General features: G+C 41.5%; 6 protein-coding genes and 2 non-coding genes across 10 annotated transcripts; 1 reads left to right on the plus strand and 7 right to left on the minus strand.

Moving 5' to 3' along the window:
- Positions 1-7,947: 7,947 nt before the first annotated feature.
- Positions 7,948-20,055, minus strand: LOC146648115 (solute carrier family 12 member 9-like). Its single transcript, XM_085388705.1, has 14 exons — positions 19,822-20,055; positions 17,682-17,816; positions 16,191-16,328; positions 16,005-16,111; positions 15,549-15,750; positions 15,245-15,352; positions 14,347-14,458; positions 13,857-14,014; positions 13,300-13,382; positions 10,367-10,491; positions 10,049-10,241; positions 9,772-9,946; positions 9,372-9,518; positions 7,948-9,225 (listed from the first exon to the last, which is right to left on the minus strand). The coding sequence occupies exons 1-14, from the start codon at positions 20,021-20,023 to the stop codon at positions 8,339-8,341; spliced, it is 2,772 nt and encodes a 923-aa protein (XP_085244831.1). The 5' UTR covers positions 20,024-20,055; the 3' UTR covers positions 7,948-8,338.
- A 265-nt stretch (positions 20,056-20,320) lies between these two features.
- thpo (thrombopoietin) lies at positions 20,321-24,518 on the minus strand. The gene is made up of 5 exons (XM_085390045.1): positions 24,406-24,518; positions 24,193-24,317; positions 23,920-24,006; positions 23,064-23,228; positions 20,321-21,231 (listed from the first exon to the last, which is right to left on the minus strand). Exons 1-5 carry the CDS (start codon positions 24,416-24,418, stop codon positions 21,085-21,087), a joined length of 537 nt encoding a protein of 178 aa, XP_085246171.1. The 5' UTR covers positions 24,419-24,518; the 3' UTR covers positions 20,321-21,084.
- A 20,778-nt stretch (positions 24,519-45,296) lies between these two features.
- Positions 45,297-47,764, minus strand: LOC146648117 (zona pellucida sperm-binding protein 4-like). The gene is made up of 8 exons (XM_085388346.1): positions 47,479-47,764; positions 47,203-47,390; positions 47,006-47,103; positions 46,361-46,518; positions 46,095-46,287; positions 45,872-46,019; positions 45,701-45,776; positions 45,297-45,415 (listed from the first exon to the last, which is right to left on the minus strand). Exons 1-8 carry the CDS (start codon positions 47,756-47,758, stop codon positions 45,297-45,299), a joined length of 1,260 nt encoding a protein of 419 aa, XP_085244472.1. The 5' UTR covers positions 47,759-47,764.
- A 496-nt stretch (positions 47,765-48,260) lies between these two features.
- On the plus strand, positions 48,261-86,720 carry clcn2a (chloride channel, voltage-sensitive 2a). Its single transcript, XM_085389218.1, has 23 exons — positions 48,261-48,426; positions 56,725-56,856; positions 57,673-57,801; positions 58,138-58,271; positions 58,632-58,712; positions 61,602-61,680; positions 64,466-64,591; positions 65,986-66,070; positions 66,515-66,616; positions 68,737-68,821; positions 71,030-71,185; positions 71,514-71,583; positions 71,670-71,780; positions 73,415-73,628; positions 73,801-73,934; positions 74,231-74,460; positions 74,817-74,928; positions 75,015-75,061; positions 77,420-77,488; positions 78,009-78,047; positions 78,138-78,242; positions 79,770-79,856; positions 79,986-86,720. Exons 1-23 carry the CDS (start codon positions 48,261-48,263, stop codon positions 80,499-80,501), a joined length of 3,009 nt encoding a protein of 1,002 aa, XP_085245344.1. The 3' UTR covers positions 80,502-86,720.
- Positions 86,721-86,858: 138 nt separating this feature from the next.
- On the minus strand, positions 86,859-92,503 carry fam131aa (family with sequence similarity 131 member Aa). Of its 2 annotated transcripts, none has more exons than XM_085390350.1 (5): positions 92,174-92,503; positions 89,462-89,573; positions 89,190-89,372; positions 87,892-88,029; positions 86,859-87,786 (listed from the first exon to the last, which is right to left on the minus strand). In XM_085390350.1, the coding sequence occupies exons 2-5, from the start codon at positions 89,550-89,552 to the stop codon at positions 87,248-87,250; spliced, it is 951 nt and encodes a 316-aa protein (XP_085246476.1). In that variant the 5' UTR covers positions 89,553-89,573; positions 92,174-92,503; the 3' UTR covers positions 86,859-87,247. The 2 variants fall into 2 exon arrangements, with proteins under 2 accessions (XP_085246476.1, XP_085246477.1); XM_085390351.1 differs by lacking the exon at positions 92,174-92,503 and adding an exon at positions 89,752-90,537.
- A 1,605-nt stretch (positions 92,504-94,108) lies between these two features.
- eif4g1a (eukaryotic translation initiation factor 4 gamma, 1a) lies at positions 94,109-117,216 on the minus strand. Of its 2 annotated transcripts, XM_085390348.1 has the most exons (33): positions 116,767-117,216; positions 114,973-115,099; positions 114,788-114,874; positions 114,563-114,595; positions 113,639-113,659; positions 113,159-113,329; positions 111,499-111,598; positions 110,506-110,616; positions 109,484-109,635; positions 109,180-109,269; positions 108,282-108,351; positions 107,290-108,192; positions 107,105-107,193; positions 106,803-106,992; positions 106,279-106,412; positions 103,264-103,383; positions 102,521-102,889; positions 102,164-102,310; positions 101,840-102,076; positions 101,525-101,629; positions 100,374-100,652; positions 100,173-100,290; positions 99,984-100,083; positions 99,354-99,652; positions 99,126-99,247; positions 98,860-99,032; positions 98,636-98,761; positions 98,273-98,354; positions 98,045-98,143; positions 97,569-97,712; positions 97,373-97,454; positions 96,998-97,138; positions 94,109-95,319 (listed from the first exon to the last, which is right to left on the minus strand). In XM_085390348.1, exons 2-33 carry the CDS (start codon positions 115,045-115,047, stop codon positions 95,138-95,140), a joined length of 5,151 nt encoding a protein of 1,716 aa, XP_085246474.1. In that variant the 5' UTR covers positions 115,048-115,099; positions 116,767-117,216; the 3' UTR covers positions 94,109-95,137. The 2 variants fall into 2 exon arrangements, with proteins under 2 accessions (XP_085246474.1, XP_085246475.1); XM_085390349.1 differs by lacking the exon at positions 110,506-110,616 and having other exon boundaries at positions 109,487-109,635.
- On the minus strand, positions 101,718-101,792 carry LOC146648121 (small nucleolar RNA SNORD66). Its single transcript, XR_014908660.1, has one exon. It is a non-coding gene; the product is annotated as a small nucleolar RNA SNORD66 (small nucleolar RNA).
- LOC146648122 (small nucleolar RNA SNORD66) lies at positions 102,402-102,479 on the minus strand. The gene has a single exon (XR_014908659.1). It is a non-coding gene; the product is annotated as a small nucleolar RNA SNORD66 (small nucleolar RNA).
- Positions 117,217-117,981: the final 765 nt, after the last annotated feature.

Genomic DNA, 117,981 nt, shown 5'->3' on the forward strand with positions numbered 1-117,981 from the left:
TACACAGAAAAACTGTTTCCATATAAGGAAGAGAGCAACAGATGGCAGAAAGAACTAGTCAGATTTGGCTTGTGCCGCGTGGTTTGTGCTGTGCAGGAGGCTGAGCCGGGCAATGCGAAAAGGCGAGAAAGTGGGCGTGCCAGACATGTGCAACCTCCCAAAAACAAAGATGACACCCAGACTCCAGTCACATCCTCTTTCATTCACACATTCGTGCATGACGAATGTAAAAAGACAGAAGGTCGATTTATATTTACGAAGAAAGAAGCTTTTCAAAGAGAAAGTCTTTCCATTTAATCCATACAGTATAAACTAAAGATTGAAAGTAACAAAAAGTAAAGTAAAAGTAAAGTGACCCTGTGAAAACTCAGATAGACTCCCCACAATCCTGCATTAGGAAGATGGAAGAAAATAGATGGATGGATGATTAAAGTGCTTCCAGTGCCACTGCTGCAGAGCTCCTAAACGTAAACCTACTAATCCACTGCTACGCAATCAGTGACGCAGGCATCCTAATATTTCACTGAACTGGGATTAGTAATACCCATGTAAACCGCTGATGGCTGACAAACATTATGAGACATCATGATGCAACATAAGCAGCTCCCTTGTTTGATCCCTGGATGTAAAAGAGTGAGACTGACGCAAATCAGCCCATCGGTCCACGGTGCTGTCAAGGCCTCCATAAAAACAAGGGCATCCCCGCTATGTGGGGGTGGTGTGAGACAGCCACTGCATGACCATCACAATCACTCAAGGCAAACAGTGAGTAATTTAGGATCATACAAGTTACTGTTGTAGGCATGTGATAATATTCTATTACATAAAGTGATCTAAAGGAATCCTGATAAGGTCAAGAAATGAAGTCTGACAGTGGCAACTTCCTGAGCTCCTATGGTCAAAAGTGGCTAATAAACTTCTAGCTGAGCCTGTGGAAGATGCTGAGACCCGAGGTCATGTTTTGTTTTTTAAATTTCAAAGACTTTTATTGGTAAATAAATCAAGTATATGCAGAGAGTCAGGATTTACAGTGCTGACTCTTCTTTGTAACCCCTGTAGTTCTCTGTGGAGATCCATTCCTGCCATATCAACGCTCCAAGCTGATCACAGTTCAATGATTAACCCCTGATCCTTGGTCCCATTAAGATCTGGGTAGTTTTCCGGTCTGAGATATTATTTTGCAGATCTCCGAGCCTCTGTGGTGTCATTCGTGCCTCCATGATGACATGGTGTTCCACGATGCTAGAAAACACACAGACTGTAAATTTAAGCAGGTTATTTTGTTACATAAACACAACATAAAATGCTAAATTTGATGAAATCCGGTCAACTGAAACTTCCTTGATTCATATACATTCAGTTTAAACCGAGCACATTTACCTTAATAATGAATTGTTTGAATTAATTAACCTTTGATTTTAAATATTTGACTTGCATGTTAAATAAAATTGTTATTTTGAGTTTATTGAGGGTGAAGTTTTATGTATGTATGTATGTATGTATGTATGTATGTATGTATGTATGTATGTATGTATGTATGTATGTATGTATGTATGTATTAATGTTGAGCATATGCTAAACATTTATGTGGCAATTGAAATTGGGTTGTCAATTTATTAGGGACACCTCACTGACACAATTGCCTTTCAAGAAGGTTGTTGTTTTCTTTTTTTATTAGTTCTAAAATCATCTGATAGTGCTTCCTAAACTTTGTGTTCACTTTGGTGAGCTCTGCCGCATCGCATTAAAAAGGTTCCTGGTTCAAACTTTAGCTAAGGCATCTCTTTATGACATTTCCATGTTTCCACTGCGCCTGTGTGGAGTTTCTCCATTTGCTTCTTACTACAGTCCAAAGACAGCTCAGCAGAATAAAGTGCTGTATGACGGAATAGTTTAACGCTTACCATCAGACTTGAAATGCCACTCCATGTCAGTCTTTGAAGGCGACAGGTTGTGTTGCTTTTTAACTGCACTGTATTATACAGAGAGGTGTTTCTGTTATCAAAAGGACCATCCATGTAATGAGCTACACTTCAGCAGCACCTTAAATTTAAGTCTGAAATTAGACCAGTTCTCCAAGAGGGTTAAAAATGGACATTATAACCTTCATGAAGGAAAGTTTATTCAGGCAAAGCTGCATCAGGTTCGACCAAGTGCCCCAGTTTAGCCACCTGTGTGCAAAGAATAAAGCAATGTGATACAGTAAACGACTATCAAATAAAAGCAGTGAATAAGTTGAAAGCAAACATACACCAAAGCTATCAGTATTTTTATTGACAGTGCCCAAGGTCCTGCTGTGGTCTCAATTGATAACAGTTATATTTGCTTAATGTAGGGCAGTAAATGGAGACACAAATGCATCTAAAACGAGTCACTTACTCCTTTAAGTCATGACCACATCTGACAAAAATCTGTCTATTTAACTGACAGGACAAACTCATAAAGCCTTCTTTTGTTTATCCCCCAGTTACAAACTAAATAATATGCTAGGAATTGATTATTTATTAACATGTATTTAACCAGGAAGTGAAACTTTTAAGATCAAGTGTTTATTTTGCATGAAAGATTCTAGTAAAATCTCAACCTGAACTAGGCCTATGGATGCTGTGGCAGCAGGAGGAGAAAGAATCGTATACTTCCACAGGACTAAACTGTCGACATATCCTCCCAGTCCGCCCACTCTCACATGAAGTGGAGCTATTTCCACAGTAACAGCAGTTTGAACTACGTCACTAGTGCAGATCCAGAGAGTAGAGGCAGATGATGTGGGAAAATTTTACATCAGCGTACATATATTGGCAGCACTATGCGGCCAGCTCCCACTCACACTATTTTTCACTTGAGTGGTCCTGATACTTTGAGAAAATGCAGCTGATGGTTAATCAGAACTTATAGATGTGTCTTTTCAGAGGTTTAATAATGACAAGACTACAGAGGAGATGTCAGAGAAGGAAATTCGGAAAAGACTTGATAATACCGCAATGCTTGAAGACACGTGAGGACACTTGTGACAAAAACACACCGTCATCTATCAGCTGGTGAATTACACCCACTGCCACTTCATTAGGTACACCCATTCAACTGCTCTTTCACGTAAATATCTGATGAGTCAATCACATGGCAGCAATTTACTCCATTTAGACATGGAGACATGGTCAAGATGACCTGCTGAAATTCAAACCAAGCATCAGAATTTTGAAAGAAAGATGATAAACATGGCATCGTTGTTGGTGCCAGACGGGCTGCTCTGAGTGAATACTGCTGATCTACTGGGATTTTCCCACACAGTCATCTCTAGGGTTTACAGAGAGTGATCAGAAAAACAAAAATTATCCAGGGACTTAGCTGAGTGGAAATGCCTTCTTCATAGGGGATATTGTGTTGGCACACTTTGGGCCCCTTAGTTCCAAATGAGCATCATTTAAACACACATCAGCCTACACGAGTATTGCTGCTGTCCATGTCTATACTTTTACAACAACAGTGTATACATTTTCTAATTGCTGCTTCCTGCATGTCCCAAAGCTCCAATGACCTCAGTCTGGTTTCTTGAGCGTGACACAGAAACAGTCACCAGATCACAGAATAATACAGCACCTTTTGGGTGTTGTGGAACAGGAGATTTGGATCATGGATGTGCAGCTGATAAATCGACAGTAACTGTGTGATGCAATCACGTTAATAAGGAACAAAATCTCTGAGGACTGTTTCCAGCACCTTATTGAAACTGTGAAACAATTACTTAATGCAGCTCTGAAAGAAAAGGGTGGTCAAACCCAGTACTAGCAAGGTGTGCCTACTGAAATGGCATGTGAATTTATACATGAAATATACTTCATTTCCCAGACTGCTCTTTGTATATTAATGGCAGGTTGCAAATTTGCCGTTCTTTGTCACAGACTGTTGTTCAAAGACAAAGTGAAAGAATCAAAAATCGTTGTCATACTGCTTGTAGAGGATGATATGCAGAAGCATTTGATTTGCTTTCACTTATCATTTATACAATACATCCTTTGGAACGCTACTTATGGCTGTAGAAACAGCATACAAACTTTTGGGCTGGCATGAAGCAGGGAATCGAACCAACAGGAAGACGAGCAGTCCGACCATCTCAAATCCAAGCAAACAGATTTCTGAACAGAAATTTAGCAAATATATCGTCATCCCAGCAGCAACATATGAGCAGCTTAACTATTTTTAGTCATTACCATTTTTGCTGCCATATCTACAATCTGCTTCTCTGATGTTTCTCATACCATTTATGGTAAGTTGGAGGTTAAAAATTTGATTTGACCACCTGAATTATATGTAAGGTTTTGGACCTAATTTAAACTTTTTGCCAGGAGGGCATTAATCTATCCCCTTCTCTCAAACTGTCTATAGTATTTTGTTTTTGGTACACTAATTAAAGACTAAAGGCAGGTCCAGTTTTTTTTTTCTTTCATTACTGATCCTTCTTTATACTTTTCATACATCAGCACGTCCCCATTCTACAGCTGGTCAGTCGGAAGTGAGTCAACCTGTGGGCATGAAGGAATCCCCCTCAAACCAGTCCCCAGTGCTGCACGAGAAATACGCGCTAAAAGCAAAAAGTCTTCTCCTCGTAGGAGGCATGTAGGACTACTGCACGTTGTATCCAGTCCAAAATAGTTGAACACTCTGAGTTACTCTTATGACTGTAAACGTGGCATCCCCTTATAGTGCTCAGAGCCCAGGCTGCCTCCGCCTGTGAACGTGCTCCCTCCCACACGCAGTTTGTCAGTGAGGTGTAGGCGGGTGTCGATACACTTATACGAAAGATATGCAGCTCTGCAGCAAATGTGACGTATGCAACAGTTGGCACCGTCTTTTCGTCACAAGATGCATTATAGCTGTTGCCCACAATCACTAAATCTGCTGTTGGCAAATTGCATCAGCCAGCTCAGTGTCATGCCAAACTGGTGGGCAACTAATTTTCCCCATGGGAGCCACACTGAGGGACTGGGACTGTTGTGGAAGACCGCAGCAATAAACTTGTTTCTGCTCATTATTCACTTTATCTCTTTATAAACTCTTTATAAGCTTTGCAGCTCCCCGGTCAGCTCGAATGACTGAGATCAGGTGCTCATTAACATTTTGAAAGTGGAACAAAGTTGGTGATGCTGGGTGGATACACAGCTGTTTGGTGCTGAAGTGGGGCCCTCAGTATTTGTCTTTCATTCTGACTAATCCTCTGAGTGTGATTTCTCTCCATTTAACTGCTGTGTTTAAATCCTTGCCCAGCAATGAGACCTCCAATTGTCTTTTTGTCATCTCTTCCTCTGTCCTCTGCCTGACTGCCAATGCCCACTGGACTTGTTCCCCACTCAAATCAAGCTGCGCATATAATTACTCTGCATGTTTAAAAGAGCAGCTAAGTAGAGAGTTAGACTCTGTGTGTTTTTAACCTGGCTTTTTTATAATTACATTCAAGAAACCGTCTGTTCTTTTTGTGGCTGCTCATCTCATTCACTGCTCCTGGAGACTGGACCAGGAATCACACACACACAGACGAGGAGAGTCTGATTGTTTGGAAAGATTTATGTTCAGGGGTGGATACTAGAAGATGTTTTCATTTCTAAAAAAAACAGTCAGTAAACATAATTGTTATGTTAGGAGCATTTTTCTTGCTTTTCTTATAACCCCTGACTGGCTCTTATTTGTCATTTTGGACACTGATGTGTCAAGGAAATGTGTGCAGATTTATAATCCTAAAAATATATATAGATTTTTAAGATTTCTAGTCTTTAATTTAGTAATATTTCACGCCTAACCGTCAAACATTGTAATGTTCTACCATAAGCAAGGCTAACAGCCCTAAAATGGAAAGATTTACTGCACCAGAAGCCTGTAGACCAGGGGTGGGGAACTCCAGGCTTCAAGTGTCGGTGTCCTGCAGGTTTTAGATGTGTCCTTGACAACACAGCTGATTTAAATGGCTAAATTACCTCCTCAACATGTCTTTAAGTTCTCCAGAGGCCTGGTAATGAACTAATCATTTGATTCAGGCGTGTTGACATGGATGGATGACTAAAACCTGCAGGACACCGGCCCTCGAGGCCCGGAGTTCTCCACCCCTGCTGTAGACCAATCCCAACATCATTAAATCAATCACAGACAAGAACAAACAGCATTGTACTCCTTTGTATTTTAAGCAATTTATAATTTAAGCAATAATTTTAGTCACTAATATAGCTTGGAGTCTACCTAATCAAGCATCTTTACTTCTGCGAGTGTTTGGAGCTCAAGATTAAGCCGTTACAAGCTCTAAAAAAATGTATTCATACCCAGTATTTCACACTATGTCAGAACAACAGTACTTTCTTACTTTTTTGTTCATGGACTACAGCAATCTGTATTTAAAAGTATCACAGCCCGGAAGTGTTTTTATTACACTTTTACTGCACCAGCAGTTCTCCCAGCGGCGCTGAAGCGAGTCCGACCTTCAGCTTAGAACCTTAAATATAAAAGATGGGCCAGACTCGATGTGCGCCCACACTGTCAGATCACAGGAGTCACCGTGTGCTGGTGCACTATTGCTTCTTTGTGACTTCTAAGTAAATGCACTCATTAGAAAAGTGGAGAAAAAGGTGCCTCGGTGTCCTTGGATCTGCTGCCATCTGTGAACAAATTCCCTCCCACATACTGTTTGACAGTAATGTGTAGGTGGGTGTTGTTTTCTGCTGTAAACCCATTAGAATTTCTCTAAATGCGACATGCCGCTGGCTCCTATTCAGTATGCGCCGCCTTACCCACCACAGCATACATGTGCCAAACAATAGTGTCATTCAGAAAATCTTCACTGTATTTTAATTATCTTTTAAAGCAACAGATGAGTTTGCCTTGTTATCAAGCAATCTACATCATATTCTTATTTTAAAACTATCCTGTGGCATAAAAACACTTAAAGATACGACATCTGCACACTGGCTTTATTCCGAGGGGCAAAAAGTTGCACTACAAGTAAAAATTCCATTATAAAATAATGATAGTACAACACAGTCTGACTGGATAAAACAGTCATGTCTTTAATGATCGTGTTCAGTAATCACTCACAGCTCAGGCTGGAAAAACTAAGTCTTGAATTTAGTAGTTCAAAGAAACTTCTCTAACAACAGCATCATTTCCTGGAGATGCTGATAAGAAGTGCACAATGAGTATTTGGGGGATTTCTTGATTGTCCAGCCTTGCTCAGCTCACACCACAGCATCTCAAGGTGGTTACAGACCAAAATTGTTGTTTCTTTTTCTTTAAACCATCTGTTCATTTATTTGTGCACCCCAGGTCAATGTCATGTTGGATGACCCAGTCTGTAGCATAGCGCCCTGACATTCGCCCCTAATATTTCTTGATTTAATTTTAGCTCCCTCAGTGCTAAGCCAATGGTGCTTTGCTGTTTGTATACAGCAAACATAATCCTTCTAGAAGTCATTTCCAAAATAATAATGAAAACACTTGACTCCAAGTTTAATTTGGAACACATAGGACTCTATTATTAGTTTAGTAAGACTGCCTTGGTCCATAATTACAACTCAGAAGGAGATCCTGTCAGCCCTGAAAAGTTTTCAACCGTTTTTCTGGGAACTGCATTCTTTATCTTGGCAAGAAAGCCGATCATAAACAGACCGACCATGTGGAGAGTTCTGAATGAGCAGATCAGTCTATGTTAGCTTATTTGTACTACACATTCAGTTACATGGTATTTGCACCATTGTGGTGCACTAAGAGCCTTGTAAATTCTTACTTGTATAGCTGTGATTGTGGGCAGTTTGCTAGGCAAATATCGCCCTCTGCAGGTTCAACAGGAAACACTCAGGTGTAACTTTTTTTGTAGTAGCTAACAATTACTAACTATAAACAGGCCATTCAGGTAATACAATCGTTTATTTTTCTATAAATCTGTGCAAAATTTAAAGCACACAATAGCAAGATGGCACCCAACTGTGGCAGCAATATTTTAGCAAATAAATGAGAATCTAATACATTAACATCCAATCAGCTTTCTACTAATACAATCATCTCCTCTCACACAAAAAAGTGCAGATTAATTTTCTTAATGCCACTATGGCCTAATCTCAGTTTCAAAGGGATAGCCTCAGTTCCCTCAAGCATTCATGTTTGTTGGTGTATTAGTGGGAGGAATAGGTGTGTGTAACATTCATGTTTGATTAAAGTTTAAAACTGAGATTTGCAGTGTTTTCATCTATTGTAATACTGTGGTTGACGACTAACATGTCAATAAATCGGGAGGCAACAGGCACAGCCCCGTCCATGAACGATACTAGATTCTGCTAGTCGATGACAAAGAGTTAGTAAAATTCTAGATGTCAGTCGTAACCACAGGAGTGACTCCGTGAACGAGCAATGTCGGACCAAGGTTTCGACTCAACAGGTCCACCTGATGCAGGTAGGCACGGTAACGGCTTCTATCAGCTGGGGGGTGTGGCAAATACAAGAAACGCACAGCTGGCTGAGGGACACCATGACGGCAAATCATATCATTGACGGCACAGATGTACTCATCTGTAAGTTGAGAGGCATTATTGGGATATGTCTGGTTACAGTCTTCTCTCTCATCTTCCTCATTCTGTTCAGCCCTTTCTCTTTGCCTCTGCCAGTGTAGCGCCACCACCTCATCCCAAGCCACCATCTGCACCTGAGCTGAGATCCTTAGATCCCTAAGCATACCCTGGAGCTTTGCTTCCTCCTTTTCTTGCAGACTGTAGCCAGCCTCCATGCACAAGAAGAGTCGGAGTCTCGCCTGGTTCCAGGCACGGGAATCGTGAAGCACACAAGCCAGCTGGAGAAGAAACAATGAGCAGATGCCAACATAACTATGGCTGTCTGGCTGAAGAAGATTCATAGGCCACACATCAATGAATGGCCCGGCCACACCTCTGATCTTTCTTCCTGACCCTAAGACTCTGTCCCGGTTGAACTGGTCGAAACACCGAGCCAGAGTCACATTCTTTCCCATTTTTACAGCATCAGCAATCACAGAGACGTATTCCTCTTCCTGGAGGTCTTTGGGGTCCTCAGCACCTCGCAGACTGGGAAAGAAGGGAGAGCGTTGCTCTCCAGGGACTTTGGTTGGACAGACCGTATCAAAGCTATGGCCTGTAGACAGGAGAATATGACCTTGGAGGTGGTCATGAGGAGTGCAGTCATCATAGAAACCCAAGACAAGGGTGTTGGGCCTCATTCCACCTAGAATCAAAGACTTGTATCAACTGTGCTTTGAATAAGAAAAATATGAATGATAAAATGATGTATTATATTGGAAATGCTGCCATAACTACTGCTCAGTGACAGACAGGACCTAATCCTACAACAGTAAAGGTAAAGCCACCTACCAAAGCCTGAGATGAAAAGCAAATTCTGAACGCCGTGTCGGACGGAGTCAGCCAGGGTCAGGTTGACAAACGCTTTGATTTTCAAATGATCCACTAAACAGAGCCAGGAGTCATATCGACTCTGCAAAGGATCAGAGGGCAGCTCATCTGCACACACACAGAGGCACACACAATATAACAAGAATCAGACTTTCATAGGGAAAACAAGCAAACTTCTGTTTTAACACTTTTCCCTCTCACTGTGAAATCTCGTTAACGTTAGGATTCATTAAAACTGATTTACACTCAGAAATAACAGCTCTTTTCATCAAAGACTATCACTGAGGTACAAATATCTCCCTCTAAGACCTAAAGTACTCAATAATCCACTAGATCGGGCTCCAGCGTACACATTTCTTACCCAGCAAGCCCAGCTTTATGTGTCCAAGCACATAGAGGCCGCTCTTCTTCAGATCATTAATGAAAGTCATGAGGCCTGTACAGCTGCGAGGGTTTGCAACCATCAGAAGCACCTGGGGCCTCCAGAACTTAACATGGTCCTTTCGCACATCCAACATCAACAAGTACTTACGCACCTTGGTAATTACAGAAAATAGTAAATAATGATTAAATATAAGTGATTCATGCATATTTATGTCACATTTGTGATTCATGTGAGTGAAAAACACTTTATGCACCTGGTGGAAGATGAGGGCCTGGCTGATGTAGCCCCAGTTGCTGATGGGCCCCAGGTAGTGGATAAGCATCAAGAGCACCAGCATAAAGGCTATGCTGGCAAATGCATAAATTGCATTGATCAAAAATATCATGACCAGGCAGCCGAGGATGCCCACAGTGCAGGTGTGCCATGTAAAGAAACGGAACGAGGGTCTAAATATAAAACAAGAAATAAACAAAAATGAAAGAACATGTATGAAAATGTTCCATTTTGGTTTTACCTGTGCAAATAAAATCTAAAGCAGAAAGGTAAGCCACTGCCTTATGCTGCACTGTACCTGAAGTTTGGTGCAGAAGCCCATTCAAGAGCCAAACAGGCCAGGTTCACAGCAGCATACACCAACAAGAAGAAGATGGTTACAATACCAGCAATGGTGTTCAATTTACCTGCAAATAGCACCATCTAGTGGAGGCGATTGGAAAAAACAGGTTTTAGTGAAAATTAAGAGTGGCTTTAGTAGAAAATCTCAAACTGATATGCCATTGAGACCAAAAATTCTTCTGTTTTAGTCCAGAAAAATATCCAGTCAAATGATACCAAGTGAACAGGCTTTGACATGCACCATTAAAATGCAACAGAACAATGTTTGCAACAATAAAACTCACCATACGTCAACTATGATAGCTTTGAACCCCCGGCTGCCTCGACACCACAAATTTAAACAGCTACACTGTATCTGAATTTACAGGATAAAATTTAAAATACAAAAATCCTTTCACTCGAGCTAATGAGCTGAAGTTAAGCAGCATGGTACTGTAAGAATTCACTTATTAGTTTGACAACATTCAGCTCCGTCTCCCTGCCAGAACCTTTCAAGCTGTGAGTCCTCTTCACTCGACAAATGAGCGAAAATCTGAAGCTGAGCACAATGATGCTCAAAGTCTTTTTGCATCGCTGAGCAGCGGCTGAAGAATGAGCAAAGTTAAATGAGCTATCAGTTTGTCTGCTCTTGATTTTTCCTTCCTCTGTTCCAGCTTTCATTTACAATCAACTGCAGACAGCACTGCACCTTTAGCAAACAGTGTATGACGTCAGTGCTGATGCAGCATCACTACACACATCCTAATTTATTTTTCCCCACCTGTATTAGAAACAGAAGACAGGGTGGAAGTGGAAAGATTTTCTTTTATTTTTTAAATTACTTTTCTTAATATGCTATTACTGACTTTTTCACTAGTTTCCTCAAATTTTAATTCAGGGTCCATAATTCAGACCAAGAGAACAAGATCCCTTCAAAATGTGACTTGGACACTTTAAGTCTGGTTAACCTTTGAATCTGAGCCTTCTGCACTTTGGCAAAGCTACAAGAAGCTCGCCAAGCTTCGCCTAGTCACAGTTGCCACTGTAAACATGTTCATGCATTTGAGGGCGTCTACGGTTTGATGGCAGAGCCATACTTGGCAAATGGGCAATAAGCTGGTCCACTGATGTGCATGACATTGGTCTTAAAAGTGTTAAGGTACAGACTGAGTAGCACTTTTGGGTCTGTGCAGAAATTATTTTGCAACTTCAATCGTGTCTTCAAGAAGGCAGATGTTATCTGCAAAATCGAGGTTCTGAAGGATAACAGCTGCATGCTGGGAACCTTCTCTTAGTGGGGCCATCAGTACTGCAAAGCGTGTCGAGTGTAATGATATAACTTTAAAGGTGCAAGTGACTGTCGGGGGGAAACTGTACTCCAGCAGGGTCTTCAACAATATATTACAACTGATCTTCAAGGCAATAAAGCATGACTTTGTTAAGAGATGTATTCTAAAACACTTCTTTAGCTGAGAATCAGAGAGGAGAAACACACAGTTTTACTTGTTGCTTAGCAAGGGCAGCTCTGAGCTCTCGCACGAGAGTGAGGGCTCAGGGACTCGCACTCTGAGACTGCCCTGGTCTTTATTTCATACATCAGTGGGTGTTTATTCCTTACATTGGAATGTGGAGGTGTGTGTGTGTGTGTGTGTGTGTGTGTGTGTGTGTGTGTGTGTGTGTGTGTGTGTGTGTGTGTGTGTGTGTGACCCCATAAACGACTTCCCTAAACCTGCTGGTCTGGAAAATCCAACAGTTCATCTAAATGTAAAAAAGGCACTTAGACTAAAACTGACATAGCTACGTTTAGGCACGACCTTTCCCATGCTCCCAGGATGTGGGTGTGAATGCCAGAGCACTCTGGAATGCACACAAAGCCTTTGCAGACTATTAAGGATCGCATATCCTATCACTACTATATGTAAACTTATATTATTAAAAGATTATACTGACTACTAAGTACAATTTTCTATTGACAGACTTCCTTACAGGGGCCGTGGCCTCTTCCAGGACTCTGCGTTGTCAGAATATGGGCCAATGTTGATCATACTGATGTACTAGTTTGAGCAGAAGGTGGTTGTAAGAAAGGGTGATGGCAACTGCAGTCTTCAAGAAGGGTGAGGTTTCCTCTTGTTAGTACACGGACTATACCTGACAGACCTCAACATCAGTGGAGAGAAGTTTTAGAAAGCAGTATTTTCCAAGTGTTGGGTCTTCCTGCACCTTTATATGAAAATTTCTTCAGTTTTCTTGCCAGAGAGCTCAAAAACTAGTTTTCAAAGTGATGAACAGGCTGCAAGACAGGCTGCCGTCTGTGGTGATGTGAATGAACTCTGCAGTGTTTTCAGTTAGTAGTTAACGAGCATGTCCTACGAAGAGGTTATTAGCCACATCTGCCACCCAGCAGTCTTTTCGTGCCATCCTAAATGTTTCCAGGAGGAGCCCCATCACCTACAGGAACCTACTGAAGATCTTGAGTGTCACCCGCAATCACTGACTACCTCATGATGGCCATGTGATGCTTTAACATGTGACAACTGGGGCTGCCTCGCTGTGGGACACAGATGTTAAGAGGTATTGTGGCGGACCATCTCTGACGCAAGAAACTGATTGAAGAGGACGTTAGACTGCAGAAAGAAAACCTGTGTGTCATGCTGAACTGAGGTGTTTGGAAGGACTTCATAGTATAACCAAGAAGAATTGGAGGATGATGTGTCTGCCCTTTACCATTCATCTATTTTCATCAGGTATTTTGAATTGGTTGCTGTATCCTAGATTACTGGGTATGTGTAAACAATCAGTGTAAGATGGCTCAGCCTATAAGCTAATGAGATATCTGCTTTCAAGGCGAGACTGTCTAAACTTCAAACACAGAGGAAAATGCAAACATATGATGTGATACTGATATCCTACCTGCACAAGCAACCAAGAGACAAGCACTGAGACCCAGGGGTTTCCACTTTGAGAGGTTTTCCTTGCCGGAGCCAGAACACCGCCTGCAGAGATTTAGACAACTAACAAAAGCAAAGTCTCTCTGTTTCGCTCATCGTCCCAAATCCAATAAATAACTGAGTCACACGAGGACTTTTTTTCCTTTTGAGAAAGTCAACACCGCGTGCCATCTGTTGTCAAACGAAGCTTTCCAGATTAACATGTCTCCACTTGGAAAATGACACATGATGAAATTAATAACAAGTGACAATTTCTCACATTTGAGATGGAGACCCAGCTCAGCAGATGGCTGAATATTAAAATGTCGACTCAGCTACAGAAGACCAGATGAATTGGATATGCTTTTATATAATCCAGATCAACACTTCACAGCCTGATCATTAGTAATTAACTCCTTTTTATTACAGGAAAGGTTAGCATCCACATCTGATGGCTTCTTATAGGAAATTGTTAATGTTAGAGACAAGAAATCCAAATTACAATCATCAGGCAGCAAAACGCATGCTCAAGAATCTCACCAAACAGGTCGTCTTTGGACAGGGCGTACAGCACCCTGGAGGCTCCAATAAGGTTACTCATTGCTGCAGACAGGGCCGAGGAGTAAATGCCAACTGTGACCATGGGTGGCAATATATTAATGTCCCCCAGGAAGCTGTAGTCTCTTTGGAGAAGATAACTAGGAGAAATTGGGAAAATATGACATGTGAAACTAGTTGTAAAGTCTAAAAAGTTTATTAAATTTTAATTATATAGTTCTAATTCACAACAACAGTTACCCCAAGGTGCTTTATATTGTAAGGTAAGGATGCTATAACATTAGAAAGAAACAATCAGACGACCTCCTGTGAGCAAGCACTTAGTGACAGTGGGAAGGAAAAAATTTTTTTTTGTAAAACAGACAGTTTTGTTTTCACAGATCCGACTCTGAAAGCAGTGACTGTCAACATCTTAAACAAGAGTAGTTGTTTATACTTGTTTCAGAGTATCTGTGTGTGTTGTGTGTCTAACCGGTCACAGGACCATGCCGCCAGCAGACTCAGCACATTATATGTGATGAAAGTTGTAAAAACAGCAGCAAGACTTCCTCTCGGGATGGAATAGCCAGGGTTTTTCAGATCACCTGAAGGAGGAAAAATAAATCAGCATCCATGTTGAACACATTTAAACATAGAAACATTAAGGTTTGGCCAAACTCAGACCTTTCCCACATTATACACGGCGTGCCGAATCTGCGCCTGGATCCAAGAAAAACCTGCAGTTCTAGAGATGCGTTAGTCAACCCATTATTTTGCTCTGCAAGCAGACGATTACCTACAGCTTAATACGTACACTCTCACAGCATATTTTTCCATTTTTCCTTTCAGGCTGTCAACAGTTGCTGGTCAATACAGTGCTGTGAAAAAGTATTTTTCCCCTCACTGATTTCCTTGCATGCGAGTCACATTCGCATGTTTTATTTCAAACAGAATTTAACAATAGACAAAAATAACCAGAGTAAATACAAAATGCAGTTTAAATTATTTCCTTTATTAAGAGAAAAAAATGCTATACCACATAGACCCATGCAGATTTGATGAATAACTTAATTTGATGATCTGTGTGACAAAACGAAAAAAATAAATTTGGGAGGAAAATACTTCTACACACCACAGCAGCTAAAAAAAAAAAAAAAAAAAAAAAAAGTGGTAAATTTTAAAAACCAAATGATTAATATCAAATAAAGTACAATAACTACAGGCTTTTACTCTCTGGCCTATGGATCCTCTGACAGGACTTTCTTTTATGGCTTTTGCGAGAATTATAGCACTCAGCATGTTAAACTTGTTGTTTTCATCATTCCTGAAGGGACATACAGCTAGAGAAAGCCACCACTGCTTTCCCTCATCTTTTTTTAATGAAGTTTTACCTGACATGTTGGACCCTGCCATGATTCCAGTGCAGCCGTTGAACATGACCGCAAACACTCTGGTAAAACTCATCATGGCACCAGTGGTGTAGTCCACCGTGTAGGCGGCTAGAGGGAGTAACAGGAGGCTCGACTGTGTCATTTATACAAACAAAAAGGATGTTTGAATGTAAATGTCAGCATTTTTTACTAATTCAAAGCGTTATTGGAAAACTGGATCTGTAATTGCATTTTTCTGTCTCCTTACAAAGCAAAAACTAAATAAAAGCCAATCAACACATCTGATGACGTGTCCAATGCTTACAGAACAGGTTTCCCTCCAGCGTGTGCAGCCTGAAGCCTGTATAATTGGCAGTGCTCATGCTGGTGGTGTTCACTGCAGACGTGTGTGACAGAGTCACCACGGTGGGCCCCACAATGAAGAAACTAATGAAGATCGAAGCCAGGACCGTCATGACTACGATGAAGATAATGAAGGTGGCTTTTGCATAGATGTGGGCTCCCACCTGTAATCATAAGCTGGTAAAGTTACTCCACTTAAATATCTATACATTGTTTCTATGCATGAATCAAAAATTCAGATATAAATATTAAAAGAAAAGTATAGCTTAAAAAATAAATTTGGAACAGTAATAATTGTTGATTTAAAACATTCAAATTCCTCAGTTCTTTATTTGTTTAGCTCTCATACAATACAGTAAATATCTCAATAATCTTAGAATATATCTAAAAGAAGGGCAATGAAAAACTCCAATCTCACCAGACACACAAGGAAACACAGGAAAAGCAGGGCGGTGCCATAAAGCAGAGACCACCAGTATCCTGATGGCAGCATGTGATGGTGACCTGCAGCAGCTGCAGCCCCCTCTGAGTGACAGTAAAACAGAGTTAGTGCATAAACAAGCCAAAACATCTACATGTCCCATCTTGTCCCAATAGACTTCACCTTCTGGGACCCCGAAGGTAGATGTAATAGCCTCGACCAAACCCAAAATGTAGAGAGCACTACTGCAAATGTTGGCAAAGAAAAACATGATCCCAATGCTGCCACCAAACTCTGGACCCAGGGCTCGGCTGATCATGTCTGGTGGTCCAAGTTGAGGAATTTCTGACTTGAGGGTGGCAGTGGAATAATTAGTTTTCCCCTGGGGGGTCTTAAAGGACTGAAATGACCTAAAGTGTTCAAGTGTCATGAACATGGATGAATGCTCTAAATTAGAATGAAAGTTTCTTCAATGCTTCACTTCTAATCTCCTAAGAAAGAATACAGTGGACCATCATTACAAGAAAAGAGAAAGAGCTAATGGTCTACGACTGCTGGAACTGATCATGTTAATAAAGATGTATTTTTTATTGCATCTCAGGACTTATTTAAATAGTCTTCGATTGTCCAGTTTTAGTGAGGCTGTGCAAATTGTTGCCGCTTTCTGATCTTGCGTTCTTTTTGTCCTCCGTAAACCTTCGAGATGGTTGTGTTAAAAAAAATAAAAATAAAAGAATCCCAGCAGCAGGTTTTGAATACTCAGACCAGCCTGTCTGCCACCAACACACATGCAACATTCAAACTCACTTAAATCTATTTTGTTACCCATACTGATGCTCGCTTTAAACTTCAGCAGGTTGTCTGAACCATGTTAAGTTACTGCCAAGTAATTGGCAGGACAGTTATTTGCTGTCGTAAGCAGTTCAACAGGTGTACCTAATAAAGAGGCTACTAAGAATATAAAGTTTGAAACAATATTTAAAGGTAAGCCATTGCATCGCTTAAAACCTAATTTATCAATTATTGGCAGGCTTTAGGATTATCATGTATTATTTAATTTTGAAAGCATCTGTGACCAAAATGGGAAGGACTTACAAGGGATCATTTCTTCATTTAGAATAAAAAAAAAAAAAAAAAAAACATGAGTGGGCCAGTAGGAGAGCAGCAAAGCTCAAAGGAATAATACTGATTTACTTTTGACACTGGTGTCTTTTTTTATTTGAATTTTAACCATCTTTTATCTAGCCTGCATGAAAGTACACATGGACCAAAGCTAAGACACGCTTTAAAAGGTGCACAACTCAAGACAACTTGCTGCCATCACACAATTAAGCAGCCTAGTGTGGCTGCATTCTCTTAGCTATCTTTTCCTGAATTTGAATGACATCTCTTTCACGTCTTCCCTTACATAACCTCAAGACATTTTCAATCACAGTCAAGAGAAGACCTTTGACTGCAGCCAGATTCTAAAATATAAAATGCCAAACACTTGGTCTCAATACTTCCCCTTTAAGAGGCAGCTAAAGACCTGAAAAGAAACAAAGGAGATGCCTGTGCAGCTAGAGGATATACAGCAATAAAGCAAATCAGAGGGAAAAAATAAGTGTGTTAATGAATTCATAAACAAGGTGTGATTTGAAAGGCCACTTCCCTTTCTAAGCAATAAAAGGATACAGTAGGCACCTCCAGCATCTAGAGCTCCATTGGTGGAGATTGCACAGATGGAGAGCACAGTCATTGTGATGATGAAGTAGGCCACCAGGAACATGGCAATAGAATGGTACAGCCCTGCTTGGCCCACAACAAATCCTGTAATAAGCAAGTAACAGCACATCTTTCACTGAACATCCTTTTTTTTTTAAATCACTTTAAACCTTTGAGCATCACATTTAAAAAAAATAATAATAAAAATGATTGAAACAAGTTTAAAATCTATCAGACGAGAAATATCAAACATTTGCTGCAGTTTGAATACTCACAGCTTGCAGTAGTAACTTCTCCAAACTCAGCGCCCTGATTCATAAGTACGGGTTGGACTGTTTTACAGGCTGACGTGATAACTATCAGAGCCTGACTACACAGCTTCAGTATCAGTCTATTTTCTAACATGTAAGCAGAATTTTCCTCAAACAGTGAGCGTGCAGTGCAGAGTGGAGGCCCGAAGTCTACTCAGATTCAACAGATCTTTGAATAGCGAGCCATAATCACTTCAGCTGCATTTGTGTCACTGGGACTAGATTACCGTATTTCCCGATTTACCTTTTTTTACGCATCCAAATAATACAAAACGCTGCAGCCAGACTTCTAATATGTTTCAGTAAGCAAGCCCAGATTATTCCTGTGTTACTTTCCACCTACTTCCACTTGATTTCAGAATTTGAGTTCAAGTAGTCATACTAACCTCAACACCATACAAAGTGCTATGGTCCAGACTCTCAAATTCTTGCTTTTTGCAGGATTTGCTAACAAGCTCTGAATTTAGTAGTTAGGGGGACTGGGAATAGTCTCCCACTCCAGCTACGTTTAGGTGACTGTGTTTAACCTCTCTGTTTTTAGGATCTGCTTTTTACCTGTGTTTTTGTTTTTAAAATATGGTTGTGTTATTTATTGTCATTTTTGATTATTTACTACGATTTTTCTTTTTGTATCTTATTTTGTTGAACAGCACTTTATGACTATATGTCTGTGGAAAGCATTTAATAAATGTAATCACTGAAAGTGCTTAACCAACTTAGTAGACAACCCAGTGTAAGGTTTATGCCACAGCTGCCCCACATTAACAATATTGGTAATGACCAAAATCAGCTTTTACATTTCTGTAATGGTTAATCCACCAGTTTACACAAGCGATTTAATGGAAATATTTTAAACACTAAAATTAAATAATTATTGTTCTCCATGAAGTTTCAAATTACCTTTAGAAAGTAGAAAATAGTAAAGCACTTTAAACAAAAAATTAAGTTGCCAAATTACAGTTATTTTCTTGCATTATTGAAAGACAGAAAAAACAGAAAAAAATAGTTTGCGGTCAAATGTTATGTTCAATTGATTTCCTATTCAGTCATTTTTTGTTTCGAACAAGTTTTTTCAAACAGTTCAAAAACATTTGTGTTTTCTTGTTTTGTATAAAAGGTGTATCATATATCATAATAACACACACGGGTCTTCAGACAGCTGCTTTAAAAAAAAGGTCCAGGCATTTGTAAAAGCAGATGAATGAGCAAGGAAGGGTATGACCATTAGCACAAGGTTAAGTTTAATCAGCCCACATCTCCCCTGAATATCCATTAAAAACACCATCTAGATGATTAGTTGGATGACCTATAAAATCTTGAGGCCCAGGCTATTTTAGTGAAATGCCTCAGGTTTAAACCCCTAGAGGCGTTTGGTATTTTATAAAGTTGTTTCATAAAACAACTTTATGGGAGTTTTTTGTTTTATAAAGTTTCTAAAGGAGAACAAGCCGAGAACCAAACCAAATCAATTCCCTAGTTTGCACCTGTGGATCCTCACAGAGGGCCATAGCACAGGTGAGGCGTTGATGTCCAGAGAAAAATGAGGAAATAAGAGTTAACCGGTGATATTACTGAACTAATCGTCAGTATCAAGTTAAACTCATTTTTAATTGTCCATAACTGATGGAAAAAAAATGGGTGTGGGGAGTAAAATATCTCCATATTCTGGAGTCGGACATGAAAGATTGAAAACCACTTATTTGGCTACAAATAATCCACTGAACACGTGTCAGGACTCATTTTTGTTGAGGTAGAGACTTTATTTTTCAGTCTTTTTAAGATCTCCTGCTGATACTCACCAATCCGCAAGAACACAACAACGCTGAACATGGACAGTAAAGTTGGAATGACGACTCCAAACAGCACCCCGAGCTTCTGAGGCGCCCTATCCTTGGATCGTCCGGGGTGTACCCCTCCTCCGACCCCGGTGCGTTTAGATCCATCAGACGGCTCGCCGCTAGTGGTCAGTCGGTAGTGTAATAAAGGCGTTTTTTCTGACATCGTAGATTATCAATAATAAAGGTAAGTGCAACTTTATTTAAATAAAAGACCAGTTCTATATTGTTGTTATGGTGAAACGTGCCATCCACGTCGAGAGCCGCCATTTACCTCCACGCCTCACCTGCACGAGCCCTTCACCTTGGGCAGGTAATTTGCTAATTGGAGACAAAAATGACGTTGCTTCCTGCAAAGGCTCGTCCAATAATGTCCAGTCTCGTCTCCTTATAATTAGCTTCTTTTTTGTTTTTATTAGACAACAATCAATTAAAATAAATTAAATGATTAGTAAAAAACAAAAAACAGTCTTTCTGTGTTTCGTCTATATTATAAAAGTCCTGTATCACAATTATTTTGAATAATGTATCTTTAAATGCAAAATATATGAATTCTATCGAGAAATTTTCCAACAATACGGAGATTTCTTGTACTAGAAAAGCAAATAATAATCATATTAATAATAATAATGCTGATAATAATAGCAGCATACTTCTTTAGCAATGCTCTTATTCAAAGGGTAAACAAGATAAGATTTAAAAGTGCAAAGAGAAAAACACATTTGCTTTCTCCTAAAAAGATATTGCAGTATTAGCAGGGCTGAAGAGCAACAAATATGTTGGAATAAGTCTCATTCTGTTTACATTATTAAGCTGAAAAACATCTGGAACCAGGATTTAGATAATACAGATGTTGTCTGAAGGCATCATAAAAACGCTACATGGCAGATTTTAGCCTGTTGTAGGACCTACAGGCTTACAGTCGTATTTAAAGCATCTCCACTGTCCTGCAGAATGATACAAAGATAAAACTAAAACAAACAAACATAAAACGCCTCAATATCATACATTCATTTTTCTTATATTCATATTACCCTGGCTTTGCTTTATCTTAATGACCGACAGATAGTGAAGTATTCACTCTCTTCTGGCTATAAAAAACAGAACATCCATAACAGTCTTCTGCGAAAAGGTGACGGAAAAAAATGTAGATCAATCCAGTTTTTGCTTTGATGGACCTCCTTCGTGAGCGACCCCCAGCTGCAGTAGTGAAAAGCTGCTCCGGTGTCACCGGGAATTGGTGCACTTGTGCTCCAGGCCAACCATGAACCACTCCAGCTTGGCTGAGATCAGCAGGTTGTAACTCATCAGGACTGTTCTCAGACTCTGAGTGCTTCGAGGAACACAAGACAGCGATGGAGTCACCACTGCCCCCTGGTGGTTGAAATAGGAAACACAGCAATGATGTGTAGTTTTTAAAATGGAAATAGGGAAGAGCATGAAGCCTGTGAAAATGTTCGGAGTCACCTGGAAATGAGATTGTTGTTGAACTGGGCTATTATTGACAGTAGGTGGTTTAATGACTGTCATTAATGAGCCTCTGTGTGTTTTAATACCACATTCTATATTACCGAATATTATAGTTAAAAAGATCTTTTATTTCCTATTTGATGACTATTTTTGTATTGTAGTAGCACAGCTGATTTTTTCCCCTGCTGTTTAATTAAACTTTAATTTAGTTAGTTCATTATCTGGAGCATCCATCTTTTTTATGGATGATTATAATTGTAAAATGGACCAAAAGTGTTTACCACTCGCTTTATAGAAAAGCACAAACTGACTCTAAACAGCATAAAAATGAAAATTAGATTAGATTAGCATCCAGATAATGGTCTTGGAGGCAGAGCTGTAAATTAAAAAATAACACCCAACTAAGACTGTCCACTAAAAGGTAAAGACGGGCTCACAAATACGATGATAAAATGGGAGATTTGTACAGGATCAAAGGAATCTTTAATAAGGAAGGCTATCAGTCCTATCGGTCCTCTGGATGCTGCATAGTTGGAGCCAGGTTGCTCCTATGACAGGACCGAGCACTAGATCCAAACTATTTAAAGAAGAAGCAGGTAGCAAGTATCCTGATTGAGCGGGCAGCACACTTGTGAGAAGCACTTTATGAGGCTTGAACACGCTGAAAATTGAAAATACTAGCAGTGCTACTCCTCAGCCTGCTAGCACTTATGATATAAATTGGAAAAATCGCAGATGATTTTCAGGAAAGTTGAACGACTGACTTTGACCTTGAGGTCAATGTCACTGGGATTCAGACTACTTGGAGATTTCTAGCAGATACACCAATCTCGAAATCCTACGTTGCCTCATTCATGAGTTATCGCATTCACAACCTTGGGTTACCACACTGCCAGCCTAGCAGGGTGACGACAATACACTGTCAGCCTTTTACATCTAACAAGAAGACTGTCAAAGGTTTGACATGCTTTGTCGTTTCTTTGACATAAACAAAGCAAAATGTTATTATTATTTCAACTAAAAATAATTATTTCTATATTTGTTAGTGCTGTACTAAATTTTTTATTCACTTTACACCTGATTGGATGATTAAAAATATGAGATTCATGTCAAATATAATTTCTTTTTGGGTGAACAGCAAACCTGTGCTCACGCACATTGAGCTTAAGTTTGTGGTCTTGCCCTTATGACTTCTGAGAACAACTTTCTCACTAACAAAGTATGCGCTGTTATCTTCTTCATGTCCTGAGGAAGGAAAGCTCGGGTCACACAGCATAACATCATCGCTTCCAGTGCACGGAGATTCCAGAAAGACTCACAGACTTACGAGAAACCAGGATATTTCCACGCCAGAGGAAGCTGATAATGCCTCTGTATCACATGCACACCAGTGGTAGAGAACCCCGTTACATGTGTTCCCTCACGATGTGCGAACTTGTATCAACACAACACGTGTCGTAATGTGTCTGATGTGCTTGAGTGACAGAGACACTCAGTCAGCTTTTGGATTTGCAGGTGAGAAGACATGCAGACTTTAGTTTGACAGTGAAAGCTTCTAAGGAGCTGAAATTCTACGTTACCTAAAGAAAATATCTGAATCCAAGACATTCAGAAATTTTGTGGCCAAATTTACAGCTAGTCTACCATTTGCACTTACACTGAACGGCAAATCGGTGCTTACTGGGAGTGCTTATGAGCTTGTTTGCATGCAACTTGTCACTGTGAGTGCGTCTTACGCTCAGCTGAAGGCGGGTGAGGATGAGCAGGTAGTTGTTGATGTTGTTCTCCAGTCTCTGCAGCAGCAAAGCGCCACATCCTGCCGGTCTGAGGCTCCTTTCAGACTTCACACCCTCGACAAGAAGCCTTAAAGATGCAACTATCTCTCCTCTCTTCTCCTGCTCCTGCAGTTACATGCACATTCAGAAAAGGGAGGAGAGGTAATAAAATGTTTGGCAGCACTTCATAATAAAGCCCATGACTTATGGTGCAATTTTCGATCGTTTTACGTGTAATTTTTCTTGATTTAGGGAGTAATTTTCAGTACCTAAAAATACTTAGAACAAAAAGGTTTTAAAGGAAAGAATAAACGAATTATACTTTAAGTATTTTGCTTAATGTGAACCTTTTGTGTATATCAGCATCCTAATGTTTCCCAAATTACCCAAAGTTGACGATGAACCCTAAATGTCTATTAGTAATGTAAGAAGGGGAGGTTAAGATATTACATAATGCAGCCCACAGCCTTAATGAGGAAGCAGTGTTTGTCTTTTCCTCTAAAATAGCCCAAAGGTATCTTTCTCCATATTATATTGACAGTGTAATCTGGGCCTGCTTTATAATAACCCAAAATGTGTTCACTGCTAAATGCTCACAGTGCAATTTGTGCCTTAATTAGTTTAAATCCTCCAATTTGATACCAAGTTGTTCTGTTGTGCCTATTGTGCTGAACATTACACCCTAAATTCAGACAAAACACACTGTGAATACTGGGAAATTACACCATAAGCTGTGGGCTGTTGTACAAAGTGCTACCAAATGTTTTACTCAAATCTGCTGCGGTGGAGGATGGATTCATATGTGTGCCAGCATTACCGATTTGTGTTCCCAAGATGCTGCGTGAAGCTCAGTGCAGGGTAGCTGAACCTGTGTGGAGAGGGTTGCCGAGCCATTACAATTACTCTGCAACGGAGGAGACACGGGAGAGACAAGTGACAGAGACAAGACAGACAGGTGGACAGGCTGACTACAGGTAACAACAGACAACAGGCGGATTAGATACAGCATCCAGATGGAGGTTGTGAAACAACCCATTTCTTTAAAATAAATTGATCTTGAAGCCAGAGACGAAGGCAGTGACATTCTTACCAGTGCACTGGACATCTCGGGCACAATATTCAAAGCCTTTCTGGCTGCTCTACTGCACACAAACTCTGTGGACTTGGTCTCACTGTCCCACACTTCAGAGGCTATCATACAGAGCAGCAGAAGTCCTGGATAAGGTCAGAAATACATGCTGAAAGTGAGCCGTCCCAATAAAGTTTGTAATAAAAGACTCATAAGTCAACCTTTTGTACTCACTGCTTAAAGCCATGCCCTGCTTGGCTTCTCCGTATGAGTCCACATTTGTTCCATTAAGAGATGTGCCCAGAAATTGAAAATGTGGAAAATGCCCAGAGTCTGCTGTGGTGTCCTGTTTGTCTTCTCACCACTTGATTTCCCACCTTCTCATTCAGTAGTGGGAAGTGCGAGTGTTATCTAGCCTGAGAGCAGGATGTGCTCCAACTTCTCTGCTGCGCAGCACAACAGAATGTTATAAACTGAAAGTGGCATTTTATTGATATCAGCGAGACTATTTTGCTTCTGAGTTGGCTGTCGTAGTACTCGGGGAACAGCATCGTTGCTGGAAAACAGGTTAATGATCTATCATTGTGAAATAATCCATTGACACAGCTGTCCTGAAAGATATTTACTTTTCGTCCAGGTTAGCGCTGGCCAATAGAAGTCACAGCCAGGGTACATAAACGTCCCCAAACTGTCCTAGGGAGCTAAAGGCGCCAGCAGGTGGGTGTGTGTAAGCACCGTGGGTGTATAACCTGTGTGTGATGACATAATGCATGCGTGACTTAATGTGTTTAGAGAATTTGAGGCGCCCTAAACGCCCAGCAGATTGCAAATGTTTCATTTTTTTTTTTAACAAAAGCTTATAGAAAGACACAGCTTGTAACTTCTAAACAGGCTTGCGGTCTTTGCAGGCAGGACAAGGTGACATCACTGGCAACGTGATTACCCACTCGAGGATCGCTTAATAGCTTGTAAACATGACAGAGAAGGAGAAGTGAACAGTCTGCACCCGGATGCATGCAATCACCCACCGGGTTGCGCTACCTTTTGGGTCGCAGCTGGAGGACGAAGCGGTGAGGCTCCAGTTCAGCTGCCATGTGAGGGTTAAGGTTAAAAGGAGGCGCATTAGCTGTCAACACACATGGACAGGAGACAACGTGGGGAGTGCACCATTCATCCTCATTTTCAGTCACACGCGCTCATCATCCTACCACCTCAGTCTGGACATTGACTGAGCCCCGCTGTCTTCACCTTCCTGCACCCGAGCTATTTTTGCGTGTCATGATTAAGACGCACGACGCTTAATATGGGACCTTAAAGTGTTTGCGCGCGCGTGTGGTGGTGGTGGTGCCACATGCGAGCAGAGAGGGAGAGAGAGAAAGAGAGAGAGAGAGAGAGAGGGATGCAGAGCATGACCGAGCATCAACACTCAGTCTATGTTCTGTTTCCCCCCTCCAAGCTTCCCTCTGTTTCTGCAGTCGATCCCGGCCGCTGTTAATTAAGACGAATGCGCGACGCCGATCCGCATATGATGAGCGGAGCGCCTGGATTTCTGCACACGAGGAGAAAACTGCGGTCTGTAACATTGACGGTACCCGCATTGCATCACGGACACGACACCCGGTACCCCGCTGTCTCCCTCCCACCTCAGCAGGCGCAGATGAGGAGGCTGTAGCATCTTATCATAGAGTTTCTTTGACTTGTGCAGCCGCGCTCTCAGGCGGCCGGCTGCTGTTGCTCATGGTCTCCAGATTCAGCCAACAGCTGGCTGCTCCTCTGTGCGCCGTTCTGGAGGCGCAAAGCCGGTAATTACGCGCGGTGCTGACAACTTTGGCGCGGCGCTGTATGGAATGCGCACCAGCAACAGGCCATTCTCTGGGATCTACTGAGATTTCCCTTCCTGGGAGTAAAGTGCGATTTTCGGGAGTCATCTGCAATCAGATCGCCTCATCGACTGAGTGAGCGCTACAACCTGTGGCTGTGCGCCACTTTATTTCTGTCAAAATCCTGCTAAGGCGCAATGGAAGGACAGAGCTGACGGTTTTGAATACGTAGCCCGGAGAGCAGGGGGGAAAAAGGGAGAGAGGAAGACAGCAGCCCAGGGAAAAAACGTGAGTGCACAGTTGGATTAGTGTCTCTTTTCTGTCTTTTTTTTAAAGTATCAAATGTCACAAAATGTTCCAAAGTTTGCTCATTCCAGGGTCAAGGGCAAATTCTAAATGAAGGTCTAACTGGGCTTTGGTGTATTTGCTGGTGTTCAGGTTTCGTTTTGTCTTTATTTCTTCTCAGTTTTCTTATTCTCTATCAGCTGTATCAGCCAACAGGAATGAAAGACAACTGAGAAACTTGGCACACAAAACTGAAGGGGCACAGGTGGTTGCACATCTTCATGTTGCAGAGGAATGACTCAAGGTGCTTGTGGCAGTGTGGCTGTATCACACATCTATGCCAAATGTTCCATAACAAAACAACTTTGCCAGTGATCCGTATGTATACACCACCTAAACATTCATTTAATTCTAATGACAGGCTTTTTATATAATACGGAAGAGCGTCTTACCTCATGTAGACACCGAGGATCAGTGGGTAAGAAACACATCAATCTGTCTGTGGGTTTTTTTCCCTCCTGTATGCTGGTGCCACACTGGCCTCCGTGCACAGGTGATAGATTTCTAAAAACTCCTGTAGAAATGGAGAGATGTGGGTCAGTGTGCTGGTGCTTGGGGCTGCAGAGCACCCAGTTTCTCTGCTGTCAGGACCACAATACACACAATACCTCTGCCCGTTTATGAATGCCAGGTCCTTGATATAATGATGCCAGTGACACATATTGCTCTCAAGGTTATAATGCAAGGCCGAGTTGGAAGCCCACGGTGCATATGAACACGAAGAGCATGAACAATTGTTTTTTGTGAACGTGTGTGTTTCTGTGCGTGTGTTTTTAGGTAAAATGCCACAGTGGTCTCTGAGGGCCTGGTTCATTTTGGTGCCTGTGGCCCAGCGCTTTGAACCGGTTGCCTTGCCAATAGCCAATAAGCTGCAGCCTTTTGCAGGACTGTCAGCCAGTCAAACTAGTCCCCACAGGAAGTTGTGATGTTTTTTATTCAGGATGACCTGAGACTGGTTCAATTTTTTAATGTGAGAGCCACAATTTCAAGAATTTATTAGCAACCCGCCATTTGGTGGTAAAACGTTCTAACAATGCAAGTAGCAGTTTAGAAAAGACTCTTTGGTTTGGCTTAAAAAAAAGTTTTAAACGTCCTGAAACCAAACAGAAAAAAATATTGGCAGACATGAAGGTTTTTTTTTTTTTTTTTTTGAAGCAGTGAATCCCTGGAACAGTGGTTATCGTTTAGGTGTGAGGCCCACTTGGCAGCACATCTGTCAGGGCAGTAGATTTCACTGCCAGTATGTAGCACCTCTGAAAAGCCTTCCAGTGAAAGCCCAGAGAGATGACTGCTTGCAGTATAATTACACCGCACATGTGGGAAAAGGAAATGATCTGAATGTGTAGCAAGTCTTCTCGTGTGAGCGTTTGGAGGTGGATACTAGCTCTCTTGAGACACGCACAGATGGGTGACAAATTATAGGAAAAACATGAACACTTGTGCGGGGTTTTCTGTCTCAAATAGGCCTTTGTGTGTGACCGTTGATTAATCTGCACAGAGGAATGGCAATGAGCCTGTGTTACTTTACCTAACAGAAATCTGTGCATTTTTCTGTATTTTATAATTGAAGAAATTAAACACTACTTAAAATATAGTCAGTACAGTCCTAGTAGTTAACTTTTTTCCCCCAAGTCCACTTCTGCCTTTAGAGGAAAAGGTCACTCCAAAGCATGTTAAAACATCACATCAAGAAACATTTCTATTTATTTATTTACTTTTGGATTGGATTTCTTTTTGAATGAAAAAGCTTTGCAGAGAGAAATGCATTTTAGTTTCCAGCACAATATGAGGCATTTCCAGCTCGCACATTTTTCACATAAAAAATCTCTTATATTTTCCTCATTTCATCCTGAGAGTGTGCTGCCTTCGTGCTTCAAAGAGTCAGAGAGTTACTGTCATTTTAGCTCAGATTGCATCAACACGAGAATGTTTAAAAATTTAAGGCCACACGATACAGATTTCTCATGTGAAACTCAGCGTAATTGTTATGGGAGGCGCTAAACGGGCTGAGAAAACAGTTGCATCTTGTCTGTGGCTCCCAGAGGAGATTTCTAAAGTCAGTGAAAACAACTTTGATCATGTCATCAGGGTTATGTTCGGTTTTAGCACAAAAGAGTGCAACACCAACGTAGTTACCCCGCAAATGATGGAGGGCTCAATTACACACACTAATGAGTTGCTTTATGGGAATTCACTTTGACCTTGCTTCAGTTTTGCCCACTTCACTTTTCATGTTTGAGAGATATTATCACACATGCTGACTTATCTTTTTAAAATATCTATGAAGGATTTAATGCAGTCAGATGCTGTGACATAGACCGACAAACAAGATCCTCTACAGGCTATGCCAAAAAGTGATTGCTGGTATTTAAACTGATGTAAATGACTTGCTGACCTGTAATCTCTCAAACATATCTCTCTTGAATGATTTCAAGCCATTTTGAGACACAAGGTAGAAGCTGCAGTCAGTAATTTTTATATAGCCTTGAAAACGTCTCATTAAGATAAAAAAAAAAAATCTGCTTTTAAAGAGACAGCCGGCCAAAATACAGGATAAAAAAACATGAGTGAGAGAAATAGGTATTTGATCCCCAAGCAAAACATGATTTAGCACAAGATGGAGAAACCCTTGTTAGTGAGTACAGCTATAAGATGTTTCTTGTAGTTGCTCATCAGGTTTGTGCACATCTCAGGAGGGATTTTAGCCCACTTCTCTTTACAGAAGCTTTCAAAGTCTGTTAGGTTTCTTGGCTGGTCTGGAGACTTGCTAGGCCACTCCATGACCTTAATGTGCTTCTTCTTAACGTACTCCTTTGTTTCCTCAGTGGTATGTTTTGGGTCACTGTCGTGCTGGACGGCCCATCTATGACCCATCGTCAGTGTTGTGACTGAGGGAAGCAGGCTCTCGACCAAAGGTCTATGGTACATCGGTGCTAATTTTGACAACAAAATTTGATTAAGTTCAATCTTTTACTTTTAGTCCAGGTAGTTAGCCCCCCCAATTCTGCTTTTCAGGCACAGATAAAATGTGCGTACCTAACCTGGAGATTACCTCTGACCAGATCACTTTCACACTCATCCCGCTTTTGTACACTACTTAATTAGTTCTGATTGGATTTCATCTCTCCAGAAAAGTTTCATCTTGTTTTTATTCATTGACACAAATGTCAGTACATTTCCATCCCAGTTTTTGTGCTGGTGCATTTGTTTTTATTTAGTTATCGTCTTGTTTTTATCAGAAGAAAAGGTCATTGATAAAAACTGATCAAAATTATTGGTCAGTAAAATGAACACTGTTGTACATGGCTCTGTCCTTTGTCCCCTCAATGTAACAAAGTCGCTCTGTAACCTTAGCAGACAAACAGCCATACAGCAGAATGTTTCCACCTCTGTGCTTGATGTGGGGATGCTGCTCTTTGGGTCATAAACAACACGGAGGATCGAGCAGATGCCAAACAGCTTGATTGTGGTTTCATCTGACTTTCTCCTAAACCTTCTCTGGATCATTTATATGTTTCTTCCATTTCCAAATAATCACACCAACAGCTGTCACCTTCTCACCAACCTTCCAATCTGCTGGAGCCAGAATTCCTGCTGGGTTGGGCATCACTTATTTGACTCAAATGTGTATAACACCTTCAAAAATTCGATTGGTTACAGCCTATTAACCCCAAAATATAAAAAAAATATACAAGGACATTAACCGTTTTAAAAAACAAAACAAAAAACAACAAAACACCAAAAATGACTTTTTTGTCACAACACCTCGTCCTGACAGCCCTGCTGGGATATTGTAAGGACTTCTTTCTGACACTCATTGAGCCATAAAGCTAAGCCCACTACATTACTCATCACACTTGATCAATCCAGTGATGACTCAAATCAGGAGCAAAGGAGAGCTGGGTCGTCCATGATGTTTGTCCGAAACAATCTCGGCAGAGCCGCAGGCTACCTGACGCCCTCGCACTAAAGCACGAAAAAATAAAGCAGAATAAAATGCGAACATCCTCAAGTCCAGTAAGTCCAAAGAGAGACAGACAGCAGCGGCAGCGGCAGCACAGTGAGAGTGGAGGAGGGAGGCGGTGTATGCAGTCCAGCCTCACCAGCGCTGCTGTGACGCTACAGCCGGCCGTGGCTCTCAATCCGGTGCACCCACCTCGCTTTGCACCATGCAGGAGGTCTTACGATAAAGAAACCTGTTACTCTCTGCACACGAGATGGCAGGCGGCAGCACAGAGTCTTCCTCCTCCTCCTCCTCCACAGACTGATTAGCGGGCGACTCCTGAGAGTCTCGGATTTCTTTTTTGTGGGGGTCTTCAATGGGGATATTGCCGCAATGGTGAAGGACAAGGCCGAAAACAGGACGCTTCAGTACCAGCAAACTTTGGTGAGTTTCACAGATCTCGGTTTGAGTCGTGTGGAGGGCTTTCATGGATGCTTGTTTGACTGGAGGACGGGCGCAGCTGGTGCCTGTTCAGCCGTGTCCTGGATGAGAATAGCAGGAGAGTGTGCAGCTCCTGTGTCCAACATTTCTATACAAAACCAAATAAGATATCTATTTTTTTCTTTTAAAATATGAAGAAAGGGTTTCGGTGTGCTCTCCCTCCTGTGATATGTAACGTCACTCGCTGCTCTCCAGTCATTCACCTTGATCCACAGGTGTTGCATCACTCTCAGCCTCTGCCTGCACCGACCCTCCTAATTAATCCCAATCAATTCCGATGTCACCAAACCACGTAAGATTAATTAGTTCGGCTTGCAGAATCTCATGTTTGCCTATCTATATTAACCTCATATGTGTCCTAATTGCTTATTATTTAGATGTTAATAACCTTGAAATGCACATCAGAGCCTGCTGGGTGCTTTTGTATTCCAATCATGTCCTGTATTTTCTTATCTTCTCCATTTCTCCTGCACATCTTGGTGTCCCCAGTAATGCCCCCACCCTCCCCTCTTTTATCTTCCTCTCAGCCCTCCTGTCTGTGAGAGTGGCCCCTTGCACATATGAACTAAAAGTGGAGTGTTTCTGAATATTAATTTCCTCGTGCACTAGTTTTCCTCACTTATGTCATTTCACTTGGCTGACAGTGATACCCTGGAGCACTTGAAACAGTGATATTCAGATAAAGGGAACGAGAGAGACAGACAGATTGGCAGGGAGTCAGTCAGGCAAAGCAGTGGATTAAAGTGTCACCCTTCACTGATTTGTGAGCCTTGGTGTGCAGTTGTCTTTTAGCTTCTGGTGACATGTTTTTTTGTCTCGCGTGGATTTGCACATGTGGACTTGAGATCTGTTGGTCAGTCTGTGTTCGTGCAGCGGCATAGGTGTTAAGTGGTACAGAGGTGTTTTTGCTGTTCTTGTTTGTGTGGGGGATCGATGCCGTGCCGTGTGCCTTAGATCAATAGTAATGTAAAATGGCAGTCGGTGTCTCTGAGGATTGGAACGTGCCATCTATCCCCAGAACCTCCTCTGGCCATAGGACTGCGATCAATGGCTTTATCATTCACTCCCCGTACAGCAGTCCATTACCCCAAAAATAGATATGTGTGTTTCTCCACATGCTTGCCATGGTGCAGTGTGTCTCGTAATGCTTCCTATAGGTACAAAGTGGCAGCGCTATTCATCACATACTTTCGTGCAGGTGAAACATCTGTGCTTCTCCCGGGGAAAACTGAGAGATGGATACAAATAAAAAAATCTGATAAGTAAAGGCTCGCAGTGTTTCTTCAAAGTGTGGCTGCAGTCTAAAATTGGATTCTAATGTTGACAAAAGGATCTTTTGTGTTTTATTGTTTGCCATCAGCAAGATTCAGAGGATTTTCAGTAATGCTTGGATTTTGGCAGCAGAGGAACACGGGTGCTGTAGCAGGACTGAGCAGATGACACGGAGCAGATAGAGCGATATGGAGATCTGTTTGATAACTTCTGCCGGATGAGGAAGCGCAGAAACACCATCCCTTCATTTACACGTATTGTAGTCCAAAAAAAGGCTTTCCCCTCCTGTATTTACACTATACTGGCAAAAATCTTTTAATACACCGAGCAGCAGTTTTTACAAGACAATGAGACAAAAAAAAAACCCTTTAATTTATTACTGCTGTTGGAGCTGGAGCTTTTACAGCCTCTCAGCGCTGCTGTGACAATCCATTAAGAAAAGCTGTGCTGGGTATTACAAACTTGTCATATAAATGGTACTAACAACTGAATAATTGATACAATTACATTGCAGATGGCCATGTTTGCATTTCTTATTAGAGCCACCCCTAAAGTAAACTGACTTCTGAGATGTAAATAATACCCACTGATATATTGTGCACTGATGCTGCACAAAACCCTAGCTCTTGGAAATTGCTTTGGAAGGAATTCACAGTCTTCACCGATGTCTCTGAGCTTATTATCCAAAGAGAAGAGCAAAAACTGAGAAAAAGAAGTTATTAATAACCATTGAGACTTTCACAAGAAGGAAGCATGAATGAATTTGATCATTTTAGGCAGTAGCGGTTGTTTTCTGCAGGAGGAATCTGCGTGTGACAGTTTGAAAGCAAACAACAATTTGGTGCATGGGTCACTGGCTTCTACAACTGTCAGGTGCAGTGGCATGCTGGGACGGCGTGCGGCGGCTTTCTGCCTCCCCGCTGTCTCGTGGGACGGAGGAACGGAGCAGGTAAAGTGAAGAAGAGGCAGGTCAGAGACTGAAAAGAAAAGAGACAGACGGTGTTGTGGTGACTTGGTTGTCGAGGTGTTGCCGCTTCCATCTGAAGCTTTTTCAAAGGCCTTTCTCAGAGGTGTGGGAGGTCTGAATGTGTCATTGGGTTTGCGTGTGTTTTCTCTTTTCAGAAGCGTGGGCAAGTTTGCTCTATAGGTCCTGCATGTGCAGTTAGTTTGTGATTATACGTGAGTGTGTGTTTGTGTGGGAGGGTATGCACTGCACCTACGCATATGTCTGCCTACGTACACAGTCTTAAACGAGTGCGTGGTGAAGTCGTTGTCAGAGCAGATGTCAGCAACAGCCCGTTCGTGTCCTTCCCGCAGCAGGAGGCTTTTACATTCCACTGCTGCAAGGATCAAAGTCCTTATCCAGTTGAGAAGGAGAAGCCAGCCGCGCTCCACCGGCACTATCACCACCAACACCACCACCAGAGCACTGCAGCGCCACAGAAATATACAGCACCTACTGTACACATGTTGAAATGTATGTGTATGTAAATGTATGTAAAAATGTATGGAAGTCTACACAAGGTGTTTTTTTTTATTTGTGCCTTTTAGCGATCCAATTCTTGCTATTTTAAAATCACTTTCAGCGTGTGTGTGTGTGTGTGTGTGGACGCTGACTATATAAAGCAACATTACTGCATTTTTATGTAAAGAGAGCACACAGTGGCACACCAGGAAAGAAATCCATTTGATATTTTCCCAGCGAGACCGAATTTTAGCATGTGGATTTCAAATTCTTGTATAGATTATGGAGATTTTCTCAAAAATGTTCCTTTATTTAATACAAAAACCCAACTTACGTGCATCTTTTTCATACATGCATCCATACAAATACGGTGCTAACACACTATTTTCATAGCCTGTTAGTATGCACAGATTGCCTCTAGATCAGCAGCGAGCAGGCGCTCTGTCTACAGAAAACTGGACTCACCAGTGCGAGTCTATTGCCTCTCTTCTTTCTTTTGTATTGTTTGGTGCAAAGTGTCACAGACCAGTTGGGTTGGTAAATATGAACATGCTGCTTGCAGTTTACTTGTGTCACTCTGAAGGATTTCTGCCTTTTGGAATTAACAAAAGTGTTACCATTTCTCTCAGTGCCATTTGGTGCAGCTAGCTTCAAAAGTTGCCTTTGCGCTCTATGATGAGATCTCTTCAGGATTCAAACACTGTGTACATTTATATTCATATATTTTCAGCCTCTTTCTCTGTTGTTTTTGCACACACACACACACACATACACACACATAAAAGCGCTGTCTCTTCAGGGGGGTTTAGTTGCTCTTAGTCAGCATTCTGTTCGTTCTCCCACACAGACGCTGGCTCGAGTCCATTTCAGGTCCTGTCACTTCCAAATAGTGCTGTTACCTGCACACAATTGAACAGGCCACTGCAGAGACTGTAGACAGAAGAAAATCTCATTTTAGGCGCTTCTTAAAATAGCCCGTGCTCATTGTACTGTGTTCATGAGCTAAATGGTATCCATTAAAAGAAATGCATAGTAGCCATTAAAAATGTTAAAATGGTTACATGCTCTGTGGAACAACTTCAAAGTGGATGCAGGGGACAGTGACTTAAAACTCAAATAGTGAAATGTTGACAAACCAAAATTCATGATTAGCAACGTGTAAAACAAAGCGGTGGACGAGTAAATGTGCTCAGTAACTAAAAATGCAGTAAAGGTCAATGTCAGAGGCAATATACATTTATCCTATGATAATAACGGCATAGTTGGTTGATGTGGCTAACTAATTTAACTAATTTATACTGTATACTGTTGAGCAATACTGAAAGCACAATATCAGGCTAAATGTGTAACTGTGCTGACGGGTGGGTGATTAGGGTGTACGACAGGTCCTCAGCTCTGATTCCAGGCCACCTGGATATTTTTTGTCTTAACGTCATCCCACTGCTCTCTTTCCTTACACTTCCTGATTTTCTCCCTACTGCAACTCCCCATGTCACTGGTAATATATTCCTTTTCCTTTCGGCTTAGGAGAGATTGCCGCCTGTGTGGAACGTACAGGAGGCGGCACACATGACAAACACTTGCTTGCTGTGAAATCACTGAGCTGTTACTGCTCTGTTCTTATATTAGTGCCGTCAAATGTCATACAGATTTTATAGTAGAGAGCTGGCAGGTTAAAAAAAACCTTTGTGACAGATCTTAGCCGGGTACGATCTATGGATGTAGTAATAGCTTCAAGCAATATTTTCATGACTAAATATGAATTATCTCCATGATTTCTAATATTCAAATCAAAAACCTGCTTTTTCATCCCCTGAAAGTTCAAAACCCAAAGATATTTAGACTCATATAACACAAAGGAAATCAGCATTTTCTGACATTTAGGCATCTGTTGATAGACTAATCAGTCGAGTCACTGCAGGGTTGAACTTCAATCAAATCTAAAAGAGCAAAATGAATAAAGTTCAAATAAATAACAACATCAAGGCTTGGCTGAAGAGGTACCGAAGTTTGCAGGATTGACAGTTCAATATGAGAGAGGCCCGAGGGAACCAGATGATTCCAATTGGATGGATCGTGTACGTGTGTGCATGCGTGCGTGTGTGTGTGTGTGTGTGTGTGTGTGTGTGTGTGTGTGTGTGTGTGTGTGTGTGTGTGTGTGCGTACACCATGAACAGATGAACGAGAGGCATTGGGGAAAATAATATATGAAACACAGTGCAGTATTGAATTTTTGCAGACACCTGACTGCTAACCACATGATGCTGACTTGTCCGTCGTTTTGGAAATGTTACATTCACGGTGACAATGTAAGGTCAAGTGAATAAGGCCTCAGTCACACAGGCCAGTAACTCCCTGGCAACAATATTACGGTTTGCCTGAAGATATCGTACAACTGGTCATGAGGGAAATTGTGTTTTGTGACTGGCTGCAACTGGTTTGATCAGTACAAGATTGACACGTATCACCTGTAGTTTGCATGGAGCATGTTGTTTTGGTCTCCAGTTATTCTACAAGAGCAGAGCCATCAAGAAAGTTTCATTCAAATTAAATGGCTCCGTCCTAGCGGTAGTGAAAATGCGAAACATGTGACTCCAAACGGAAATGGTAACCATTTGAAACATGCTTGTTGCAGCAGTAAAGCACAGCTTTTATTTTGAAGGGGAACATACTCCGTTTCGCGTTTCCGCTCAGCTAGTAGTTTGCAAGGTCCTCCGTACAAACTACAGGTGACTGCAGCAATCTGTTGGCTGCTGAGGAGGTTTTAGGTGCAGCACCCGCTTTGGAACCAATTTCACCTGGTGACAGTTTTTCACCTCCAATAATCACTCACTAGGGAATCCATATTTGTCCTTAGCGACCTGAGGTTGTATCACGTTCAACTCTTAAGCAACGTGTGCATGACGTCAACTACGTATACAGAAGCTTTTAAGTATAAAACACCATTAACGACAAAAAGAATGTACACACATTGTTGATTAAAAGTATCTTTTAACAGTTTGAATTGCACAAATCAAATTTAAATGCTTAACATTTAGTTGCATATGCAAAAAACAAAAACACCTCTCTTAAATTCTTAAATAAGTATGTTGATGTTTGAGTCTCTCTCAGTCCTTCGGCTGTCTCCCATCCCATGTTCTGCTTTCCCACCGGTGTGACTGAAGTGTATTTTGTAATTTTTTTCCTCACACGTGTGCACAAGTCTGCTCGACTACAAAAAGGTTTTCTGCTGCGTGGAGCTCTGACTCACGGTTAACTATCCTAAAAGCAGCCTCCGCTACCTGCCTGAATGCAAATGTAGACAGTCGAGTGAGTTGAATGTGTCACTTCCTCCTCTAATTCAATTTTCCTGTCCCTGGAGGCTGCAGGGTCCAGATTAGCTTGAGTGCTTTAGTCCTCTTGTTGTTCTCCTGCTCTCATCAATACACACTCAGCATGTGCTTAAGTAATCACACGGCCTTGACGGTATGTAGGAGTTTAAGGGTCTAAAACATCCGTCATTCACAACAGAAGAAATTAAAATCACTCCATGAATATGTGTTAATAAAAAGCAGCAAGGATGGAAGTTTTTTGATGTTCCAGCCTTCATCATTACAGCGTCAAATATTTGTCCTTGGTGTCGCCTCATGGTGAATAAATTGTCTCGCAGCGCTCCTGATAATTGCTGAATCATATAGGACGTTTTAGTTAATCTGTTGTTCTGGACTCGCACATGGTCGGACTTAGAAAGGCGGGAGAGTGTGGTGTAACAGTAAAGTAGGGGGTCGAGCGGGAGAGTGTGGTGTAACAGTAAAGTAGGGGGTCTTACGCAGTAGAATGTCGCAGGACAAGTGGTCCTCGCTTCTTGTTAAAATGTTGGTGGCTTGATTTGAAAAGCTGTGCTCACACTGCCAAAATAGACTGACTACTAGACATTTGAAAGGACGTGGGCATTATAAAGCTACAGACTGAAGCCAACACTTGCTGCTGTGTGATGGACGCGATGAGGGACTGATCAAAGTTGAGGAGGCTTCAGTTTTTTAGCAGCATTGCTTTAATACTGTAAAGCTCAACGAAGCGCATTTATTCATGTTCGCAGACACACACGAGTCCAAATATGATGTTCATGAGTGCTAGAGCAGCATTTCAGTATAGCTAACCATGCCTGGCTGTATAATAACTTTGCTGCTTGTAGTGTTAATCAGTTTAGGGTAACTCAGAGGACAGATTTGGGCTTTTTTTTTTTTTTTACAACCATTCACAGGTGATTAAATTTCAGGTGAAGCCAAAAATTAATTAACAAATTTAATGCTGATTATAAAAATCAACTGTAAAACTAACAATAGGTTTGTCGATGCTCGCTTACGGTCAGGCCACACAAGTCAAGTGCTAATGGGTGATTTTGTTGTGTATAATTGGCTAAAAAAAGTCACCACCTGGATTATGTAGTAATTAGATAATTACTACAGTGATTACTGTTTTGGCTGATAACAGGGTTTTAAGCTTAACTGATGCAGTGTGTAGCTTCGCATTTCATTCTCATTACATATTCTGTGGTTATGAAAAAGATGTTCCTATGTGTCAGAAGCATCAAATTATTGGTTTTCTTTAAGGAAAAAAACAACTAGAGAGATTATTGAAACTAAAGCTGGATTAAGAACTGTCCAACACGTTACTAAAACCAGGAAGGATAGTGGAGAAACATTACCTTCGAAGACGTTAAGAAACAAAACCTCATGAGTCGTCGTGATTGATTACTTAAATGTTTCTAGAAAAACAGTACAACTGGTGTTCATATTTAATAGCGAAAGTAAGAACATTTCCACATGCACAGTCCAAAGAGAACTCTGGGGACTGGGACTAAATTAATTATCGGTGACGCTAATTTGGAAAGCAAAAGGTCTTCAGTTTGCTAGGGAGCGTAAAGATTGAACTCTGGATAAATGGAAAAAGGTCACGTGGTTCGATGAGTCCAGATTTATCCTCTTCCAGAATGAAGGTGCATCAGGATAGTCAGCTCCTGTCTGTAGGGCCGGTGTTTGATCAGAGGTTGTTTCAGTTGTTTAGGTATGTAGTTCAGCTACATGATGGGTGCAAAAAATTAGGTCAGCTGACTACCTGAAACATACTGAATGACCAGGTTTTCCTCCATCAGTGGACATTTCTTTCCCCCCTGATGACACTCAGATGTTTAAGATGACAGTGCCACGATTAACTGGGCTCAATAGCAAAAGGGCGGTAACACACACACGAGACCACAGAGCCAAGACTTTAAGCCATTTTGCTGCAGTGGTCTAACTCTCCCCTAATCAATTCAAATCACCAAGGGCTTGGTGAAAAATTCCTGCACTCTGAATGGGAATAAATGTAATATTGCATAAACTCATTGAAAAGAATCTATGGTGAATACATGCCAAAAAAGGAATGAGTGTTTTCCGCTTACAAACTTTCTTCACATTGATGGGAGAATGTCTTAAATCGGTGCTGCAGGCTTACTGGCACATTGTCAGCACATCGTGATATTATGGATACTAGACAGTAAAATTCTGTTTTCACTTTCTACTGAAATTTTTAAACAAAGTTTCAATCTGTTGCTGATAGAAGCAAATCTACCAAGTGTCATCACATGAACCAGCTTTGCAAAGGACTACATTGAGTCATGCCCTCAACGTTTTGTGTTCTTTACCATAAACGGGAGTGGCAGCTGAAATCAGTCAAAAACTCAAGTGCACAGACATAGTGTCAGGCTGGTGAACACAGTGGAACATAAAACAGGCATCTATGGATGCACGAATAGAAACTGTTTGCGACCAAAAGTATGCAATAGAGTAAACATTGGACTCCATTGTGATGTTTTAGTCATTGGTGTTTTGTGCTGGTGAAGATACTGGTGAAGGTCTCATCCAGAAATCAAAATACTTATTTGGGCTGCCAGGTTTGGTTAAGCCAATAGAAAATAAAACTTTCAACTTTTACCTGAAATGAAATATTTGAAGTGCGGGTTCAGGTCAGGAGATTGCCAGGCATCCCAAGTGTCTTTTAAAGGTTCCAGGTAGAACCAAGTGCAATTGGGATAGCCAAATTAACCCTTAATCATTAACCCTATTGCTGCCAGTTAATATTAGTGAAGGCTTTGTGAAACCCAGAAATGTTCAGGATTATGCGTGAATCATAGAGAGCATAGGTGTCAAACTCTGGCCCGCGGGCCAAATTTGGCCCGCAGCCTAATTACATTTGGCCCGCGAAGCCAATACCAAATTACTATTAGAGCTGGCCTACTGGTATTATACAGCTAATATGTATATTGTTTAGTATTAAGCTTTGCTTGTTCCATATTCAGTTTTTCAGCAAAACTTGTTTGAGTCAATAAGAAAAGATTCATTCTTTTATCTAGATCTTCAATAAATATTAATGTTAGCCCGCGACTTTGTTCCAGTTTTGAATTTTGGCCCACTGTGTATTTAAGTTTGACACCCCTGATATAGAGTTTTCGTTTTCGAACCCTTCTCCACAGAGACACCTGCTGGCGTCTTTTGCTATTGTTACATTTTGGCTGTGCTGTGGCAGGCAGGAAGTGGGTCCAAATACAGGACTCAACACGAAAAAGGTAAACTTAGAACGGCAGCTTTATTCGCTGGGAAAACTTCTCCATAAAAAAAACCTAAAAAAAACCAAAACAACCCAAAACCCTGAGTAAGAAACTAAGAACAAAAAACACCAGGAAAGTAGTACAGAACAAAGCTAGAAACCAGAACCATGAAGAGACTTAAAGCACATAAGGCGGTATGACACAACAAAGGGCAAAGGAAAACACAGGGCTTAAATACAAAAGGGAGTAACGAGGGAATGGGAAACAGGAGGGAAACACAGCTGGGACTAATCAGACATAATGAGACAAGAGGAAGCAAAACTAGATGCACTGCACACAGGACAGGGACTATCAAAATAAAACAGGTGACAATCACAAAGACAGACGTGACACAGAGACATGACTGACTGGGGAGACAGAGGGAACATGGAGACAAGAGTGACTAGACGTGGAACACAGGAAAGGCAAAGTAACAGAAACCTAAATCCTAGGAACTACAAATAAACATGAGCAAAAAACATTAAAAAGACCCCAAACCTTGAATAACAATAATGAAGGAATATAAATTAACCAACAAACACAAAACACTGGGTCACAGACCCAGTACCCTGACAAAATGCCACTATGTTTGTTGTGATAACCACACAGGTTTTGTGGGAATGAACGTTTTCTTTGTAGGTATGCTAAACGTAGTCCTTGTGGAAGATGTGTCCTGTGCGGTGGATTGAAGTGTGAATGAATGAGTCATTGTGCTGACTGAAAATGAAGATCAATAAGAGAAAATCAAGTAAAATATGTCTAATGTCTTAATTTGTCATATGTGCAGATTTTTATTCAAAATTTCATTTTCTGTTTTTCACTTCTCTCTTAGCAAATTAAGTCACATAACTGAGTTGTTGCAAGTCTACGCAGGAATTTTGTAGTTTTTGCTGAGATGAAAGTCATGGATATACCACAAATCCACTTGCCAATAAACTAATACCATACCATACCATACCACCTTTATTTATAAAGCACTTTAACATAAAACCAGAGTTCACAAAGTGCTGTACATGCTAAAAGCATAAGTAAAGAAAATTAAAATGAGATAAGATAAAATAAATAACTAAAAAACTAAAATAAATTGAAACATGTCAAAACAAATTGAGTCAACCCCTCTAATCAATGCCAAAGGCTTCAGCGAATAAATATGTTTTAAGAAGACTTTTAAATTCAGAGAGAGAAGAGGCCTGCCTAACATGCAAGGGTAGATCATTCCACAACTTTGGAGCAACTACAGCAAAAGCACGATCACCTTTAGATTTATACTTAGTTTTTGGTACCTTAAGGAGCTGCTGATTGGCGGACCTAAGGGAACGGGGAAGTGTATATGGTTGTAGTAGCTCCGAGAGGTAGGGGGGGGGGGGCAGGCCATTAAGAGATTTAAAAGCAAATAAGAGAATTTTAAAAACAATCCTAAAATGTACAGGTAGCCAGTGGAGTGAAATTAAAATTGGGGTAATGTGCTCAAACTTTTTTGTTCCAGTTAAGAGACGTGCTGCAGCATTTTGCACAACCTGCAGGCGCCTAATGGACGCATCACTAACCCCAAAATAAAGTGCGTTACAATAATCCAGCCTAGAAGTAACAAAGGCATGGATTACTGTCTCAAAATGCTGTTTCGATCATATGCCCTTGGAACAAATGATTAGTGAGGTATCTTTTGACCTCTACAGCAGGATCACCAGTTGCATTGTGGGTAAAATGAGCTTCTCTAACCCGGCTGTCAAAAAAATTCCCACAAACTGTCTCTTGCTGTGGTTTCTGCTAGTGATGATGATGGCTTTTAAGCTTTCTGGGAGTTTGCGGTGTCATCAAGTTTGCTCTACACTCTGTCAGTCAAGCCTAGTAGCAGCAGGTAAGCTACCTGTCAAAACCGTGGTGAAAAAAACCTCACTGAGCTCTGGTGATGTGACGTGAGTTTGGAGCAGTTTTTTTGAAACATCTGCACTTTGTGAACTCGACACAGCATTGAAATGTCAGTACTGAGTGTCTCCTCACTAGTTGACATCAGAAGCTGCTGCTGGAGTACTTGTGGGGAAAAGCGTCTAATTTTGTTTTTAATTCATTGCATCACTCTAAATTTTAATACAATAGTAATAATGTTTAATTTGAGGTATGTTGCTTTTATTGTGATAAGGACAGAGGAAGAAGAGGCAGAAAATAGAGGAGGGCAGTATCTGAAGGCAGGAATCTGCTGCATGGGATATATGCAGCCTAACTGCTGGTTAGCCGTGTTTGTTATATTTAAAATAGTAAAAATTAGTAAATGTAACACTATTCTGTTCTTTTAAAATAAATGATTTTCTGTTACAATCATAGGTGTGTGTTTTGTTTTTTTAGTTCAGAGTGTGTTCATGTTTAAAAAAACAACTTTTTAATATGACATAACAGCCATGATAGTTGCCTCTGACTACTCCGCTCCACTCAGGCTTTTGCTGCTATTTAACCAATTAACTGACACCACCTTATTCATTGGAGACGTGCCTTCTTTCTCTCTGTGAGCACTGTGATCAATGAGAAACCAGTCAATACCAATCAGCAGGAAGCAGGAGCCGAACTGGTTTTAAAGGGTTCAAGTGTGGGATGCTAACCGACTGATGTAGATACAGAGGTTAGCCATGTAGGAGTTAAGCTGGTTACAGATAACAGCTCATTTAACCCACAGTGTCCCACCTGCTGCTCTCACCAGGGGGCCGTGCTCCAGATGGCCTGTGATTGGTTTCACACAGGCCGAAGTAAGAAGCACTAACAGGCCCTGTTTATACTCCCAGTGGGAGTTTGTCTGATGCTCATGGCGGATTTGTGTGCAACCATGTGGGTGCATGAAAATTTATTTGCCACCTTATAAAAGTCAGAGAGAATTGAGTTTCTGAGTGTAGTGATTAACATGGAGACGCTACTTTTCTGGTCAAGATCTTTAGACTTTGACTGATATGAGTCATTTAATTTGGGAGGTACTAATCTATTTGAATTTTATCTTCTATCTTCTGTGTCTAAATGCTTTATGTCTAAGATTCATACTCTGATGTACACAGCAACTCGGGGTTCAGTATTTTGCCCATGGACACTTTGGTGTGCGGACTGGACTGGACACCCCTGATTCTTTTTGATTACATTAAATTGAAGCTGTCCACACCGCCCCCATTTTGTCAGTTTTTGCAGCACATTGTTTCTTTACACTCATGCTTTGTTCTTTTAGAGGTTTCTAGTGCAGGTGTTCAGCACATGCATGAACAAATATTAAGTCTCCATCGTCACTGAGCAGATCAGAAGCTTTTAGCAGTGGGGTTTCTCTCGCTGGTAACTGAGAGCATCATTGGCACCTCAGCTATGATTCACAGCACTGCTGCTTCCTTATCAAAGGACACTGAAGAATTGTAAAAGCCAAAAGAACAATTCATGTGTCACAATCAAGCACCAGCCTCCAGAGCTGAACAAAGTAGCAAATATGGAATTGGCAGAAACTGCAGTTCCTCCAGTTAAGTTGCTGAAAAGGATTTACCTTCCCAGTACATTCACCTGTGGCTGACACCAACAAAAAAACCCAAATACAGACTCGACCCATTCATGTCACAGAGTGCAGAGTTGGACACGCTAGGCTTTTCGGCTAGCCAAGTAAAAACAAAAAGTTATGTGATGCTAGTACAAGGTATATTATTCAAGTGTCTCTCCCCCACAGTTAAGGCTAGAGTAGTAGATATTTAATCTTTATTATCCGCTCCACTCACAGTTGGAAACGGAGTCATGCATGCCACTTAAACCACTAGTGAGTGGAGTCAGGTGGAGCCCCCTGTAGTTTAAAATTGGTCAGCTCTCAGAGAAGCCCTCCCCCTGTCTGTCTGTAAGGCCTCACTCTTTTGGAACATTTTCATAAAGCAGAATTATCTGAAAAAATATTACAATGATAAAACAAATAATAATACAGAACACCAAATCACCCCAATGATCTTGAAATGCAGACTGAGAAAAACGTGCATGTCATTATTGCATGATTGTAGGACATGCTGAGATTGATGTGAAGTTGTGTCACAAAACCTGAATGAGGTTTTTTTTAAATATTTTTTCTTCATTGCACTTTCCAGACTGAACAGCGTTAATCTCATTCGATAGAAACAGATGGAAATGAATTTTCAAAACAATCTTACATCCTGTATTTTATCAAAATGAAAGCTTTCATTAGCTGGAGTTTCTCATTAAGGACAGAAATTGATTTACATGAACAGTTCCATTTTCACTCCAAATAATAGTGATCATAACTGCCCCCCACCCACCCCTTGTTTTTCTAACATTTAGCATTCCACACTGCACCTATTTTTAATCTATCAACCCGACAGCATTTTTAACCAGTGGCAAAACATTTTCCACTCTGTTTATATCCACACAGCAGCTGTTACTGCTCGCCATCCAATGGGCCAGTTCCTCTGAGAATTTTGCAGCAGTACTTAAATGCAGTCCTGCCTGAATATGATACATAGCGGCATCATGTTTGATTTCCAGCAGGTTAGGTTTTTAAAAAAAAAATACAAAGTAGAGTAAGATGGACATCTGACAGCATAGTTCTCTGCACGTCAGACTGAACCTATACAGCTGCTCTGCTTTCCCTCTGCACCTCCTGTTCATGCGAGCAGAAAGACAGTCTGGAGGAGTCGTGATGCCCATCTCAATGAGAGGAGGAGTTGAGTGGGACACAAAAAGGGAGGTGGTGCATAGAGCAGTGGAGGAGAGATGTTGCAGGTTGTAGCATAGAGAAATCTACAAGCCTACCAGCAGGTCTTGAGGAATCATGAGTCTCATCTTAATGAGACATGGTAGGAGGAGGGGGAAGAAAAAAAAAAACTCTACATCTAATGTTGCTAGTCAAGCACATTTCCTGACATGCAGTTTTTCACTACTGAAAGCAAATCTGCTGTGTTATACAATGCTATTGTACATTTCAGTATAGATTTTCCAAGCATCTAGTTGTAATGCAATCTTGCTGCCTTGTCAGCAAGAATCAGGAAAACAGGGTGGCACCTTCATCATGTTACTGGCTTGACTTTGTAGAATATCTACCTCAGCGAAAGTTAGTCACCTTCAAGCAGTGATTTGAGACAAAACCCAGTTGTTCAGCATGAGCTTTTAACAAGCTTTATTAAAAATGACAGCCAGAAATGGCATGCCAGTGGAAGGTCATCCTTTCAGTTTAGCGTTCAGTGCTGCTGTGGTCTTCTCAGTCAGGATCACTTCACCACTTGAGACTAGGCCCCTCTGGCTCTGGGAAACTTTCCTTGCTGCAGATACTGCTCTTCCTGCAAGGCAGGCATTTTTTCCTTTAAGTGCTGAAAAAGAAAATCTTACAGAAGTGCATAAGTGAATATGTAAAGCTAAAAATTCTAGATGCCATTTCAGCTCTTCCAGGGGGAAGCCTTTCTACCTTTGATTTAAGCTTGCAAATGCCAATTTCAGTGCGATCTACCTTCTTGAAGTGTAAAAGCTCTGGAAAGTTTTGCTAAACTTGCATAAAGCTGCAGTTCTGTAAACTTAGGGCAGAATGCCAGGCAGTTTAAGTATTAGACTACAATCAAGATACTCACGCTGTCGATGACAGTACTGCTCACAAGAGTCCATGCTGGTTGGATAGCAAACAGCTGTGGTGCAGTGGATGAACACCTTTTTTTTAAAAAAAAAAAAAAAAAAAAAAAAGTACATTTGGTCAAGAAAACAGTTTCTGTAAGGGAATCCAATTTAAATAAGCTCTGCTGTACCCGGTCTTGCTGTGGAAAGAAGTCGTTTGGATCCACAAATGTAAACATCTTTATGACAAAACGTTTGTGGTGCGTCGGGTACTGAAGCCCAGAGGAGCCGTCCACACGAACCACTGTGGTCAGGAATTTGTCATCATGGTATGGACACCTGCAGCCAAGAAGAATCCACCTTAGCACAAAATACAAAAACTGTACAAAGTTGTATCTGATTGCTTTTATATACCCATTAAACAGAAGGTCCCACTGTGGCAGGCTGTCAGGATTTGGATTGGAAGTGGCCCAGCAGTGCTCCAAGTTCAGAATGATATTTGGGTCGGACCTTGCCAAGATGCGCACCTCAACATAGACGGGTTCCCGTAACACTTTGGTGATTGGGTAGTCTGACGGGGCATAGAAGGAGCTGTACGCTGCCACTTCTGCAAGTAGAGTAATAGTTTTAGTGCATACAAGTTCATTTCTGTACTGCTTCTTAGGGGTTGTGTCACTCACCCTCCACACATCCTTTTGTGCGGCACTGTCCACTTCCCAGTCTGAGCTCCACTCTGAGAGGTCCTGCAGCAGCAACCGGTACGGGAGGAGGAACAGGGCTCACCTCCAGGATGAGAGCCTCTGTGGCTGTGCCGGAGTACCGACACTGGAACAGTAGCCTGTTGGCAGAGCACAACTTTGTGCTATTTAAGCAGTCAAAGGCCTACTTAAGTTTAAGAGTTAAATCATAGAATGAATGGAAATCAACTACAGGCTAATTGCTTTGTAGTGTGGCACGACAACAGAGGCACTGGTTCTAGATATTAGTCCAATAGGATCGACAGGTTCTCTTTCAAGTCCAACATGTACCCACTGAACTGCTTAAGCTTTTTGGAAATTATACCTTAAACATACACTATCAGAAGTATGAACCTTTTAGGGATGGCCGTCATTTTATTTACAGCACATTTAAACAAAATTTGACTGGCAGTGCTTTAGAAACAGTACATTTACATCGCAGCTGCCAAAGGAGAAAAGTTTACAATACATGAAGCTAAAGGGGGTTTTATATAGAGTTGACTCAAAAATAAATAATCAGTGCTTTTGTGTTGTCATTGTGTTCAGAATTTGCCAATTAATGACTCAATTCCCATTTGACAGACTCACTCAAAATGGCTGTCCCTGGTGATTGAGCCTTTTAGGCCAACTCCTACTTCATATGAAGACGACATGTGGTTTTCATAAACAACAAAACCATCCTCCTCCTGTGGGAAGAGGGGAAAAAAATATGACTATGTTCAAGTGATGAATCCAATCAGATTGTATTTTCATATTAAAAACTGTCTAGATAACCCTCCACCTACCGTAACTGTGGTGCCACATGCTGTCACAGGGAACTGAAAGATGGCAAAGGCAGAGGTGCTGTCGACAGAGGTACAGAAGACATCGTCAGTCTCCAGCAGGTCGATTGAGTCCAGCTCTATAGGTGGCAGGGTGGCATCTCTAGCCACAACCACCACAAACTGGCCATCCCTGGTACACTGCACAGTCACTGGGAGACAAGACAATAGATGGGTGAAGGGCTGCTCAGTTTCACATGTCCACCAACAGGAAAAGAAACCTCACCGAAGCATAAATACCTGTTTTCCCATAGTAGCACCGTAGCCCATCAAAGCAGCAGTTCATTTTTTCACATTGTTCAGGGGTCAAATCTGGAGTCCCACACCGGAGCTTCTGAGCCTCCTCTACCAGGCATTTATTAAGAGGAGCTGCAGTTGGAGGGACATTTGACTGTTGTTGAAACCACTGAAAAGAATGAGAAGTTTGAGGTTTCTGCAGAGGAATCTTCCAGGAATGCTGCGCAGTAACACAACAAACACAAATAACCACAACACTAAACAGCAGCTTGAAAAACTTCATTATGGTGTTAATAACTAACTACACACTGGCCAAATCTACAACAACCACATCTATGGCTGGGATGCAGTCTTTATATGTGATTGATTGTGTGTAGTTCGCTATGAACACCGCCTCTCATTGTTAGTAGTCAATTGTGTGCCAGCCCTGCAGAGTTAATCAGCTGGGAGCTGACAGGTGGAGCTTATTGTCTGCTCATCTGTCTGAAAAGAAGTCATTACACGACTGCTGAGTCAAAGCTGAGTAATTTTTTTTATTTATTTCTAAAGGAGAATTAAAGAGGAAAGCTGTGAATGGAGTTTCTATTTGCAGTCAGTGAATTTTCCACAGCTGGGTCTGTTTACTCAGAGCTTGAACCTTTGCATGTTTACGCTGAATGTATTATTGTGACCCAACACAGTATTAATTTTTAAAGTGGAAAACATGCTGTATCACACTGACATTTTCTACACTGCCTTCCTCTGTTACTGCCAGTGTAAAAACTTTTTCCTTTCCATCTATTCAGATGTATGGGCGGTACACCCAGGAGCTGGGTGTGTTTGCCAAGGAGGAGGCGGCGCGCCTACGTGATGGAGGGGTGCGGGATGGCGGTGGCATGAGGAGGAACGCCAGCGTTCGTAGTCGTGCTGATCTTCTGGAATATGAGAAGGACCCTTGTGCAAAGTGCCAGTGTAAGTGACGATCACTCTTTTAACCCCTAACCCACATATTGATTCATAAACCACGTACAGACAAATTTGATTTTAGGTGGGCCAGACCAGTAAAACGGTTTCTACAAAATGTTCCAGTTTTTCTATTTTCACCTATTCAGTTTATCTAAATGATATTTATGTATCACTAGTTCACAACAGTGACTTCAAGTCACAAAGACACTGCAGTACAAGCTACTGTTGTACAGTACTGTGCAAAAGTCTTGAGGCAGTCCTCATTTCTTTGTATTTTGTTGGGAAAATGGGAAAAAGGTGCAGCAATTTATTAAAACGTGCAAACGTGCCTGGAAATACAGTATATCATGCAAAAACAGAGTTTGTATACTTCTAACAAGCTTGAAAGTCAATATTTGGTATGACCATATTTATTCTTCAACATAGCCTGAACTCTCTTAGGCAAGCTTTCTTGTAATTTCTTCAAGTAGTCTTCAGGAATAGTTCTCCAGGCTTCTTGAAGGACATTCGGAGCTCTTCTTTGGATGTTTGCTGCCTTTTGTTCCCTTCTCTGTCACAATGATCCCGCACTGCTGCCTGAAGATACAATGGTGCTTTTTAAGTTGTCTGCTACGTGTAGATACAACACTTGTTCGTCCCTTGAGTTTGGTGCCTTTTTATCCTTGAATGATTCATAGGTCAGTGTTGAGTGGCTTAACAAAACAAAACAAAAAAATTCCTCTGAAAATGGTCAGCTACAAGAACTGGAGTGAACAAAACCGCCAATGTCAATATAAGAAGTTTGAAAGACCTTCAGAAAGCCTGGATTTAAAAAATCATAGAAACACATCGGTATGGTGTAGTGTGGGTAATGTTTTTAAAACTGACAATGATTTAGACTTCAGAGTTTGGACAAACACGGTCAGCTCATGATCTGCTACAACAATACTTTGTGATTAAGAATAAAACCGTCCTTCTCTCCTGCTGGACTCTGCAGAACTCGTTGTAAGGCTGAATGTTTGATACTCCCTCTTCAGACTCAGGCTTGCAAGGAGAAACTGTGCAGGTAGTGCCTGAAGGTCAGACCAATGTAGTGATTAACTATAGTGAATCGTGTGTGTGCGCACCCCTAAAAATGTGATTTCAGCTCTCCACTGAGCGTTAAAGTCGTGTGAAAGCGACGAGTTCTTGAAGTACAGCACAGCAGCTACAAAAGATGGAGAAAAAAGGTCCTACATATTTATGGTTTCCTGATAGTATTCCTGATGGTGTCGGACTTTTACGTCCGATAAAAGTTCCTCAGTTTAACAGTCCCAGCCTGGCAGTGATCAGGACAAAAACTCAGAACTGAGGCTGATAAACGTCTTAGAGAGTAACACCCCCACATAACCAACAAAAACATAATTTGCATTAAAAAACTAGACTTTCCTTACAGAATAGATCATTTACATGTCACAGTAAGATTTTCTAAAAGGCTCATTTTGAGTGTTTTTCTGCTCACACCATGCTACCTGCATGCGACTTGTATGCTTTATAAATGAAGCCCAAAGAGAAGAATTAAATGTGTCTGATCTGAGCAACGACCTCCAGACACCAAGGACTGTCTCAATGTCAAAGGCAGGGACAGCGTCCTCTGCTGGCAGCCAGTGGCCCAGATTGTGTTTGTCAGTGTGTGAGTGTATCCGATTGCTTCACTTTGTGTTTACGTTTGTTTATGTGAGCAAAACGCTGATCTGAGCTGTCAGGTTATTTTATGTCTAGTCTTCCCAGATGACTGCAGATAAAGGAGTGGCACCAGCAGAGAGCTCCACTTGAGACCGATGTACTCTACAGTAATGGAGTGTTATGTGTATTTCTGTGTGTATGCGTGCATCTTCCAAATGTGTTTTGAATGACTGTGATATTGCTTTTCAGAAAGTCACACTGTATTTGTCATTTTTCAAAGCTTACAGCTCTACAAATGAACTCATCGTATCTTAATCAATCCAGGCGAAACCTTACAGATAAATACGTATCTTAAAGCTGGAGTGTCTGTCGAGCGAGGAAATGTTTTAGTGTCTACTTCAAGTTGAGTCGACCTTCTTTCCAGAGCCTTGTACTACAAAGTGAGTTTAACACAGCCAGGGGATCTTTTTGTTATCTGAATTCACTTACCCTAACGCAGGCATTCGGGATAGGCAGCAACACAAGGGTAACGATCTCACTGAGCTAACCCAGGGTTTCCCTGCATATACACGTGAAAGAGGTGGTGTTGGCAGCATCTGACCATTCACAAGAATGGCTGAAGAACTTAAACTATACTATGGGAAAAATATGACGAGGTTAAACACAGCAACACAGCTCCTGCAGACAAATCAGCAGTGTGAGTTTGCGTGAGAGGAAAAGCACTTTAGAGTAATATTGTATTAAGAGTGTCTACTTTAAGTGCTTTGGTCAGTAAGGTTGGAAAAGAGCTGCTATATTAATAAAGTGTAGCCTATTTATAGCCAGGAAAGAAAGCCAGTAAAAAAGCATAGTGTGTGAGTTAACAGACCTATCAATAACACGGTTCTGTCGTTAAGATAAGGGAGAGTGGGAGACTCTGATAGATTATAACGAGTATTTGATTAAATTGATGTTTAAAAGATAGTTTTAGTTTTTGTTCTTTTAGCAGCAGCCTCAGTGGTGTTTAACAGCCTGACAGTAAAGAACAAATATAAAAACTGTACTCAAACTTAGGCTTAGTTTACGTGCAAGTCGAAGATGAGGTCAGCCAGAACGTGTTATATTATGATGTCAATATACCCAGTAAGAAGTGATCCACAACTCATAGTATTAGGAATCCTGGGTTAACCTGAAAGTTGCCTGGATAAAAGGAAACCATGCCTCGTAGTACAGACCTCTGCTGTGGCATTTTGGTTGGTAAAATGAAGAATCTGATTATTCAATTTATTGATTTTTGTAATTTCTGATTTTGTGGATCAGATAAAATACATTTTTCCAAAGCAGTTTATATTATAGAGTAAAGATCCTATGATAATAATAATTCTTAAGGTTTGCTTTGCTGCATTTGCATTTATTGCTGACACCATCAGCACTTGCAGCTGTAGGAGAACTTTAATAAAACTGTCTGTGCCCACTCTCTACAGTTTGTGTCAAAATTGTTTTTTTCTGCTTAGACTCCAAATTTGGTAAAGTGTGAACATGCAAACAAGGGCCACGTTTTTAAATTCACTTCGACTTGCACTCATATTTGTCAAAGCTGATGTTTTGACACTTTGCGGATCTGGAGCATTCAGATGTGTGTCTAACAAGATGTCACAGAGAGACGGCACGGCTTTTGGAAGTATTGAGAAATGGTTCTCTTAAGTGTTCCTGTGAGTGGCTCAAAGATTACGGCCATTAAAATCTGTTTTTCAGACCTTTTTCTCGTGTATAGAGGTTCCTCCCAATTCTCTGAATCTTTTCATGATACTGGCACTGCGGTGCAGTGGTCTTAACTCACAACAAGAACTATCCTGTGTGGACTGCATGTTCTCCTTGTGTATGCATAGGTTTATTACTGGTGCTCTGCCTTCCTCCCACCATCCAAAACATAGACGATGGGTTAATTGGTGATTCTAAACTGGCCATAGATGTGAGGTGGATAGAGGCCTGAATGAATGCATGGTTAAATGTGATCATAGTGTAAAAGAGCTGTAAATGTTAGCCAGTGTCAGTCCACTGTGTACAGAAGATGAAACTCCTTATCAGTATAGCAAACTGTTTAGAGTGGCCAGATCCTCCTTATCTTCACCCATGAAATAAGTAACAATAAGGACTTAATAAGGCAACATGATTGATTATTCCCAGTTTTTGTTGCTTAACCTAATTTCTTTCAAGATATTCCCCACAACACAAGCTTTAGCATCACATACCTTTTCAGTCTTTTGTCTTTATTTTACACATTTTTTTGGAAACAGCATTATAAATACTTAAAAGTTCCACTTGCAGTTTACCCGATTGTTTTTCAGAGGGGACACAGATTTATTGAACTCTATTAGTAACTGGGGGAAAAAGTTATGTAAGCCAAATAACAGAAAATAAAGTGTTAAAATAAATAATCACTCTCAGGGATGACTCTCGACAAGGCAATAGGAGGGAAAGGCAGTGTTTGTTTTTACTCGTGCTTGCGTAAGTGAGCCAGCGTGGCGGCTTTCCAGTATCCATCGCTGCCTCTTTGCCCTTGTGACTAGTGATCTGATTAAAGAGCAATAGATTGCACTATAGGTGAAAGCTGCACTATATCAGCACAGCGTTGCTTGCTGGCTGTAATAGAAGCCATTTAAAACAATCAGTCAGATCAGCAGCCAGCCAGAGTGATTTGTGTGTTCACTGTCTGCCGTGTGTGCTCATAGATCAAGAGGTGTTCGTATTTTTAGACTCATCTTTGGAGAGGCGCTCAGGCTGGCCAGGCACCGCTGCTTTCATTCTTAGGTAATGTGTGCTGAGAGAGCCTTCAGATTTGGTGGAAGTGGGAGTTTTAGTGCTTTCCTCTCATGCATCTGTGTGGGAACATCATATCTGTGGGTGATGGACTAGTGTGTGCCTCGGTTCGTATCAGTAGTTGGAGGTTTTTGAACAAGGCAACCTACACATGCAACTAAAGACTGTGCTGCTGAGCTACAAAACATGTACTCCCCTCACTGATTATTTTTGCCTCACAGAGTGAAATGTTGGTGCATTTTTGTAGCAGGTATTAATCAGACCTGGGACTGCAGGTTATTCCAAGGTTCAGCCTCAGTGAATAATATCACAGCTAGTGTTTCACTGTACATTCGAGGACTGTAAATCTTTGAAAAGGGCTGTAGGTGAATGATCTCCTGCATTTTCAACATTATTAATGATTAGGGTGATGCAATGCAGGACTCGCAGAGGTGGAGAAAGTGTCTGGCGTTGGGTGTGATTTTTAGTGCGGGATCAGGAGAAGACATCTGTGAACGCCACTGAGCCTGCGGATGTGAGTGTGAGCCAAGATGCACATGGAAGTATGTGGTGGTGCAGGTGCCAGAGTGTGTGTGTGTGTGTGTGTGTGTGTGTGTGTGTGTGTGTGTGTGTGTGTGTGTGTGTGTGTGTGTGTGTGTGTGTGTGTGTGTGTGTGTGTGTGTGAGAAAGAGATTAAAGGGAATACATACAGAGAATCTCTGAGAATACCCCCTCTTTCTTTTTAAAAAGAGTTTCAACTGAACTGTCAAGTAAAATGACACAATCTAGAAAACCATGTCATCTCATATGTTCACTTAGATTTATCTGCTAAATATTTTTCAGAGGCATGTTTTCTTTTTGACTCTGTGTGAGATTGTGTCATGTGTCAGATTGCATGCTTATCCCATGTTCATGTGTAGGTTCTATGCTGGCTGTTTGCCATCCAGCAGGTGGCCTGGCAGCTGGACAGCCTGCCCCATCACGCACACAGTTGTGCCTCATTTGCCTCAGGAGACGCTGCATCCCATTGTGACCCGCTTCCCGGCCTAGAAAGACTGCTGCAAAGTCCTTTCATTTATCATTTTCCTTGTTTTGGTTTTTGAATAGCAGCATGCCATTCAAACAAGATTTAACACGAGCAGTTCTTTTTTTGAGCCACATCAAAACATTATACAAGCAGCATAACCACAAGATATCTTGATGTGAAATAGTAAATATTATCACATTACACGGTGGGGGCAGAGTAATGTGACTCATTGTGAACTCAGTGAACTCATTGTCATGTTCAAGAAACCAGTTCATTCATTTGGTACTAAGAGGTACCGAGTGTGCCAAGAAAACATCCCCCACACCATTAGCTCACTACCATCAGCCTGAATCATTGATACAAGGCAGGATGAGTCTTTCATGTTGTTTACCCCAAATTCTACAATCAGAACTCAAGACTTAGACCAGGCGGTGTTTTTTTTAATCTTCTGTTGTCCAACTTTGGTAACTCTGTTTCAATTATAGCCTCAGTTTCCCGTTCTTAGCTGACAAGAGTGGCACCTGGTGTGTTCTTTTGCTGTGTAGCCCATCTGCTTCAAGGTTTGACATGTTTTGCATTCAAAGATGCTCTTCTGAATATCTTGGAGTGGTTCTTGGAGTTGCTGTTGTCTTCCTACCAGCTCTTTGGCATCAATAAGGTATTTTCACCCAGAGAACTGCTGCTCACTGGATATTTTTTCTTTTTCAGCCCATTCTCTATAAACCCCAGAGATGGTTGTGTAGGAAAATCCCAGCAGATCAGCAGTTTCTGAAAGACTCAACATCCAATAACTATGCCACGTTAATTTCAGTGCTCAGTTTGACCTTCAGCAGGTTGTTTTTAACCATGTCTGTAAATGCATTGAGTTGCTGCCATGTGATTGGTTTCATTTAAAAATGATAAATCATTTTATAAGACAGCTCAGTACTTAAGCTTTGAGCAAATGTCACAAACTGCATCGTAATGAACATTTATTTCCAATTAGTCACATAATGAGTGTCGAATAACAAACTTTTTCCTCTACAACCGTTTCCATTTCCTCTACAAACAAGCTGAACAATTAACAAAAAAGTGTTTTTGGTTTCTCACTTGGCTGTAACGGTGTCATGAAGTGTGGATCTGGCAAATGTGTTAGTAGCACATTTTTAGCTTCTCTGGGGACAGGCACATCTATGAATGCTCTGGATATTTGTGAATTCCAGGCTTTGGCAGTGTCCGCAGACAAGCGAGGAGAAATTAGTCCAGCAATGCTTCTTTTAGCTGACCTAACCCAGAGTTATAGATTATAATGTAATAGTAGAATTTATAACCATGACCTAGCTTTTTTTTTCTTGATATTCTCATATTTGAACTGGATGAAGATAATGTGATTCTCTCATGTGCAAACGTGATAACATCTCTCTGCTCACTGCATCTTTTTACTCTTGTTTTCTTCATCAAAATACACATAAAATCACTCAAATTTTGTCCAGTGCTGACCTAAAAATGTATTCAGTTTTGTTTTGTTTTTTAAGACTAGTGCAACCCCATGATGTCTCATGCTCCCTCAACCACTCTTTTACGATTTGAACCCAGTGAATCCTGGCAGTGTCATCTATAAATATGCCTGTGCCACCAGTAAAAGAAAACTCCACTGGTAGAAACACCTTTTTTGGCAAATAATGTTTCTGAACCTAAACTTGACCACCTGAAGCAACTCCAAATCAAAACACCACCACAGGCTTGTAAAGCAAGCGCTAGTCACAAGGGGTGCATTGCTTCATCCAGCTCTCTTCTTACTCTGATTTAACCTTCACAGTGAAACAGGTCAAATCTGGAATCATCAAACCACATGAGCTTTTTCCATTGCTCCAGGGTCCAATCTTTATGTGGCAAACTGAAGCCTGTTTTCCAGATTAGTCTCACTGATGAGTGTTTTTCTTAAGTCTACACAGATGTTTATTGCCAATCCCTTCAGATCTCTTTGCAGTGTATGTGTCGAAATATAGTCGTGAGTTCCATATTTCTTCTTAAAAGATGATAGTTTACCACTATCTTTGAACTGTTATTATAATAGTTTCAGCAGTCTCCTTAGTTGTTTTCATCGTTTAATGCTGGCCAATAATTTAGTTACTCACTGTCCCGTTTAGAGTTAAATAACTTGTTGCCAGCTGAAACATATTAATTAATGCAACCAATGGGTGACTGAGTTTGTAGGACCAAAAGAAGTTACGTTCCTTGAATGCAACTAGTTGTTGTTTATTTATATAATTGAGTTATTATTTTTTCCATATGTAGTAGAGTTGAGTGATCATGTGACTTTAACAAAATATGACAATTAGTAATTTTTGTGAGCTTTTTTTTTTTTTGGTTTAACTAGCTCACAAAGAAATTTAGGTTACATTTACCAAAGAGAAGTCACACTTCCTCTTTAAAAGCTGGGCTATGGCAGGCAAGCATAGTCCTAACAAGCTGGTTAGTCTTTGTAACAGTGAAGCCGACAGTTTTCACTCTAAAAATGTCCATCCATCCGGTTTTTACCGCTTCTCTGGTTTTGCGACCCGAACCTGGTTAGGCATATCTATATAGATATGCTAATATGCCTGTATATGTAGCAGCCATATGTCTATGCCTATTACGTTTAAATGAATGGGTGTATTAATCTTTTATTCATACCTTTTTTAACTCAACCATTCAACATCATATCACAGTTTTGAATCTTTTTCAAAAGTTTTATTATTTAGACTTCCTTTTTTCAGCTTATTTATAATTCAGTTTGATTGGAGTCGCATACAAACAAGTATATCTCTGCAGTCTCATCACACCTGGAATTTCTTTGCTTTTGATTCCCTCTCTCTGTTTCTCTGTGCCCTCAGTGTGTGCATCTCGCTGCCAGAAGTTCTTGATCTCACGGGTGGGGGAGGACTGGATCTTCCTCATTCTGCTGGGGCTACTCATGGCTCTGGTCAGCTGGGTGATGGACTATGCCATCGCCTTCTGCCAAGAAGGTAGGAAAGAGATGCATACCAAAAACGAGAGAGAGATGCTTGAAAGACTGGACAGACAGCAAATGTGATGCTGTTCTCACAGGGGCGGCATTAAACCTCGAAGAGTTAGGCTTCATATGAACGGCTAAGAGGTGCATTGTGAAGACAATTTAATTGTGATGAAATATTGGTTCATAATATTTAGAAATCACGGTTTCTATTCACATTTCAAACAAACTGGGATTTTACAAACATCTGTGATGTGAATAGAAACTATACAGTATTTGATACAAAAAATTCCCAAAATCTCACAATAAATTATAATAAACCAGATTATTTTTCCTGACATTTCTTTCCTAAAAGTGTTCAAACAAAACCAAAACTTGTAAAAAATAAAATAAAATGAAAAGGTTGACACATCATTAACTTTAACAAAACACTACTCAGCCATGACTGAGCAAACACGCCATCTTTTCCGCCCATGCTGATGTTTTCCAGCGCATCCTCTCTGAGCATCAGAACATTTTTGAAAAGATCTTTTTTTCAGGTACGAGTGAAGAAAAATAGATGGCGAAATACACAGCTGGCTTAGTTTAGTAGCTTTCGTTTTTTTTCCTCTGTTTTTGAAACTGTAAATTTGCTCGTAGGAATGAAAGAGGAGTTGCTGAGGGTGAGGAAATCAAAGGCAGAGATTTGAGGTTAGAGCACAGAGAAGCAGTCGAAGAGAAGAAGAAGAGAAAAGGAGTCACAGAAAATTAATTGGGAATAGTTTTTGACTAGTTTAGTTTTGTACTGCATGATACTGAAATGAAGTTCCTTATATATGTGTGTGTGCAGCACAGAAGTGGATGTACGGTGGACTGGACAGTAACTTGCTTCTGCAGTACATTGCCTGGATCAGCTACCCTGTAGTCCTCATTACTTTCTCTGCAGGATTCACACAGATACTTGCGCCTCAGGCTGTGGGTAAGACATGCACACAGAATGTGGACATAAACATATGTATTTATATTCAAATTCTAATTCATGGTCTTATTTCTGTGTAATTGGCTCTGTAGTGCTCCATAAGGGCTCCAAGGACATGTGCTGTATGTCTTAGTGATTGCATCTGCAGGAAATCCATTAAATATAGCTCTGATGAGATGTGCATACTAAAACTATATGAATATCAATCAGCTTTTCCCCTTACTGTCTCCTCTTGCTCTTCATTTATTCCCCCACCCCCCTCTGTGTAATTGCTTTCTTTCAACTCATCTTTTCTCTGCACTGCATCATCCCACCTGGCATCTTTTCATGTCTCAGGTTCAGGTATTCCAGAGATGAAGACCATACTCAGGGGGGTGGTCCTGAAGGAGTATCTGACTTTTAAGACCTTTGTTGCCAAAGTGATTGGTCTGACCTGCGCGCTGGGTAGTGGAATGCCTCTGGGGAAGGAGGTAGAGAGTTTATTTTTCCCCTAGCCTTCACCCATTAGAGTCTTCTTGGCTTCACAAATTACAACCAATGAATTAAAGGCTTTTTTGTAGGTCTGGAAGATTTAATAATGTTCTCTCTTCTAGTCTCATTAAAGTCAGAGCTGTCAAAATAAAAGTGTGATTTACTGCTAATAGCAGTTACATTTCCCATCCAGGGTGTAATAAAGCAGTTTGAATCTGCATCTGAGCGTGGTTTAATCGTGCAAAGGTTTTTGAATAATGCTCTTGATCTTGGAGGCAGCATGCTCTGCTTAGTCTTTAAGTGTGCTTTTAGTCGTGTCCTGTCTTCTAACGTCTGCCTTTCTCTATCCTCCCTCACAGGGACCCTTCGTTCATGTTGCCAGTCTGTGCGCCGCTCTCCTGAGCAAATTTATGGCTGCTGTTTTTGGTGGGATTTACAAGGTGAGGATGGAGAACAACTGATATGCAGATGTCCCAGCAGACTGCAGCACAGCACTGTGTTTGAGGGCTTTCCGCTTACTTCTATAAAAAGTGTCATGTTATCGTCTGTGATAAAATCTAATTTATGAGTTCTCGTATGTCTGCAGCTCAAGTCCACAAATGTTTTCAGTCAGATTGAGCCTCTGATTTTAATTAAACAGGAAAGCTGTTTTTGGCTCTTTACAATAATTTTTAAAAAAGCTTGAAAAATTGGTGTGAAAACTTTGAAATGTATTTCTGTCTTCTATTCATCAATCATCATCACTAGTTGTTAATTTGACCCCTTTTGTGCTCACATTCAGCTGCAGAGTCACACATGCTGATATTTGTAGTGAGATCTGTTTAGATCCTAACTTTAGCCTCAATATTGGGGAGTGTTTGTTTATGAGTGGGGAAAAGTGAAAGAGCCACTTCCTTACATTACTATCAGAAGCACTACAACAACAGATTCATTGTAAAGATAACTGTCACTGGTCTAAACTGTATGAAGGGTCACTACAGGTCATTGCTGCCAAAGACCAGTCAGTGACCCCCCCCTGGCAACCTCCAGTCGCTAGGGAAAAATGCGTATTTCCTGTTTGGTCGTGATGTGGTTGCAGGCATTGGCTAGGGTACTATCTGTAGCAAAGAGAGTGCTGCACCAAAACCCTCCTTGTGATTGCTTTTGCCACTAGTTGAGTAAAAGTTGCACCTTTTGAAATGTGTTGGATTTATTAATCCTTTATTTATCCAGGTAAAAAATCTCATTGAGATTAAAAATCTCATTTCCAAGAGAGACCTGGATGAAGTGATGAAGCATAATTTGAAGGCAGGGAGTCTAAAGGGTGCTAGTTTAACTAAGTTAAACTTTTTAGTGCATAACGAGAGCTCGATAACTTCTCACAAGAAGTGGTGGCCCTCCCTCACCTTATCACGCTGCCACTTCAAGACCAGCAGGGGTTTCAGAGGGGCATAATGAGTTACAAATGAACTCGTTAAATTACACATTAGAAAGTGAAGTAAGGATTAATTAATATTTAGTTTTATTTATATAGTTTTAACTCATAACAACAGTCATATTAAGCCACTTTCAATTGTAAGGTAAAGACTATAAGATATAAGATTGGTTGGGAATGGTGGGAAGGAAGAACTCCCCGATAAGAGGAAGAGACCTGCAGCAGAATCAGGTTGAGGAAAGGGCAGCAGATGATATTACAAACTACGAAAAAAAGAAAACACAAGTTAATGATCTTTAGTAGTGGCTTAACATGAACGAGAAGTAAAAAAAAAAAGTGGTGGGGGGGTTCTTAGTAGTACCTGTGCGATGCTAGCTAAATCACTGTGACTTTTATTTTCTTCAGTAATTAACTAACACAATAAAACAGACCAGTCAGATTTTCATGTATGTTGGAACTTTTTTTTGGAAACCTGGACTGTAAACGTGCCTGTCATTGAAGGTCAACTTCTATTGTTTAAATGTGTTATAGGCTATAAATCAAATGGTAATGACAGTGAACATAAAAGGTTCAGACATTTTCATAGTGCATGTTTGAGGTGTATTTTTTCATTTCTAAAAAAAAATCATTTATATAACACAAGTCAGTGGGTTACATAGTTACAAGATGCAACAAAGTATTGCACTGATCCAATACCAAGTCCCCGAGAATGAGCCTAAAGCTAAACTGAGCTAAACTACTTTATCATTTCTGTGTGTAAACTCAAACCAGCAGACGAAGAGCTTACATGTAAGTGTGTACCACGCTTTGCTGAGAGTGCCACTGATATGTGCACATACACGTTAACTCACACAAGTGGGAGGCAAATAAAGGCAAATGTGGAATAAATCATGTAAATCCTTAAGCCTGTAATTTCATGATTTATCACCTTCCTCCTTATTTGAGTATAATCACTGTGAAGGGCGAATAACACACGCACATGCAGTTTTTATTTGAAAAATCTTTGACATTTCTTCGACTTTCTGCCGTTCCCCAGGACGGACTCTCACCTCCACTCATGTGAGACTTCACCCTGAGCTTCTGTCTATTTCTCCACTGGATACTGTGATGTGCCTCTCCTCCTTGCATCAACAGCCACATCAGCGTGGAGGAAGATAGGCTGCAGTGATGTGAAGGAAGAAAAACACGTGTCAGCACAGTTAGAACGACTCAAATAGTGCAGGGACCACTAAACCTAATCAGTCTGGGAAAATGTTAATTCAGTTCACAGTAAAATCAGGATTGTTTGCTGAAGCTCATTCGCTGCTTGTTTGGGTCTGCTTGCTTTGAATAATAACTTGGATGTCTTCCAGGAGGAAGATAAAAAAAACATACATTTAAAAAAAGGTAACCACTACACTCACACATGTCTGTCCTCTTTTCACTTTTACTGCTAAAGGAAGAGCCCTTTGAAGGAAGCAAGGTACGAATGCATGACTCGGATAGTTTCTTTATTTCCAATCCCATCAACATTAATTCAAGCTGTCCATTTGAGAGCTGAGACAGATTGATGTCTTTCCATTTGTCTGCGCTGTGTTAGATTCTGTTCAGTGAACCATCGCAGAGAGGCATCATTCTGTGTTGCTTTTGCTTCGACACAAACATCTCATTTCATGATTTCAACCCTCAATCATGGTTTTTCAGTTATAGCCTCCCATCAAACTCCAATCATATATAAGTAATCTTGTCGAATGTGTGCAAACAGCAGCTTTGCAGTCAAACTGCTGCGTTTGTAAAATAAAACTGGTTCTGGATGTACGTTTGTGGCATTTGCAAATAAACGTGCACCTCTTGGGATTTGAATGTGTGTGTATTTGCTTGAATGCACTGCTCTGCGTGTATTGGTATGTGCGTGTATCTGACCCTTGTTGGACAGAATGAGTTGAGGAACACGGAGATGCTGTCGGCTGCCTGTGCGGTGGGTGTGGGCTGCTGCTTTGCTGCTCCTATTGGAGGTAAGTCAACACGACTGTAGCCTCTGATTGAACTGGATTTAATTATGTGAGACATTTACAGGAGCTAATTAGATGAAGAGAATATTTACCCCACTAGCAGCCGAAGATGCCAGTCTTAGCCAGTATATTTGTCTAAATCCAAGGTTCTCAAAGTCTGACTCTCAGTCTAATGGCTGTCCATAGGAAGGAATATTGCGCATTTCATTCATTAACAGCTTATGTCATCCTATGATACAGCAGCACATAACAAGCCCAACTCTTCTCTCCAGCTTTAGCACTTTTCTTTTAATGCTTGATGTCAAAATGCATGTTTTTAGGCTACACGTGAACATGCCATGAGGTTAAAATATTTATTAATACAGTTGTGGTCAGACATTTACACATACTCATCATGGCTATGACAGTCATGCTAATTTTGGCCTTTTAATGATTTCTTTGAACTGTACTGTTTTTTTACAGAGTGGAGTGAGTGTACGGCATACACCGTTTCTAGCTAAAAAAAAGTCTGCAAACACTCCTCTTCAAATGCTCTTTTCAAGCTTTGCTGGAGTTTTAACCTCTTCAGACCTTTTCCTCTCCTTCACGCGCTCCTTAATTGGGTGAAGTTGAGCCAGAAACTTTGCTCTATTTGTCATTTAGTTAGGAGAACTTAATTGGTAGACTGACACGTTCTGGTCTTCTCCAGGATCCCAATTAACCATATTACACACAGCATTTTAAATTGGGTTGTAACCACAAAACAACCCATCTTATACAGCCACATATAGATTAAGATATGTGTAACACCATATTTGGTCCTGAGGGTACACACGTCTTCTTTTAGGTGCTCCACTTTGATTGATTGATTGATTGATTGATTGATTGATTGATTGATTGATGGGCTTAAACCCACATGACTATATGACCCAACCTACTGTATGTATGCCTCTTTGGCTTTATATGTGTATTTGAATGATCACTTATTTTGTTTTTCTTTTTACTACTTAATACCAATCCTCTTTAACTGCTGTCGGCAACATATTTATTTTGATAGACCGCCACAGCTCTAACAGTGAAGTCAGCACTGCTGAAGTTTTAACACCTTCAGCTCTTCCGTTCTCACCGTTTTAGCAGACTAAACCTTCCTCATACTGATAAATTAAGTTGGCTTCAAGTTCAAATGTAAATCTACCGTATTCACTGATGGTTAATATACAGTCCCATGTGAAACTACATTAAAACTTTAAAAACTGCTTTTCATTCAGAGAAGCAAACTCTGTCAGCTGCCAAATGCTCATGTGTCCATGAATGTTAATGTTTCCTGTAACTTTAGATAACCTTTTGAGCATTGTTATCAACTTTTACTTGATCAACTCTTTAAATTACTTTGAAAGTGATCTAAATGATATTTTATAATACTAATGCACCAAACTATAACATGAAAACAGTGAGGAATTGTTGTACTTAGCGTTAAACATACAGATAATTCTCAAATTTGTGGTGCTTTTGGCGACTTCGAGCAGCTGAGGAGCTTCTGCTCTGCAGGAGCTGATAGGGATCAACGTGGGTTAAAAAAGAGTGATTATTAGATTTATGTCTTTAAATGGATGACGTTGTGTCTTAGTGGTCCTGTTTAACTGTTGGCTGTTGATACTTGTGGTGCAGCGGGGATTAGGATTATGTTTTCTCAAGGGTGAAGATCATAATCATCCACATTAGAGCCACGTTAAAATCCTCAGATTAAAGTGGTTTTCCGTGGATGCTCACATGATGAATCATACTTGGTATCACTCGGTGGTTGTTCTGCATTCGACTGCATCTTACCATCTTCTTCAACAGATGGACTCGCCCACTTATGCAAATGCTAAAATTTCCATTTTTTTCCCCTGAGAACTTCAAGTACTTCTCGACCTTTGCTCTAATTGTTGATTATTAGGGTGAATTTCCATCTTCTGCTTCATTATAAGATTTTTTGTTAGACCTTATTTTCTTCTTTCTTAATTGACGTTCTTCATGAGTCGGGTTGTTCAGAAGGTTTTAATTGTCGTGTGAATTCACTTCTGTGTTTGAAATTTGCTTGCTAAATAAAGGTGCCCATTCTTTCACAGCGGTTTGAATAGAGTGACATGTTCTTTAGCATTTTAATCTATGCTTAATGACAATGACAAGACTAATAAAAGCTGTAAAGAGGACCTTAAGTTATAATTATTTTGATCAATGTCTTCTCGTCTGCATCATTTGAGCCATATAGAATGGATGCTTGTGGCCACAAGCGACAAGAGGAACTTGTTTTTGGGGCGTGATTGACACCCTGTCTCATTTATTCAGAACGACTAGACAAACTCATACTGACAACAGTACAGTATGTACTACACATTCACCGAGACACGATTCATGTAGCTGTGTGGCATTTCCAAACAAGCAAACAAACAGGTCCTGCGAGTTAGAAATCTTTGTTGGGTTTTTTGCAAAATGCTGAAAATCCATGAGAAAATAACAAAAGATTATAGCCGTGATGATCAGAGCTGAAGTATTTCATTGATTCACTGAGTCACTGAAGCTAAATATGCAGCTACTGTGGTATTTTTGTGTTTTTCTAAAATGTTATAGACTACATGAATCAGTTAAGGAAGGTCACGATTTATAGAGATCATCTGATAGTTAAATAATTATAAGGTGAAAGCCTGAGAATAGCTCTTTGCTAGAATATCTGATATTAAAATAAAGTTGAGAATTTGCTGCTTTCTTGACTGCAGTTGGGCTCTGGGAACGGCTCACTCTCTGTATGTATGTTTGTGCGTTGCAGGGGTGCTGTTCAGTATTGAGGTCACGTCAACATTTTTTGCTGTGAGGAACTACTGGAGGGGCTTCTTCGCTGCCACCTTCAGCGCCTTCATATTCAGAGTGCTTGCTGTCTGGAATCAGGAGGAAGGTAAAGTACAAAACAGAAACAGACTCTTCCAGTTCTGTTTCAAGAAAAATATCATAATATGCAATTAAACAAGTTAATTTAAACTCACCGACCCTTTCATTAGGTACATCTATTCAACTGCTCGTTAAAATAAATCTAATCAGCCAGTCACGTGGAAGCTACTCAGTGCATTTAGGTATCTAAACATGGTCAAGACGACCTGCTGGAGCATCAGAATGGGGAAGAAAGGTGATTTAAACAACTTTAAATGTTGCATGTTTGTCAGTTCCAGACTGATGCTCAGAGTACTTCAGAAACTGCTGATCTACACAATCCACACAACTACCTCTAGGGTTTACAGAAAATGGTCTGAAAAAGCAAAAAAATATCTAGTGAGAGGCAGTTCTGTGGGCGAAAATGCCTTGTTGATGTCAAAGGTCAAAGGAGAACGGCCTGAATGCTTCAAGCTGACAGGAAAGCAACAGAAACCCCAACAAACACTTATTACAACCAAGACATACAGAAGAGCATCTCGGAAATTTACATCATGTCAGTCATTGAAAGAGAGCGCTGAAGCAGCAGAAGACCACACCAGGTGCTGCTTCTGTCAGCTAAGAACTGGAAACTGAGGCTACGATTTACTCAGGCTCACCAAAACTGGACAATAGAGGATTGGATTAATGTTGTCTAGTCTGATTTATCTTAATTTCTGATGTGACCTTCAAATCATAGGGTTAGAATTCAGCATGGACAACATGGAAGCATGGCTCCATCCTGCCTTTTATCAGTGATTGAGGCTGGTGGTGCTAGTGTAATAGTCTTTTCTCTACTGTCTTTGCGCACGACACCACGGCCGACCTGAACATTGTTGCTGATCATTTCCACCATGTCACAAAACTCAAATCATCTCAAAATTATTGTCCCTGAACATGACACTAAGTTCATTGTACTCAGATGACCTCCTTTGGGATGTGGTAAAACAGGGGATTCACATCATGATGGATCAGGATCATCAGGACATGATCAGGATGTGTAGCTGACAAACCCACAGCTACTGTGTGATGCTATGTCTATACTACGCTATGTCATGCGAAGTGTTTCCAGCACCTTGTTAAATCTCTGCCATTAAGAATTAATGCATTTCTGAAGGCCAAAGTGGATCTCTTTCATATAAAAGGGTGAACTTAATCGAAAAGGGAACCCCTTTCCAATTCAATTTAACAAGTTACTAGGTGTACCTAACATGGTGGCTACTTTAATGAGACTCTATATAAAATGTAATTCAGTATATATAAGTATATCTTTAAGAGGCGTGATGAGGTAAGTGGTTGTCTTTAGTGGTTCAGTTTAAAAGCCAGTTTTCATTCATAACAGATTGCTGTATAGCAGAGTGAGAACAGTCTTCTTTTTCTCAGAGACCATCACTGCTCTCTTTAAGACCCGTTTCCGTCTGGACTTCCCGTTTGACCTTCAGGAGCTGCCAGCCTTTGCCATACTGGGGTGAGTGTGTTTCTCTGGACTGGCGCCACATTAAACGGAGCCCTGATCCCCAAGCAGCTTCTGTTACTGAGGAGATCTGAGCTCCTTTTCTGCCGTTCTCCCAAGTCTTTTAAGAGTCTGAAGGTTGATTTGTATTCGATGAACGGGGCATGAAATTAACTTTTTACTCTGCTGATTACAAGCAGAGGCTCGGTCCAGATCAGAACGTGCCAAATGTGATTTGTTTGATGTATCTTCATGGAGAGAAACGATGAATTAACATCGGTTGGCTTCCTTGAAAAGAGCTTCCAACTGTGACTGACTTAACCAGGCATAGCAAAACTGTAGCTTTGTTTCATTTGTGGTAATTCTTTTTCCATGTGGCTGCTTTTGTTTTGCACCACAATGCTGTTCTGTTTTACCTTCAACAGGCCAAACAAGCCGTGTCTCTGTGTGTGTGTGTAGGATTGCGTGTGGTTTTGGGGGAGCTCTGTTTGTCTACCTGAACCGGCTGATAGTCGAGTGCATGAGGAAGCAGAAGACAATTAACAAGTTCTTGCTGAGGAAGTAAGTATCTCACCCCAGTCTTACACAAAATCATTAAACATTTGTAGATTCATAGACCCAACGTCCCCTTGCCCAGCTTAAAGGAACAGTTTGACATATTTGGAAATTACTCACAGAGTTTGATGAAACGATTAATACTGCAACTGCTAGCAGAAAGCTAGCTTAACTGAGACTGGAAACAATGACTGTGGATCTTTCACAGGGTACTGAAACTAGCTAACCAACTCATCTAAAGCTGACTAATGTATAACATCGTTTTTTTCATGCTCTTACTCTGAGGCACAAACTGTCCCACAAACTCACAAACCTGCTGTGAGTTGTACACACACTTTTTCCCTCATCCATCTTCTTTCAGCTGGTCCCTTTATGAGGCTCTAAAGCACTTCATCTGCTTCCATCTCACCCTGCACTTAGCATCCTGTCACACTAACCCTCTGCATGTCCTCCTTCGCCACATCCATGAATTCTTTACCAGACATGTCCACTGTCCCTCATCTGCACATGTCCAAACAATCTCAGCCTTGGCTCTCTAACTTTGTCTCCAAACCACTGATTTACACATTTCTAATTCTGTCCATCCTGCTCACTCCCAGCTCTGCCACCTCCAGCTCAGCCCTCTGTCTTTTTATCAGGTCTCACTACCATCTTGTAAAGCTTTTCTTTAACTCTTGCTGCTGTTCTTCTGTCACAAATCACCCCTGAAACTCATCTCCACCCTCTCCACCCGGCCTGCACTCTCATCTTTGTCTCTCTTGTGTGCAGTCCTTTGCTTTGAATGGCTGACCCCAGGTATTTCAACTCCACCTTCACTACTTATGCTTCACTGCTACACAAGTTACATCTGCCTCCCTCTCATCTACATACGTATATTCTGTCTTACTTCTACTGACTTTCATTCCTCTTCTCTACGGAGCATACCTCCACCTATCCAGAGTTTTCCGCCTGCTTCTTACTCTCACTACAGAACACAATGTCATCTGCAAACATCAGAGTTCACAGAAAGTCCTGCCTGACCTCATCTGTCAACCTATCCAACATCACTGCAAACAAGAAGGGCCTCAGAGGAGATCCCCGGTGTAATCCCACCCCCACCTCCTCATACATGTCCTACACCACCCTCACATACTTTTCTCCCACTCCACAAAGACACAGTGCAATTCCCTGTTACCTCCTCAAAGCAAACACTGGATCTGTATGAATTCATACTGCTGCTCATTGATCGTCAGCTCTCTTCTCAGCCTAGCCATACTTTCATGGTATGCCTCATCAACTTTTTCCCACTGTAGTTACTATAGCTCTGCACATCCTGCTTGTTCACGAAGGTACCAGTACACTACGCTAGCTGTTTCCAACATAGATTGTATGTAAAAGATGGACATGGCAAGTGTCGGCTCATTTGGAAGCCTCAAGCTGAGCATTTTTGGGTGTCACCATCTGTGGGAACTGGGAAGCTATAAAATGAGTATCATGTTGTATTCAAGAGGACATAAACTAGTGACTGAAATCATAAATTCATTAGGCATTTTACTACAAGCTTAATTTTCCACTAGTCTTTTTTACAACCCTCTGTGGGAAATAGGGGGGGAAAAAGCACTTTGTGTTGTTTTTTTTATTTTCAGACTGCACTGTTCTGTCCGTCATATATATATAATTATACTCTTTAGTTTCCAGTCTTTATACTCAGTTAAGCTATCATCTGTTGGCTTTAACTTCATATTTAACAAACTGAAATAATAACAGTATTATGATCTTCTCATCTTACTCTGCCTTAAAACCAATAAGCATATGTCAGATATTAAAGACACATCTAAAAACACAACCACACACACTGACACATTTTAGCTGGTTAAACTCTAACTAAACACAAGGATCATGAACATCCTGCCCATGTGCTCCTATGCTTCTATTTAAAATTGGCCTCACACTCTATGTCACAAAGCTAATGTAGTCCTGGGAAATGTAGGTAAATCTCTTGTATGAATTGGGTCGGTTTCACACACGTCATCGGGAGCTATTTATACACTATCTCTCTCTTTCCACACCACCAAGAAACTAGGTATGCACATACAGTGTGTCAAGCACACTCATTAATGACCCCGCAGTCCATCTCTTCCTGTCAGGCGTCTGGTGTATCCTGCGCTTGTCACCCTGCTGATCTCCACACTCACGTTCCCTCCGGGCTTCGGACAGTTCATGGCTGGACAGGTGAAAAAATACTTTCACACTCCTTTGACAGTATGGAAGCATGCGATGACTGTTGTGAGATGATTGATGGTCATTTTAAATGAAGCCTACATAAAGGCTTCAAGAGGGCTTAAAGGCTATTCCCAAAGCACGGGGACAGATGTAGTCTAATCACTGGGAATCAGAAAAGGAAGACTGCAGCAAGATCTTAATTTTTATTTATATATAATTTTTTTTATTTATTTCAGCAGTGTAACTCTGTATCTGGGAGTGGAGTGGGGATGCTCCAGAACTTTTCTTCAGTATTAAAAGCAGCTGTCAGTTCAATTCTATTTCATTTTTATCGCACCAAATCACAACAACAGTTGCCTCAAGGCACTTCATATTGTAAAGTAACAATCCCAACAATCAGAAGACCCCCTACGAGCAAGCACTTTGCAACAGTGGGAAGGAAAAACTCTCTTTCTACAGGAAGAGATAGGAGAACGACAGGAAAAAAGACACACTGTAGAAGTCACATATTATTATTATTATTATTAAATAATTATTAAATACAAAGTGATGTATAAACACATAGTGAGTAAAAAGAGATGAAGAAGAAGCACTAGGTCCATCATGGGAAGCCCCAGCAGGCTAGGCCTATTGCAGCATAACTAAGAGAGGATTCGGGGTCGCCATACGCCTAACGATCTGCTTTTTTAAAAACAACAGTTTTGAGCTTAATCATAAAAGTAGAGAGGGTGTCTGTCTCCTGAATCCAAACTGGGAGCTGGTTTCACCTCCCATTGTACTTTTAAACATCCTAGGGGCCACAAGTAAGCCCACTGCCTGAGACTGAAGTGCTTTTTTACGGTGATATTGTAATAGGATATCTCTAAGATAAGATAGGCCTGATTATTCAGGATCTTTTGAGAAGAAGGACGTTAGAATTGATTCTGGATTTAAAAGGGAGCCAATGAAGAGAACCCACTATGGGACAAATATGTGCTCTCTTATACTGTAAAGTACACACAATTGTATGCAGTTTAAACAGAGCTGATAATAGTTCATAATTCAGTCATGTCAGATCAATTCACGCATTTATTTTACAGAGCAGTTACACATCTAATCCAGCAGTCGCCAAACAGCTATCACCACTCTTCTATATGCAGAGCTGTTGAATTTGTGTGGGAGGACTTTTTACCTGGATGTCTATCCTAACATTTGTGCAGCTTCCATAAACAGCTGCTAAATGTAATCACAGCACTTTGAATGACATTGAGAACTTTAATCTCCTTAAAATCCTTCCTCATAAAAAAATGACAAAAACGGTCAGCACTTGGCCATGAAACTGCTCGTGAGTCAGTTTTGTGGTTACTTCTCAGTCTATTGAGATGATTTTGTGTGTAAAAGGGAAAAAAAGTGTAATCTTTGGTGTAATTTGGCACATTTAAAGCACAGATGTCAAAACTTACACATGACGGAGCAAAATTGATCAACACCGTCTCCTCGCAGCCAGTAGACACTGGGTTCGGACCTTCCTGTGTGGAGTTTGCATGTTCTCCCTGTGTCTGTGTGGGTTTCCTACCAGGGCTCAAAGACATGCCTGTTAGGTTAGCTAGTGATTCTAAATAAGCAGGAGGTGTGAATGCGAGAGTGTGTTGTTGTCTGTCTCTGTGTTATCCTCGTGATGGGCTGGCGACCTGTGCGTCCTGCTGGGATAGACTCTGATGCCTCCCCGCAACCCTAAGTTGGATAAGCGGTGGATGGATGGAGTGTTTCAAGAGATGTGTCACAGTTATCAAAAGTAGTCAGTCAATTAATTGCTACAGCTTACAGTTTTGAAGCCTGCAAGATGAATTTTTAAACAGCTACATCATTTCTTCTACAGTTTTTGTGCCTAAATTTGAAAGAAAAAAATCAAAACTACTTTCAAGTGCCAAGTCTCCAGTGTACTATGAGTAGGTTTATATCAATATAGAAAGAACTGTGTGGGTGGAAATAGCCCTTTCTAAGACAGAGAGCAAATAGTATGGGTTCACATGTAATTGGACCCCTGGTTACTGAACGTTTCTTTTTCCAGGGGACTTGTATTCGAACAGAGCCTTTGTGGCTGACCTTGTCAGACTGCTAGAGTCTCCTAAACAGATCCTTCTGACGTTAGAGAGCCAAAACAGATATTCAGATTCAGGATGCTTCTTTTTTGGGTATGTCTGTGTGTGTTTGCGTTTCTGTGTGTCGATCTGTCAGCTGACGCAGCACGAGTCTCTAGTGGCGCTGTTTGACAATCGGACATGGTGCCGTCAGGGTGTGGCGGAGGAGTTTGACTACATCAGCCACCACCATGCCTGGAAACACCCCCAGGTCAACGTCTTCATCACGCTCATCCTCTTCACTGTTATGAAGGTAGGCGACATGAAAGGCTTTTATGCACTGAAATCAAACCGGCGACGCTTTCAAACTTACTGTGACAAGTAGTTCTTGTCGATTACCTTTAGTGTCATTGAGAGCTTGGCAGAGGTCACAGCAGTGTCTCCTGCCTCTTCGTCTAATCCCAAACTCACTCTGTGATAATATCAGGGCTCTGGGAGGGTCAGACAATCAGATGTGGGACTGTTTTCTCTTTTCATAATTAATGATAGTATTTCAAGACTTCATCTGTATGTCTAATCTTGGTGCCTTGTAAGAGTTTCAGAGATGGTTAAGTCTGTAAAACTCTGTCTCCCTCTTTCAGTTCTGGATGTCTGCTGTGGCCACCACCATGCCCGTTCCATGCGGAGCCTTCATGCCTGTTTTTCTTATTGGTGAATTAAACCTCTTTCTCTTTTTTAAATGATTTCCACTGCCCTGGTGAACCTTAAACTAATGTTCTTGCTGTATTGGTGTGCAGGTGCAGCCTTTGGCAGACTTGTTGGTGAGATCATGGCAACCATGTTTCCTGATGGTATACATGCTGCAGGCAGCGTGTATCCCATAGTTCCTGGTGGTTATGCTGTAGTTGGTGAGTGACTCTATTTCTATATCGATGTTTGTTTTGAGATTTAATTAGATTAATTACATAGTTTCTTTTTGTGGGGATCCTGTAGTATTAGAATGTATCACAGCTGGAAAAGTCGTCACTGTTTTTACTACTTTATCAGTTTGGTCAGAAGATTGTTTCTAATATTACTTGTACTATGACTCTGTTCTGAAACGTACAAAGCCAGTGTTGGGGAGAGCAGCAGAAAGATTAATTGCTGAGTGTTTCAATTTGCTGTTTTAATTTTTGTACAATTAGCAGTACTGAGCAAAAGTTTTAAGCCACCCATCATTTCTTTATGTTTCACTTCCCAGCAGCCAGACTTTTATGCCATTTTTTTTAAAAAGTTGTCTTGAGCAATAGTTCTCCAAGTTTCTGTTTTTCTTTGGATTTCGGCTTTTACCCTCATTTTCAGTCCAGTCCTTGTACCTGACTGTGAGGATTGTTTTGGGGTTGTTTTTTCGCTTAACATTGACCTATGATTCATTCAAGCGTTAAACAAAGTAGCTAACTCAATGAATGAACTCATTTTCTGTCTAAAGGTAACAGACAATTTATCAAAGAATCAAATTTAAATTGTCTCTTTAGGCACTTTGTTACTAGGAAAACAAGAAAAAAACAATTTTTTTTAGTTAGTTTATTTAGTTCCGTGATAAATTCCCAAACTAACTGCGTTTGATAGCTATAGCATAGTAATTTTGCTCAAACAGGGTGATTCCCAAAGAGCTATTGCCTGAAAATTTGGCATATCTCACCATAAGTGTGTCCATAAAAGGAAGCTGGACAAGTTGAGAAAAAAGGGAAGTAGTGGCAGGCACAAAAAAATCTACAGCAGATGAACAGTCTCTGAAAATAGGAAAAGATCCAGCAAACATCTGTCACAGGACCTGAGAGATGCATCTGACTCTTTGGGTGATCCATCTGCTGTTCACTGAAGGCTCATTAGAAATGGTCTCAGTGGAAGGATGGCTGTCTTGAGGAAAGGAAATGGAGAGAAAAGGCTGAGGTATGCAAAATTACAGACTTTACTGAAAAATCAGGTGTTATGGAGTGATGAACCCAGATTTGAATATATGTATGGTGAAAGTCAGGAAAGTGATACAACACAGTGTGTCTGAAGCCATCTGGAGGCACTGTCATGATTTAGTGCTGCGTCTGACAGGTTTATTTTTTTAGTATGAAAACGATCCCAAACACACTGCCAGTACAATAAAATCATACCTGATGGAAAAACACACAGTAGAACTCAACATTGTAGAAATGGTGTGAGATCATCTTGACAGAGAGCAAAATAAAAGGCAGCCAACATTCAAAGAAGAGCTTTAAATGCCCTTCAGGAAGCCTTAAAAGCTGTTCCTGTTTTAAAAATTACAAAAGGCTTGCCTAAGAGAGTTCAGGCTATGATGAAGAAGAAAGGTGTTCACACAAAATGTTGACTCATTATTACAACTGACTCTCATTAGAATTGTATAAACTCAGATTTTGCCTTATATTCTGTATATACATGTAAATTTAAACTTTTTCTGTGGATCAGACACTCCATCTTTGCCATTTTGCTCCATGTAAATGGCTTCAAGGAGACTGACAGATATAAAAGATTTTCCCTTCATTCACAGGTGCTGCTGCTCTGTCTGGAGCGGTCACCCACACTGTATCCACAGCGGTCATAGTGTTCGAGCTGACCGGTCAGATCTCACACATCCTGCCTGTGATGATCGCTGTGATCCTGGCCAACGCCGTGGCCCAGGCGCTCCAACCATCGCTGTACGACTCCATCATTCGCATCAAGAAGCTCCCTTATCTGCCTGAGCTGGGGATGGGACATCATGAGTGAGTCTGCTGATGCTGATGCTGCTTTCCTCTTTTGCAGTGATTCTGCACCTTTTTTCACTTTTTTTATTCCATTTCCTCTTCATCTTCCTTTCGCTTATCTTCCCGTTCATTTCCTTCCCTTATGTTTGCAGGTGTCTCATTAACCTCTATCTTCTCCTCCATGTTTCAGGAAGTATAATATCCGTGTGGAGGACATCATGGTCAGAGATGTGCGCTACATCACCCTTAACTCTTCCTATCGGGATCTGCAAGAGATGTTAATGACAGGTCAGCTCAAAACGCTGGCCCTGGTTGAATCCAGAGGTAAGAGCATACACAGTATGGGTATGAGCTCATCACTGTGCTTGTGCCTCCTAATTAATTACAAGGTCCCATTAAGAGACATGTCAATGCATTCAGCACAAAGTTATGACTTATTCTAAGCCAGAGGCAACTCACATCAGCAGTACTACAGCACTAAAAAGTCCCAGACGATACCGACCTCTCTTGTCTGATTTTCTTTTTAATATGTGCTTTTTTTGTTTGTTTTCACAGCCCCTAACTAATAATTTTACTCCTCCCTTGCCATTGCCTATCCCGTGCCCTTCCTTCTCCCTCAGATTCCATGATCCTGCTGGGCTCCATAGAGCGTTTGCAGCTCCAGTCGCTGCTTTCGCTTCAGCTGTCACGCCAGCGGAGGCTGGAGTACCTCCGCCAGCTGGCGCAGGACAACGGCACGCACGATCACCTGCCCAGTCTTACCAGTGACAGCACCCCCAGCTCTCCCTGCACCCACACCCACCTCAACTCCTCGACCAATTCCAGTGCTCGCCAAGCGGTCCGCTTCTTGGTGAGCACTCAACAGGTGTGAGGCGTCCGGGGGCGCCAGGGCTGGGCTGGGGCGAAGTCTGGATTGGGTTGGGGTTGTAGCAGTAGACTAAAAGTGGATCAGCATGTGTGAAGCATGTAGCAGTAGGTAAAGGCACAGATGGAGTTTTTGGACAGCTGTTGTGGTAAGTGCTTACAAGCTGTGTGAATGTACTTCATTTGTATTTTAACATTAAAATGTGTCTTCTGTGTCTCTGTCGTCTGTGCCCTTACCTGTGCTGTCCTGTTCGTTTACGTGCATGTGTATTCGTCCTTTGTGTGTCTCCCTCGTTTTTGTTTTTGTCCTTTTTTTCCTGCGTTAATGTATTTTCCGTGTAGATCTCCACAGAGGAGTCTTCATCCTTCAGCCCAGTGGTTTCCAATGTTCAGCTTCCTCTGAAATCTGCCCTGAAAACCGTGTCTGCCATCAGTGACACAGAGACGCCAAACAGTATGTATTTTACAAAAACAAATAAATTAAAGATCAGAGTTCAGATTCAAATGTACTAAACCTTTTTTTTTTGTCCCCTCTCTGAGGCTCTCAGACCCTTTCCTGTGCTGACCAAGACAAGGAGCTGCTGGAGGTGAGGAGAAGCAGAGATGTTATAGATGCATGCGAGAGTGCGAGTGTCCTTTAAGAGTGCGACATGCACTGTACGAGCGGGGATGTGTGCGCTCTCTCAGTCCTCACATATATCGTCCACCTCGTCGTCCTCCTGCTGCTGACAGGCAGGATCCACCCACAGACAGCAGGGTTTTCCTGTGTAATCTCATGCTGTGGTCGAAGCTTTTTGTATAAAACGTCTATGAATCATTGCACCCTCACCGCACAGCACATCCACTGCTGGTCAAACGGGTTTTTTTAACATCCTACATTTTAGCATTTCTTTTTTCTTTTCTTTTTTTTTAGTTTTATTTAAAGCGGTCATGGCGTCATGCAGTGTGGTTTAAAAAAATGTTTCTTATCTCTTTTCAACACCTTTCAGCACAGTTCAGTCCTCAGCCACTGCTGTGCTGCCAAACGCTGTTCAAATGCGCAATTCTTTTTAAAAATCGGGTGTAGATCAATCAGAGATATAAAACGTGTCAACCTGATGGTTTTGGGTTTAAATATTTCAGTCGGTTCACACATAAAGGATCAAGCTGTTTCTACTGTTCTGGAAATGAAACATTTTTGGTTTTGGACTGGTCAAAATAAGTAATATTGAACACGCTCCTGGAAGTTTAAAGCATAGAGCAAAGCTGAATTACAACCCTTATTCAAAATATTTGCAAATCTCATAATCCCATATTTTATTCTCAACAAAAACATATCAGAGGCTTAAACTAAGACAATTTACCATTTTAATAAAAATATTGGTTTATTTTGAATTTGAAGGCAGCAACACATCTCAAAAAAGTTGGGACAGAGTCACGTTTTCCACTGTGCAGCATCCTCTCTTCTTTTAACAACAGTCTGTAAACATCTGGGAACTGAGGAGATCAGCTGCAGGACGATTTTACAAGTGTTGTCCCATTCGTGTCTGATTGAAGATTCCAGATTCTCAACAGTCCTGAATCTTCTATATCATATTTAACTGTCTGACATCAGGCAGATCAATTCAGCACTCAGACTCTTCTACTATGAAGTTGTAATACATGCAGGATGCAGTTGAGCATTGAATTACTGAAATATTTAAGGCCTTCCCTCAAACCCTCATCTAGATGTTGCTCTAAAATCTGTACACACCTTGATATGTACGAGTTGTACATCAGCTCTAAGGCACCTCAATACCATCAGAAATGCAGAGGTTTGAATTGAGAGCTGATAGCTGGGTTCACGTCTTCCAACAATAATTTCCAATTTCAAATCGTATGATCACTTTTTTCCACTTTGTCTGAGTCCATTTTAAATGAGCTTTGGTTCAGAGGAGACAGCAGCAGTTTGGGATCATGTCCACATATGGCTTCTTCTTTGCTGTTTGGGAAGTGTTCCTCAATTTAAACATTTGATGTATTTTCTGTGTTGTGAATAAAATTTGGGTGTATGAGATTTGCACATTTCAAAATTAGAAATTATGATTGTAGATTAAAAATTAGCATTGCCCCCAGAAAAAAACCCAAAAAGTGGAAAAAAACTGACCTCAGTGTCATATCTTTGTTATTATGTTACTCACCTTAGAGGCTGGCAGCCTGTCCACACTGTAGCCTTCCGCTCGGACCAAGACGGTAGGCTCCAGCCTTCCTGTGACACTAAATCGGATAAACATTTAAAATACAGATGCACGGATGGACAAAGAAAAGAAATGTAGAACAGGTATTACAAAAAAAAAACCACAACCTTTTGTAGAGACACTTGACTGACACTCATGTAGGCCCTAATAGGCAGGTTGTGTTGACAAATGTAACCATAGTATCTGAACCCTGAAATAATTGCCAGAAAATTCAAGTTACTTTGAAAATAAAAAACTTTATTGAATCTTCTGACAATTTTTTTGCCAAATAAAATGATGGCGATGATGTAAAAGTCTCAAAAACTCACAAAAATGGGATAAAGTCTTTTCTTTTTTTTTATCCAACCATTTGAAGAAGCAGCCATTTGTTCATTAAAGAAGCTGATTCAATAAGACATTTGCTCTCAGCTGCAAAGCTCCTAAAGGGATGACACGAGATATTAAAATACTAAAATATAAGATGTTCAAGCTCCTTTTTTCTGGCAGTGCATCATATTGTATTAACCGTTGGGCTTCTTGTACAGCTTCTGTGCCCTCACCTCCATCTGTGGTGTAGTAATTATACCCTTTCAGCAACATTGTGCTCTCATCACAAAGACTTCTCCCAGCAGAAGTCAGACTGGGCTCCAATGTTGCAGTGGCGCGATGTTAAAGGGGAAAAACTGTCCGCTTCCACTGACGCTGTGTTAATGTTGTGCTGTGTTGATGCCTTCTCTCCCTGGCTGGAAGAGCCCGGCTGGGCCGGCTCCTTCTGAAAAAAGAAAGCCCAAGCCCAAACGTGTGAGGATCTCCATGGCGGTAAGATTGTCTGCCGCCTAGAGACTGTTGCTTAGTAACCGTTGCCTTGCGACACACACGTAGTGAGTGCTGGACCAAAATATTTGTGGTGCACAAACCAGAGCATTAGAGTGCTTTAGCAGAGAGAGCGAGAGAAAGTGTGTGTGTTTTAGAGAGGTGTGAATGTCTGTCAGTGTTTCATCAGCTTTCACTCGGGTCTGAATGCCTGGTCTGTGCGACTGTGTGTGTGTTTTTTATTTAAAGGTGGTTGATTCTCTGAGTTTTATTGTTGTTGTCAGTGTAATTTTCGGGATTCTGGCTGCACAGAGATCAATAAACCAAAGTTTTCCTTCAGCCTCGTATTCTCATAGACTGGTAGATATAAATGCTGCACTGGTTTACAGCCTGTGTCTTTACCATACTACACTGAAGCAAACACATGTATACTAGGTATTCAATCAGGTGTTGCGTTTTGAACATTTACTTTGTATAAATCTGTTTGTTGAAGCAATGAATGAATAACTGAATGTTGGCTTTTTAGGACTCTACCGAGGTGGAAGACTGCATGACCCCCTCAGAGGTGAGCCCTACACTAACAAAAGATTTAACATATGAAATGAGCTTTCTTTGAATTCAGAGTTTAGAGGTTCCAGTGTCCTCCTTAATGCAGATAACAGAGTGGGAGGAGCAGCAGCTTGACGAACCGGTGGATTTCAAGAACTGCAAGATTGATCCGGCACCCTTCCAGCTGGTGGAGCAAACATCTCTGCATAAGGTGCAATATAAACAAACAACTAGCAACACAAATAAAATACAAATTTTAACTATAAATCACACACACAAAAAATGTGCAGACATTATGCTCCTTCAGTTGCATTAGCACGATGCTTTTAAAATATTACGTCAGTGTGAGCTCAACACAACCCTTTAATGCCAGCTTCTGGTTTTGTCTCGCTCCTCTTCTGCGCAAACAGTGGTAAGTGTCGTAATGCTGCTCACTTCTGCTGAATACATTTTCTCTGACACCACCAGGACTTTATAGTAGAAGCTTGCATTGGTCACTGGAGGATCAGTTTCACAGCGCAGAAAACTGAATGAAAAAATGCAAAAAAAATAAATAAAACAAAGCAAACCGTGCAAGTGGTCATAATGGGTCTTCAAGGGATCTAAAAATAGCAGCTGTGCCAGAAGCTGTCTGGACAGGCATGAGAAGATGACCTTTGCGGGCATATAAAGTTTAAATCAGGTATGCCTTTTATGGGCCGACCTTTTTCATTACGCCTCATAAAATGAAAATGGTCCCTTTAGTCACAGACTAATATGCAGAACAAGTCACTAACACTGATGTTAGAAAATCCATGAACCCACTCTTTTTTTCTTGTTTCTTGAAAGGCTCCATACAAATCTAAGTTTCTAGTTTTTGATGTGCTCATTCTCTTCCCTCTTGTATGAAAACACAGACAGTATGGTGCTCATTTATTATGTATTCTTTTCATCTTCCTTATATCACTGTATATAATCAGAAGGCAGAAACGGCTTCTCATGAACAGCAAACAAATTAATATTAAAAATACAGACTTATTGTTCTTCTTTTGGATTTTTGGACTTTCATTGTATAAGTAAATGGGCTGGTTCTTGTGTAGTGCTCTTCTGCTCGAACACAAAGCGCTTTATGTAACATGTCTGAATCACCCGAGCACTTTATTTTCTGTCTTAAGTGCATTCTAGCTAACATTCACGCTTAGATGAACCCATCGAGATCAACATGTTGCACAAAGATGGCACATAGAGATCGAACCACCAACCTTCTGAGTAGTAAATGAGCTCTCTCAAAGACAGCTATGTGCACTGTATATGAGCTTATTATAGTAAGATTATTATTATTTAATAATGAAAAGCACTTTGAATGAATGTGTGCTGATTGCTAAGTTCAAACTCTAAACTGCTGCTCCCATGAAATCAGCCCTTTAATGGTCCAACCCAACACATTTATCTTGAAGGTCAGGAGCGTTATACCAAATTAACCACAGCACCCATGAGCTTACCTGGTTTTACCTGAAGACTGTTGCTTCGATTCCTTAATCTCCTTTCCGAATACCTGTGATTGTCATGCATCATAAATCACAGCGAGCTGTGGTTAGTTGGTTCAGTTTTATGACTCGGGCACCGTCTTGTCTGACACAGTGTCCATGTTGAAAAGGGAGAAACATGATGCAGTTTCTATAACCCAGATCCAAAATGCATGTGAACTCCCTTTGAGTCTGTATCCAGGGCATGACCCACCTTTTCTCCTCCTCCACAGACTCACACCATCTTCTCTCTCCTTGGTCTGGACCACGCCTATGTGACCAGCATGGGACGACTGGTTGGAGTGGTTTCTCTCAAAGAGGTGTGCAATTCTGTCTGATGAAAGCTGTTTTATTTATATGTTATATGTTCCACCTCTCCTCTTTCTTCACCTCTTTTCTTGGCTCTCCTTCCTGTCTTTCTTTTTTTTTCGGGCTGACCGCATCTCCAGCTGCGTAAGGCCATCGAAGGCTCAGTGACGGTGACTGGAGTGAAAGTGCGCCCTCCGCTGGCCAGTTTCCGTGACAGTGGGAACACCACAAATGTATCCGAGGTAACTGAACTTCACAAGCTGTGCATCCGCCACAGGGGGCTCTCTTTGCCACGGGAACCCAACCCTCCAAATGTGGAGGATCAGCCAGATCTCCAGTACAAAGAGATCCCTGTCAACTTTTCGGACGAAACAAACGTGCAGTTCGAAGCCAGCCCCGGCGACATCACAAATCCCTCGTCAGAGCTGCCGCTCCAGGAAAGCCCCTCGTTCACAGAGGATCAGTCTGAGTTTACTTTTGACTGCAGCCCCTCCCACACCGAGGAATCGGAGCTGGCCTGTGACTTTGACCCCTCCAACCAAACTCCTGAGCCAGACGAAATGGAGCAAGAGGAGGCGCCTCCGTCTCTAAACAACAGCCAATCCGAACCTGGGGGGGAGGGTAGCACAGGCCACACTGAGGATCAGTCGGAATGATCAGATCCACACTGTCGCCTCATGAATGTTGACGTTTCTTACATTTGTTGGGGTCACACTCACCTCCAAGTCCAGCCTAGATACTCGTGGTATGACAGTGAGCGAGTGCTTGAAAGATATATGAGGGATAAAGCTGGTTTTGTTTTATGTTTTTAATGCTGACAGCTAATCTCCTGGAAGGACCAAAAGTAGCACTTTCTGACCAAAAGAGTCAATATTTACAGGGTATAAAATTCAAATATCAGGATTTTTGGTTTTAAAATGTTGCTCTGCTACGCCTGCGGAAGACAATGAAGTTGAATCCACAATTTGTAAACTGGTTTCTCCATCCATACAAACATACAAACATACATACATGTGAAACCAAGAACACAGCACTCAGTAACAGATTGGTGCCCGTGAGCATACCCTGAATAATCTCCGTTCCGAGCTAATAACGACCATATTTTACAAAAAGAGTCTCATATTATATTATAGATAATCTGTAGCTAGCAATTGACCCAAAGAGTCATCAGAAACTTTGGGAAAGGGTCACTTTCACATAGACTATAGACTACACTATACTACACTATTCTGGTGGTCTTGCTGCCACCAGAGGAGTCGCCCCCTGCTGGCCTTCATAAAGAATGCCAAGTCTGATTAGAGGGCTCAGGGGGTTGGAATGAAAGGGCTCTTTGTAGTCTTTTCTGCTGTGTTAAGCTGGATTTATGGTCCAGTAGCATTGGCTTTAATTTTTCTCCCCTTCTTGTTCTTCTTTTCTTTATTTCAGCTCCTTTTTGTTAGATGCCAGCTGCTGGACAAAGAGTTTATACACATATGTGCATCCAGCTGTCAACTTGCAGCTGGTTGTAGTTGGAGATGATCTTCCTCTCTTGCCTCTCTCTAGCTCCTCTTTCACTCCTCCAGTTCTTTTAATCAGTGTTTCTCTTCTCCTCCTTTTTTACCTCCTTCATAATCCATGACGGCTTGCCGCCTCCTCTTTGAAGCTCACTTCTAGAGCATCACAAGTGTTTATCTGGGGTTGTCTACTCCTTCTCAGCTCCTTGTCTAATTGATTGTGGTCAAGGGTCTAAGCAAGAGCTTTACTGAGTTTGTACTTGATTTTTCTTTTTCTTTTTCGTGCTTTAAAAGAGCTCAACTTATTTGAGCTCTTCTCTGAGTCGTCTCACTTGCTGCTTTTGCCCATCTTCCACAAGGCCAGTCTGCTCCTTTTGAGATCTGTTTCCCTCCTTGAGACACTTTATCTCTATGATGGCAGAGCAGAGGCCATCTCTCAGTCCCTGCACAGCTGAGTTTTGAGGGGAGTTGGTCAGTGTGCTATTTCACACTGAAGCTGCTCTCTTTAAACTGCATTAGCCCAAATCCCTTAAAGATTCAAACATACTTATCATTAAAGTCCAGGCACACAAACATTAAAATGGCAATATGCCAATAGGATCCTTTTTCTCATCTTATTTTATTGCACAAAGTACAATGAGGACGAGGATGAAATCACAGAAAAAAAAGATTTAGGAAGGTTTGTGGGAAAAAAAACGTGAAAAAGGGGGGTGAGTCTCATCTGTGACTGCTGCTTTTGCACTTCCCTTTAGGGCTGAACATTTCCTTTTTTTGTGTGTTTTGTTGGCTTGAGGCAACAACACTTGGTTTATGCTAAAAGCAAACAAAGACAACAACTTTGGATTAAAATACACAATTTACAAAAATACAATGATGCTTAAGGGATACAGAGTGCTTTCACATGTAATGCCTCAGCGTCAGTACATGTGACTGTAGGGAAGAGTAGGGACTAAGGTTGTTCTCTATGGACAGCCCTCACTACAGTAAAAGTCATCAGGGAGCAAAAATTTACTTTATTTATTCATTTATTTTAGCTATGGCATCACATCTGTCACCCGCCTGTCTGTCCATCCACAGGTCATAGGAATCGCTCCGACGACGACAGTATTAGTCAGATTTTGTTTCATTTAACTCTGATCGAGAATGCTTCTGTTGCAGCAAGTTGGTTCATGAAGTTTTTTCCTTCCTGGATATTCCACAATCAACTGTAAGTGGTTTTATTGCAAAGTGGAAGTGTTTAGCAACCACAGGAACTCAGTCCCAAAGTGTCAGAGTGAGGTCAAAGAGCTCCAGTCCTCCTCTGGTATTAACATTTTTCAATTCAATTCAAATTTATTTATATAGCACAAAATCACAACAACAGTCACCTCAAGGTGCTTTATATTGTAAGGGAGACCCTACAATAATGCACACAGAGAAAAACCCAACAATTATATGATTGTGAGGAAGCATGAGCAAGCACTTTGATGACAGTGGGAAGGAAAAACTCCCTTTTAACAGGAAGAAACCTCCAGCAGAACCAGGCTCAGGGAGGGGCCATCTGCTGCGACCGGTTGGGGTGAGAGAAGGAAAACAGGATAAAGACATGCTGTGGAAGATCAGCACAAAAACTGTGCACTGGGAGCTTCATGGTGTCACAATGTGCTATGTGGCAGGCAGGATGACGGACTCAAGACAGAGAAATAAACTTAAAATGGCAACTTTTATCCTGGAAAAAACTAACATTAAATACAAAACTAAACTAGAAACAGGAAGCAAGAAACTTCAATTAGAAAACAAACCAGAAACTGTAAACTTGGTTATGGCTGGAAAGACGGTGGGGAAACGCAAAGCATAATGAAGATATGATGCAAGAAAGAGCAAAGGAAAACACAGGGCTTATATACACAGAGGGATAACGAGGGAATGAGACACAGGAGGAGAGCACAGCTGGGAGTAATCAGGCCTAACAAGACAAAGGAAGCAAAGCAGAATACAATGACAAAAGACAGACTGTCAAAGTAAAACAAGAAGTATAACACAGAGACACGGACTTGACAGAGGCTGAGACAGAGGCATGAACTGTAGTACAGGGGGGGAAAAAAGCACAGAGAAGACATAACACAGACACAGGGAGGGCATACTGTCTGAAACTAGAACAACAAAATATAACCTCAAGAGAACGGAAACCATGAATAACAAATAATCAAAAAATCTAAATTAAATACAAAACACTGGGTCACACCCAGGACTATGACACATGACATGGGTTTTCATAGACCAGCAGCTCCTGTATGTGTGGTGTGTAGGGGCCCAATGCTTTTGTCCACATAGTGGACACTAAATATCATTAATTAGTAGGGATGGGTATCGAAAACCGGTTCTTGTTGAGAACCGGTTCCCACTGTTTCAATTCCTTGGAGTTGTTTGCCATTTTTGGAAACGATTCCCTTATCGATTCCAGTCACCACGTTGCGGAGCGTCATTTGCCTGGCAGGAAACACGGCGCGTAAGCGGCTCAAACACTCAAAAGTTTGGTTATACTTTACAAGAACGGATGACAACAGGGCAACTTGCAATACTTGCAAAGTAGATACTTCATTTAAGGGAGGAAACACTACGAATATGCAAAAGCATTTGCTCACAAAACACGTGATAACCTTAAATGAATGTCATGTTTTTAATTCCGCTCCGGACTCGTTAATCTCAACCCAGCAGCAGCGGTAACGTTTGCACGTCCTCTCCCGTTAATGCGGCAGGTAAATAATCAACTAACAGTGCATATTATGTTAGCGCGATCTGCCTTGTTACAAAACCTGCCATTACTGCGCATTTAGGTGACCATGATGAGACAGACAGACAGAGTCTGGCTCAGATGCTGGCAGTTGTCGCTGCAGTCTACCGTTAGCGTCTCCTTTCAGGCCAGGATAGACGAACGTCACAGAGCAGTGGCTAAGTTTGTGGTAAAAGGCTTGAACCCATTTGCCACAGCAGATGCCCCTAATTTTCGGTAAGTGAATGTGTTTAATTGTAGGCAGGGACATTACTGGATATTCTTGTGTAATTGCTACAGAATCATTTATGTTATACTTTGTTATTGCTACAGAAGAATATTTATTTTATTATTTTACATTTACAATTTTTTTTCCTGGGGACCCTGTGACACCCCATTGAAGAGCCGTAGGCTGTGGATCTCTTAAGATGTCATTGTTGGGTTTGTAAGGCCATGTTACTCCTAAGTTTCTATCTTGTTCAAAGAGAAGATATAAAACAAAGTTCTAAGCTAATCGAACTTAGTGTTCTCCTTTTTTAAAAAGAATCGATAAGAGAATCGATAAAGAATCGAATCGTTAAACAGAATCGAAAATGGAATCGGAATCGTGAAAATCTTATCAATACCCATCCCTATTAATTAGTCACATTTAACATGAATTACCAGTTGTAATTCAAGTAAAAATAATTTTAATGAGGTAAATGATAAAACTCAACAGTAGCAAACACTACATGCAGAGGTTAACTGCATGAACCAGTAGTCTGATAAAAAAAACCACATAAACTGCTATCCTGTAATATCATCATGTTACGCCGGTGCATTATTGGTTAGGATTATTTTTAGCGTGGATTAAATACATTTACATGGCCAGAGAGGTGTGTGAGGGATATAACTCCTGTTGACTATAATAGAGGAACACCCCCACCCCAGCCCCCTGAGCAAGAATGGTTTTCTAACGCAGCTTGTTTTTAGATAACATTACAAAAACGTAGTGAATAATAAAGAAATCGTATTAGAAGCTATGTACCGTTTCTGATAGATAGATTAGGAAGCGTGTGGTGGAAACTACAACTGCCTCTATTGTAATAGAGAATCACGTCCAGCAGTACAACTCTGTGGTTCATTAAGTTTCCAGACCCACTAACCTACTTCCAACACCACAGGCTGCTTTTGTCAAGTAAGATGGTGTTAGTTTGGTCTTTTTTCTGGGATTTGTTGACAGCAAAAACACAGAACACCACCTCCAGCTTTATCTTTTATGTGTGTGTGATATGTGTGCATATATATGTGTGTGTGTGTATGTGTGTGCGAGAGTGCAACTTTCTTTGCCACACTCAAATCTGGATCAGACTCGTAACTTTTGGGTCTTCATGCCAAATCAACATCCTGTAAACATGATGCCAAACATTACAAGGACAGAAATGAGTGACGTACGATTAACTGCGAGTGGAAAAATCAAAACAATAAGAGAAAGCACAGAAAAACAAAGAACATTTCTAATGAGCACACGATGGTATGACTTCAAACAACTACCTATTCACTAGCGGTGGGTTTATATATCCGAGGGTCATAATGTTAAGACGTATTGCGGTGTTGTTTTATGTGTTTCGGTGATAGGCAATAAATTTACATTAACAATGCAGGAAAGGTTCAGACTACATTATTTATAACACTCTGCTGTCCTGTCAGAGCTTCATGTTGCAGCATATCATGAGGTTTGGGCGGGTTTTTTCTTCTTCTTTTTCTGCTATTAAATACTGGTTGCATCAGCCCCCGGTAGTCCACAATGAGCTGGGAACTATAAACACATCGACAAAGGCAGCTTCCAAATGTCCACCAAGCTTTAGTACAGGGCTCTAAAGAACAGTGAAGCACATTGTAATTACCATGACTATAATTTAATGCACATGTAGCCTTGTCTGGCTTAATAAGGGCAATGCAGACTGAACTGCCTCTACATTCGTGTCTAGCGATGAAGGAACAACGCTTTGGCTCTGAGTTACAGGAATATACTGGCTGTTGTATAGAGAACACACACACACACACACACACACACACACACACATTTATACGTATAATACACACACATATACCGTACCGTACGTGGCCTGTAGATATTAAACATCACGATATGTTACCACGTGTCTTTATGACATTTACTCCAGCCTGACCTCTAATGCAGCGTTGAGAAATGTAACTACTGTCTGAAGCCCGTGACACCCACAAGTCCCCCCCAAAAAAAGAAAAAAAACCTTGTAGAGCTACAAGCGTGTGTGTGAGTCCTTGTTACGACCTTCAAATGTTTTTTTTTTCTCCTTGCAGGCATCTGTGCAGAGATTTTATTAATGTCTTAACTTTTTTTTCTTGTTTGCATTTAGGAATGTGAAGTAGTGCTTGCCATATAAGATTAATTATAAAGGAGTTAAACTTAGAGAGTGTATAAGCTCATTTGCAGCGTATCTAGTTAAGCAATAAGTCTGTAGTATCTCCCTTTATATGGCACTGGCCTGTATATGCTTTGTATATATATATATGAAAGAGTTACGCACATGCTATTGTACATAGGAGAATTATGCATTTGCAGTCAACAGCCATTGTTATTTTTCAGAGGACATGAACTTGTTTTTGTACATGAGTGAATGATTAAATTTAAAGGGAAAAAAAAACTGCATTTGAAGGGTAAACGAGCAGTCGTGTTTCTTTCTTGCTTTTTGGATTGCGGAGAAAAAATAAAACAACAACAAAGTATATTCTTTCAAAAACTCATATTTATATATGCAAGACATTCAGGCATTCAATATCAAACAGAGCCCAACCCACGTGACACAGCGTGACCCAGAGGAAACAACACTAGAAAATATCCATAGAAAACCAATGCAATAGCAACACATGACTGTTCACACACACACAAAAAATAAACGTACAAAACTTAGTGAACAACAGCATTACATTCTGATTGAACTCTCTCAACATATTGACTGTTTACAGCAGCGATAAACAGTGGAGCAAGATCAGTATGAAAGGCTTGGAGGATGAGAGACAGGAGACAGAATGAGTGGAGGAGGAAGGAGAAGAGGAGGAGGAGGAGAGGTGTAAGGATGAAGCATAATATCCAGAATCAACACAGACTCAAGGGGATAAAAAGGTGGACGACACATCACATCAAATACTCTTTTTTTCCTTCTGCTTCTTCTCTCTCTTCTTCTTCCTCATCGAATGACGCCACCCCGGAAGACGCCCGGTCAGAGAAAAAGCTCCTGGGGCTGCAGTGCCACACCCGGACCTCGTGAAACACGCTGCCTTCCTCTTCCTCCTCGTCTTCCTCGTCTTCCTCTCCAGGAGACTCGGAGTGAGAGGTGGAGTAGCAGGAGTCAAACCTGCTGCTCCTGCACCTCGGCCTCCACTCGGGCTTGCTGTGGATGCACACTTCGCTGCGGTGCTCCTGCAAAGGAGCCGGCTGCTCCTCGAGGCTATCCAGCCTCTCCTCCTCTTCCTCCTCCTCCTCCAGGCACGTACTCATGGAGTCGCTGGGCAAAGTGGGTGAGTTGCTTTGTGATGACTGTGGGGCATTTTCAGTTGCTAGCCTGCCACAGGGCAGGCTGCTGTTGTGGGAGCCCAGGGGACCATCGGATGGTGGCGTCTCAGTCCGGTCCACCCCGGGCGGTGCTCCAGAGGTGGAACTGTAGATGGTGGCTTCTGAAGGAGGAACAAAGAGTCAGAAGACCGGGAAGTGGATTCACCGATGAGGTGACAGGGTGCAAAGATGAGATGTTTGATGTAGAATGATGCAAAGTTGGATACCTGAGTTTTGGCTGGATACCGTGTGAGTCTGTCCGCTGATGTGGGAGTCTTCATCATTGAAATCTTCCTCATCATCGTCATCCACAGATGCCCAAGCACGTAGCTTAGCCTCCGCGATGGCAAACTGCTCGGCCACTCCTAGCAGGAAAACAGGTCCGACAAATGAAGCTAGATTAAGGTGGCTGTAATGTCATTTCAAACTCTAAACTGTGTATTTACTAATGTTGTCTGCAATACGGTGAGAAAAAAAGTGAATCATCTTGCTTATCTTTATCTCACAACATCTTATACGGGACAGAAACAAAGTGAGTATTCTAGTGATGACGTGGACCAGCTGATAGCTCAGCTTATACTCATACTGCAAGCCACATTGCAACCCATGGTCCTCTTCATGCCATGTCTATTAAGTTGTTTGCATGACCAGGATTCTTGCTGCCTCTCTCTGCCTACGCCCTTTCACATACACATGTTAAAGTGCAGCGAGGTCCCACAACACAACAAATATAAATTACTGCAGATGGAAGCAACAATCTTCTCTGGATGTTAATGGTCCAGGCAATACAAAAGGGAGGGGGGAGGAGTAAAGGTGAATTTCTATCCTCCTATTATTTGCTAATTTACCTGAGTGTGACATTGTCTGAGTCATCTCTGCCACCGATGTGTCACTATGAGCCTTAAATAAGAGCGTCAAATCAGAATTCCCAGGGTTACCTATTCAAACGGCTTGAAAAAATGACCCATAAAAAAGAAACTAACACATAGTTTTCTGCTTTTACTTAAAGTGACCCAAAAAATTCATTACAGAAAATAATTTCATTCAATTTAATATTATCATAACACAGCTAATTGTTTAAGTTCGCGAGCTTTGCTGTGTGGCATACGCAGCTGCATATCAGTCAGCCTCTCTCTCTCTCTCTCTTTCTCTCTCGATCAATCCACACCGATGGCACTGGTGCCACAGATGATGAGTCACAGCAAAACAACAGGAGCTGCTGTAACATTGGTGGCCAGTGAAGTGATTGGGGAGAGTATCTAACAGGCCACCATCTGCTGCCAAGACAAGCCGTCACCCAGGAGACACGATGGTGGGCGGAGCAAACCGCTAACATGCAGGAGTTTTAGGGCATTAGATGCATGACAGAAGGTGAGAGAAAGCCAGATGAGAGGATGCATGTTCCCACACACACACAAAAAAAATTACAGCTAATTATCCTGTATGTGTGTTCTCGAATAGCATTTTAATCTGAATATCAAACATTCTGCTGGCCGAGAGGTCAGAAGGTCAAAGAAGTCAGTACCTGCAGCAAAACGAGCCTCCTTCTCCCCTTCAGTCAGATTGCAGTAGGAGCTGAACTGGGAGTGTGCGGCCAGTGAAGGAGCTGCAGGTTTAGGCCAACCTTTCCACTCGATGAGGTGAGCGACCCGGCCCTGAGCCAGCGAGGTGGGCTTTGTCATGTGGTCTCTCACTGCCTGAGAGATACCTGGACGGGGGAGAGGTAAAGGCCAGGGTTTCATGTTTAAATTCACAGCATATAGATGATAACGAGGCTAGTGCTAGAAAGATCATCACCATTCAAGGAGGATCTGGCAAGCGCTGCAAACTCATGAATGCCGGCAGATTTCCGTGAGTCTGCTGGAGATTTTCCGGACTTTGGAATCATTTCAATCTCCTCAAATTTCACCTGTAAAACAAAATTATTAGTTTTTAGAAAGAAAAACTAGATTTGTGCGCCACATTCAGAATTAGTCTGCCATTTCAGTATTCCCGCACTTGTTTATATTGTACAGCTTTTATTACAGATGACACCAAATCTGGCGCACAGACCGAGTTCAAGAAATAAAACCTCTTGATTTTCCTACCTCTTCCTCTGTTTTTGTCTCCATTCTTTCTCTACTCCTGGACCTCAGCTTCATCGTGGACGTGCAGAGATGGTATCACGGCACAGCGCACAAACGACTAAAAGTCACAGCTTGCGTTCACTGGTTTAAACCACCAGCCAGACAAGCAAACGTCAATGGCCTACATTTACCGCACAGATGCTAAAGCCACGATAAGCCTGTGCAACCGGTTAGAATGGTTGGGGTGGAGGGAGGCGAGCGCAATTGCGGCAGTTTCCATGCGTCTGAGCAAACATATGGCGTGTGACCAGCACGGGTAAGCAGCTCCAGCTGGGCCTCCTCATTGCAAAGCTGCAGATTAAAATGATAGCGCTACCTAACTAACTCCACAACAAACACACATGGCCACACTGAGCAGATGTGATGGGTCAGCAAAATCTACAATGTGGCTTACAGTAGCCGGAGCACAAGATGGATTTGTAATATGTTGTGTTTTCAGGCCATCTGACTAGCAGGAAAGGAAACTGTGAGCACGTGCATGAGTGGACAGATATCCTTAAGCAGATTTACCTCCAAAGCGGCTAAGAAAGACGAGGCCCCTGACAGCATTTAAAAGCTCACACTGAAGTCAGCCATGAAAGTAAATGTGTGTCAGAGGCAAACAGGTGGGTAGGGACTCTGGGAGGACGTGATATGAAGGTGCAACCAGCTCTGTTCAGAGGAAAGCTTCAGCTGTTAAACACCCGTGAGACGTCACTCATGCTGAAGGCTGATAAACACAACACATGTCCAGCATGTACAGCTCAGAGCGGCTCCCTCCAGCGAGACCGACAGCTCGCCTCTTTAATCATGCAGGCACAATAAATCTACAGCTTTTACTTGAACCTGAATATCAAAGGCAGCCACTGCTGCAAATGTGGATTAGGACATATGGAAATTAAGCCTTGACTACAAATGGAGACGTGTCCAAAACTGCCTGTGACGTGAGTTTTTGTCCTGCAGTTTTCCCTAATCTGTTCTTTCCTTTAATAATTTAAAAGAAACTGAAACTGTCAGGGAACATTAAGAGTCTGAACAAGATTAAAGGGTACTCATTAAGAGTTCCCTTATATTTCTGTCAGAAATGTAACAGTGTAACAGTTTCAAACTCAGATCAGAACATGTGAGTGTGAGCCAAACGCCTCACCTACCTGCTCAAACCTTGTGTCTGCAAGGGGCAGATAGATAAGTGTCTTAAATGGGAGGGGCAAAGACTAAAACTACTTGTTTCAGAGTGAATGTACTGTGCAGGAGAAATAAGGGATATTTTGAACCATGCAAAGCGACTCTAGTAGAATTCTGGGATCAAAATATGGTCTCTTATTCTTATTTAAATCTTATTTCCTATCCCATTAATCAGCTCAAACTTATTATGGGAACCTCTAAAAAGGGTGCAGGGTAATAGACGATGATCACATCTCTTCATTTGCTTTAAATGTCTGCAGTTTTACTATTTTAATATTCGTCAGCCCACAGGCGACCACAGAAAAATGTAACCTTCAATAAACTTAATGAGCAACTATTTGTGATTTTAAAAAAAAATCCGTTTTTGTTTCTATTCAATAATAAATAATAATAACAGAAGAAAATAAATGATTTAAAAACATCACACTTGCATTTGTAAATCTTGTGTTTCATTCTTTTTTTCCCCCAACCAGTGCACCTGCATATAATTTGGCCTCTCTGGAGCAGTTAATTACGTGAGGTGCTTTTAAGCGTGCGCGCACACACACGCAAACACACATCCCCACCCCCCTTTTTAATTTTTTTTAATTTTTACATCTGACAAATGCTGCTAATTAGCACCTATGATAATAACAGCCACATGTGTAACTGCGCTTCTAATTAACTCGCTCTAGGCCTTTTTCCCCCCTCACGAGGTGTTTGGATTGTTTTGTCCACTCCCTGCAGAGGCAGACCAGTTTGCGACTTCCTGACATTAACATATGCGTGACTAAACATATACAACAGGGCTGATGTGTCGTCTGACACCTCCAGAGACACTGATTGTGACTTAGGGGACCAACAAGTGGGATCGAGCTAAGCCAGCGTGTCTGCAGCCAAACATCTTCAGCTCGGAGGAAGCTGCAGTGCTCATATGTGAGGAGGGTTTTTTTCTTCTTCTGGAAATGGTGCATTCAAGCAACAGAAGCGGAACGCTGATGGCTGAATAACACATCACCCCGCCATTGATGACAGATTACGCAGAAAATAACGCAGGAGAAGTGCGGATGCTGCAGCAGCAGGTCCCCGGGAATCTCTGAAGTCTCCATCTGCATACCAATAGCTCCATACCCGCATCGGGTAAACACCAACAGCACCTGCCATTTATCTGCACCTCTACCGCTCTATCGGGGTTCGTGTGGTCGGAATCGTTCCCCGCACAGCCACTCTCGGTACCTACCTGTAAGTCGGACCGCGGCGGCTCGTCATAATGCCTGTAACGTCTCCAATCCGATCAACAGATGTCACCGCGCTGTTCGTCCTCCAGCTGCAGGGTCTGCAGTAGAGCATTAAAGCGACGCTGACGGCGGAAACATCTTCCCAACTCCAGCATCAGCTACATCTCCGACACAGACGGACGCACCATTTGTTGCTCGCTATGTGGGTTACATAGGCTGTCCGAATGTCTCCCGATGGCAAGCGTCATCAACGCAAGGCGGTGTCATTGCACCCGCCCCCCTCCATGCAGCCAAGAAGACACAGCAACCTGCAGCTTCAGTCTTTCCTAGAAACCGCACGTTTTTAATCCCCTTTCGTCTAAGGCACCAGCAGTACGCACGCAGGACGGATGTGTTGAAATTTACTTACTGCAGTAAAAATAAAAAAAGGGGGTGATCGTTCCAAAAAACGGGTTTCCGTCACGAGTTTGACCTTATTTGTCCAGTTTTGTGAGCGACAAGATGAACAAATCAGACTTTAAAAAAAAAAGAGCAAAAGAAAAACATTAAAACCGTGATTCGAGGTTAAAGGTCAAAACCGTGCAACCTCCGACAGTGAACTCTCTAAACATTTAATAAAAGGTCCATTCATTTGCATTATAATTCATTTACAATGTGTTTATATGGCATCATATCCTGATTTGGACAAGGCCTCGACAATAGTCACAACGACATATAACCCGATATCTTCTTATAGTTTATGTAGATTGACACTTTAAAATAAAAGTGCATCATCTGTTACTCTGAAAATCAATTTGTAACATCGGGGTTTAAGTCAGGAAATGTATATTTTAAAATATACATTGGCACAGATTCAAAGTGCTGGAAACATTCCTCATTGATTTCGGTTAGCACTGACATGCTGGCATCACAGAGGTGCTGCAGATCCATGATGCAAATCTCCAGATCCACCACATCCCAAGGGTACTCTTTTGGATTGAGATCTGGTGACTGAGTACAGCGAGCTCATCGTCACATTCACAAAGCCAGTTTGTGATGATATGAGCTTTGTGCGTGGTTCTACTGGAACCAGCCATCACACTTTTCTGTTGCACCGTTGTTTCTGCTTCATTCTGTTCTGTCTGGTGTTGCACCGTTTTTGGTTTTTTGCAGCTTTTGCACACCTGCACTTTATTATGTAGTCCTGTGTTTATTGTCTGTTATACGTAGCACCATGGTCTTGGAGGACCGTTGTCCTGTTTCACTGTGTACTGCACATGGTTGGAATGACAATAAAGCCACTTGCCCTGACCGGACGACGGGTACACTGTGGTCATCTAAGGATGAACACGGTCAGTAACAATACTCCGACTGTGGTGTTGAAGTCATTCTCAGTTGGTACTAAGGCACTTTTCCCATATTTGTAGGTCTGCATGGACAAATCTTCAAAACTAGAAACTGATTGCAATATGGATCAGTAAAACCACAGTGGAGGGACTCGTTTTTCATCTCATCAAACACGTTTTGCTGTCACACACATTGACCCTGTGTTAACTTACACGTGACAAAAACAAAAATACAAACTGAAAATAAACTGGTCTGGTTTCAGATGAGAGTGGCCTTAGTTCAACGTAAAATCATCATCAGAGGCAAAAACCAAAACTCGGCTCAGCAACTTAATAAGTCCTTTATTTGCAATGTTCCATTACCTTTCCAGTTTCCGATGCAAAAGAAGCAATAATTTTTTTTTTAAATAACGAAAGCGGAAAAAAAAGAAAAAAAAAAAAAAAAAAAGGAAAGAAAATATTTACAAAATTCAAATAAAACTAATAATCAATGGATTATCTAAAGCACCTCTCTGCATCCGGACAACTGCGGTTTCTGCTGGATAAGGAGACACTGCAATTACATCAGCAATTTGTTTCTGAAAAATAAAACTGAAAAAGTTTATTATCATCATCATTATTATTATTATTATTATTATTATATATTTACAGAACGCTCCTGAAATCCTGAAACTAGTTTCCACTTAAAGTAGAAAAGGCTTTCGGATCATTTCTGTGTCTTTTTTTTTTTTTTTTTTAACTTTATATATTTTATCAAGTCAATTTTCTGTAGATTTCAAGTTTTAACGGTGATTGGGTCGTTAAGTGTCCTCTACAACAGCTCAGGTTTAAGTACAGAAGAGGTAAAAGATGAAGAGTCAGTCAGTGTGGTTCACTACTGGGGGATGGGAGAGAATGGCTTTAAAGAGGAAGCATTAAGACCACCCCCTAGTAGTCAAGGTCAAAGGTCAACATCAGCCCTCTGTGTTTCTGTCCTCTGCTAGTTTATCATGATAGGAAAGGAGAGAAAATAGACAACCTTTGCTTTAAAAACTCCGTCAAATTAAGATTAGTTCATGTACACTGTAACGTTTTGTCCACTGGATCGTTAATAGGAACACACTTCAGTCATGCTGCACACTCCGGAAAAGGACAAGGACATAAGAGCCGTGTCGGGACTGAACAAATGTTATGGCATGTTGATAAACCCCCCTCCACCAACCCACCCGCCCGCTACACTTCACGCCCTGCTGTTTCCTCTTGTAGATCAGAAAGGTTGTTTGTCATTAGAATCGTCTAGAGGGGTGAAAGAGCAGCCAGTTGGTTTGCTTTACTTTGACATAGAAAGTTTCGTAGTGATGTGGGATACTTCACACCTCGCTAATGAGTAATCCTGCTGAAACCTGCATTTTCAAGTTTGCTTTGATGAGGACACTTGCTGTGACAAGCAGGTGGAGAAATAATGAGGAAGCAGGAGAGGGAAGGTAGAAAAGAAATGATTGTTTTTCAGAGTCCATCCCTCCAAAAAAAGAAGAAAAAAAAGGAACACAATAAAGATTTATCCTCATTGAGGATTGATTCGAGTCTGCCTCTCTGGCAATACTGTCCATGACTCTCCGTGGTCGCCTGCAGAGCTCTGGCGGCAGCTTTTAGTTCAGTATTTTACTCCTTGTCAGATTCCTCTTCGGCCTCGCGGAGCCAGGTGAAGAAGCCGGTGACCGACTTCAAGGCCACGCCTTTGCCTGTCTGCTCTGCCGGGTCTTTGCTGGTTTCCCATTCGTAGAAGGCCTCCTCTTTAATGACGTCCTCATCATACAAGGCGTCGAAGAACATCCGCAGCAGGTCTGCAGAGACAAAATTAGAGCATTATAGAAGCTTTATTAACAGCTCCATTTTAAAATTGTTTCTGTTTGCATTGAGTCAGGGACACTTGAAAAGCTATAAAGAGCTAATCAGTAGGTCAAATCCTAATTAACACGTTTCTTTTAGTGATTAGGCTTTTCTGTTTCAACCCTCCAATCCAGTTCATAACACTTTAAAAAATAAATTTAAAAAAAAAAATCACCCCAAGAATGTGTTTTCCTCCAAAATAGACCACTTCCATTTCTGTGTTCAGGGAAAATGACTCAGGCCCTCCAGCAGCAACACTACAAAAACCTTCAGTCTCATCTTTAAATCTTGATACCCTGAATACACAGCTGCTGTACACATGATGATTTTATCTGTTTTCACCCTGAACAAAAACAACCTGGAAATACAGGCAGATCTTTTCTGATAAGGAGCTGCGTTTCAGACAAACCAACAAGGTCCATTTTTTAATGCCTGTGATCATCACATAACCAATTACACATTACTTTAGAGCAGCAGCTGTTTTTTGTTTTTAACCCCCCCCCAAAAGCTGCACCCAACAGCACATAGAGGTAAACATTAAACATCTAAGAAGCTGCAATCCGTGTCTGGCAAAGGGAATTTTACAGATCCTTTATTTATCCAGGTAAAAAGTCTCGCAAACATTAAAAACATATTTTTAAAGAATGATCTGGGAAGCAAAAATGACAACATAACATTGCTGATCTATAAAAATTATTTCAAGTGGTCAACAAGGACTGGATTGATTAGAAAGTAGATACAATAACGCAAATCTATAAAGATACTTTGTAACAGTTGATTTTGTAGTTTTCGCTTAAAAACTGACTTTAAGTTTTTTCCTTTCTTTGGGGAAACATGAACTTTGTATATGCCAACAAGACTGCTTACAGTGACGTGAAGGCTTTTTAAAATAGACAGCAACATAAAGAACCGAAGCATTGAATTTCCAGCAAACAGCTGATTTCGTTACATGTCCCTGCTCGATTACTCTGAGCGACAGCTACTGTCAGCTGAATTTGAAACAAGCTCACAGGAAAGATTTCTGCTTGATTTGTGCTCTTTAAACAAGCTTACTGGACTTTAGTAACATTTAAAAAAAAAAAAAAACTTCTCTGAAATAATTCAAAGACAGACTTGGAGGGAGCGAGACTCATCCAGAGAACATTTATCACTAATAATTTACAAAGGCCAATAAATTTGCCATCTTGTGCCATTATCTGAACCGATTTATGGTATCTTCCTGCTGTGTCTCGATGCACGATCAAGAATCCAGGTTAAACAAAAAAGAAATCTCAGAAAGCTGAGCGACATTATCAGTGGGAGGTGCATCACATCACTCATCCATGTGACTTCTTTAAGTTCCCCCAACCTTATAATCAGCCCAGCTGCACGACTGAAACCAGTATCACCGCATTACAGTAAGCCTTGAGTTCAGTTTCGTCTCCACTGACTTTCATGAAATTTGGGATCATTTGCTTATGTTGCCAAAAAGACGCAACAGCTGAGGAAACCACATTAAAATGACACTTTGAATCATTGGCGACTTTGACGCCTGGATTTAACAGATGCTTCAGTATCTAAATATTTATAAGTGAACCAATCAGATTTGTATGTTCGGCAGTATTACAGTTCACTGTAAGTGGGGAAACTCACGAGCAGGCTGCTCCATGTGCACCATCAGAGCCTGGAGGGCGTACAGGGCCTGCAGCTCTTTCTGCTCGTCGTACAGGTATCTCTGCAGCAGAGAGGCTCTCTGGCCGATCTGCTGTGCATCCACCTTGTACGGGTTGTCACCTGAAACGAAGTGAACAAGTTTTTAAACCAGAAAGTGTGATTTTTAAAAGTAAGCGCTATTAAAATTTACTATAAAATAAATCCGTTTTAATTTATTTTAAAAAAAAAACAAACAACAACTATATTTTCCATACTTCAGAATTTGAGCTTGGGTCGTTGTGAAAAGAAAAAAGACTAAATCATAGACACACACACAGAAATAGAGGCAGCTCGTGGTGTATTAGTCATACTTACATATGATAGCAGACTGGCACACTGATGTCATCAATGCTCGTACAAACTGGTTCGAAGCAGTCTGCTGCTCGTCCAAGTTAGCCTGAAAATAGGAAACAAAATGCAGTTGGAGAGGGGGAACATGAACAACACTGGGAAATAAGAGCACGCACAAAATGTTCAGGTCTGAAAACACTCTGTACTGCCTCACACACACCTCGATCCAGTCTCTGATGCGTTGATTGTTGGCCTTGTCCTGGAGGAGTCTGTCCAGCTGTTTGCTGATCTCCTCTCCGCTGAGGACCTTCTTCTTACTGGCCTCTTTGGGCTCCATCTCCTCTCCCACGGTGAACTCCACTTTCTGAAATACACAATTAAATGTGTAAAAAAAAAAAGAAAAAAAAAAAAGAAAAAAGCCTGAAGACACGGAGTAACTTGTTTCTAATCGTAAATCCCCACAAGCAAAAATCTCTCTTGCTTTCATCTCTGCCCACCAGGTAGACTCCAGCTGTGTTTGTCTTTGGTGCTGTGCAGGATGTGCTGCTTTCTCGTTACCATTTTAAGCTTTGTTGTTACAAAATAGACCAATTATAGCTGCTTTAAACGTATCCTAACATTTTTAGACCACTAAACAAAACTCCAAAAGTGCAGACAAGTGTTTTATCGTCTAAAACCTGAACGTGTTGCACGTACCTGATCGGTGACAAACTTGTTGACGTCTTCATCTTTGGGCAAGAAGTCGTTCCAATTTAGCCCAGCCTCTGTCCACAAAGCCCCGACCTTATTGGGGGTCTTAAGGGGAGAAAAGGGCCAGATAATTAAATATCTGTGGCTTTTATTTCTTTTTCTTTCTCTCTTTTTTTTAACCAAAACCAAAAAACATGTGCAACACAAGGTAATAAAACGAGTGTGTTCGGTTACCTTTTCTTTACAAAGCAACTTGAGGATCTGTACCAGCAGCACGCTGGCCTTCCCCAGAGGCACAAGAGGCTTTGAGATCTCCCTGAAGACACAGATGCACTGAATTAAGCTCCCATTTTTCTTAGAGCTGGATTATAATTCAGTTTATCTCATTTTAAAGCTGGAAATAAGTGACCTAGTTTTAAATTTAGCTTAAAATCTTTATTTCCGAGAAACACCGTCAACAAAAGAATCTCTGGAAAATGATTCCAACACTATTTACAGTTTAAAAACGTCCATTTCCATCAGACTATATTCTAAAGTCAAAGTATTCGAGTTTGCTTTCACTTATTTGAAATGTGACCGCTGACATTAAGCTCTCACCTGAACAGCTGTCCCATAGGGATGCCTCCCTCGTGGAGCATAGGAGTAATAAGCTCAGCCAGGTAGAGCCAGATGTGAGGTATATCTATGGCCATGTCTTCTGCTACCTCCAGAATCTCTAGTAGCCTGCAAAAGAATCGGCTTTAGTTCCATCTGCTCGAGAACATCCATCGAGGGTAGATTTTAGTTGAAACCAGGCGGCGTTCTTCCTGTTACACGCTTACCCTTTGTAGTACTGCTGCGTGGGCAAAGTCCCTGCCTTTATAAGCTGGTGCAGCAACAGGCCCATGTGTTCCCGAGCGATGGTGCTTCGTTCAAGCGTCGACTCCAAGCCGTTCCGCACGAACACGTACAGCAGTGATGTGCTGTTGAGCTCCACCACACACTGCAATGCCTCCTACAGCACCAGAGTGACACAAAGCAATGCTGTTAACACGGTTCACTTTTAAACATGGAAGTACAACTCTGATTGTTAGAGGCAAGTCTGCACCTTGACATCATTGATGTGGAGGTATTCTTCAATGATCGCATGCGACTTCTTCTCCACTTCCTCTTCAGTCAAGGCAGGTTTAGGGAGAGATGGAGGAGGAGTGGGAGCGCTCTCACGCTTAACTGAAGAAAAAGGTAAAAATACAACTTGAAGCTCATTGTTCTTTATGTCCTTTTCTTTAAACCACATCTTTCTCTATTCAACTCTTTTTAATTCTTTATTTCATACCTGGGACGAAGTCACTACCCTTGTCCCGACTTCCTCTATCTCTGCTTCCTCGGTCTCTGCTTCCCCGATCCCTGCTTCCTCTGTCCCGACTGTCTGTCATGCTGGCGACGCGGCGCACAGATTCAGTTGAAGACCTGCCATCTCCTCCCCTCCCGCCGCGCTCTTGCGACTCTCTGCTGAAGCTTCTCTTGGTGACTTGGTTCGCTTCCCGTCCTTCGCTGCGATCAAATCTGTCAAATCGATCCCTGTTGCGGTCGCTCCTGTCCCTGTTGCTCCCACGTTCGCGGCTCGAACTCGACCTAATGGTAAAAGGAGACACAAAGAGGTCATTTTAACACACTCAATCAATTTGTAATCATGTACCACTAAACTTTTTGTATTTTTTGAGACCGCAGTAGGCTCTTGTATACAAAGGGGAGGCCAGATGGAGGAAGATTAGTATTCAAGTGGTCGCCATCTGCAACCTCACAACTAGATGCCAGTAAAATGTGTTTTGAAAAACGTGACATAAACATAAAGTAAAAAATAAGAGTGCCTATGACAAGTGATAAACTAAAATTTGTGAATCAAGTACTCAACTAAAGCAGAAGCAGACCAATTAATGAGAAAATATTTGGTGCTTCTGAGTACCTTTGAGGAACTCTGCGATCAGAGTCTGTTGCAGACATCAATGACCCAGACTGTAGGGCAGAGAAGCGGTTGAGAGTGCTGGTACCCGGACGCCCAGAGTCTAGAAAGATGGAAATGAATAGATTAAGAGCCAAACCACAAACAGCCACTAAGCAATGCTGTGCTTTAGAAGAAAGCTGAAGGTCTTACCCTGGTCTCCACTCGCTGGTTTAGCTCCAGTTCCTCCGCTGCTGCCTTTTCCCCAGCTGCCCCACATGCCTTTGCCACCCGGAGCCAACAGCTGGTTGTTGAAATCCATAGCACCAGGCTACAGGGAAACAAAAAAGTTATATTCATTCTCAAGAGGCCTGAGAAAGAGCTCAAGCCTTCACATGAATTTTCGGACGTTACCTTTGTGATCTTGCTTAGGCGGGTGGTGTCAATGGGTCTGTTCTTGGAGATGGGGACTGTGTTCCACCCCTCATCCTGAGGCTGGCTGGTCCGGCCACCTCCTGGTGTGTGAGGGCCTCGGCTGCCCATGTTTCCCGTGAACCTGTCTCTGCTTTCCTTCTTGGTCATAAGCTGCTGCTGGACTTTCATCTGTTCCCTGTGCTCCTCCATCTCTGCTTCCTTGTGAATCTGATCAATTGTCTTAGGACCCTGGTCTCCTCTACGAGGCACCCAGTTATTCTGTGGATCAGAGACAGAAGACAATTAACACCCGTGAGCCACTCTGGGGTGTTTCCTGTCTGTGTTTTGGATTACATTTGTAATAGTACAAATGTTCTGATAGGAGAACCTGAGACAGAAAGCATATCCACCCTGAATAACACAGTTTTACGTGCGTCAAAGATTTTCATTTTTAAGCCCTTTGTGACATAAAAGAAAAAGGGGAAAAAATGAAATCCTTGTTCTATTCTGCAGCTTCAGTATGATCAACATAAACCGCTTTCCAGTGTTCCTCCTGTTCACAGCAAATCTCTAGAGCGGAACAAAAATTGTCGTTGCCAACTGCAGGCCAAGATGTTGGAGATGAGATACTGAAAGGGCAAGCAGCTGAATGTTATCAAGAACCACCACACCAGTGACATGGCTTGATATCCAGCAGGTAAGGAAATATGAGAAGGAAAGAACTGGACCTAGGTGATTTGCAACGTGAACACCGTAAACTTTCAAAATAAAAGTCAGGGGTCTGCTTGCTGGCAAATCTATGCCTGATGATGCCGTTCTCATGGACAGAAAAAAAAAAAAAAAAAGTTTTTTCAAACTAACCCTTTACCCCTTTGAAACCTACCAGCAGTAACCCTTGACGCCATTTTCTGAACCGAGTACTCACTGTCTTATTTTAGCACTGCTTATAGAACAAAACAACTGGGTGCGCACCACAAGTTTGAGAGTGTGGTCTCTGCTATGTAGATAGCCTTGTAAAAAAACAAAACAAAACCCTTCAGATTGTACTGTATATAAACACTGAGATACATACACTACTAAGTCAAGTCATGATAAATGCTGGCTATCAGTCCTTTATTGCTCTAAAATGTTGAATATGATTTAACAGTTACCCTTCTGAGGTCCAAAACATCTTGCAGCATGAAGCGGATTCTTGATGAAGTCTTTCTCTCTTTAATGATCTTGTCCATCTGATTAAAATACTGATCCATGCGAGGCTGTCGGGGACACAGAAAAGAGTGAATTTTATGAGGTACAGGTACCAAATGACAAACTGTGTGTACCTAATGATACATCGAGAACTGCCTCCTCAGTTCCTCAACCCATCACTAATGATCAGTGGCCCAGACACGTGGCACAAAAACAAGGTCATCACAGGAGACATCTTAACGTGTACATATAGCGGTGTTAGTCCATGCTTTACTTACCTTTGCCTTCTCAAAGTCCAGGTCTTTACCAATAGTCGACAGCAGTCTGCAGAGACACTCGAGAGACTCCTCATCATGATTCTTAAGTAGTTTCACGACACAGTCGTGCATGATTGGCTCTGTCAGCATCTTAAGCTTAAACAGTTCACCAATGAACTTTATGTTGCCCAGTGAGCGGCGTCGAGCTTTATCTCTGGCCTCCTCCAGCTCCACCCTGAAGCGCTCACGCTCCTCACCCTGCAGGCGGATACAAGTTTGTTCTTAGTGTATGAGTCATATGACAAGTTTACTCTAAATCTGAACGGTGGTTTTGACAGTTCTTACGTCTTTGGCAGCCTCCAATTCCTTTTGCTTTTTCTCAAAGATCTCATCATCATCCTGGTCCTTCTCAAACTCTTTCTGGCAGCGGTTGAGCAGCAGTTTGCGGAAGTTCACAAAAACTCCTGGCTTGTCTGAAGTGGGGACTTTCAGCTGGTGGAAGACAACATTCAATGTCACCAGGGGGTTTTAACGCACGTTTTCCTATTCAACTGCATTTAACAAATATGTAGCTGAGAGTATGCTCCTTCAGTTCCTCAATACCATCACAAAAAGTTCAGTGGCCCAGACACGTGGCACTAAAAAGAAGTCATCACTAGAGCATGTGATCAAAGCACAACATCCAACCTTCACTAGACTCACCCCCATAAGGCAGCGGCACATGTTGGCGTAGGCCACAGAGAAGTTGGGCTCTGAGATGGCCTTCTCAAAGATGAGGTCGATGGCTCCCTTCAGCCTCTCCTCAGTGTCTATCGTCAGCTCTGTCACTTGTTTCATCAGCTCCTGAAACTTCTGTGGCGTAAGCTTGTTGAGGATGCTCCGCAGACGCTTGAACAGCTCTCGAGTCTTGGCCTGTTCTGGGTCTTCCTCTTCAGGCTCATCAACACGGCCACGAGTGACCTTTTTCACAGAGGGCTTCCAGGCCTTCTCAGCCTTGCTGAGCTGCACGTCGTCATTTAGCGACATGCTGGTGATAATTTTTTTGGTTTGAGAGCGACGGGGCCCGGATGGCTAAATGGAGAGAAACGCGTAAATATTTTAAAAAGCTAGTAGGAAAAAACTTCACTAAACAAAAAGTTTACGTTAGAGATCGCTGCCTTTGCAAACAGCTCGTCTGCCAAACGTAACATCACAACTGCTGGCATTCATTGCACTTTTGTGTCATGTCAGCTCATAATACATCTCTTTATCTCAAAAAACATCAGACAAGTACTCCAGCACGTTGTAGGAAGACAGGCACAGAGGGAGATCGTTTTACTTCAGGGCATCACGTCTCAAGTGCAAAAGTATAAAAACGGTGTGCTGACGACACAATTGGTAAACCTATTAACTATAATGCAAGTTAATGCTTAAAGTGTCTTTTAAAAACTGTAAAATTAGCTAACCGGGCCACGAGGTCCTCCCACTGATCTGCTCCCAAGGTTCCCTAAATATGAGGGAGTAAAATCAGGACCAGTGTTCATCAGGCGAGATGGGTCAGCAGGTCGTAGTGGAGTCTTGTTCACCTGCAATTAAAGAGGCAAAAATAAATAAAGGAAAAATCACCCGTGTTTTCACACAAAGTTTAAAATACTGGCAGTCGGCAGCACTACCCCTCAGCCTCCTAGTAGATCAACATATGGTATCAGTTTGAAAATCCTGACTTTGTTCTCGAGTTTTTGCATTCACAAGATTTTCAGGAAACTTCACCTCTGACCTTGAACTTTAGGACAAGGTCACTGAAATTCAAACTTGGAGATTTTTAGCAGATGCACCTACTGATGTGAATTTCAAAATCCTACATCGCCTCATTATCGCATTTACACCCGCCCACTCGCTCGCTCTGTGTGGTGACAACTAGAGATGGACCGATCCGATATTACGTATCGGTATCGGTCCGATACTGACCTAAATTACTGGATCGGATATCGGAGAAAAATAAAAAATGTAATCCGATCCATTAAATATCACGAAAGCACCTCGCAAAACTTGCAACGCGCCGTAACTCGCCTCAGAACGTTAGCAGTATGCATCACGTGATAGAGCGGCTGCCGCATGCGGGACCTGTGGTGGTCTGGATAGCATGTGGAGCTTCGCTAGCAACCCGGCATTTCATCTCCGACAAAGTTATCCCCGAGAGAAGTAAAGCAAGTGTGTAAGTCCATCTCTGAATGTTTGTAAAGCATTCCTGCGTTAAGCTTAACAAACGATATATGGAGCAACTGCCTCTCCTGCTGCTACTTCAATCATGAAACTGCTTAACGATCAGCTGATCGGCTTTTCTGTCGGGAGTCCGTGTCTCTGGTTTGTTTTTGGCCCACTTTGCACCAGAAAGAGGAAACCAGCGGCTAAACAACAGCAGCACGTTTAAGCTTGATCAGCTGTTGTTAGAATGTATTTAATATTACTTTCTACTCCAGGATCTTTTTCTACGTAGCTGACGGCTGTAACTGTGCAGGGGCGGATCTAGCAAAGTTTAGCCAGGGGGGCCGATAGGGCGTTAACAGGGAAAAGGGGGCACAAAGACATACTTTTCTTTCTTATTCTCATTTAAAATGTCTAGCTTTTAATAAATAATTATCTGACACCCAAAGTTTTAATTTGATGCAAAATGAATAGAAGTCCATTACTGTATATAGTAACTATTAAGTCTAATATATATACCCTAGTAAGCTATAGTACTTTTTCCTTTGGGAAGGTACCATCTGTGCAGTCTGCAATTTTGTTGAAGAAAGATGTTGAATCTATTTAATATTTTAATATATTGAAAAATAATTGATTTCTGTGCATTTTTTTTCACACTGCATCAAATTAAGGTTGATTACGTCGATTAAGCATCATGAGGTGGAGCGTGAGGGGTGGTTCCCTATTTTTTATTTATTTATTTTTGTTGCTGGGAGTTGGAACCCTATTACCGTAATTGTCGGGCTATAAGCCGCTACTTTTTGCACAAGCTTTGAACCCTGCGGCTTTTAGTCAGGTGCGGCTTTTCTATGGATTTTCCATGATTTTTGTCATATCGTAAGACGATTTGTTTTGTTTGTTCCGCTGTTGTACGGCACTACGTTGCCTGGCGGAAGGATCGAGGTTCAAGAGTGGTATGTTAGTCACATGTCCGTCCGCCAGGCAACGTAGTGCCGTACGAAGTAGCGCGAAAAACAAATTTCAAAGTAGCGCTACGCATTCAGCGGGAGGCGTGGATGACGAGCGGCGATAAACTTGCGAAAAGCAAGTTATGCCCAACTCCACCGGTGGATTCTGACAGCGTGGAAAAGTGCGAAAACATCCACGATCACCAACGGATTTTGAAGGGCTGGACTGCTGCATGATGGAGAGGAAGACACCGCCACGGCCCTTCAGAGGGGGTTCGACTCTGACACTGACAACGAGGATTTCTTTGGTTTTGAAAGTGACAACGAAGGAGAGAAGCGGAGAGTGGATGACGAAGCCATCATGAGCCTGTTCGTTTCCGACATTGGAGAAGAGGACTTTGGTGGTTTTAGAGCGCAGGAAGAAGAGAAAGATGGTGAATGACTGACTTTTCTTCTCCGTGTCACTTCACCTGAGCCTAAAAGGTAGTCCGAATCTATTTTTCTGGTGTGCTGTAGGTTACTGTTATGTACTACATGTGCAAATATGTACCCATAACTTGTTTTTCAAAATATTAATAAAAGGGGTGTGTCTCCAAACAGCCATCTCTTTCCTGACAATTCCCTTTGTGCATATTCTCTTACATATGATAAGTCAACATTGAAACACCTGCGGCTTTTAGTCAGGTGCGGCTAATGTATGTACAAAACAGGATTTTCCCCTGATTTTAGCTTGTGCGGCTAATATTCAGGTGCGCTTTGTAGTCCGGGAAATACGGTAGTTAGGTTGCTTAATATTTATGCTAAGTACTCTTTAAAATACCAGAATAGGGAGGATGGTGTAGGTTTAAGTTTATTAGATTGATCAGTGTTGCTGAACTATGAAATATTTTTTTTGCATACAGGTATAACAGAATAGCTTTAGTGTAGTTGTTGTTTTAAACTTGAGTATGAACTTATACAAAATGCAGCAAGATATTTAAAAAAAACTGTTTTGTTGAAACACACTATATCGGATTCATATCGGTATCGGCAGATATCCAAATTTATGATATCGGTATCGGTATCGGACATAAAAAAGTGGTATCGTGCCATCTCTAGTGACAACAATACCCCGTCAGCCTTTAACAAAGCTGTGACGGCCCGGGACAACGCATCGGGTTACAAAAATCGGGAGTTGCACGACTGGCTGAAGCGCCTCAAAGATTGTGGTGCGCTTCATGATGTGAGGTCAAAATTTACAGATGAGGGGTAAAAAAAACAACTGCCATATTCTTCAACTCAATTTGTATCGTTTCTGCGTTCTTTTACACAAAGCTCAACATCACCTACCTTATCCAGCACCACATCACTGATGATAGGCAGGCCCTCAGGCTTGTGCATACTGGCGCTGATGAACTGGCAGCCCAGGAGGAACTCCCTGTCGTACCGCTTCTTGTCCTCCGGGTTTATCGGCTTCCATTCTTCTGCACAACGTACAGGAAATATGCAAAGGCACATGATTAAAGGCACACTACAGTAAAGGCACAGCTGAAAGATGGCTGTGATAATCCACTCTGTCAGTGCAGATTCTTTGAAACTAAAATAATAAAACGATGACGGCACATGAGCAAAACTATGAGAGAAACTAAAATCACCATAAAGAGATTTTCACACTGTGCTTAAATCAAACAAGGCCTCATCCTTCCAGCATATAAATGCAGGCACAAGGAAAAAACAGACTTAAAATTTAATGCTGAAATAAATTATATTTGCCCTAAGACCAAAGTATGTACAGAGTTTTATCAGTTTAGCTTTAGGGAAAAGATTAAAACATTTAAAGATTTTTTTTAGCCTTTTAAGCTTTCAAAGCGTACCTTGTTTGTACTGGTATTTCTGCTCAGTTGGCTCAGGTGTGGCTTTAGACTTGTCAGGTTCTGCATTCTGCTTGTCCTCTTTTTGCTCCCAGGTCTCATCTGCCACTTCGACAGGAAGTTCAGCTGGTGCTGGAGCTGGAGGGTTGGCCTGAGTGGGCATGGGTTCAGAGGCAGGCTTGGCACCCTGTTCCTGCAAAAAGAAAGAAAAGATCAAGTTTTCTAAGAATCTGTTGTTTATTGAGAGTAAAAGATGGACACCCAGTTTAAGAGCTCTTTGGACTGTCGTCTGATTTAACACAAACCTCTGTGAAGGCATCCAGGAGATTCCCAATGGCCTCCTTCTTGTTAAACTCTTTCATGTTCTTTTTCTTCCTTTGCACATGTGTAGCAGCTTCAAAAGGAAAGACAAAGTGATGACATTAAAATTCAGATAAAACAAGATTAGGCATGTGACAGCCTGAGAAGCAAGGGGGGGGATTAACTGTACCTTGCATAGTAGATTCTTCTGGGCAGCTAACAGACGCAGGAGGGGTATCCTCACTTTTCTTCTTGCACTCTTCCTCCTCCTCCCTCTCTTCAGCCTCCTCTTTCACCTCCTGGGCTGCTGTTGCCGTTTTAGCCATAGGTGTGGATTCCTGAGATTGAGAAGCGTCTGGCTGTTTGTGGGGCGTAGTGTCTGAAATTGCATTATCCTTGGGCAGTTCTTCGGTCTCCTGAGGAAGGCCGTTGGGGAGAACAGGCTCTGCTGCCTCAACTTGTGTGGATTCAGGTTCGGGGGTAGAGCGCAGAACGGCGTTCTGGGTCTGTGGACCAGCAGGCTCCCGTGCAGGTGGGGGAGGCTGGGAGACTTCAGTTGCCGTTTTTGTAGCCATTTCTTCTTTATTCTTTCTTTCTTCTTCAAGATTGGAAGAACCTGCTGCTGCAGCCTCAGCTGCAGGCTCCAACTTTGTGGTGGCCACCTGCTCTTCTTTTTCCACCTTCTTCACTTCCTCTGTTTTTGCTTCTTCCTTTTCTGGACCCTTCTCAGCTTGAGCTGGAGCAGCCGGTAGTTCCTCTATTTTCACAGGGGCTTCTGGTGCTTCTGAAGACTGTGAGGTTGCATGAGGAGCATCTACTGTATCAGAAACGGTAGTGCCAACTTTATTTACTGCCTCAGCAGGAGTAGTGGTCAACGTTGCTCCTGGAGGAAGGGAAGGAGGAGACTGCTGGTCCTTTATCAGTGTGGATGGCACCTCAGTAGTAGCTACGGGGGCTACAGATTGTGCAGCTAACTCAGTAGGCAGCACTATTTGGCTGTCCACTTCCTGTTTGCTCTCCAACACAGGCTCAGCGTTTGCCGCAGCAAGAGAAGGAGGGGTTTCAGCACTAGTAGGACGCTCTGTGTTATCATCTGGACAGCGAGAGACGTGACAATAAATGACGAGAAAAAAATTTAGTCATTTCTTTTTCACAGAGTCAAACTTAAGAAAATATTCTCACCTCTTCTCGTCTGTGCAATCACAGGCTGGGCAATTTCCCCATTGACCTGTGCAGAACTTGCATCCGGTGCCTGCAATCACAAAGCAATAGCGGCCTTTAATAAATAAAATAGAAAACCCACTAGACGGGCTTTTAACAATGAGCATCAACACATTTGGTGCAGTTTGTTACAAGTTTTTTTTCTCCTCACATTTGGTGGATATTGTCTGAGGTGGTATTGATTCAGACCTGTTTCTTTGAAGGCTGCAGTGTCACTCAACTCTTTTAAAAAGTGATTCGTTTGTGTTGCCCGTTTCCCCTCCAACTAGCAATTTTCAACTTTGGCAATAGCTCAACGCATCAGTGCATTTTTGTTTGCATTTGCTTAGACTCAGCATAGTTTGCTTAGTGAAACTGACCTCAGCTGTGCTGACTATTAGAAAGTACCATGAAGACAAAAAAAAGAGAAAAAAAAAAAAAAGACATCAACACAGTCGCAGATGTACTTAAAAAAAAATCCACAACGGTGCCTTTATGTACAGATAAATTCATATTCATTCCTTTTTAAAGTAAGAGGAAATAAAAATAAAAATAAAAAAGTGAGAGCAATCCTCACCTAACAACATCTTCTTTTGTTGTCTTTTTATAACTTACCATTGTTTTGTCTATATAAAGCAAAACGTTGGCTTCACATTGAAAAAAAATTACTTTGTTCTAAAGCAAATAGTGAAGTGAAGTGAAGACAAAATGAACATGAGAAAAACATAATGAAGTTCTGAGCTTTACTGTATTACTTTAAACACAGAGTACCACATGTCAGTACAAGATAGCCAACTATACTTTAGATTTCTGATAAAAGACAAATGTACAACACCATCATTACTCTATTTAACTCAGTCACTTCAAAGTAAAGTCTTACCTGTGGTGTCGGTGTGGTGGAGGACATTACACCCGACAGGATCTCGTGCGTGATATCGCGTCCACCCTGGTTGGGGTCTCGTATTGTTATCTATTAGAGAAAAGGCAAATGACATTAAAATACAAACAATGTGCAACCATCCTGCCACTACTGATCTACAGCTGCTGACCCCCATCATGACAAATACTATTGTTGTTTTCAGGTTAAAAGGGAAAGTTCCACATTGAACACACAATACAGTGTCTCTCCATTCAACATTTTTGACCTCATTCAAGAGGTGTGCTGTGCTTTTGTTGGGACATACTACCGGTCTGCGTTCTCTCTTCATTAGGCCTTGTGACTGTGCAGGGGCTTGCTGAGGAGGCGGGACTTGTAGCTGTTGCTGGGTGGACAACATGACCGTTGAAGGCTGGACAGATGGGGGATACTGAGGCGGAGTTGGATAGTATGCTCCAGCTGTAAAGTTGAAATGAAACAAAGAATAGAAATTACAAAATAAATCATAAAAACAACTCAGAATAAACAAGAGTTTTCAAGAGTTCAAACTAAAATAAAAATCTGTATGTACTTGTTTCATTTGATTGAGATTTTTTTTTCTACCATTGCTGATAAATGTTGGGGGGAAAAAATGTAAAGGTGCAATAGCAAACATTTGTACGTGTACACAAAGTGTGGTTTCAGATATAAACGTGTACTTAAAGGCTAATTTGTGGGCTTATTTTTTATGTTTTTGATCCACATTATATATTAAGTTAACAACAAAGTCTATGAATTAATGATGGCTGAATTTGACTACTACACAAAACTTTACTACTTCTGTCTACAATACGTGATGAATTCAAACAGCCCACTTTACATTCAGTTGTGTAAGGAGGCATAACTGCCATTTGCTCTTTACATTCACATCTGTCCAGACTTTTTAAAGCAATTTAATGGGCTGGCACCAGAAGCTGGAGCCACCGATTCAGCATCCAGCCAAATTTAAACATTTACAAGTAGTATTGCTGTACAGAAAATTACTTCAAACGGAAGTTGGTTTTTGACGCTTTGTATGCAAAATTCCATTTATTTAGCTTCTTAAACAAGAAACAAATGGAGAGGGAAAAAAAGCCATAAGCTGTCATCACCACAGAGGCATCACTAGGCTACAAGCTAAAAGTTTCAGTTAAAGTTTTTCTCTGTATTTGCTACAACTACATTTAAATAACATCCATCGTCGTGTGTACGTGGCCTACACGTACGAAATCAGAGACAGGAAGACACGGTTAGAGACAGGAAGTGCCACAGAAGCCTGCTGACCACCACAAAAGCACACACACTACTCACCGGGGTAGCGCTGGGAGGCGAGAGGCGCACCGTGGAGAGAGAGACGGCCGTTCTCTCGCCCGCCTCCTCTCCCCCCGCCACCCCGCCTCTCCCTCGCGGCAAGAGAGGGCTCTGAACCAACGCAGCAAAGGAGAGGAAGGGAGTGAGGGACGGGAGAGGGAGGAAAGAAGGAGAGGGCAGGAAGAGACAGATGCAGAATGTGTTAATGAGAGGATCCAGAGGAAGCAGGGTGTTAAGAAGGTCCCATGAAATGAACAATGTCTCTACTGTACACTTACCTTGTGCTCTTGGCATATATTTAGTTTCAAATAGTACAAATTTTGAAGTGCACTACCATCACACAAGGGTCTTTATAAGTAAATACAATGGGGGTTTTAACTGAGCCAACAAACCCCCACTTATCTATACGTCGTATATATAAAATATCTGTGCATTAGTACAAATGTACTAAAGCAAATCAGTTTTTGTAGCAGTTGCGTTTCCTGCTTAAAAAGTGCAGTTCATTCATATTTAAATAGGGTTTCTGGCAACGTTAGCTCCCACACAACGCTTCTGCTGCTGTATGTAGACATGCAAAAAAGGAGAAAACTGCGGTTTCAAAGCCATTTCATGGAACCTACAAGGCAGCGTAAGGTGCAGAAAATGAACACAGGCCAAAGCAGAATTAAGCCCAACTACATGCACATACAGCAGTGTTTGGACTCAAAGGCATATTAAAAAAAAACGAAGAAAAAGAAACACACACACAGAGACAGACATACTACAGCAACAAAGACAATTAACCCCCATCACAGAAAAAATAGAAACAAGAAAACAACCCAATCAGCCAAGCAAAACCACCCCACATTCAGGAATACTTCACAGATGAGGAATTCTGCATGTGGATGTGGTTTTAAATACGGGTTAGAACTTCTCCATTAAGTTCTGTGTTTAAACTGAACGCGTTTGTGGTTCGGCTTGGTTGTTGTGAGTCTTGGGGTTAAAAACCCTTACCATAAGGAGGGTATTCAGCAGGGCTAGTTCCAGTATAGAAGTTTGCTGTGCCGCTGGTCACGGGATACTGCTGGGTAGGAGGCATGTATGGAGCTCGGTACTGTAGAAACAAGACAAACAACAATTAAGTTTTGAGATCCTCACTCCAAAAACCTCTATTAAGAGGACTTTCAAATATTAATGTAGCTCATCGTAACAGGTTTCCAAACTGCGTCTCTCCCGTCCTCACATAGGATCACAAGCTTCAGACGAATTTCCACACTAGCGCTGGTACAGGAGAAGTCAAAACCGAAAGCAAAGAAACTGCCAAGTTTTGGATTTTTTTTTTTTTTTTTTTTTTTTTTTACAAAAGTCTCGTGTTACTACATGTCGTCTGTACAATTTGTGAATCTCTGAGCTTTTGTAAGGTTATCATTAAAACAGTAAAAACCAACACAATTATATACAGTGTTCTCAACTCAGCTGTGATGGCAGCAGCAGTGGGAGATTATGACAAAATAAATAAATACGTTTAAATTGTGAGGTGAACAACCTGCAGAATCGGCTGTGATGTCACCTTCAGTTTTGGGTGTGGCTGCTAAGGACTGGAAGGTGGGTATAATGAAACTCTTTAGAAGACACTTTGGATGAGCCATCAGAAGGACTCCTAAAGCACTGAGTGTTTGTTCTTCACTATTAGCGCTTTTTCAACTAGTAAGTACTTGGCACGACTCGGCTTGGTTTCAGTCGTTTTCCATTACACCTGAGTACCACCTAATGTGCATAGGGTCGTTATATCAACGTGGTCGAAGGGCCTACAGCGTTATTTGTACCCGACACAAACAACACAACAATGGAGGACATCGAGGTGAAGGTATATCCTTGTTGCCGGGTTACAAAAGTGGCCATTTTGATTTTTGTGAAGGAGATGCTCTCATGACTTACAGTGACACTATTGACCAGTCAAACAGTGGCATGCAGTCTATTGACATCACATTTTCGGATCAACGGAGAGCATTTTGGAACCCCAGCCGAGTACCAGGTACTAAAAAAGTACCTGGTAGCGCCACCTAATGGAGAACCCTAAAAACAGTCGATCCGAGTACGTACTAGTGAAAGAGGGCTTTGTGTGTTTATACACCACTATGCATTTAATCATTAGTTATTCTTAATCTCTGGCTCTCTTGCACAGAGTGTCTTTTGTCCTGTTTTCCTCCCACCACCCCCAACTGGTCACGGCACATGGCCGCCCCTCCCCAAGCCTGATTGCGACAGAGGTTTTTTCCTGTTAAAAGGGAGTTTTTCCTTTCTGCTGTCAACAAGAGGGTCATTTGATTGTTGGACTTTTCTCTCCATTGTTGCCGGATAACTCTACAATATAAAGTGCCTTGAGATGACTGCTGTTGGGATTTGGTGCTAAATAAATAAAACTGAATTCAAGTTTAAAATGAAATCTGACACTAAAGACACCAAACTGACATGAATAATACTGCAACCTTCCAACATTAAACATACAAACAATAATGAAGAGCAATAAGCTCAACATGTTACTATTAAATTCAATTCATTCAGAAGGTAATGTTATCCAAATAAAAGTGTTAAAAAGTGATTGCAACTGTTATGATAAGTATGTATTGATTACTTGGGCTGGCTGCAGAGTAGAGCTCGTGTGTGCACTAACCTGTCCAGAGGGAATGAAGTAGCCTTGAGGAGAGCCAGCAAAAGGTTGGGATATCATCATCATTTGTGAGCCGGGTGGGTAGACATGAGCTGGTGCAACAGCTCGAGGGCCACTATTTCCCGGTACCCTTGGAGCACTGGTGGCCATGGTGGGTCGGTTCTGATAGTAGCTCTTAAAAGAACAAAAACAAAAAGATGAAGACTGCATCATATCAGCAGCAAACTTCTGGTTCTGCCTGTGCATTTCATAACAACGGTATTCCTAATTCTTGCTTTTACATTTTTCTGTGCGTTTGCTTCGAGTTACGCACACGCCGATACCCTTCACCTGGAATCTACGCACTCACAGCAACTGCACATGTGCACACTAAATTCAATTCTGGGTAACTTGGGAGTTTAAATTATCCTGAAAGTCATGACTTCCTGCCACAATGAAGTTAGCACAAGTTAACAGGGGAGGGACGAAGAGAAAAGCTGTTACCTGTAATGCTCTGTATCCACCCTTCAGCCGCGCAACACATGAGCAAAGAGCAAGAAAGGGAGTAAGATTAAGGTGAAAATGAGGACCGGACACAATGAGGGGGATGTTTGAATTTGCAGGAAGAAGGGAGGAGTATGAGAGGTAGCAGTGTGCCTCGCAGTCATGATGGGTACGCTCAAACAACTACAGACGCACATGCAATCGATTCTGGACAGATCATTATAGAAACACGATCCCCTTCTAGTCCTGCAGGGCCCTACTTCTGGTAGGTTAAAGAATCACATTAAGGGCTGCAGGCACATGCAGTTTAATTCATTTTAATATCTGGTGGCAACAAGGCCCTTTATCACTGTGGGATTAGGACAAATGTGGTGATCAATGCAAAACAGTGGCGAGACGTGGGCTGTTTTCAAATGACAGCCTGCTGCACAATTTAGACCGTATCAGAAATGCTTTCATTTCTCAAAATTTTCACAATAATACAATTCATGTCTACAAACCAGGTATTTAAATAAAAAACGATCTGATGCAAGATATGCTGACTTGGTACTAAATTAAGATGAAAGGGGAAAACAAGGACTGAGGAAAAAGGAAAGAACTTTGGGGGACACTGGAAAAGAAAACTGCGTAGAGTTGAATTTTCAGCTGTTTTTAATTTACATCATAGACTCACTTGCAAAACGTAACTTGCATTAAAGTTACATAATGTTGATTACACAATCTATGGGCTTGAATAATAATTTAATGTTGCAAAAGAGCTCATTTGGATTTGAATGTTTTTTTTTAAAGTAAACTAATCTAAATGGATGTTTAGAAGGGCAGATCTAAACACTCATCTTATCTTCTTTCCCAATTTGTATCTGAAAGCATGCATTACACTAAGGAGACAGAGGGGATGTGAGGAAAAGTAAGGGGTGTTAGTACCTGTTGATGTAAAGTACGGGGCCCAGTAGCAAACTAGGACAGCAGAAGAGAGGAAAGAAGTCAAGATTCACATTCAAGGACAAGGACGGCAAATAGCGGTTATAACACACAAGTCGAGGCAAAGCCTTACAGCAGAAGAAGCTATGTCAGAAACTGTTGTGAAAGAGCAAGAAAGAAAGGGGTTTTCAACCATATCAACAACAGAAAGCATGCTGTGAACAATACCTGTCTTGGCTGTGGTGCAGAGTTCATTTGTGGAGGTGGAGGGGTTGCAAAAACAAGAGAAGTTGGCTGTCCAGGGCCGTAGGCAGCCTTAATAGGAGAGAACAGAAGAGGAGGGAGAGGGGGGAAAAGGTTACTAAACTCTAAACTACCAAAATAAATAAACAAACTATGTTAGTGGGTCTCACCTGTGTCAATCCAGGGGAAGGGGCAGGATTGGGGACAGAAGTGGGTCCCGCTATAGGCTGTGGTGGTTTGTTCATTTCACGTTCTTTTATGGTACTGCATTAGGGTGGCGATGTGGTGCCAGCCTTCCTGGGGGGAAAGACGAGCAAGAAATAATGTCAAAATGAGAAGAACATGAAATTACTTTGAGCTGAAATGTGATTTTTTAACATTTGCAAGCAGGCACTGGTATTCCAGGTCTTTGTTAAAAATACTAATTACAGCCATTGAGGTTGGATACTAAAGATCACTGTAAGGAGACATGTTGAACCTTTAGTGTAGCAACATCTAACCAAGCAGCCAGGGTGTGGCCTGCAGTTTCGCCTGTGATAACACCACCACCTCCCCAATCTCGTTCCCTTGCATTTTTACAGAGCTCATATGAGGATGCAATTAGTGTCTTTCCCTCCTCCATCCTTGATTAAATCAGCTGGTAACACAATTATGTGTTTTATCTTCCATTCAAAGCTTAGGTTGAGTAGATAAGGGTTCAAATTACTTTCAAATAAATTCCTGCCTTAGACACCAATGCTAATTCGTCAGTTATTAAAGCTCACACGCACGCTGTTTTTAAGTGAATCTAAGAAAATGGATACCTCAGGTCAAAGTTCATTTACTGTGTGAACAGAAGCTAAGCCCCCCCTCCCTCCCGTTTGTGAAAATAAACCATACAAAACTCAATACTGACTGCCGTTTTCCCATGAGTAAATGACGGCTGCGGGGGGTTGAAACTAAAAAACAAAAAAATGATAGAATTGCTTTTAAAAAATATAAACTGCCGTAATAGCAGGAGACGTGTCATACACCATCCACCTGCTGACACAGTGACTATCGTCAGATGCTAGCTGGTGCCATGCTTCTTTTTGACAGGGCTTCAATGCTTCCATATGGCGCGCCAGAAGCGATGGCTAACGGGCTTATGATTCACGAATAAATGTAAACGGTCTTGTATTAGCTGACATTTACCGTAAAACATTTTTTATGGCCTGCTAACGAATCAGAAATGCCCCGGCGAGGTTGGCTGGATCGTTAGCCCACAGCCGGCTAATGTTACGTGTCCCACCATCACAGACATTTTACTTAGTTACGCTACGTGGCTGAGTCCGCATTTAACCTTAATGTACACAGAGCCCGGTCAAACAGTTTTACTGTGCTGATTATAAGAATACACATTTATACTCAAAGGCCGGGAACAGTGAAGTAGTTAGCTTTGTCAATAATGTTGCAACACGCGACAGCGATTAGGTTAAGTTACAGTCATGCTATTGTTGGTTAACATTGGCTAGCGGTTAGCGGGGTGTTACAGGCCCGGCGACACCGTGTACCTGATGTTCATGGTTAACGTGGCCTAATATTTTGGCACTGAGGGCACCGACTTTAGATTCAAGACAAACTAAAGAAATCGATCCAGATCGCAGTAAATATTGATTTCATTTCATTATTTTTTTAACCGAGAACCGAAAAAGCGTTAGGTTAGGGTTAGCCATAGCTTTCCCACGAAGCCCACCGAGATAACCAAACCAAAACAGCCAACGCTGTTAATTTAGGTAACTTTAGGTTAGCGTCAGCTCTAAATAAAAAAAATACTGAACTGACGGAAAACACTAAGATAAAGTAGTTTTACCGGGACCCAGGGGAGGATTAGCCTGCTAGCTCTGCTGGTGTGTGTGGACGGTCAGGGCCTGCTCAGCCCGTGTGCCTTTCACAAAAATGCAGCCCCGCTCGGGGAACTAGCATACCGCCGGGTTTCTTCTTACCAGGAATTATAACAGTTACTGTGTTGCAAGGTAGGAACTCGGGGAATCAGCCTCGGCTCAGTCTTCTGTTAATGAAAGCGGTGGTGCTGCTGTTTCCTTGTCCTTTAACTCCAACAGAAAAATGATGCCCTTCTTGGCTAATGACTTAGCGAGCTAGCTAGCTAACCGGCAGATGGGGGAGAGTGCTAAACTGTCAGTTCGGTTTAAACCCCCAGGCGTGCAAAAGTGACAGTGCTCAAAATCAAATAATATAGTCCTTCGGGAATACTATTGACAACTCCGATGGCCCCAAGAAAAGCCTCTGGACCGCAGGTCCATGATCAAGGCGTCGATGGTGATGGATTGCCGGTTAGGTATATACACAAGTATCGTGTGATGCGGCTCAGAGAGAGGCCATAGTGCGATGTTTCTCCTGTGCGAAGCCGGTACGCCTCCGAGTCGCATGGGTAACTTCCGGGGAAATTAAAATTTGATGCAATTTCCTTGGTCATGTGATGCAGGAGCTTGACTCCTTTGATCAACCGAGGCCTCCGTATTCAAAGTGAGCCATTATCTGGAACAACACTAAGCTGATATCTTTAACTCTTTTAAGGTGTTTTAAAAAAGCGCATTTGAGTACTTACATTTCCATCACAGCTGGGACATGATGTTGCTGAGTAGACTGTGATTAGCCTCTTGTTGCAGAAGATAATGAAGTTAGCTTAACTTTATTTTACTGCATCATGTTTGATTGGGAATCTGATCATTTCTATTTATTTAATGTTAATCTGTTTAATACCATGAAATAATTACTAATGTATCTGATATTAATTTTGAGTTGTTTAACAAAGCAGTAGTAAGGGAATATAGTACAGTACTGAGCAAAAGTCTCAAGCCATTTCTCATATATATATGTGTGTGTGTGTGTGTGTGTGTGTATATATATATATAGATATATGTATGAAATATGTGCAAGCATTCATGCAAATAGAGTATATACCATTCCCATTGTCTCTAGAATCACTGTCCTGCTTGAAAATGAAGGCGATGCCAATGGAATGCTTTCCAGGTGGTATTGCATGGTAGATCAATGGATCAGTCCCTTCACCACTGGCTAAAATGCAGCCCAAAGCATGACACAGCCTCCACTGTGTTTTACTGATGGCAGTGTACACTCACTGTTGTACCTCTCTTCTGACCTCTGTGCACACTCACAATGATTTGACGAAAAATTGA

The sequence above is a fragment of the Rhamphochromis longiceps genome, linkage group LG18 (assembly GCF_057381845.1).
Source record: "Rhamphochromis longiceps isolate RC_006_pf linkage group LG18, R_longiceps_female_GT1.1, whole genome shotgun sequence".
Classification (NCBI taxonomy): domain Eukaryota; kingdom Metazoa; phylum Chordata; class Actinopteri; order Cichliformes; family Cichlidae; genus Rhamphochromis; species Rhamphochromis longiceps.

Bases quoted from the DNA above. Each gene is read 5' to 3' on its own strand.
- fam131aa (XM_085390351.1), bottom strand. From the start codon at position 89,805: ATGAAGCTGAGGTCCAGGAGTAGAGAAAGAATGGAGACAAAAACAGAG. The intron at 89,574-89,751 runs GTAGGAAAATCA...TTTGTTTTACAG, and splicing joins AGACAAAAACAGAGGAAGAG to GTGAAATTTGAGGAGATTGA. The intron at 87,787-87,891 runs GTATCCAACTTT...TTCCTCCTTCAG, and splicing joins GGTATCCAGCCAAAACTCAG to AAGCCACCATCTACAGTTCC.
- LOC146648115 (XM_085388705.1), bottom strand. From the start codon at position 20,023: ATGTCAGAAAAAACGCCTTTATTACACTACCGACTGACCACTAGCGGC. The intron at 15,751-16,004 runs GTGAGATTGGAG...TTATGATTACAG, and splicing joins TGTGTTTCCTTGTGTGTCTG to GTGGGAGCCCACATCTATGC. The intron at 15,353-15,548 runs GTAAGCATTGGA...TACTCCCTCTAG, and splicing joins GCTGGAGGGAAACCTGTTCT to CCGCCTACACGGTGGACTAC.
- eif4g1a (XM_085390348.1), bottom strand. From the start codon at position 115,047: ATGAACAAACCACCACAGCCTATAGCGGGACCCACTTCTGTCCCCAAT. The intron at 97,455-97,568 runs GTGTGTGTGAGG...TCCTATTTTCAG, and splicing joins GCATCAGAGACTGGATCGAG to GCTAACTTGGACGAGCAGCA. The intron at 95,320-96,997 runs GTGAGTTTCCCC...TTGTCTCTGCAG, and splicing joins GCACATGGAGCAGCCTGCTC to ACCTGCTGCGGATGTTCTTC.
- LOC146648117 (XM_085388346.1), bottom strand. From the start codon at position 47,758: ATGAAGTTTTTCAAGCTGCTGTTTAGTGTTGTGGTTATTTGTGTTTGT. The intron at 46,020-46,094 runs GTATATAAAAGC...TCTTGGCTGCAG, and splicing joins TGGGACCTTCTGTTTAATGG to GTGTCCATACCATGATGACA. The intron at 45,416-45,700 runs GTGAGTATCTTG...CCTGCCTTGCAG, and splicing joins GCAGTACTGTCATCGACAGC to GAAGAGCAGTATCTGCAGCA.
- clcn2a (XM_085389218.1), top strand. From the start codon at position 48,261: ATGTATGGGCGGTACACCCAGGAGCTGGGTGTGTTTGCCAAGGAGGAG. The intron at 57,802-58,137 runs GTAAGACATGCA...TTCATGTCTCAG, and splicing joins ACTTGCGCCTCAGGCTGTGG to GTTCAGGTATTCCAGAGATG. The intron at 74,929-75,014 runs GTATGTATTTTA...CCCCTCTCTGAG, and splicing joins TGACACAGAGACGCCAAACA to GCTCTCAGACCCTTTCCTGT.
- thpo (XM_085390045.1), bottom strand. The intron at 24,007-24,192 runs GTAAGAATGTCA...CCTCCGTTGCAG, and splicing joins CCGAGATGTCCAGTGCACTG to AGTAATTGTAATGGCTCGGC. The intron at 21,232-23,063 runs GTAAGACGCACT...TTCAACCACCAG, and splicing joins TCACCCGCCTTCAGCTGAGC to GGGGCAGTGGTGACTCCATC.